This window comes from Papio anubis, chromosome 16 (genome assembly GCF_008728515.1).
Source record: "Papio anubis isolate 15944 chromosome 16, Panubis1.0, whole genome shotgun sequence".
Classification (NCBI taxonomy): Eukaryota; Metazoa; Chordata; class Mammalia; order Primates; family Cercopithecidae; genus Papio; species Papio anubis.
The window spans coordinates 90,000,550-90,140,215 of record NC_044991.1 but is presented as its reverse complement, the minus strand read 5'-3'; the positions used below and the strand labels follow the sequence as shown (position 1 = coordinate 90,140,215).

Genomic DNA, 139,666 nt, shown 5'->3' with positions numbered 1-139,666 from the left:
TGGGGAACTTTGTTTTACCTTATGGTTAAGCCAATGACCAGCCGCCTGCTTTACAGACGCTTACGTTACCAAATGCGCGTGTCTGTTTCCCTTGCAGGATGGGAACATGAGAAGAGGCACCTCTTCGTAAAGGACAAACACCGTTCTCCTGAAAGGATGGGTGAAATGCACAAACGGTCTCCAACCCCAAAGCCACTCTGGCTTCCCCATCGCTCTCCGAAGACCTCCTGTTGGAACCAGCCGCCAGAGGCTCCTCAACCCTGGTTAATCCAGCAGAGTGATTACAGCAATTTTCTAATGTGAATTTGCTTGTGATATGTTTTTAGTCTTTAATCGCTTTTGGCATCCCATTTGAAGAGATGGAAATAGAGGGATTTGTGATGTATTAAATTATTTCTCCAACAATTACCTCTTTGAACTCATAACCCTGGATACTGTGTTCCAATACTCCAACCAAAGTCTGTTTCGTAAAATTAGAAAGTTGATGTGCGTTTGCAAATTTAATCCCAAAGGGACAAAACCTGTGCTACCCCGAATGCAGAAAAGGTTCAAACAATTAGCAAAGTCACCTTTGATTCAACTGTTTTACTTGTTGTAAAAAGTGATTTATGCTGTATTATTTCCAATCTGACGTGCCTGAGGCATATTTACTCACATAAATGTATAAAAGCTGTTGTGTAGTAGCTGAATGGGAAGACAGTCAGAATTATCCTCGAAGTTAACATAAGAGGAGGAGCCCCTCTGAGGGGCATGGATGGAAGGGGGTCTCTGAGCACACCAGTGTGGACTCTCCTGTCTCTGTCTTTCCCTGGTGTGTCTTTACCCAGGCATCTGTGGGCATCCTCCGAGAGCCGCCCTTGCAGGCAAGCTGCCTCTGCGTGCGTTTCTGGGGGCCGTGGTGGTCAGAAACAGCGCAGAGCGGCACATGGGCCTGCCAATGGTCTCTGTTGCCCTAGACACACACGGCCAGCAAGCGTGCCTGCCCCACCTGGGACCCCAGGGGACGGGACCATGATCTTGGCTAAAGTGCGCCTCAGAGAACGTCTGCACCTCTTCCTAGCCAGCCTCGTTTTGCCTCCAAGCTGGGTTTTGTCAAAAGTAATGAGCCCACAGTCAGTTGCTCCCCTGGGACCCCCTGATTCGCCCTGACATGAGGCCAATCTCCCCGTGCACGTGGGCGGCCCTTGCTGTCCTAATGAGGCCTCCACCAGTCCGGATCTGTAGCCACAAACCCCGAGACACAGACAGGACCCACGGTGCTCTCTGATGGCCACAAGGCATCTGACAGGACGCATTTTTGTCGCCGTTGTCCAGAGCCTCTACGCGCTCTTGGCATCTGGATCTGCTTCCGGCCCCCAGCACTTCCTGCTTTCCGACCACAGATAACACCAAAGCTACCAAAGTTACAGGGTCAAACGGTCTCTGCGTTTCATGCACGGAAACAAAACCATCGTCCACAGCCAGCAGACTCCTGGGGCATCGCGTCCCGGTGGGTCCACGTAATGCAAACTGGTGAGAGACTCGTCGCAAGGGTGTTCCGTCCATGAACACACCCACAGCTTTAGGGACTGGGATTCCGAAACCCACCGACCATGAGCCAGTGAGTGCCAACAGGCCCAGGCTGCTGGTGGAAGAAACAGAGGGGAGAAACTCGTTGTCCAGACCCCACACTAACCAAGCCCCTGGGCAGAACCATCCCACCTGCCAGAGAGTGTCCCCATGGCCCTCAGCTGAGAAGTTGGTGAAGCCCTCGCTTTCATTTCAAGCACTACAGACAAACGGGAAGGTGTTCATTTCACATTCAGGAATCTGGGTTTCCAAAATAAGCATCTTCACCTATTGCCAGGAGGAGAAAAGCACACCCCTGCTTTTACTCTGGATCCACCCTCAGGGTGGTGGCCTCAGCGGTGTGTCCAGAATGAGCAGATGCATCCAAAGCCATCTGCTCTCCTGCCCTCTACCTTAGCAGCTTCCAGAGCACTAACAGAAGGAAAAGCATTGGGCTTGTTCTCCCCTGTTCCCCCTCCCCTTCCCCTCCCGCCGCCTCCTCCTCCTCTCTCAATGTTCTCTGCAGAAGATGGGGTGCTTCTGCAGTGCACCCCCTCTTGTCTGAGTAGCTCTGCTCCCCTAACCATCAACCCATGCTTTTAAAAATATCCCAAATGTATAGTGAGTCTCAAGCCCCTGGTCACTGGTTTCATCTGGCTTGTGGGAGGCCTGGCGGGTCTGGAAAGAAAAGACTGGCTTTGGTGGGGCAACTGACCGCCTGTCATCAGCCTAGTCTCGAGACAGGCAGACATCAGATGGGGCAAAAATTATCTCTGCCCAAGTGTGTTACCCAAACTTGTGTTTGTGTCTGTGTATGTGTGTCTGTGTGTGCTGTATGTGTGTGTCCATGTGGTGTGCCTGTGTGGACACGTGTGAATATATGATGTGTGTGTGCATGCGTCCATATGTGGTGTGTGTGTGTCTGTCTGCATATGGGTGGTGTGTGTGCGTGCATGTGGTGGTGTGCATGTGTGTGCACGTGTGTGATGTGTGTGCATGCATGTGGGGGTGTGCATATGCGTGCACGTGTGTGATGTGTGTGCATGCATGTGGTGGTGTGCATGTGTGTGCACGTGTGTGATGTGTGTGCGTGCATGTGGTGGTGTGCATGTGTGTGCATGCATGTGGGGTGTGCATATGTGCGATGTGTGCATGCATGTGGGGGGTGTGCATATGTGTGGTATGTCTTCATGCATGTGCAGTGTGTGTGCATGTGTGAGGTGTGTGTGCATGCATGCAGGGTGTGTGTATGTGTGTGCGTATGTGTGGTGTGTGTGCATGCATGTGGGGGTGTGCATATGTGTGGTGTGTGCATGCATGTGGGGGGTGTGCATATGTGTGGGGATGTGTACTTGCATGTGGGGTATGTGTGCATATGTGTGGTATGTCTGCATGTATATGCAGTGTGTGTGCATGTGTGAGGTGTGTGTGCATGCATGAGGTGTGTGTGCATGCATGCAGGGTGTGTGTATGTGTGCGTGTATGTGTGGTGTGTGTGCATGCATGAGGGAGTGTGCACATGTGTGTGGCATGTGTGCATACATGTGGGGGTGTGTATGCATGTGTGAGGTGTGTGCATGCATGTGGGGTGCTTTCATGTGTGTGCATGCATGTGGGGTGTGTGCATGTGCGTGCATATATAAGCATGTTTGTGGTGTAGTGTTGCATACAGCTCTCTTTCTGTGTGGGTTTCCAGCCCCCTCGCCTTCATCCTCTTACAGCACAACCCTGACCTGCCAGGACAGCCCTGCTGCCCCCACTTCCCTCCGCCCCCAGCCCTGAGAGATCTCTGGGGCCCTTCTTCCCTTTCTGTCGAGTTTGCCTTGTGTGTTTCACCGAGGTGAGATGGGAGCCACCATTCTAATTCCCAGGACACAGCCCTTTCAGTCTTAAAACCTGGAAAGCCCTGGCAAATAGAATGAGTTGGGTGCCCCAGAGGTCAGGTCCTGTAACCCTTTCTGGAAGGAGAAGAGAGAGTCAGAGCTTTGGAGGTTCCCGGGCTGTCCCCACCTATGAGTGCGCCCATCGGAGGGTTGAGCATAGAGAGGGAAGGGAAGACGGGAGCAGGCCAGTGTGTCCTCATTGCCTGGCAGGAAGGCTGCGTGGCACCCAGGGCACACCCCACTGGCAGACGTCACAGCCAGAGGCACATGGAGCCTCCCTGAACCCAGACACAGACAGAGGAGGGCGAGGAAAAGGGAGGATGGCGGCCTGTCGTCGGTGTGGGGGTCCTTCGGCCATGGCTCCCTTCAGGCTTTCTCCCCCCAGGAAGGGAAACTGGGGCGAACACCACATCCGGCCTCGGGTCACTCCAGGGCAGGCTTTGCTATCAAACGAGTGTTTTTTTTAACATTTCCATTTTCAGAGCCTTTTGAAATGGAAGCTGTGGACTGGAGACAACAGGCCTGTGGGATTCCATTGACCATTTTTTCAGGAGAAACCTTAGGCTGGGAGAGAAGGTTACTCTTTCCAAAGCACCAAAGCTCAGATTTAAAACTTGACTGTCAGGCTGGGCGCGGTGGCTCCCACCTGTAATCCCAACACTTTGGGAGGCCAAGGCAGGCAGATCACCTGAGGTCAGGAGTTCAAGACCGGCCTGGCCAACATGGCAAAACCCAGTCTCTACTGAAAATACAAGAAAAAAATTAGCCGGGCATGGTGTGCACCCATAGTCCCAGCTACTCTGGAGGCTGAGGCAGGAGAATCGCTTGAACTGGGGAGGCGGAGGTTGCAGTGAGCCGAGATCGTGGCCATTGCACTCCAGCCTGGGCGACAAAGCAAGACTTCATCTCAAAAAATATTAAAAATAAAATAAAACTTTACTGTCAGTCCCCAAGGCCACAGCTGTGCCCACTGCAGCATCGCCCCAAGATGCACAGTGTAGATGTGGCCCGAGACCAAAGAGCATCTCGTGGCTGTGGCCTGGAGGAAATGGGGTGTCAGCCCGGGAGAAACGCCTGAGCCTCACGCAGGGTGGGGTCACCTCTGCCTCACAGCTGTTCCGGAAGGTGGGCGAGAGCGTTCAGTGCAGACTGGAGGCGGAGGAAGGGCCAGTGCATGAGGTGGCAGCCACCTGGTCAGGATGGGAATGGCGGAATGTGGCAAGTATTGGCTCTGCAGAAAGGGATTAAGAACTAGGTTGGTGGGGCGGGGGTTCCATCCCCTGAGCCTCAGTCACTTCCTGGATCCCGATATTTTACCCCTGGAAGCCTCCACCTGACCCGCCCTGCTCAGCCAGCAGCTGGGCCTCCTGGGCCATCAGATTTGACAAGAGGAAGAAGGGGGGCTTCCTGCAGGGGCCTGGAGCCTGGGGTGGGGCATGGGGGTGGTCGGCACCTTTCAGTGAGCATGGGTGTGGCAAGTCAGCTCTGATTTTCTGCTTAATGAGGCTTAAAAGGTAACTTTGAGGGGACATGGCTCCCCCAAACCTGCTGGTTATCAGTGAGGGACGCGTCTCTGGCACAGGTGGTGGTGATGCTGTGGCTAATTGATATTGTGTGGGAATGCAGCTGTGCGGACAGAGGAGGGGACGGGGACAGACGGACTCTCCAGGAGGCAGTGTCACTAAGCAGCCTCTGTACAGCCTGCAGCAGCAAACTGTGTTGTGGAAAGAGGACGCTCCCCACACCTTGCCCCCATCATGTAGCTGAACAGGTGTTTCCAAAATAATTACAAATGAACAGACGCACTCAGAGGCTGGTGTGCTGGGGAGGGAGGGGCGTGTCCAGGGCCCTGCTGCTGTCCAGACACACTGCCTGGCAGGCTGAGGGTAAGGTCTCCACCTGGGCTCCAGCCTCGGCATTGTGCCCCTGTCCTTGGCAAACTCCATGCCAGGTGGCCGGCTGAGGGCTGCACCTGCAGGCTGGGCCCTGGCTCCCCTCACCCGTCTGGCCACCTTCTCTGCTGGGGAATGACCGTCATTGAACCGCATCCTGAGGGTTAAGGGGGGACCTCCCCACTCCAGGCCCACATGGGCACTGCATCAGCGTCAGCTGCAGTCCCACAGACGCAGCAGCCTCCAACCGGACCAGAGTCACGCGGCTCCACGCGCATGGTCGTGATGCAGGCACCACAGCCCTTCACTAAAGAGCAGCAGCCGGAAGGGGCAGGTGCAGCAGGTTCTCTGCTTGAAGAGCCTGCAGTGGAGGAAACGTGGGGCAGCTCCTCCGGGCGGCAGTGAATTCCCTCGAAGGCGATTGTTTTCTTTCTCCTGTTGTGGTGAAATATGCACCACCTGGAGCTCACCGTGGTAACCGTTTTTAAGTGTATGGTTCGGTGGCATGAAGGACACGCAGTGTGGCACAGCAGCGTCACGCTCCATGTCCAGGACTTTGCTATGATTTGATCATTTGTCTTGTATATTGAGGTATAATTTATGTACAGTAACATTCACCCTTCTGAGACACCACGGCCGCGTGGCCCCCACCACAGTCGAGACAAAGAACACTGCATCACCCCAAAGGTCCTGCTGTGGCCCCAGTCCCAGCCCCTGGGATCCCTGGCTTGTGTTCTGTCCCGAGTTCTGCCTTTTCCAGAATGTCATATAAACGGAGTCATGGGACTGGGGCCTTCAAGTCTGTCTTCCTTCCCTCCCCGTGACCCGGACTGACAATCCGCGCTAACGTGGCTGCTCTGGGGGGTTGAGGAGCTGCAGGAGGTGTTTCGGTAAACCCCGGCGCGGCCGGGCCAGGAGTTGCTGTCATTCTTATTCTGCTGCCCCATTGGGGCTCTCACTGAAGCTCTGAAAGTCATATACTGCCTTGATTTTTGCAGGAGGAGCCCTGCATGAGCCTCTGTGACGTGAAAGAGACGTTTGGGGAATGAAGTGATTGGCCTGGCCTTAATCTTGCTGGAAAGATCCACAGACCTGCCTGCAGTTCTGGGCCGCTGAGCACGGCACACGGAGAATCCACAGTGCGATGCGTGCTTGGCAGCCCTTCGGAAGCAGCCCAGCTGTCTCCCACATTTCCAGAAACACTTCTCCAGATTCCAGCTGCAGCGCAGAACACCGGGCGCCGGGTTGACGGGTGGAGACAGGCAAGGGGAGTGAGTTGGTCAGGCACGCACGGGCGAAGGGAAGGCTGCGTGGCGTGGAAAGGCCTGGGGTGCTGGGGGCTGAGGCCCTTGCAGGACTGACGGATTGAAACAGCAGCAATGGTCTGGAGGGGACGCCAGGGAGGCCCCTGTGAGCTCAGCCCCCAGGGCTGCTGCTAAGCTGCCTGTCACTTGGCATTAACCTGGAGACGTCCCCAGCCCTGACTGCAAACGCTGCAGAATATAAACCAGTCACGAAAGGCCTATGCGATCTTGCAATAAACCAGCAAATGAGAAAGGACCAGACTAGCAGCTCCTGATGTGGAATGGGCCCAGCCAGAGACACGTTTTACAGTTCTTTGTCTCTAGAAGGTGCAACACGGCGGGTGGGTTTTCCTACTCGGATCTTGTCTCAAATTTTTCTCTTGTATGTCTTGATGGACAGGCCTTTAATAGACAAAGCAGGTTTAGGGTGCTCCCACCAGGGGAAGTCACGATGTCAGGACATCAGCACCCCAAACGGAGCCTGGTGCATTGCTCCCAGCCACCTCCCAGGCCGGGCCCAGACACAGCGGGGCTGTCTCCACAAGCCCACATTCCTAATCCCCCTCTAGGCAGCTCAGTTATCTGTCGGGCACTGTGGGATGTTATGGATAAGCTCTGATTATATTTCCCCCGTAACACCCTAAGTCAATCTTCGCAATTTTCATTTTGCCGAGATTTAATGTAGATTGTGCCCTGTTGTTGACTCCCATTTTAATCCAAAATCGCTCATTAAATGGAGACCAGCAGGCGTCGGTGGGTGAGGCCTGTGGGCTGAGCCTTGGCCAAGAGAGACCAGAGCAAGTTCCAGATGGACAGAAGCAGCTGCCCTCATTACGTGCTGGGCGCTAATCTGAAACGCTGACCCGCTTCTCTGCACATTACGGTTATTAAATGCAACCAAAATTCCAGGGATGACGTGGTCCCTGGATGCCTCTGGACCAGGAGCCTGCCTGGGGCTGCACTCCTGCCTCAGAACCTCAATGGGAGGAGGACAGGCAGGTCTGCACAGAAGCGGCTGTCCGGCCCCAGGGTCTGCTACAGGCAATGGCCCCCGACTCGGTACCCACGGACAAAGCCCGCCTGGAAACCGCTGGGATTCCCTGCCCACCTGGCTGAACACCCCTAGCTGGGGTGCCAGATTCAGAAACAGTGACTAGGTCCCAAGTATTGCATGGGGCATATTTACCCTACAAATGTATTTATAGTCATCTGAAACTCGAAGTTAACTGGGGGCATCCTGTGTTCTTACTTGCTACATCTGGTCTCCCTCCCCTGCGTCCTAGCCTCCCCTGCCTCCAGCTTGTCCTGCTCCCAGCCTCCCCTGCTCCCAGCCTCCCCTGCCTCCAGCTTCTCCTGCTCCCAGCATCCTCTGCTTCCAGCCTCCTCTGCTCCCAGCCTCCCCTGCTCCCAGCCTCTGCCTGCCTCCCGGCCTTCCCTGCATCCCAGCCTCCCCTGCTCCCAGCCTCCTCTGCTCCCAGCCTCCTCTGCTCCCAGCCTCCCCTGTCTCCCAGCCTCCCCTGCTCCCACCCTCTGCTTGCCTCCCAGCCTCCCCTGCCACACTAACCAGGTAAACTCCTGCAGCTGCCAGCACCTTAGATGCTGTTGCAGTTATTAAATGCAACCAAAATTCCAGGAGTGACTTTGCCCTGCTGCCCCTTCCTCCAAAGGATGGTGTAAACACCTTTCCAGTGAGTTTCCTGGGGGCAGGACTGGCTACAGAATTTGCAGTCCCAGCACAAAATGAAAATATGGGGACCTTGTTCCAAAGCTGTCAAAGATTTCAATATGGCGACTTCGGAGAATTAAACCAAGCACAGGTCCCTGCTCATCACAGGGCCCTGGGCAGCTGCTCAGGTCATGCACGGTGAAGCCAGCCATGCCTGGGGAGGAGAGGGGTGTACCTCGAACCCCAGTCAGGCTGCACAGCAAGCTGGGCCCATGAAAAACCCACTTCTTACCACCCTCCTCTTCCTCCATCCTTCTCGGCCCCTTCATCCCAGTACCCAACGGTCACATCCATATATGTGTGCACACGTCTGCACACACACCCTGGGGCACACACTTCCACACTTCCATCTGGACACTGCTGCCTGTGTGGGAGGTAGAGACAGGCCTGGTCTAGCTGCTGCTGCCCTCGCTCCCATCCGTGGAACAGTGTCTGTTCAATCTCCATTTGGAGAGGAGACAGGCAGTTCCTATCTCATGGGAGAGGCTCAGGTTTCCCTGTGGGATCTGTCCCTCAGCATAGGCAGGCCAGAGCATGAATCACAGCATTGCTGTGCACACAGGTGACATGGCCCCATCTGTCTTCACATCACCTTCTCCTCTGTGTGCATTCGTCCCCAAACTCCCCTGCTTCTTTCTTCTAAGGATGCATGCAGGCCAGGTGTGGTGGTACACACCTGTGGTCCCAGCTACTCAGGAGACTGAGGTAGGAGGATCACTTGAGCCCGAGGGGTTTCGGCTGCAGTGGTGAGCTGCGATGATGCCATTGCACTCCAGTCTGGGCAATAGTGCAAGACCCTGTCTCAAAAAAAAAAAAAAGAAAGAAAGAAAAGGAAAGGGAAAAAGCATGTATGTTGTATTAGTCGTTCTCACATTGCTATAAAGAACTACCTGAGGCTGAGTAGTTTATAAAGAAAAGAAGTTTTTTGTTTTTTGTTTTTTGTTTTTTTTGAGACGGAGTCTCGCTCTGTCGCCCAGGCTGGAGTGCAGTGGCCGGATCTCAGCTCACTGCAAGCTCCACCTCCTGGGTTTACGCCATTCTCCTGCCTCAGCCTCCCGAGTAGCTGGGACTACAGGCGCCCGCCACCTCGCCCGGCTAAGTTTTTTTTTGTATTTTTTAGTAGAGACGGGGTTTCACCGTGTCAGCCAGGATGGTCTCGATCTCCTGACCTCGTGATCCGCCCGTCTCGGCCTCCCAAAGTGCTGGGATTACAGGCTTGAGCCACCGCGCCCGGCCAAGAAAAGAAGTTTAATTGGCTCTGGTTCCCTAGGCTGTACAGGAAGCGTGGCTGGGGAAGCCTCAGGAAACTTACAGTCTACGGTGGAAGGCAAAGGGGAAGCCAGGGCATCCTAGGTGGCTGGAGCAGGAGGAAGAGAGAGTGGGGTGTGGGGGCACTACGCGCTTTTAGACCACCAGATCTCGTGAGAATTCTATCACGAGACAGCACGCAGGGATGGTTCTAAACCATTAGAAGCCACTCCCGTGGCCTAACCACCTCCCACCAGGCCCCGCCTCCAACTCTCGGGATCACAATTCAACATGAGATTTGAGTGGGGACACAGAGCCAGACCATGTCACAGGTAATGGCATCAGGGGGCCCTCTGGGGACCCAGGATAAGCCCCTCTTCTTGGAACCCTTAACCTAATTACGTGTTTTGCCACATTCACCGGCTCTGAAGATTCGGGTGTGGACCTGCCTTCTCGGGGGCTACCACTTAGGCCACAACGGATATTTTCTTCTGTTAAGAATGTTCCCAGTGGCGGAGGACAGTTTCAAATGAGACACAGCTCCAGGAATCAGGCCTCCCCGTCCTCCTGCCGGGACGAGCGCCTTCCTCAGAAGGTGCGCAGTGGCTGGTTTCTCATCTGCCTGCAGAGACAACGTGTATCTGAGTAAATATCCCTTCCCTAAAAGCAGAATGACAGCCTGTTGCAAACAGGGCTTCCGGCTGCTTCCTTAGTCGACCTGGGAACTGTGTGCATCGTGTGTGTGACTGAGCCCGGCTCCTCTGAGCAGCAGCCCAGGGTTCCATCTCTGACTTCCTGGCCTTTGCCAATGGCTTGTAGTGCTGCGAGCCAGGACTGACGGCCACCACCAGATGTAGAAAGAGGCAAGGAGAGTCCCCCTAGGAGGACTTACGCCCTGCCCACACCTTGATCTAGGACTTTTGGCCTCCAGGACCATGAGGGGATCCGTTTCTCTTGGTTAAGCTGCCCAGTTTGTGGTGCTTCATGGTGGCAGCCCCAGAAGACAAAAGCAGCACCTGCTGTGAGAAGTCCCAAACCTGAGCCGCAGTGTGGACCTGCGCCCCACGCCCTTTGGCATCCTCCTGGGGTGGCAGCTTTCCTTTCCACTTGGGCCTGTTCACATCTTCCCTGTACGTTTTTTCTCCCAGAGGAATGAGAGGAGAGGGTGGGCAAACTGTCAGTATGAAAGTCCACCAAGTGTGCATGACAGCAAAGCTGCTCCCACCCCATATGTCAGGTCAGCCAGGGTGCCCAGAAATTGGGCACAGAGACCCTTGTGTGGTGCTGTGGGCCTCTGCAGCCCAGCCGGGGAGCTCCCACTGTGGAGGTGTTGGATATTGGGTGGGTCAGGTACTGGGCACTCAGGAGCCCAGGGCAGGAGCCCCCATTGTGGAGATGAGGTGGGTCAGGTACTAGGCTCAGCAGCCCCCACTGTGGAGGTGTTGGAGATGAGGTGGGTGAGGTACTAATTGCTCTATAGCCCAGCTCAGGAGCTGCCGTGTGGAGTTGTTGGAGATGGGGTGGGCTCAGGTACTAAGTGCCCACCAGCCGGCACACTCCCAGCTGGGACCTAATCACGCATTACCACATTCACAGGCTCTGAAGAGCTGTGGAGATTGGGTGGGTCAGGTCCTAAGCGCTCTGCAGTGCAAGCCACGAAGCCAGGCTCTCCTTCCCCTCTTGCAGATGGGGCGGTGGCAGGTGAAGGAGACCCAGGGCCTCCCGCTGCTTTCGGAGGAGCCGGAACCCAGGGCCCAAGGCAGCCGCAGGCACATCTCCCTGCTGGCCCCACAGAGGCAGCCCCTGCCTGGGGTGGAATGTGTGCGGGGAGGCAGCTCTCTGGCACACACAGACGCTCTCGTGGTCCAGGCATTTGCGTTCTTGAGCAAAAGGTCATGCACCGTCCACCTCAGGATGCTCAGACCGAGGAGCACGGAGGGTGGGCTTGCCGGGCTCTCCTGAGAGTCGCGAGCACCTTGGGGGCCACCCCAGGAACGTTAGGAGAAGGCGATGCCAGCCGGGCCACCCAGAGGGGTGTGTGCCAGTGGCTGGGAGGATGGCTTCAGTCCTCCGTGTCCACACCAGGAAACAGGTGTGGGGCCTGGGCTGACGGAGAGGAGACGAGCAGGGAAAGGGGTCCTGATCCAGACCCCAAGAAAGGGTTTTTGGGTCTCATGCAAGAAAGAATTTGGGGCGAGTCCACAAAGTGAAAGTAAATTAAGAAAGTAAAAGAAGACAAGAACGGGGACTTCGTAGGCAGAGCCACCGCATGGGCTGCTGACTAAGGGCACTTACGGTTACTTCTTGATTATATGCTAAGCGAGGGGTGGATTATTGGTGAGTTCTCTGGGAAAGAGGTGGGCAATTCCAGGAACTGAGGGTTCCTCTCCTTTTTGGACCATATAGCATAACTTCCTGATGTTGCCATGGCATCTGTAAACTGTCATGGCCCTGGCGGGAGTGTCTTTTAGCCGCCAACGTATTATAATTAGTGGGTAATGAGCACGGCGGGTGAGCAGAGGCCAATCTTCTCACCATCTTGGTTTTGGTCATTTTGGCTGGCATCTTTACCACATCCTGTTTTTCAGCAGGATCTTTACAACCTGCATCTTGTGATACCAGCGTCCTGCCAACCTCCTGTCTCATCCTGTGACTCAGAACGCCTCACCCCTGGGAGTGCAGCCCAGCAGGTCTGAGCCTCATTTTACCCAATCCCTACTCAAGATGGACTCGCTCTGCTTTGAACCCCTCTGACCACAGTATCGGAGGAACAGGAATTGGGGTGTGGCTTAGCTGGGCGGTTTTCACAGGAGGTTGCTGTAATCCCAACACTTTGGGAGGCCCAGGTGGGAGGATAACTTGAGACCAGGAGTTGGAGACCAGCCTGGCCAACAATGGTGAAACCCCGTTTCTACTAAAAAATACAAAAATCAGCCAGGCATGGTGGTGCGCGCCTGTAATCCCAGCTACTCAGAAGACTGAGGCAGGAGAATCGCTTGAACCTGAGAGGTGGAGGTTGCAGTGAGATGAGATGGTGTCACTGCACTCCAGCCTGAGCAACAAAAGGAGACTCTGTCTCAAAAAAATAAAATAGAACAAAATAAAATAATATAAAATATAAAGAAAACCACCCAAAGATCCCTCCACACATATAAAAATAATGATGGGGTCTAAATTCAACCTTCAGATGAGTCTCCAACCTCTGGAGTTAGCATCCCAAAAGAGGGGCCACATACGAAGGAATGTCCGTCATCGACCCTTCAAGACCAATCACCGTTCTCTCTCGGGGGTCTTTGGTGACAGTGACCTCTGTCCTCAGGGCGAAGTCTGTGCCTGTCACTTCATCCTCACTGCTCCTGTCCGGCAGGTACAAGTAGTTGCCTCACGAGCCTGGCTTTCACGAGGCTGGATGGGTGTGTCCCCCAAGCTCTGTGTTCACCGCGTCCTCAGGGCGGGAGCAACTGGGTGTGAGAATGTGATTGTTTTGCAGCTTTAGCAGGGCCTCTCCGGGCCCCCCAGCTGTCTCTGCTGAGTCCCCCATCCCCACCCCCCATGTGCCCACCCCTGCAGCTACACTGGCTCCATCAATCCCCTGAGACTATCTTTTATCAGCAGTAATAATGCTCACGTTAATTAACTTAATGAGCTTAACCCAGGTCATGACTCAATCACAGGAGAATTCCAGGTCCCAGTAAAAACTGTGACATCATTACATTTCCTCTGCATGTTTACGTTAAGCTTCTATTGTAACAAAGCGGAGCTTCCACAGGAACGTTCTGGAGGGGACGCTGGAGCCACACCGCTTGCCCCAATAGAAAATGGAAGCGCACTGGAGTGCTAAAATCCCAAACGTGCCCCCAGGCTCTCTCTGCAGAACCCTCTCGCCCCACCATGCTGGCCTGGCCCACAGGAGGGTGCAGGCTGGGATAGGAGACCGGGGCATCCCCACAAGGCAGGGGCCAGAGCCTGAAGCAATGCCCGAGAGACTGGGCAAGCCGCTGGCCACCGTGAGCCTCCGTGTCCTGGTCTGTGAAATGACACGGCTCCTGCCACCCTTGGGCTCAGCAGACGAGGCCCACAGACACCTAGGAGGGGTGGACACCCTCTTAAAAGTGAAATTCACGACAGGACGGAGTTCGAAGACACCAACTGGCAACGTTTTCAGGAGGATGATCCTGTTCTAGGGACACATTCTCCCCTGTTAAAATCAGTTTCCTGGCTTCAAGGCTCTGAAGTTGCAGGGCTGGACATTTGCATTTGAATGAAGAGGCAGGCCAATTACACCTACGAGTCGGATGGTGTATCGTCCATTGCGTCAGATCGTTAATATTTCCATGCATCAACCCGTAAAATATATCGCGCTTCCATTAATATACCGCCGTATCGCCCGATGAACCCGTCGTATCGCCGTGGGTATCGCCGATAAAGTATATTGATATACCAAATCAATGGCAAAAAGTGGCCAGGTAAAAATGTCATGCAGATAATTATCTCTTTATTAAATACTCTTCCGTCAAATTGGTAAATTAACCGCGTCCGTCAGTATCGCGTCCGTATCGCCCATTAAATTAAAATAATGTCGCCATCGCCTGATGCGTATCGCCGCATCCGTGTAACGATTTTGCGTGGCGTATCGTATTGCGCCTTATCTCGGTTGTCAGTGCTCATATGTTCGCCAGATCTGCGCCGATCATCACGTAATCTGGATCTGCCTCAACACCAGCCTCCTTCCACCTCCACCTTCCACCACCACCAGACAGCCCAGGCTCCATCCCAGCCTCATCCTCAGAGCCTGAAGTGCCTGCTCCTGCTTCCGGGCCCTCCTCCCCAGGTTTCCTCACTGTTGGTCATTTCCTGAGCCAGGAGATTGTCCTCAGCAGGCCACAAACAAGGGATCCTGGGGCTGGACACAGGCTGGAAGGTCTCTCCTCCCACAGCGCCAGCTCCTGTGAGGAGATGACTGTGGTGTCCCCCAGCCTGCCTGGGCAGTAACCAGGGCGAGGGACTTTGTCTGACAGAGCTGGGCCAAGCAGGTGTCAAGACCAACATGTTTGCATGAAAGATTGTGGTTCTGGGGCCCCCAGGGGCTGCCTGGTGCCCGTGCCCGCCTCTCCTGAGAACCTCACCTAAACAGGGGCCACCTCACCCCCAGGTCCAAGCGCCTATCAGGTTTTGTGTTCTAACATCAGGAAGGAGACGCTTGCATCCTTCCACCCCAGGCAAGTGTGGGCAGGGGGCACTTCCCTCTCAGAAGGACGCTGGGACCAAGACGGGCGAGGAACCGGGGTGGCCTCACCCAAGTCGGCCAGCTCCCAGGTCCAGACTGGACCCTGGCTCAGGCGCCAGGCCCTGGAGCTAAACGTGTCCCCGGAGTCCTTGCCTGAGAACCACGTGCAGTGGCCTTTCTCAGATGCTCCAATGCCGGGGAATCTGGGGCCAGCACTCCCTTGAGGCCAGGCCTTTTCCAGATGCTGGAGTCCTCCCCAGCCTGCCCAGGCCCTGCCTCTTAAGGCACCAGTTCTCCGTGTGGTCCGTGTCAGGATGGAGCAAGATGATTGGAGAGGGCCTCAGGAGAGCACCGTAGACCCTGAGCAAAGCCCCGGTGATACTGGCTGAAATCAACAAATCAGAGTGTGATGGATGGACAGGTCAGACCACAAAGGACCGGCGTCTCTGCGTGTCAGTGATGTCCCCTGTCCTGGACTCACGTCAGTCCCCTGGGGCCTCCATCCACTTGGCAAGCATCGTGTGAAAACCAACCTCTGCATTTGAAAACAGCCGAGGTCAGGCTGTCCGTGGATTCAGACAGGTGTTCTCCCTGGTCGTTCTCAGCTTTTTTGTTTTTTGTTTTTTTGTTTTTTTGCAAAGGGTGCCTGTGTGGTCCTGGGCCTCCCTCCCAGGGCCTCCCATCCTTCCAGGGCCTTCTCTCTCCCTCGCTTCCCAGTCTGGGGAGCCTCTGGCTTCGCATGGAGCCTGGGCTGACCTCTACCCCTCATCCATTCGAGAACTGTGGCCTCTGTACAGTCCTGGCCCGTTTCTCAGAGGCTCACAGGGACTCTGGAGGCAGAACTTGTTCCTCCCTGCCAGCCAAGGCCCAGAGTCAGTGCCATGGAGAGGTGTCCGGCCTTTGGCTGCCTTGTGCTCTCTGTAAACCCAGCCACGAAGGCCCAGCTTATGAATATTGATGGTGCCTCCTTTGTGGTGAGCGCGTGCCCAGCCACCCGGGCCTGATGCAGAGCGGCCACCCCTCGAAGATCGATCCGGCTTTGTTGAGTGTCAGGACACACGGCGGCGACAGATGGACGCTCGCCTTCAAGCCTCTGTGCGCCTGGGCCTGGCACAAAAGAGCCCAGGATGTTTTTAATATCACACACTTGCCTCAGGGCTTGTTTTAAATCCCCATTTACCAAGGGTTCCAGCTTTTTATCAGTCAAACGCCTTAAGCACTTTGTCAACCTGGACATCTGGCCGCACGTTTAAAAAATTTTTATTTGCTAAAATATTTAGTAGCGTGGCAGGGGGGCTAACTGGAGACGTGGGCGGCCACGCATATGCTCACACCCAGACACTCCTGCAAAGAGCTCAAGTTGCTTCGCCAGCTCGGGGCTTGGCTGCTCCAGCCCAGGATGGGGGAGGGAGGTCAGGAATTGGAAAGGATGAGCTCTGTCCTGGCAGGAGGGGCCTCCTATGGATAACCAGAATCTGCCCCAGTCGGGGGTAGGGTGGGCACTCTTGGGGAGGATTTGTAGCCCTCCCCACACACCAAAGACCAAGGGGGAATCTGCAACCTCAGGAGACAGTTGCAGCTGAAAACAGGGGATCGGCCAAAGCTGTACACGTGCATCTCGAGAACGGCAGAATTCAACGCGTCTTCAACAGGACACAGGAGCCACGCGGGGGTGTCCGGCCCAGTGCCCTCAGCCAAGGACAGATCAGTGAAACGCCGTCCACCCCGGCACCTCCCTGCCACGGTCCGCCCTTGCAGTGTAAGTGAAGCACGGATTCCTGCTACAACAGGGGCGAACCTTGAAAACTCGACGCTCTGTGGAAGAGGCCAGACACAAAGGGTACTTATGATTCCACTTTCATGAAATGTCAGAAATGGCAAAGGCACGGAGACAATAAGGAGATTGGTGGTTGCCAGGGGCTGGGGGCAGGGGGTTGGGAGTGATGGCTTACAGGTACAAGGTGTGTTTTGACAAATTGAAAAGATTCTGGAAGTAGATGGTGGTGATGGTTGCACAACGTTGTGAATGTCCTTAATGCCACTGAAAAGCACACTTAACAATGGCTGAATTTGCTGGGAGTGGTGGTGCGGGCCTGTAGTTCAGCTGCTCAGGAGGCTGAGGCGGGAGAATTGCTTAAGCCTGGGAGGTCAAGGCTATGGTGAGCTGTGATTGCACCACTGTAGTCCAGCCTGGGCTTGCCTCAAAAAACAAACAAACAAAACAAAACAAAACAAAAAAACAATGGCTGAAATGGTAAGTTTTCTGTTATGTGTATTTTGGCACCTTTTTTTTTGAGACGGAGTCTCGCTCTGTTGCCCAGGCTGGAGTGCAGTGGCGCGATCTCAGCTCACTGCAAGCTCCGCCTCTTGGATTCACGCCATTCTCCCGCCTCAGCCTCCCGAGCAGCTGGGATTACAGGCGCCCGCCACACACCTGGCTAATTTTTTGTATTTTCAGTAGAGATGGGGTTTCACTGTGTTGGCCAGGATGGTCTCGATTTCCTGACCCCATGATCCGCCTGCCTCGGCCTCCCAAAGTGCTGGGATTACAGGTGTGAGCCACGGCGCCCGGCCTGGCACATTCTTTACAAAGATAATCACAAAGAAGAGATGGCGCTGGTGTCGATGGTCTCGGCCTTAACCCTGTCAACACTGACTGATGGTCACAGGCCTCTGCGTGCCCGCTGAGGACATGACGATGGACAAGAGCGGCCTGGCCTCACCTCAGTAGAATCCCCAGTCAAGAGCAGGCACAGCAGTAACTAGCCAACTCAGCCTGAGAAGAAGGAAGACTTCCTGGAGGAGGTGACCCTTGGGGTGGGCATCCAGGCAGGGGAACAGCACATGCAGGGCCCTGAGGCAGCAATGAGGGTGCTCAGGGAAGGGGAAAGGGTGTGTGGGTGGGGGAGGGGGACTAAGACTGGGGAGGGCGGTGCCAGGTGCCTGGTTGGAATGGAGGTCGGGGCCTGTACTGGGGACAGAGAGGGGTCTGCTCTTTGCCCTGAGCGCAGGGGTTGCCACTGTAGGAAGGGAGTGGGGATGATGAGGGTAGTTCAAATATCTGTGATGGAAACCCCCATTCTGTGTGCCCGCCGGGGAGGCCACGGGCCTGCAGTTTTGGGGCAGGGCCCTCAGTTCTCTGTGAAGGCAGGTAAGGAGGCACCACCATCCTCCACCCTCTTCTCAGCCACCTTTAAGGCCACCCATGGGTTCCACAGCTTCCCTATTCCCCATTCCAGGAACTACCCGGGTTCCCGCCCGTGTGAGCCATCGAGGTGCAGCCGGCTCCTCCGCCATCCACTTGGAGAGGGCTCAGCCACCAGCACCGCCCCCGGCCGGGTCTCAGTCCCGCCTGCAGAGCCTCTGGAAGCCAGCCCCAGAATGCACGGGCCATGAAATGGATTTGTCTTTGCCTATTAACAATGCATTAGCCCAATCACAAAGCATTAGTTGGAAAGCCAGGAAGGACAAGAGTTATAGCCGTGGAATGGTCCCAGGGGCAGTGGCCGTGGGCCAGGCAGGGTGAGGTGGGAGGGCATCATTTGTTTTCAGGCTTAAACATGTGACCTCCTCCATGTTCCCTCCCCACTGCCCACAGGATTGGGACAGGGGAGATGGTGCTCAGCCCCAGGACTTGCCCCCAGGCCTGAGAACCTGAAGTCTTCTCATGCCAGATCCTGAGGGCAGGCTGCACTCCTGGCCCCTTGGGCTCACAGCTCTGGTGTCCAGCAGAGAAAGACACCCAGCTCTAGGGCTGTCAGGGACCCCCAGAGCCTCTGAGCACAGGGAAGACACAGGGCAGGGCACCCTCAGTGTGGAGAACTGGGTGGGGTCTGGAGAGACGAGGGTCCTCCCCAAGCTTATGGCCTGGCAGCTGTGGTCACTGGAAGGAAACCTCTGGGAGGAAGTGGAGAGAGGTGGGGAGGGGTTGGGGCATCTCTGCTGTTGGGACCCTTCTGGAGGAGGCCAGAGCTGGGCACTGCTGGTTGCCTCCCAGGGTCCCTGCACTCAAGGCCTCACCAGCCTCAGATGGGCCCGGCCTGCTCCTGCTGCCTCCTGCTGCCCCTGTCTCAGCCTGTCCCCTTCTCCCGATGCCCAGGGCCCTCTGCTGTCCCCAGCCCAAGTGGAGTCCTGGTCCCCCAGTCTCTGTCCCACCAAGGGCCTGCTTACTGCCCCCCAGCAGGTCTTGGTCTGGCCGCTCCCTGGCCCACTGGACCCTGAGGTCTCACACCTGCACCCACGGTCCACAGGCTTCATGCTGGCGAGGAGGGAGACAGCCCCGAGGCCTCAGAGTGGGTCACCCTCAGCATTAGAAGGAGCACACTGAGGGTCAGAAGATTCTGGAGGGTTCCGTGCAGCCAACTCACCCTTGGAGCCCTCGCCTGTCCTGGATTCTCACAAAGAGACGTTAAACCGCCGCCCCCAAACCCACCCAGCCTTTGCCCATACTGGTCCCGAAGCCCCGCCTGCCCTCCCCAGCTCTTCGTGGCCTCTCTGCCCTGAGGACACCGCGCCTGGCTTCCCCTAGCCCAGAGTCCCACTTCCCCACTGCATGAGCGGATTCTTGCAGTTTTCCGAACCTGGGGAGATGGCGGGACTTCCCAGCACCATGGACAGAGCCTGGGGCCGAGGGGAGCCCCGCAGGAACCCCAGAAGGGTGCACACGGCCCCATCCTGATGCACAGAAGGGACAACAGCACGAGGTGACTTTGAGGACGGGGGTGGCAGCGGCGCCCGCCCAGCTGAGCCTGCCCCAGAGGAGAGACCCACGGAGGTTGCTGGGGGGAGGGGGAAAGGGCGGAAAGGGGGGAGGGGGACGGGGGAGGGGCAGGGCCAGCCACCCGCCGCCACCGCCCGCCACTCCAGAAGCCGTCTCCTCTGACACCGGCCCCGCTCGCCGCAAACTTCTTCAAAGGCAACATTTGTTCTCCTCTCAAGGAGACAGGCACGTCCCCTCCCCTGCTTTCAAGTCCCGGCAAAGGCGCCAGTCAGCATGAGCGCTCTTGCCTGGAGCCTGCCAATTACGCCGGTCCCGGAACGCAGCCGAGCTCTCGTGTGACCCGCGTTTCAGCGACAGGAGGCTGCCTGAGCCCCTCCCGCCGAGCGGCTCCGCGCCTGTCACCCCCGCCCCCTGCCTCTCTGCGCGCCCCGTGCCGCGCTGTGCGGTGCCGTCTGCACCCCGTCCCCGGGGGCCCCGGGGGGTCTGGGCGCGCGGCCCCTCCACCAGCGACGCCGGACCCAGGCCGCAGGTTTGGACTGTGTTGTCTCCTTTACCTTTAGATGTTCAGCAGCATGAATATTCTTATTTTTTATTTAAAACTAATTTGGAGTTCTCGCTCTCCAAGGGGCTTCTAATCACCAAAAAGTGCCTCCGGCGAGAGCTGATTGACAGGCAGCCTGGCCACTTCTGAAGAGCAAATTGGCCACTGGCAGCACGACGCACAAAGGGAACGCGCAGTGCTTATTATTTATGAGCTATTAGGGAGAATGCGATTAGCATCTGCTTCCCACATGGGCAAAAACACCTGTCAGACATCAGGAAACCCTAAAACATTGCACGTTTAACAGCTACTTTGTTTAAAAAGTCATTAAAATTGAATGTCAGCTAAAACTTAGGAAAACATTTATACTTCAACCCCCTTTGAATGGTGCTGGTGAGCAAAGGAAGATGGGACTGATTTTGTCCAGGACAGACACCCATGGTTTGAGCGCAGAGAGGGCCTCCCCCTGAGCAGGCACCGCCTCCGGGCTGGGCAGCGATGGGGGGTGCACTTGAGCCTGAGATGCAGGGTTAGGACTGCAGGACCCTCGCCCGTGGGGTTCAGACCAGAACTGGCAGGGAAACCCCCCATCCCTGCCTGGGGCCGCTGGAATGAAAGGACCCAGTCAGATCTGGCAACTGTGGGCTGCATGCGTTTAGAGGCTATTCTCCTCTCTTCGTTTTTCTGCAAACAAACCAAGTTTCCTTGCCAGCTCTAGACAGCGTCCAGCCAGCGGGGTTGGGCAGGGCTGGCAGGCAGTCCTGTCTCCTCGCCTCCCCTGCAGGGTCCCCTGCACACTGGCTGAGACGGCAGCTCTCCGCCCACGGGGGGATGGCCGCTGCCCCTCACTCTTCTCTCTGAGAGCTGCCGAGAAGCCGCCAATTAGGGCAATCCTGGAGATGACTGGGGACAGGAGCCTGTGGCCCAGAGTGGGTCTGCACCGCAGGCAGGGACGCTAATGAAGGAGCTGGAGCAGCCGGAGCCATGCTGAGGGGCTCTCCATGCTGCAGTGTTGAGCATCTGTCTGTCCTCTCCCAGGCCCCAACTTGCCCAGGGACAGGGCGGGCCTGAGCTGCTTGCTGTCCATGGTCACTACTCCGTATGGACTGGTCTATATGGAAAATCCAAGACCATCACAAGCTTTGTATTACAGTGGGAGGCGCAGAAAGCTCCATTATGGGCGGAGCTGCTGTCACCTCAGCCTTCCTGGCAGAGGGGGCAGAGAGGGCCCAGCCAGACAGAGCCACGTCCTTGGCCCTCACTGGATGAGGGGAGGACCAGCCAGGGCACCGAGCTCTGGTCAGGCACAGGAGCCAGTATGTGTTCTCAGCTCTTATTGGGAGACCCTGGCTCAGCTGTTTGGGCCCCAAACACTCGAGATCCAGGTTTTCGACTGCTTTTGCCTGGGGCCTGTGCAGTGCTGTTGAGCTCAGGGTCACGTTTGTTACCCACTAAAGGCCGATGGGAGAACGACCTCCACTTGACGTCAGCTAGAGCTTCAAACCTGGCCAGGAAAATGCAAGTGCCCAAGAGAGATGGGACATGATGATTGGCAAATTTTGACAGTGGCCAAGCCTTATTCTAAGTTTTCCACATAAAAAAATTAATGTTGGTAAAATCATTTCCTCCAATTAAACATGGAAATGGAAAATGTTTGAAAACTGGGTACGTGACTGGGGATCCTTGAGTTCCCTTGGCTTAGCAAGGGAATGTCCTGAAAAGTCCCTCCTAAAACCATCTGCTCCATGGGATGCTGGCAGAAACACAGAGACAGGTTGTCCTGGGGGCAGCGTGGGGGCAGCGGTCAGTCGCGTGGTGCCTTCCCGAGCCTGTGTCCAGGTTGTCTATTTGGGGAAAAAAATGGCGGTGCAGGGAGCACATAAACAGCCTAAAGGGCGGAGGCAGCTCCTTCCCTGAAAACCCCTCAGGCCCCGTGAGAAACCCCAAAGGTGACTAAGTGTCCACAGGAAACACCCCGGCCTCCGAGGGTCCCCCCGTCCCTGGGTGGCACCGTCATCCACCAAGCTCCGCCCCCCAGGACAATGGGGTGAGGAAGTGCTGCCCGTGCCCAGCTCGTGCCCTGAAGAGGAGGGGCCCGGCTGCTCAGGGCTTGTCTCCAGCTTCCCCAAGCTGGCTCAGGGGACAGGAGGAGCTGCAGAAGCAGAACCGAGACTCAGAGACCATGGAGGGGGTGGAGGCTGAGTCTTCCTGGGCTGAGCAGGGGGAACTCCAGCCCCCAATTGCCCAAATGAGCTTCAGGAAAGGCTCTGGGCCTTACTCAGGTGAGCAATCCTCTCATCCTTGCCTGGGCACTATCCTGGCTGTGGGGGAGGAAGGAAGGAGGACGGCCTGGGTATAAATGGCAGGGAGATGCCCAAAGGAAGTAGCCAATCCCAGATCCCACTCTCAGCCACCTGGGACAGTTGAGGTGGTGTCCGGGGTTGGAAGCAGGGAGCAGTTTTCTTGGCCTCTGGGGCTCACAGCCCCCTGGTGTGTGTCCCTGGCGAGGCCCAGGGAGGGGGTTGCTGAGCAGGGGTGTCTCAGCAGAGGGAGAGGGGGGTGGGATAGCTGCTGCCCTGGACAAGAGACCCTACGACCCGGCAGGAGAACGCTTCCCAGCAGGGGGCACAGGGGGACCACCGTGCACAGACGTCCAGCATCTCGAAGGATACTGACCAAACCCCAGAGGATGACCGGGCAGCGTTTCTTCCCTCTGTTCACTTGTGTGTTTCACCTTCTCAGACAACGGTATGCGGTTTCTGTGACGTCCATCAAGGTGACATCCTAAAACCAGAAAAAGGAAGTGCACCAGGAGGGGAGACAGCCCACGGGAGCTGTGAGACCCCACCCTGGCCTCGTACCCTCTCAGGGACTGGCCGCCCCAGCAGGGTGGTGGGGACGGTTCGGGGCCACGTCCACGTGCTCCGCTTTCACAGGGGTATCAGCAGCTCCCCGACACCAGGCGGGCTCTCGGGACCCCTCTACGGCCTCAGCCCCTCCTGATCCTCCCGTGGATCACAGTTCCAGCCATTCTAGTGCGCGCGGCATCTGGTGGGGGTTTCTATTTTGTTTATGATGACACGTAATAACAGTGCATGTTGCAGGCACAGCGTCCCGTTGCACACAGGGCACAGCCATTGGAACAGCGCAGCTGGCATCTCCATGCCTCGGGCGGGTTCTGTGGGGCTGACAGACACTCCAAGCCCAGCTTTCCCGGCTCTGGAGCTTGTGTCACCCCGCTCACCACAGAGCCACGTCCCCTGTGGCAGCACTGCCTGCCTGGACCCATCCCCAGGGCTCCATCTGTCCCCAGCTTCCTCCTGGCTGGACTGAGTCCTGTGGGATTGTGGCTGAACATGTCATCTGCCGTGGTCCTTTCAACCCGGTTTAGTGTTTCTTTCCTTATTAATATGGAGGGTCTGCTGGGAGCCCTCCCAGCAAGGGGCTTGGGGTCTTGCCTTAGGCCGGGCCCCCACAAACTTGATGGAGATGGAGATTTGCCAAGGGAGAGTTCTGGGGCTGGGGGGCAAGGCAGGGCGGGGGAGAAGTTAGGGTGCGATGCGGCCCCGACAGAAGCTTCTGCGGCCCACAGGTGCTCTGGAGCCTCCGCGGCTTCGGGGTTGATCCCCCGTGCTGATCAGTCGTCAACTTGCCAGCGTGAGACCCAGGAGGGGGGCTCAGCTGTGAGCCGTCTGTTGCCACAACCCCTCAGTCCCCAAGGAGGTCGGGGCAACGCCGGGGCAACGCCAGGCTGTTGTACGCTCTCGGGCAGCCTCACTGCTTGGTAGGCCCTGGGTCCAGGACAGGCAGGAATGAAGCCTTGCTGTGCTGGGCTGAACTGTGTCCCTCCCGTTCCTGTGCAGAAGCCCTAACTCCCACCTCAGGTGCAGTCTCATTCGGAGTTAGGGTCTTTAAAGAGGTAAGGCGGGCACACTGGGAGAGAGCTCATTTCTTTTGTTTGTTTTTGCTTTTTGAGACAGGGTCTTGCTGTGTCGCCCAGGCTGGAGTGCAGTGAAACAACCATAGCTCATGGCAGCCTTGACCTCCTGGGTTTAAGCCATCCTTCCACCCCGGCCTCTGGAGTAGCTGGGACTACAGGCTCGCACACCCACACCTGCCTAATATTTCTTCTTCTTTTTTGTAGAGACGGGGTCTTGCCATGTTGCCCAGGCTAGTCTCAAACTCCTGGGTTCAAGCAATGCTCCTGCCTTGGCCTCCCAAAGTGCTGGGATTCTAGCCACTGTGCCCTGCTGAGAAAACTCATTCTTATTGTTTAGGCTGCCCTGTCACAGGGCCCTGCTAGGGCAGCGGAGGTTAACTCACACCACACCGTCAGACCCACCGCAGCACCAGCCTGTCTGTGTGAGAGTTCCGGATTCTGTTCACGGAAAACGTTCCTACAGGCAGCTCTAAAAATAGATGGCAAGGGGCGAAGGGGGCAGAAAGACCCAGAGCCTCCCTGCTGGGGGGAAGGCTGGGGGCAGATGTGGGTGTGGGGCTGGTGTGGGTGGGTCTGGGGCACCAGAGGCAGTCCTGTTCCTGCTGGGGGAAGGCTGGGGGCTGGTGTGGGTGGGTCTGGGGCACCAGAGGCAGTCCTGTGCCTGCTGGGGGAAGGCTGGGGGCAGATGTGGGTGGGTCTGGGGCACCAGAGGCTCCTGTGCTGGGGTGGAAGCGTGCCCCCAAGACCCCCGCATCACAGGGGCACAGGGAAAACAGTAAAATACGTTTCCAGCCTGAGTTCTAGCTGAAGGTCCTCCAAGCCGGAGGAAAGAGGGAAGATGTGAGCCACTGCAGGTTTGGAGGATGGTAATTAATGTTAAAGGCATTCAATAATTTAATGGGACAGGCTGTATTTTATCCCGCATGTCTCTGGCATTTTTAATGGCCTCTCAGGTTTGTCCTTGGCACGGACACCATTGGCTGAGGACTTTTTCCTGAAGCAACTCTGAGGTCCAGCTGCCCACCTCAGGGGTGGGGTGGAGGTGAAGTCAGTGCTGGTCAGATTCTCTCTGAGCAACAAACAGCCATGAGCAGAGGCCAGATAGCCACAGAGGGCTAGGGCTCTCCGGGCAGCAGCTGGCTGGCACTGGCACTCGGGCCAGCACGCAGGCATTCCCTGCCCAGCACTCCCTGCCAGCCCCTTTCTGCCACCAGGGATCCTGGGACTGTTCTCTTAGTCAACAGCCTTCCCTCCTCCAACCAGCTCAGACACCCCCACCCGCACCCTAGGTGCATGTCCGGCCTCTCCCGGTGGCTCCTGTGTGGCATGATTCAGCTTCCTCACAACATGGTGGCCGGGTCCTGAGAGTGAGTGCCCAGGAGATACAGGCAGAAGCTGCAGAAGTCACATTTTAGCTTCAGAAGCAGTCACAAGCCCCCACCCCCAGATTCAAGGGGAGGGGACACAGGCTCCATCTCTTGAGGGAAAGAATGTGGGCGCCAGTTTTAAAACAGCCTTAGCAGGGCACCCTCCCACGATGGGCACAAAGGTGCCCAGGCAGTGCTGAGATGGGAAGACCTTAGAATTTCTGCAAACCAGTGTAGGAGACAAGTGTCCCTGGGTGCCCCTCAGACATTATACTTCCAACCAGCAGATAGATAAGTTGGCGGGGGAGCGGGGGCAGAGAAGAGTGTTTGGACCCCAAGGGGGGGTCATAGGGGCCTTGGCCTCCCCATCCATGGCTCTCTGGCCCAGGGCCCCTCCTGTACCCCACACGGCCACCAGGTTGTCCAATGGACTCCAAGGAGGACCAGCCACAGCTGGGCTGGAAGGCGAGGGGTGCCCTGAGGGTGGACGCCCCCGGCAGCCCCCACTCCCTTGCATGAGCACAGCCTCCCTGTCAGCTTCTTTGAAAGTTGGGAGCGTCTTTTGTATTGCAAAGGCCAAAGGGCCAAGCACGCCTTTAATTAAAATGCACGTCCTTTAATTAAAGGCCTCATAACACATGAAGGGCATCCACTGAAATACGATGCGTGACATAGTCATTACCCTGCTGTTAATTACTAATTAATGAAGCTATTTCAATTAATAGCTTCCCCACCGCCGCTCCCCCTCGGACAGGCCCCGTGCTGGATGCGTTAGAAGACAGACTTCAGCTCCAAGCCAGCAGCCAGCAACACTGAATATTCATGCCTCGACTTCCACGCTTTTCAATTAAACACAATAAAGTAAATTCCCGTCAAAAGTGTATTTCCAACCACTGCCCATCTTTCCTTCTGACCGACTTGGCAGGACCCGGTGGAGGGGAGGGGCCGGGCAGCCCGGCGGTACCCACTGCTGACAGGCAGACCGCGGCTGGAGGGCTCCTGAGAGGTCTTCGCAAGAGGGCGTCCCCAGGCATCGTCCCAGCTCGGTGTCCCCATCCAGGGGGATGAATGTCCAGGGTCCCCAAGGGGGCAAGCGGAGACCTCCAGGTACTGCTGTCCCACAAATGAAGGACAATGGCCCGGAAATGGAAGGACAGACCAGCCAGAACTGAAGGGGTGTGCTTATACTAATGATGGCTATTAAGCTGCCATTAAAGATCCTGATTTAAAGAAAAGACGGAAAGGCCGGGTGCAGTGGCCCACGCCTGTAATCCCAGCACTGGGAGGCTGGGAGTGGGGCGGATCATGAGTCAGGAGATTGCTTGACCATCACAGCTAACAAAGGAGTGAAACCTGTACTAAAAAATAAAAAAATTAGCCATGCTTGGTGGCGGGCACCTGTAGTCCCAGCTAGCCTCAGGGAGGCTGGGGGCAGGAGAAAGGAGGCCATGAACCCTGGGAGGTGGGAGGCTTGCGGTGAGCCGAGATCAGCGGATCACTGCACTCTGCCTGGGAGGGAGGCAGAGGAGACCATCAGGGAAGGGAAGGGGAGGAGGGAGGGAGAATCAGGAAAAATCAGGAAAAAACAATCCGGAAAAGGATCATCAAAATCAAGGAAACAGTCATCGATATCAGGCTCAGGAACAGACAAAATCAAAACTCCGTCCGGAAAAAAACTCATCTCGAGATAAATCAATCAGAAGACGTCCGACAATCAGCTCCAATCAAAACCAGGCTCATCTCAAAATCATGGCTCCACTGCAGCCCGCAGGGAAACTCGTTCTCCCCTCGACAGGCCTCTGTGTTTCCCAGTTCTCCAGACCGGTCATCACAATAGTCAACATTTCCAGCAGGACTCCCCGTCACAGGGACTCGAAATCTTCGTGCAAAGTCCGGTGGGAAAGAGCAAGCGCAGAGCTGGGGGGCGGGGGGGGGGGGCACTGCGGCTCCGGGACCACCAGAGCCGGCCCCGCCCGCGCGTGACCCCGCCCCAGCCCGTGGTCCGGAGCCGGTGCTGCACCCACAGCCCTGTGCCTCGCCAGCCTCCCCAGCGCCGCGGACCCGGAGCCGCTCCTTAGACGCTGATCGTCCTGGATGGGGCCGGGACTGCAGCCCCCGCCACGGGTGGGAACTCCCACCCGAGCCGTCTGTCCACACTGCAGCCCTGCCCGGCCCTGCTGAGCCTGTGCTCTGTGAGGGGAAGGGCACGGGGGCGAGCTGGGCATGGGGAGGGCGGCGCGGACGGCCTGTAGCTCTGCCCTGGGCCAGGATTCTGCCCCTCGTCCTTTAAGGGGGAGGCAGGACACGCCGGGCGCCCAGGGGAAGGACGCGCCGTGGCGACCCAGGCTGGGGACGGAGACGATGTGAAATTCTCGCCCTCGGTGCATCCGGCCCCTGAGGCACCCCCAGCAGTCCTGCGAGGATCCAGTGCCCACGCCTGTCCCCCGCCACGTCCCGCTCGTGGGCCTCACCCTCTCCCTCCTCCCATCCCAAACTGGACGTCACTTTGCCCCCTGCCGTCCCCCAGGCTGTTCCTCCACCTCCTAGGTCTCCCTTCCAACCCGTCCCTCCTCTGCCAGCAGAGCGGCGGGCACCTCCCCACCCTTTGGTCCCGGGCAGGGGCAGCTGTGGAGGCCGGAGATGAGACTCGGTAAATCAGACGTAATATCAATCATTGACCGGGATGATGCACCATGACCGGATCCTCAGTTCAATGTGCTGGACGGGTCTTATCAATGGTTTCTGGACGTCGCGTCTTTGCCGCTTGCGATACGCGATGGCCTCCTTTATCGGATATGCGCATCGGATCGCGGTCTGCGGTGCGATCATCACCTATCAGAACCTGGATACATCATCGTCACCTGGACCTTCACTCCACGCATCGGACCTGGATTGCTCAGCCGCCGTTCGCGCGTCACTCGGACAGGATTTTATCACGGACCTGACTATCACTCAGAACCGCGGGCCTGCATCGTACCGGACCGTCCACACGCTTATCGGACTACGGGACACGCTCAATGCCACCCGATGACGCGTCACGCCACTCCCTCCCTGAATCCATCCATTCCATTCCATACCTTCCTTCCCCCCACCTCAGACCTAGAGACCCTGAACCTAAGCTCCACACCTCAAACCTGGGCTACCTCCCTTCTGAACCTCCACACATAGACAGTCCACACACTCATAAATGCACACACGGACACATACATGCTCCCACCACTTGTGTAGCTAATCAGGCCCTACTTCAGTGCATGAGGAGAGGTGCTGTGGGCCTGCTGCGTCCTCTTGGCTTTCAGCTGCCCGCAGAGCTCCAACCTAGCAGCAGAGTGGTTTGTCGGGCCCCAGAACAGTAGTGAAGGCCTGGGTCACCCTGGGGGTGGCACAAGAACTGCCTGGGGCTTCAGAAAATCCAGACCCAGAAATGGGAGCTCCTCGTGGGCCAGCATCAGGATCTGAGGTGGGTGGGCTTCGGGAGCCGGGTCTGATGTGGCACTGACAGCACGTCCTGCCTTCTAGCAAGGTCCCAGGTGGCAGGCACCAAGCACCAGGACCAGGAGCCTGTGTGCGGCTGGGGGTCTCCTGCCCGAGGCTGTCCTGTGCTGACCTGCACAGAGGCCTCCAGGCTCAGAATCCACCCAAGCAGGCCCTGACACTCGCTCCCTCCGCAAATGACCGCAGGGCCTGGACGCTCCTCCCCAGCCTTCCCAGGCAGGTTCCCTTTCATTCCCGCCCGCGTCCCAGCCCCTCTGCCCCAGCCTGTGGCAGGGCTGCCACCCAAGCCTGGAGCTGACCTGGCCGAAGCAGAGTCAGCAGCTGTGGCCGAACAGCTCATGGAAGAAGGAGCCAGCACATGGGTGAATGGACAAACAGGCTCTGCCACCAGCACTCACTCTGCGGCCAAGGAGCCTCCATCCCACGGTGCATCTTACTCCAGACCGCAGGGCTCCCACAGCTCCTGCACCAAGATGCCGCAGAGCTGCCCCGCAGGGTGCGGAGGGCATCCGGGCCTGTCTGCAGCGACAGCAATGTGCAGACCCCACCATCCCCTCTGCTGGAGCTGGAGAACAGGCAAACCACCCACGAACTCCCGGACTCTCGACCGTCTCGGGTTCCAACATCTGCCTGACGAAAGGCCGGGGAAGTGGCACCAGAAGCCGCTGGGCAGGAAGGGGGTGGGCCTGCCTGCTGTGCCTGGGCCTGTGCCCCCACATCCCACATGACAGCCTCCCCCGGCCTCCACTCTGCAAGGAAGTGACAGAAACTTGACAGAATCCAGAGGGCCTAGGAACCTTGGTCCTGCAGGACTGTGCAGCCCAAGGGGCGGCCCGCACTGCCCACCTAGTCCTGTATCCCTTCCGGGTTCTCCACTCCAGTTCCCTGGGCAGGGCTGCCTCCTGGCTCTCAGAGATTTTACAGCTGGCCGTGGATGTTAGACGGTGCTAACTGGTTGGGCACCGTGGTTCATGCCTGTAATCCCAACACTCTGGGAAGCCATGGTGACAGGATCACTTGAGCCCAGGAGTTCAAGGCCAGCCTGGGCAACACAGCGAGAGCTGGGCGTGGTGGTGTGCACCTGTGGTTCCAGCTGCTTGGGAGGCTGAGGTGGGACTATTGACTGGAGTCAGGGAAGTTGAGGCTGCAGTGAGCTGTGATTGTGCCACTGCGTTCCAGCCTGGGTGATGGAGCAAGACCCTGTCTCCAAAAAAAAAATAATAATAATAAAAGTTGGCTGGGGCCAGGCGTGGTGGCTCACGCCTGCAATCCCGGTACTTTGGGAGGCAGAGGCAGGTGGATCACCTGAGGTCAGGAGTTTGCGGCCAGCCTGGCCAACATAGTGAAACCCCATCTCTACTAAAAATACAAACATTAGCCTGGCGTGGTGACAGGCACCTGTAATCCCAGCTACTTGGGAGGCTGAGGCAGGAGAATCTCTTGAACCTGAGAGGTAGAGTTTGCAGTGAGCCGAGATCAAGCCACTGCACTCCAACCTGGGGGATAGAGTGAGCCTCTGTCTCCAAAAAATAAATAAAATAAAAATAAAAGGTGCTAAGTGCACACTCATGCTCATAGGTCCATCAGTGGGTGAACAGATACACAAAACATGGCTTATCCACACAGTATTTTATTCAGCCTTAAAAATGAGAAAAATGCTGACACTTGCTGCAAAACGAACAAAACCGGAGGACGCTCTGCTGAGTGAAATAAGCCAGATGCAAGCAAACCCAGCAGCCCTCCACTCGCACTGGTCCCCAGAGCAGCCACACTTCAAGTCGAGACACAAAGTGGAATGGGGCTGCCGGGGCTGGGGGAGAGCAACGGGGAGCTAGCGTTTAACGAGCACAGAGCTTCAGTTTGGGAAGATGAGAAGGTTCTGAAGGCGGAGGGTGGCGGTGGCTGCACAACACAAATGTACCTAATGCCACAGAACCGTGCACTTAAAAATGGCTAAAATGGTGAATTTTATGTTATGTGGATGTAGGCAAGAGGAGGAGGAGAGACAGAGGAATTCATTCACAATGCACAGACCCCATCTCTGAACTCAGCCGCAGGTAGTTTCCTGGGCGTGGCTGCCCGGTCTCCAGACAGCAACTGCCAGGCTTCTGGGAGCCCCTCCTCCCCAGAGACCCCCCAGCGGCGTCCAGCAGGGCCGTCCCTAAGCCTCTGTGGGGGTGATGCTCTGGGCTGTACCCATGAAAGTGCCACAGAACAGGAGCTGACCAGAGGCAGTGATGGTGCCACAGGGCTAGGGCTGACCGAAACTGATGGTGCCACAGGGCTAGGGGCGGCCAGCAGAGCTGGGAGATTGTAGGGGAACATTTGGGCTCAAGTGCAAAATTCCACCTTGTCTTTCCACAGCACACCTGGGCTGTCTGACTCCATGGGGGCCCCACATCTTGGGAAAGCTGGGTGGACAGCTGATAGCAGGGCACATCGCTGTCATCTGAGACACTCAGGACCCCTGCCGGCAAAGGAACCCCAAAACCCAGCCTGGCTCTGCTGGCACACTCATTTCAACACTCCCAGCCTACGAGTCTGTTCCTGGGGTTCTCCTTTGACCTGGTTCCAACATGTCACAGGTTTCCTCAAGAATTAGTTATAAAAAGTCTTTAACATGGTGTTCACTCTTAAAAAACAAAGGTGTTAAATAAAGCAACAGTCTTCTTTTTGAATAGTTTAATAGTCGCTATTTAAATAAGGCTTTGGCGTGCTTTTCCACATTTTTAGGTTTTTTTCTTTACGTGTACACCTTGCAAGATGTATCATTAACTCATGAAACCACCAGCTCGTCAGGCAATGAAAAGGGAGGTAGAAAGAACGCCAGAGGCCGGGCGCGGTGGCTCATGCCTGTAATCCCAGCACTTTGGGAGGCCGAGGCGGGCGGATCACGTGGTCAGGAGAACAAGGCCATCCTGACTAACACTGCGAAATCCCGTCTCTACTAAAAAATACAAAACAAAGTGCTTGGCAGGAGGGAAAAAGTAATGGTGAGGCAGCCTATAAGTCAACTTCATGGGAGGCTGAGGCAGGATGAAGCAGGAGAGAATGGCGTGAACCGGGCCCGGGCTGCAGTGAGCAGGGCCAGCCGTCACTCCAGCCTGGAAAGCGACAGGCAGACTCTAAAAAAAAAAAAGAGGCAGGGCGGGTGTCCGGCCTGTAATCCCAGCACTTTGGGAGGCGAGAGGCAGTGGGATCAGGAATCAGGAGATCAGAGACCATCCTGGCTAACATGGTGAAACCCGTCTCCTAATAAGAAATACAAAACTAGCAGGCCCCGAGGTGGTGGGGCGTCCTGTAGTCCCAACTTCTTTCGGGGAGGCTGAGCGGAAGAATAAGTGAACCGGGGCCGGAGCTGCAGTGAGCTGAGATCCGGCCCACTGCACTCCAACCTGGGCGACAGAAGCGAGACTCAAGTCTCAAACAAAAACAAAAAACAAAAAAAAAAAAGAAAAAGAGAGAGGAGGAGAGAGGGGAGGAGGGGGTCGCGTTGGCTGCCGACCGACAGAACAGGTGGCAGATATCCGGCCGACAAACAGGCGCCAGGCGGCAAACCGGCAAAACCAACAAACGGCAAAACCGACAAACCGGCACCGAACAAACCGACCAGATCTCGTCAGATCAGACTGAATCGATCTGAAACAGAATCACCAGGCACCAGGAGAAACCATGGGGTTGAGCCTGTGCGGCAATGCTGGGCAGGGCCCAAGGGATGCCCAGGCATCTGCCCACTGAGAACACAGGTGGAGGATCACAGGAGGGAGAAGCCAGGGTCCCAGAGATGGGCCAGGGTCTCTAACCCGCCACCCACCCACGCCCTGGGAGTCTCTGTCAGGCTGCTGGGAGACGCAGAGACTCTGAAGTCGTGTCTCGAGGGTGGCTACCCGGGGAGGCTGAGCAGAGTCTGGAGACATTTCTGGCTGTTGTCTGACTGGGAGGAGGGAGGGTAGGTGCTGCTGGCAAGGGGTGGGTGGAGGCCAGGGATGCCTTTAAGCATCCTACAGCGCACAGGGCGGGTCTGCCAGAGACACAGCAAAGTGGGCTGGGGTTGGGGAGGCTGCAGCCTGGTGCCGGCCTCACATTGGCAGGCGGGCGCTGCAGGAGGCTTGCGGAGAGCATGGCGGCTGCAGGAGGCTTGGCGGGACCCACAGCAGCCACGGGAGGCCTGGCGGGACCCACGGCACTGTGGGAGGCCTGGCGGGACCCACGGCAGCCACGGGAGGCTTGGCGGGACCCACGGCACTGTGGGAGGCTTGGCGGGACCCACGGCACTGTGGGAGGCTTGGCGGGACCACGCGGAACAGATCGTGGTGGGAATGAGGCTGCGCCTACTAACAATAACTCCACTCACCCTAACGGCCACACCAGCCTGTGAGGAGGACAGGGCCGAGCCCGCTGGCAGGTGGGGAAACTGAGGCCCAGAGAGCAGCGAGCCTGGTCTGGACCCAGGCCCACCCCACCCTCCCGCCAGCTGGTGTGGACTCTCCTTAAGGAGCTTCAGGCTCTACAGTGGTTTGCGTTCCTCTCTGCTCATGCATCTGACATGGAGTGACCAAGTCCCACACACTGAGTCCGCTCTGTCCCGGGGCTGCTGGTGCCTGGGTCCTCGGAGAGGCTGTGGGGTTGGGAGCTAGAGGTCCTCGTGGGTGGAGCTCAGGTCCACCCTCTGGGCCTGTCCAAATACCAGGAAGGTGCACAGCCCCAGGTTGCTGATGATGGCCACAAGGTTGAACAGGCAAGTCCAGGAGCCCGTGGTCTCGATCAAGTAGCCGCCCAGACACACACCCACGACACCTGCCCAAGAGAGGCCCAGGCGGGCTGAGCATTCCCGGGCAGCCCAGGCCCCACGCCCACCCTAAGTCCCAGGGTAGTGCCGGGGAAGGGCTGGGGGTCTAGCGCCTGATGGAAGCCCCCATGGTTCCCAGGGCTGAATTCGGGGTCCCAGCTGTGGGTCAGGCTCAGACTTGGAGGGTGTTGGAGGGGCAGAGATCTCAAAGGCCATCCAGGAAATGGCCTGGTAATGAGTCCCCCTTGTCCCGCTGAAGGGGAAATGGGAACCACAGGCCGACCCAGGCGAGGCTGAGCTGGAGAAGGAGCCCCCACCATCCAAGGCACTCAGCAGGGCCAGGCTGTGTCCCGGGGACCCTGGGCTACCAGGATTGGAACGTATTTGTGAGTCAGGCCAGATGGCGACCCTTGAGCCACCTGCTGTCAGCAAAGTCCAGTGGAACCTGGAAGGCAGCCACATCCTCCTATCCTGGGCCTGCTCTGGGATCTGTGCCCTCCCCTGACACCGGGACCCCCTCTGAAGGGAAGCACACCCCCACCCTGCAGCACCTCGGTGGGCTCAAACCCCACAGACAGGCGAACTCCTGGGCACAGAGCCCCGCCCCTCACCTGCCAAGGCCCCAGCTGTGTTGGCCACACCTGTGAACAGTCCGGAGCCAGAGAGAATACGGACGGTCAGCGAAAGCCCTCTGGGATCTCCCAAGGCCCACCCACCCGGAGGCCCAGGGAGAGGCAAAGCTGGGGTGGGCAAGGTCCTCACCAAACAGAAAGCCGGCGCAGGACGGGGCCAAGTCCTGGATGTTAACGGAAATGCCACTGCGGGGAGGAAAGAGGGTGGTGAGCGGCCCTGGCCACCACCGAGCTTGCGGCCCAGGGCTGTCAAGGGGGAAGCGGGGAAACAAGGTCTAGTGGAGCCACGGGAGGGGCTGGGAGACACTCAGGCCTGCTCCCTGGCCAAAACACTCCAGCCCTGCACACCACGCCAAGCCGAGCCCCAGCCGCCCGTCTTCATGGAGGACCTGGTGCAGGAAGCGTCTCCTGAGAGTAAAGCACTGTGGGGAAAGCACGTTCGCACCAATCACGCACACGTGCTGCTCACTGATGGGAAGTGCTGGTTCCTACAGAACTCCTATTGAGTCTTCGATGCAGTAGCTGCCCAGCAGCTTGGGAAGGGGGTGAAGTGTGAGGAAGAGACTCAGAGAGAGGCGGACAGAGATCCCTCTTCACATGCGCGGCCCTGGGGCATGCGGGCAGCATGGTGGCTCTGGTGGATGGAGCAGTCCGCCCTCACCTGTGGTTGAAGGTCTGGAGGCCGATGGAGGCTGATGCAAACACTACAGACTCACAGAAGCTGGAGGTGTGGCCCAGGCACAGAGCAAAGACGCTTGAGAGGCCAAGGCCCATGCCCTGCAGGAAAGCACCACTGTGACGGGCAGGCACCCGGCCTGCCTGCAGCTGGGCCCTCTCCTGACTCGGCCGCCCGACAGCTGCCCTGGGCACACTGCACAAGGGTCAGGTCGGCTGGGACCGAAAACTTCTCTCGGACCAGGACCCCTAGAGGAGATCTGGGAGGAGGCTCCCCAAGAATCAGCCCCGCTCCACGGGGGAGGCCCTATTCGACGTGGGCAAGCCCAGGCCTGGGCCCAGAGGGGCACAGGATGCTGACCCCAGCCTGCCCGCCAACAGCTGTCTAAACAGCCCCCTCTGGACCCCGGGGCTGGACACGTGGAGAGGCCTGGCATTTGCCTGGTCCCAGACATCAGGGGACTTGGGGACACAAGCCTGTGGTCCTGGGAGACCCTGAACAAAGCAGGGATATCCAGAAAGAATGACTGGAATGATTCTCCTACCTGCATGAGCTTCCGCACCGTGATGGCTCTGTAACCTGCAGGGGAGGGACGGCCGTGTAACCTGCAGGGGAGGGACGGCCGTGTAACCTGCAGGGGAGGGACGGCCGTGTAACCTGCAGGGGAGGGACGGCCGTGTAACCTGCAGGGGAGGGACGGCCGTGTAACCTGCAGGGGAGGGACAGCTCTGTAACCTGCAGGGGAGGGTCGGCTGTGTAACCTACAGGGGGAGGCCGAGGAAGGGGCTCCCATTAGGCCTTTCATGCTGACACCCCAGACGGCGCCCAGAGGGGTCCCATCCTGAACAGCTGCAGAGGGGCAACAGGGGAGGAGGAGGCTTGGGGCTCAAGACAGCTATCCTGTGCTGTGGGCAAAAACGTGTGCACACACGTATGTGTGGCACAGCTATGAGGCAGCGCCTGTGCCCTTGGAAGCTTCCCAAGGCGGGGGTCTGGGCAGAAACACAGAACAGCCACACAGCAGTTACAGAGGTGGAAACAGGCGAGCGGCCCCACTTCCTCTGCTGCTCCAGATTTTCTAACTTTTCCACAACGCGTGTGTATTCCTTTTGCAATTAGGAAAAACACGAATGTTCTAGGAATAGGCATACGTATGTGGAGAGAGCATGTGGGCACGCGTGTGCATCTGCCTGCACCTGTCTGTGAGGACACTGCGCTAGGGGAAGAAACACGCAGCCCACTTGGGGCTCATCCCAGCGTGGGTCTGGAGCACATGGAACAAAGACAGAAGCTCTTCCAAAGGTTCAAGGATGTTTGCAACCTCTGACCCCACCAGGTGCCTTCCCAGAGGGTCAGGGGCTGCATCTGGCCCCCAGGGGCGAGCTCCACGGTCACCGTGAGACCAGACCCTCTCACCACAGTCTTACCCCACCCTTTAAGGAGGAGGCCGAGACTGGAAAGAAGTGCCCCTCTGTCCCAGCTCTCCAAGTGCTGAAGCTGCACCCCTAGGAGAGGAGCATCTTGCCCCTTGAAAGTGAGGCAAATCAGGGTGTGGCCCCCGGCCCCGGTCCCCGCCCCAGGGCTCACCCTGATTGATGAGATGATCAGAGAGAAACCCGCTGAATAGACTGGCAGGAATCGCCACCAACCAAGGCACCACGTTGAAGATCCAACCCTGCAGGGGGGAGTGTGGCCTCAGAGGGGGCCAGGGCTAGCACCCAGCCATCTGGAAGAGGATACTCAGGCTGGACAACCCCCCATGCCCACCACTGCCCAGGAACATTCTCCTCAGGGCCAGCCCTGCTCCTGGGAATGTGCAGCTCTGGAGTCTTGACCACCACCCGGGGGGGCAGCAAGACAACCTCAGAGAAGGAACCGTACTGACCGCAGGTGACCCCTCTGTCCACATCCCGGGTCCTGCACCGGCCTCCTCGGGCCCTGAAGTCGGGCTCTGCAGGCCAGCAGGTCACCGGTGAGGGCTGGGAGGGCTGCAGCCACAGCCAGAAGGCACTGAGCGCCCACATTGTTTCCAGCCTCAAACACAGAAACCTGCCCCGGGCATGGACTGGGTCCTCCCCAGAGGAAGAGCCTGGCGGTGCCAGGACCCTCGGAGCCCAGGAGGGGCCGAGGGTTCCACCATCTGCAGGCCAAGGACCCGCGGTGCCTGGTGCAGCTCAAGCCTCGTGCCTTCTGGGCGCTCCTTCACCCTGTAGGAGCCCCCCACTCACCTTGGCGTCGGGGAAGGTCTCCTTGAAGAAGGTGGGCAGCCAGGAGATGAGGACGAAGAAGGAGCAGGCTGCAGAGAGCTGGGAGATGACGGCTGCCCTGCAGGGCCCAACGGTGGACCATGACTCTGGTGCTGCGCAAGCTGGCCGGGCCTGTGGGACCCACCCTGAGAGACCTCCCCTGGGGGCTAGAGTCCCACCTCTCTGAGCCCTAGGCCCTGCTGGCTCGGGGGCTGTCAGATCCAGCCAGGTTCACACCCCCATGGTCACCAGCCCTGCCGCTGCTCCAAGGGGCGGCACAGGTCCCAGCTCACCAGACAGCAGGCTTCCGGAAGAGCCGTCTCCAGGGGACTCTGCTGTGCCTGGACACCGGCAGGCCTTGGGCCAGGACTCCCAAGGCCAGGACGAGATCTGAGGGAGCAATGGTTTCAAAGTGATGGCTATCAGGGCGGGAGGTGCCGTCTATTTCCAAAGGATTGGGGATTGGGGGTGGTTCCAGAGGGTCAGCAGCCCTCGTCCACACCTCAGGCTGCACACGGGCGCCGGCCTCCCGCTCACCCCTCAGGCTGCACACGGGCGCTGGCCTCCCGTGGCCTTCCCTACCAGGCACCTAACCATGCTCTGAACGACCCTCCCCACAGCCTCCTCCAGAGCCCTCTCCTGGCCACCCAAAGACTCGGCTGCTCCTGCACCCTGCCTTGACCTGCCCAGCAGGTCTCCCTGGGTGTCTGCCTTAGCCCTAGATGGAACCTTCTAGACCGAATTAGGTGGCAGAGCCGCTGACAGCTCAGCACCTGAGCACTCTGCCTCACTGGTGGATTCTTTGAGAGGTCAAGGCCGCTGTCTCCGGGCTCCTGCTCCAGGCTGCTCAGTGGCTGCCACCAAGGGAGGAGGCACTGGGCAGCCGTGGGTGCCCAGAACTAGCCCGCCCGGCCTGCGTTACCTTTTCCACTCAGCAGGTACCTGTACACGTACCACACCCAAAGCAAGGTGAGGCCGCCGGAGAAATAGAAGACGCTCTGCCAGCCGTACCATTCCAGGAGCAGGGAGCCCACTGCCCCGGTCAGCAGCGTCCTGCAAAGACAGGGGGAGCGTGGCCAGGCCCCTCAGCGGCACCCCTCGGGCGAGGAGGGGCCTCTCAGAAACCCCACCTTGGTGCAGGCTGAGCCCCTGGAAAAGAGAGTGTTTTCATGGCCTTCAGAGCGGCAGCTCAGAAGCCCCCGTCCCAGCCTGTTTGGTTAAGGACTCCGGACACTCGGGGCCAGTGGGGCCAGTCGGGCGGCTGCTGTGGAACTCATGTTGTTTTTCACATCTTGCTTCTAGGCCTTCACATTGGCCTACAATTTGTCATGTGGATCCTTTTCAACTAAAACGGCACCGAGGAGGAGACGGTGATGAGAGTATACTACAGTGAAACTGCACACGGTTTTTGTGCTTCAAACCTCATTGAGGATAAAATTCACAAAGATTTCTAGATGCAAAAATACCACGACGGCCAAATCCAACAGCCCCCATCCCCTGTCCCCATGATCTCATTGTCCCAAATAGCTCCTCAGAGGCTCCTTCTGGGTGCAACCTGGCTGGTAGCCCAGCCCCCATCTGCCACAGAGACCCCTCCGCTGGCACCTCTGCAGAACAGTTAATGTTAGCAGGAGGAAGGGCCAAAGCGGGCCTGGCATCCAGATGGGGCCTCTTTCCTCCCGCTGAGCCTCTGCGGGGTGGACACAGCTCCTGGGGCAGCAGGGCTTGGCATTGGGCGCCAGGGCGGGCTGGGGTAGCACTCTTCCTGCCCCTTCCAGTCCACACTTGACCCTCTCTCTGTTCCCCACCTGCGTGCAGAAAAACCGCAGGACACCCAAAGAAACCAGGTTTTGGAGAAGTGAGGATTCATTCTTTTTTTTTTTTTTTTTTTTTTTTTTTTTTTTTGGGGCAGTCCTGGCTCTGTCACCACCAGGCTGGAGTGCAGTGGCGGATCTCTCAGCTCACTGCAAGCTCCGCCTCGGGTTCCGCCATTCTCCTGCCTCAGCCTCGAGTAGCTGGGACTACAGGCCTGCCACCTCGCCGACTAAGTTTTTGTATTTTTTAGTAGAGGCGGGGTTTTCACTGTATTTAGCCAGGACTCAGTCTCGATCCTGACCTAGTGATCCGCCGTCTCGGCCTCCCAAAATTATGCACTGGGATTACAGGCTTGAGCCACCGCGCCCGGCCGAGGATTCATTCTTTTAGTAGAAGTATATCCCCTCTGGTTTATCTGAAATTCACATTCCTCTGGGCAGTCTGTTTTTATTTGATGAATCTGGTCACCCTGGGCCTGCCTGGGGCTGCTCCTGGCCCCACCTACAGGGGCCGCCTCCGCCCTCTGAACCTCAGCAACAGTAACATGAGGGCCCGAGCCCAGCGATTGGGAAGCCCCTGTCAGCTCCTGCACCTGTCCACCCTGCTACAACCATTGGGAAGGTCTCCCACCCCAGGCCCGGCCTTGACCCAGGTTGCCAGCATCGCTAGAGGGTCTGGAGCTGCCCAAGGAGTGGGCACTGGGAAGGAGGACCAAGGGGCACAGGGTTACCGCCTTGTGGATGAGGACAAGCCGCCCTCCAGCCAGCTGATAGCCCACCCCGGCCCAGACGCTCCAGGGCTCACAGACTCTCCTGTCGGGGGTGGGGGCCAGCAGAGGGTGGGGATGGCATCTGGCTTCGTTAGCACAGATGAAAGAAAATGAGAGGATATGGCCACTCCCCCAACCCCTGTCCCCAAGTCCCAGCCTCATCACCTGCCAGCCACTCCAGAAAGGCAGAAATACGCACAAAGCAAGCGCGGTGCCCGGGGCTGGCACCTGCAGAGCACAGCCTTGGGCTACAGAGCCCAAAAGGCGCCTGCCGGACCCACCTCACCCATGGTGGCCCTGCAGGCCCATGTGGCCCATCCCTCACCCAGACCAGGGGCCACTTGGCAAGGGGCTCATCTGGTGGCCTCTCCTGGACCCTGTCTGAGGCCAGGACTTACCCAAACTGGGAGCCGGCGCCCACGGTGCTGTAGGTGAAGGCTCGCTCGCTGTCCCGCACCTTCTGCGACAGCAGGCTGGTCAGGGCAGGGAAGTAAACCCCTACAACGAGCGGAGGGAGAGTCTCTTGGGGTCCAGCCAGGGAGGCTCATCCCGGCCCATCTGCTCAGGTTTGGGCTGTGATTCCAGAGGACGTCCACCTGTCCCTCTTGCTCACCTCGCCCACCCGAGGGACCAGCAGGGCAGGGTTTTTTGTGCCACTGAGGAAACAGACTCCTTTTGGGCGAGGCTCGCTCAGGGTCGTGCCACCCGCATAGCTGGGGGAAACACCCCCGCTTCGAAGCCAGCCCTCCCACCCCACGCACACGCACACGCACACGCACATGTGCACACTCTCACCGCCGGCCTCCAGCTGTGCTCTACAGAGTCCTGGCACCAACACACACACACGCAGCATGTGCACACGCACCTGCACACACACGGGTCCACCAGCACACCACTTCTCGGCAGTGCTGTACGGTGTTCACACTGACGCAGATACACGCATACGCACGAAGCTACACACCTGCATGCACAGAAACCTGCCGCACGCGGGCACAGACACATACTTCCCCCAGGAGACCTGCCTTTCCCTGTTGTATTAACTGAGCTTCCTCCCAGGATTTCTTTTGAACCAAGTGTTCTCGGCCGCTTTAGAAGTTTGGAAACCACCTTACCACCCCATGTGGCCCCACAGCCAGAGGGCCCTGAGCCTGGCGCTGTGAGGGGAGGCACCATGGAGCTACCGTGACAACAGAAGCTTGTCCCCCAAACCCACGGGCCCTGTCTACAAGGCGCTGATGCTACCCTGCAGGAGGGCATCGTCAAACAGACGGCCACACACAGGAAGCGCCTGCCTGGCTAGTGCCTGTAACTTTTAATCACAGAGCGCTCACTCACAGGTTCATGGCTCAGAGGCAGGGCCCATCCCTCACTCCCTCAAGGGAGGCTGGGGGCCGCCTGGCAGGGCTCCGTGGGGTTTCCTCCAGAAGTCCGATACCCCACAGCAAGAGCCACAAGTCTTGGGACACCCGGCGTCTCTACTCTGCCCGAGGACAGTGTGCACAAACACGGCAAAGCCAGCCGCAGGTGGTGCCCATGGTTACCACGCGGCTGCCATTGCTGCCCCCCAGACCCCCAGAGTAGGCTTGTGGGCACAGGATGACATCTGACATTGAGACGTGCCAGACTTTGAAGTTTTCTAGAAAACGGAATGTGCCACAGGTGCCAAATCATCATAGCACAACAAGCTGGCCCCCGCAGAGGAAGCGCAGCTGGAGCTGGCAGCGAGCCCACAGGGTCTGGCTGTCTGCTGGGTCCTCAGAGCTGCCCACGAGGACAGCTGCCTGCCCCAGGGCCAAGGGTCTTCTCAGTGACACCTAGGAGGCATTGGTCAGCCCAGTCTGAGGCAGTGCCACTGTTTTCTTCACAGCTTCAGCCTTGGGACCCTCCTCCCTCACCCCAAAGACCCTCCAGTAAACAAAGATGAGGGCCCCCACCCCCCGACAGGCCTGTCCTCCCCTCCAGGTGGTTGCGATTCGTTCATTCCTCCCCTCCTCCTCCAGTTCCTGCAGTGGGACCTGGGCAGTGCCTGGGGAGGTGGTGATGCTGGAGGGGCTGGCTCTGGGATGGGGTCTCACAGTAAACACACAATCCTAAGTCCTCAGTCGCACTCACTGCACCCTCTTCTGAAGGTGGGCCATGCACAGGGCCCAGTGGGCACTGGTGGTAGGGCCCTTGTTCTCATATGAGACCCTGTGACCATGACAGTGGCCTCTCTCCTGGGCAGACCCCCTTCCTCTGTTATAGAGAGAGTCCCAGGCAGCACCTTCCAGGCGTCACCTTGGGGAGTGAGGGTGTGGAGAGGGAGGAGAAAGAGACCTGGGAGTGAACTCCCCAAAGTCTCTGGACTTAGGGGAGAGGTAGGGCAGAGGTTCTAGGGGTGCCATGGCCAGGGATCTGAACCTGATGCCAGCTCAGGAAGGTAGGGGGAGTCCCCAGTGGGGAGTCTGGATGGCCCAGGACACTGGGGGAGGAGTAGCCCGGCTGGGAACTGCCAATGGATGGGGCAGCCAGGCAGGCTGGGGTGGGGCGGGCAGGTCCCTGCAGGCTGGAGGCCTAGCTGTTTCTCCAGGGGACCTCAGACAAGTAGGGGCCCCCAAAGCCCCCTTGGCCCCTCACCCACCTTGTTCTCCTGACAATTAAGGCGCTCCAAGGCCCTAGTATTGGAGGCATCATCGGCATACATGTGACCAAAATTCACAAAACCCAGAGTCCCACAGCAGGTCCGTTGCAGCTGGAATCCACCACTGAACTAAGGTATTTGGTAACAAAATTCAGGGGCAGGAGCAAGTTCACTACGCAGGTGTCCCCTGTGATCCTGTGTGTCACTGCAGAGTGTGCACTTACAGAAGGCACATCCATGGCCACACATACACCTGCATACGGGCACGCTCACACACGTACACACGCATATGGGCATGCATATGCACATACACATGGATACGGGCACGCACACACACGCATACAGGCATGCACACTACCTGCACACACACGTGCACACTCACACGTGTGCATGCACACATATGTACACACAAGCACAAGCACACACATACATGCACACTGCTTGCACACACGCGTCTGCAGGGACATATGCACTTGCACACGCACACACACTGGTGTATGCATGCACGCAGGCATACCCATACACACACACTTGTACACCACCTGCATGCACGCGTGCACCTGCACACACATCCGTGCACACTCCCCTTGTCTCCCCACCTGGTGCCAGAGAGCGTGAGGGAAGTGCCTGAGCGCCCTTTACCTTGGAGCAAGCCCATGAGGATGCGTGAGAAGGTCATGAAGGCCAGGTGGGCACTGCTCAGCTGAGCGAGCAGCGGGGTGACGGCCGTGATGGAGCCCCAGGCAGAGGCTGACAGCAGGATGACCTTCTCACCCCCAATCCTGGAGGGGAGACAGAAGGCGGTGAGGATGTGGCTGCGCAGGACCAAGGAGCACCACCCTGACTCAGGGCTGCCCTCGAGTGGGTGCTCGGAGATGGGCCTGGCCTATCTGCCTCTACAGGGCCTGCTCATGACCCCAGAGCTGCCTCGTGAGGAGACCAGGTACTCCAGGGGAGCCGCCTGCCTCCTCTGCCTGCAGGGCCCTGGGGCCTTGCCACGCCTGGCCTCTCCCCTCCCAGCTCCCATCTTCCCCTGGGTGTGTCTTCTGCCCAAATGTATCCACCAAGCTCCTTCCCCGGGAGTTGCATCCTCTGTGTGCAGCAGCACAGCCAGCCCACTGGCCTCTGGAGGCCCCAGGGGAGCAGCCCCCACCAGCCTGGAGACGGGGAAGGGGCAGTTACCGGTCCCCGAGGTGGCCGCCCACAACCTGCGTCAGGCAGTAGCCCCAGAAGAAGCTGCTGAGTACGATGCCGGCCTCCTTCTTGTTCCAGCCGAAGTCCTGGCTCATGGAGACAGTGCAGATGGGCATGCTGGAGCGGGCGCAGTACAGCAGGCACGTGCCCAGCAGCAGCGTCCCTGTCCATGCCTGGCACTCGGGCCTGAGGAAGAGGAGATGGTCAGGCCCTGGGGAGGCCCCACAGCCCTGCTGCTTCGAGTTCATCACTCAGAGACCTCCCCCAGAGCTGGGGGATGTGGGACTGAATGGGGACAGCTTCGATGGAAGGCAATTTGGCAAGCATTCAAACGCCTAATCACACCTGTCTGCTGACCCCTGGGAGGACACAGGCAGCCAGAAATGAGGCATAGTGACGGCTGGGAGCAGCCGAGTGGCCAGCACTCAGGCAGGTCACAGCAACAACTCATCCCCACAAAAGGTGCCTGGGCTGGGCTCCGCTTATTCCCCACGATGGACGACCAGGCCACCAGGCCCCCAAAGCCAAGGACCAGCAGCACGTGGTGCCACATTCTCAAGCCTCCCTCGGCCCAGGCAAGCACCAGACAGGCACCAGGCAGGAATGATGGCTGAGAGCCCACTGACTGTGGGGGTGGGGTGTGGTGGGTAAGGGGCCCCCAGAGCAGCAGGGCTGAGGCAGCACAGGAGGTCTTCGCTGAGAACCTCAAGGCAGGTGGGGCTGGGTGGCCAGGAGAGGACACAGTGCCAGGGGGACGGTTGGCCCCTTGAAGGAAGCTGGGCAGGGGTGAGGCCTTCCCAGCCAGGGCCTCTGAATTCTGCACATGGCTCCTGGCTCCTGTGCAAATGAGGCTCCTTGGCTGCTGTTGTCCCTGATTAAAGAGAGTTATAGGGAGGCTCCATCCCTGGGTCCTGTGGCTGAGCCAAAGGCACCCGTTGGGGGTGAGCTGGGAGGCTGCTGGGGTGTGCAGATGTGTGAGGAGAGGTGCACAGGCTGCAGGGCCATGGGGGTCAGCAGGACTCAGAGCAGCACACAGGGCTGGACATGGACAGTCCGCTAGATACACAGGCTTCTCTCTGTGCCCTGAGATGGATGGGGGCACTGAGTGGGGCCCCAGATGGGGAGAGGGTTTGGAACTTGCTGAGTCAGATGCTGGAAGAGGGCTTGGGCAGGGTCAGCACTGGATCAGCAGTGACTCTCACAGAGGAGGGAAGGGCCTGGGAGGCAGGATTCCCCCATCCCTGTCTCGAGCGGGGGGAGGGGGATTAGAGGATTTCCCACTGGCCACTTCCGATTTTTGTGAAGCAGGTGAGGATGGCCCCCTGAGAGTACAGGCTGTCAGGAGGGCAACAAGGATAAACAGCCACTGTGAGGTAGGGGTAGGGGCCAGGTCCTGATGGCACGCTGGGTGCTGGTCACCCCTGGGAGGCCGGGTCTGCACAGTGGGGAGGGGAAGCTGATGCTAGGGTCCAGCCAGGGCTCCAAGCCTGGGGCCTGAGTCCTGGCCAGCGAACCAAAGGGGTTCGAGGTATTAGTGCTGGGAGTCTTGATGAAGGGCAGGACTGAGGACCGGCAGGCCAAGGAGAGGAGAAGGTCAAGGGGAGGGCCAGGGTGCCATATGGACAGCCCCTGTGGACTTCAAAGTCACCCAAGAGAATGGCAGGAGTCAGCCGAGGAGGTGTAGCCAGGAGCCAAAAGCCAGCATCGCCAGGGATAGGGGGACATCCAGGAGGAGGAGGCCGCATGGGCCTCAAAGAGAACAGGGCAGAGGGTGACCAGCAGACGAGTCGGACACTGGAGAGTCTCACCCCACCCTTCCCAAAAGGTCCTGTCTGCCCGTGCGGGCAGTCGGCTGCACTCGGGGGGTGTGCTCCCAAGAACCTGCCAGAGTGGACGAGGGTGTGCCGTGGACAGAGGGGCAGGTATCTGGCCTTCCTGGTGCTCTCTGAAAGTCTGTGCCTGGACGCTTCCCACAGCAGAAAAGACCACCAAGTCAGGCACTTGGCGGTCTTGACCATGAGCTTGACCTTGACCATGCCGGAGGTCAGAGCCAGGCTGGCCAGCTCACACTCCCAGTCCTGGTGAGGGAGGCGCAGTGAGATCTTAGAGGCAAGAACAGCTCGCTCCAACACCTCCCGCTCTGCCAGAGGCTGTCCTGCTCCAGCCCCTGCCCACATCAGGGCCAAGAATTAACCCCTGAAGTCTGGAGAAGGTCATGTGGTAGGAAGTGCTGTCTGTCCTGGAACTTGGCTGTGAGTGTGGTTTTGCCAGCATCATTTGCAGCCAGCTTCCACTCTGGGGACAACTGGCTTGCCCCATATCTGGCTGTGGCCTGGGTCTGGGGACCAGGTCTGCTCCCTGGGTTACCACAGAAGGACACAGTCCTCACTGCCAGCCCGCCTAACCCAGTACAGCCCTGGCCTCCACACCCTGCCCTGGCGTGGTTGATACCCGCAGCCCTGTTATTTATCTGGCCCCAGGCTCTCTGTAAACAGTTTTCATTGACTTAACGCAGGAGGCTTCCAGAAGGGACATGGGGGCCCCACCACTAACTTTCCACTAAAAGTCACACAGTCCAAAGGTGCCTTTAAAAAGGAGCTTTAGGGACAGGTACGGTGGCTTATGTCTGTAATCCCAGCACTTTGGGAGGCGAAGGTGGGCAGATCACTCGAGCCCGAGAGTTCAAGACCAGCCTGGGAAACATAGGGAGGTCCCCGGCTCCACAAAAAGAAAAATACAACTTTAAAAATTAGCCAGGGCTGGGCATGGTGGCTCACATCTGTAATCCCAGCACTTGGGGAGGCTGAGGAGGGTGGATCACGAGGTCAGGAGTTCAAGACCAGCCTGGGAAACATAGGGAGGTCCCCGGCTCCACAAAAAGAAAAACACAATTTTAAAAATTAGCCAGGGCCGGGCATGGTGGCTCACATCTGTAATCCCAGCACTTGGGGAGGCTGAGGAGGGTGGATCACAAAGTCAGGAGTTCAAGACCAGCCTGGCCCACATGGTGAAACTCCGTCTCTACTAAAAATACAAAAATTAGCCAGGCGTGGTGGCAGGTGCCTGTAATCCCAGCTACTCCGGAGGCTGAGGCAGGAGAATCACTTGAACCTGGGAGGCAGAGGTTGCAGTGAGCCGAGATCAAACAACTGAACTTCAGCCTGGGAGATAGAGTGAGACTCCATCTAGTGAGACTCCATCTCAAAAAAACAAAAACAAAAAAATGAAACAAAACAAACAAAAAACAATTAGCTGAGTGGCTGAGTGTGGTGGTGTGCACCTGTGACCCCAGCTGGGAGGCTGAAGTAGGAGGATCACATGAGCCCAGGAGGTCAAGGTTGCAGTGAGCCAAGACTGCACCATTGCACTCCAGCCTGGGTGACAGAGATTCCGTCTTGAAAAAAAAAAGGGGGGGGGGGGGGGAAGGTGAGGGACCTGTGTCCAGGTGGTACCTGCCCCGCACTGTCTGGCTGTCAGCTAGAAATGGCAGAAAGCTCAGTGGCACTGATTCTCACCCCCATCGAGGCCAGCACAGTGCTGAGAACACAGAGCCACTCCCTGGCCTCCTTGGAAGGAGGAAGTCAAGAACAGCCCTTCCAGGCAGGCAATCTGCCCTATGCTGCAGGCGGCAGCCACAGCCCCTTCTCTGAGCTGGGCAGGTGGTGCTGGCCAGGGGGGCACAAAGGCACCCTCCACAGCCGCTGGGAAGACAAGGATGTCAGGCTGGAGAGGTTGACCCCTACAGTCAGCTGCCTGAGGGCTCACTAGGACCTCAAGCCAGGAATCCTCCATCCTGCTGGGGGCGCGGGAGGCGGGGGGTGCCAATAACCGGAAAGCTTTGGGCAGCCTGAACAGCTTCCTCCCACCACTCTGCACCCCCTGAGCCCAGCAGGCTGCTTCCTGTGAACTTTCTAGAGCAAATCGCCCCTGTGCAGAAGCAGCATCCACGGCTGAGCAAACAGGTGGTCACATGGCCCCTGATTCAGAAAAGGGAACTGTGCCGGGGCCAGGTCAGGAGAGCAGCAAGCTGGAGAGGACACTCAAGTGTGGGTGCCACCTCTCCAGCTCTGTTCTCGCCTGGCCCAGCCTCCGTGATGTGGCTGCAGGAGGGAGGGCTCTCGCCCCCGCGGAGGGCTAGGAAAAGGCGTGGGCGTGGCAGCCTTGACCCACAGGCCCCTCCAGAATCCTTGGCGCTACCCAGTAAGGGCCTGCAAAGGAAGTTGCCAGAGCTGTGGCAAGGGCTCTTTTTGAAACATCAAGCCCGGGAGGGACGCAGTGAAGGCGGAGCCACTCAAACCACCAGTGAGGAGGCCCCGAAGCCCCGGGGAGCTGGCCCTGCCTGGCAGGCCTGGATGAACGTGGGTGGGGGAGGAGGAAGAGAGCAAGGGGCAGACCCGCCCCTCTAACTGGCGCCTGGCAGGGAGACTCTCGGGCTGTGATCTGGGCTGCCAGCTTTTCCCACGCAGCCAGCGCTCCCTTCATCTGGGTGCCAATGTCCGATGGTGGCACTGCCCCTTTGGGCCTTCCTGCAACTCTTCCCAGCACTTCCAGGGTCCTCAGCCCTCATAGAGCTGGGAACTGGTGAGGCCAGAAGGTGCCATTACCTTGCCATGGTCAGGGTAGGTACTCTGGGGACTCAGTGCAGGAGTCTGCTCTGGAACCCACAGGGCCTGAGTCTAGGCCCAGGGTCCAGCCACTTGAGGGCTCAGCCCAAGACCCAGAGCAAGGGGGTTCAGCAGCTCTCAGGAGCCCTGGCAGAGGCCCTCCCCAGCTGGTCAATGGCCCGTGGTCACCATCTCACCCGGTTTCTGAGGCATCACCTGCCCAGGGAGCCTCCTACAGGCAGCAGTGCTGGTGGCCAGGCAACCTGCCCAGGCCCTGCTTCTCCCCACCACCAAATGCTCTGAGCGCTGAAGCCAGCGGGGAGCTCGTCCCCAGCACACAGCTGGCACATGGTGGCAGGACCCCCCGTCCAGCTGCAGGTTCCAGCTCGTGCCCCATACCCAGCCTCCTGACTGTCTCGGCACCTGCCTGTCGGGGTCATGCACACACAGGGTGGGCCCACCTGGCAGGGGCTATGCCTCCTGACCATCCAGGACAATGCCCCTGGCGGGGGGAACACAGCCCTGCCTGGAAGAGCCCCAGGAACACTGGCTGCCACAGGGCACTTGCCAGGTCCGGTCCTGGAATCTGATGGCAGGGAGGAAGGACAGGGCACTCACTCCCTTCCACCTCCCAAAAGGAACACAGGAAGCCCCGAAGCCAGAGGAGCCTGCCCAGCTCAGCGCTCCCTGCCTAGCATAGTCCCACCCAGCAGCATCTCAGCTCCCTCCCCACAGCCCCACCCCGACTGCTCCCCCCCACCCCCTCCCCCGCTCCCCTCACCCCCGCCACACCTGGACCACTGGCTGTCCCCGGCCCTGTCCCTCCGGGCCTCATCTGGGGTTGGCTGCATCGGGCTTGGGGTGCTCAGACGGCGTGGGCACAGCTGTGTCCCGGGGCTGCCTCCCAGCCCGGGCCGACCCACCAGGGCAGCACCGCCCAAGTCCACGTGTCAGTCCCAGCGGCGCTTCCGTCTGGTTCTCCCAGGACTTGTCGCCCCCAGACGGCCACCAGGGCGGGCAGGCGGGGCAGGGCGGGGCATACCACTCGGGTGCCCGCCCCACCCTGCTGACGTCCCTCCCTGCTGCCCCATAGGAGCGGGCCGACGGTCACCCTGGCTGGTCTGACGCACCCTGGCTCAGCCCCAGCTGAAGTTAGTGTCGGAGCAGGGGGGGTTCCCAGCAGCAGGCCGCTCAGACTGGGGCTTCAGAGAAAGGCCCTGGTGGTGAGCCTGGTCCCAGAGGTGCCAGCCCATCCTTTGGACACCACAGGGAGCCATGGGGCCGTCTATCCTCTGTCTATAAAATAGGGGGTGATGGCAGTCCCTACCTCACCGATCAGTCTTTTTTTTGTTTTGTTTTTTTGAGATGGAGTCTTGTTCTGTTGCCCAGGCTGGAGTGCCGTGGCATGATCTCTGCTCACTGCAAGCTCCGCCTCCCGGGTTCACGCCATTCTCCTGCCTCAGCCTCCTGAGTAGCTGGGACCACAGGCGCCGCCACCAGGCCCAGCTAATTTTTCTGTATTTTTAGTAGAGACGGGGTTTCACCATGCTAACCAGGATGGTCTCGATCTCCTGACCTCGTGATCCGCCCGCCTCGGCCTCCCAAAGTGCTGGGATTACAGGTGTGAGCCACCGCGCCCGGCCAGAGATAAAGTCTTTTTTTTTTTTTTTTTTTTTTTTTTTTTTTTTTTGGAGCCCGAGGTCTGGCGCTGTGTCACCCAGGCTGGAGTGCAGTGGGGCGATCTCGGCTCACTGCAAGCACCTCCGCTGCTCCCAGGTTCACGCCATTCTCCTGCCTCAGCCTCCGAGTAGCTGGGACTACAGGCTCCCTTCCTGCGCCCGGCTAGTTTTTTGTATTTTTTAGTGAGGCGGTTTCACCATGTTAGCCAGGATGGTCTCGATCTCCTGACCTCGTGATCCACCCGCCTCGGCCTCCCAAAGTGCTGGGATTACAGGCTTGAGCCACCACGCCCGGCCCAGAGATAAAGTCTTAACCAAGTGCAAAGAGAGTAAAAGTCCAGGGTGACTGACTTTTAAAATGGATCCCTCGGGGCAGGGATGGGTCCACTCCTGAGCTCTTAGACCAAGCCTGGCAGAGCTGGGCAAATCCAGCGCTGGCCAGTGTCTTCTCAGCAGATGCCTGTGAGGGTTGTCACTGGCCCCTGGGATCCTGGACAAAAGGTGCCCTGAGCACCCATCACAGGCCAGGCTCTGGGCTCAGGGGCAGGGGTGATGGGGTGGGGCCCCCACTCTGCATGCTCCTGCTGCCGTGCCGAGGACGAAGCCGGCAGGGGAAGGCCTCGACCCTGTAGCCTTTCCCCAGGAGGCGGCAGGGCCTGCTCCTCAGGCGTCACCCCCACCTCCACTAGGGCCCACCTCAGTCCATCCTCCACGCAGCAGCCACCACCCAGGGGCCGAGAAAGACACACCTAAGGTGGGGCCCTGCACTTACAACAGGACTCCTTTCCCCCACCCCCCAGCCCTCAGGTCTCCAACAGCCCAACCCACTGCACTGCAGAGCCTGCTCCCAGAGCCTAGTGCCGAACAGATTTTAAAGACACAAGCGCCTTAAAAAGCAAGGCCATGCTTTCATCCATCCTGATGTAGGGTAGGGTGAAAAGATGGTGGCAGAGAGAGGTTTATCGCCCCGAACAGCCCTAGCCCACAGTCAGAAAGTTTGGAAACTGTTGCTGAACGTATCACTGTCAACAGCATCCTCTTTGCAGTGATTCGCTTCCATTCACTCTGTGATGGTGATTTCCTACCAAGATCTGTGATCACGCTGCAGCAGACGTTTGCCATCTGGTTACCCAAAGTCCCCTTCCTTCTGGAGCTGATGTTCTGGGGCCGGCAGACAAAAATCAAAGAAGTGAAAGGGGTAGGGAAGGGGTGTTACTTCAAGTAGGTTGGGCTAAGGAGGCACCCCTGGACACCTGAGTGAAGGCTGGATGAGCTGAAGGAACGGGCCGTGCAGGGATGGGTGGGTGGGCGAAGGGTTCATCTCACAGGGACGTTATAAAGCTGGGTGTTGGTGGTGGCCAGATGGAGGCTCTCCAGGCTTCTGGTTGATTCTGAGAGCTGCCCCGCACCCAAGCACCTTTGAGGCCTAAGGTGAAAAATTACGTACGGACAGTAGACAGTCCACACCTGGGTTTTCAAGGACAGTGGGTGACCTTGTGGACAGGGCAGTCACAGCCAGCACCCACTGGCCTCTGCTTCTGGAGGGCTGCGTTCCTCCCTCTCGTTGGTCTGGCCCACCTAACTTCCACTTGTTTATTCAAGTGCTGCTAAGGGGAGACGATGCTAGAGTTTTTTTTTTTAAAGCAAATTTATGCCTCACTACATGCGTGGCTCCCGTTTTTCGGCCTCTGCCTACACTCACCCCTGCAGAGGCCCCAGGAGAGCCCAGCACAGCCTTCTGTAAACCAAGACAAGCCAGCCCTGGGCCTGGGGCTCCTCCCTGCACCCCACTTAGCCCTGCACCCTTCCAGCCCAACTATAATTCTCAAGACAAGGAGTCCGTAAAAAGGAGACTGACAGATGACACTTTCCTCCGCCATGCCTGACAGGCAGCAGCAAGAGGGGAGAACGCGGCACTGGACATCACATGCAGGAACTGCCTCAAAAGTAGGGGCACCTTTCGGGCTGAGTTAATCCTGTCAACAGCAGACTGGAATAAGACGAGGAACTGTGTGCTCGAAACCAGAAGATGGTGCTTGAAACCAGAAGATGAATTCTGCGATGACGATAAATGGACTCAGTGCAATGTGGGTGCTATACAGAGAATCATTCCTCAAGGTTCTGGAGCAGTTCATTTTTTTCAGCGCCGTAAACTCACTGTTCGAATCTTACAAGCACTAGTGTTCAACATTTCTAAAACTGGAGGGCCCAGTGAGGACTGGATGGGCACACAAATCTATAAACGAGCAGGGACGAACCCTGGGCTGCTGTGACCACCAGCACCTCTTCCCGATCCTCCAAGACCCTCTGTGGCAGAGAATCCTTGGTGACGGGTCAGCCTGCTTCACTTTCAAAGCCAGCTGGGAAAATTATCAAAGCTGTCAGTCACACACCGTGATCCACAGGAGGGAGAAAAGCTCGTCTGTGTGAGGAACGCCTGCGGATGTGTCTCCAGGAAGCAGAAGTCACAGCCAGGCAGAGACCCTGCCTGACAGGGCAGCTCAAGGCAACAGCAACTCCACCGCTTCTCCCTGGTTCCCAAGCTCATCAATTCCATCTCAAATACACAGAGACCCACACAGGAGGCACTGCTGCACCCAGCACTCTTCATCTCCAAAGTGAGCCTGTGGGGTGAGCAACTGCCTTGTTTGGGTGGACAGCCGGTGGAAGAGCCTGCAACGTGACCTGCATTTAAAAACGTGGGAAAACCTGTGGAGGAAACCCACTCACCTTCGGTTGTTACTCCTTTTGTGAATTCTTTTGGTTATAGCTGTGCCTATGGGTCTACGGGCTTCACCTGACAAATGGTCTCCTGTACTACGGACAATCTAGACCCGTAAACCTGGCCTTCCAACTAGGCAACACTGAAATGTTGCAGACAAATCAGAATGTCACTTCCCTTTAAATATTCCCCACACACATGCACCAGGCTGACTGGTGGATACCGGGGTGTGAAATGAGAGAAACAGCCCCCAACGCACAGACGCGGGGACATGATTATTACCAATTAACCACAGGCTGCACTTCAGCTCCTGCGCACCAGGTGCCTCGTGCCGGTGGCTCTGTAGCACTGGCCTGTTTCTCTCCAAAGCCATTCTGTGGCTTCTGGAAAAGGCAAACAAGCTCAGGACATTGTACCTCCAAGGAGCACATCTCTTAGAAGATTCTTGCCATAGCTAGTTACACCAAAGGCCCTTTCAAACCCCATGTTCTACTTTTACAGAAGTGAAAAATTACAGGCAAGGATGGCATTCCAAAATAAGGCAGAATATCCAAGACAGGAAGGTCACGTGTGCAAGGATGGTGTGAGCCTCCAGACTGTAGTGTGGGAGCTCACGCTAAAGCATTCCTGGTGACGCCCACGTCCACCAAGAACTACCGTGCTGCCTTCTGACCCGTGAGGCTAACGGACTGGCAGAACACTGTGACATGCCACTGCCACACAGGGAGGAGCAGCAGGTGAGGAGAGGCCTTCCCTGTTCTCTGATACCCAACAAACATCCAAGTGCCTGACGCCTCGCTCCATGATGCCCACTGCTCAGCTTCTGTGCACAGGCAGTTTCTGAATTTCACCTCAGGCCCTTGAAGTGGTCTGTCTGAGTCCTCTCCAAGAACCCTAAAACTGCCTTCCACTCATGAAAGCGCTCATGGACCTGAAAGCATGGTAGCCACCCAGGAACAGACACCTGTGGTTATCTCCCGCCTGGGGCTCAGGCAGGCAGTGGTAGGTGTCAGGCTGACTGGTGGATATTGGGGTGTGCTGGCATATTCCCTCTGTTTTTAATATGCTTGGAAATTTTAATTAAGCAAGAAAAAAAAAGAATAATTACTTAGGCTATTCAAATCCGTTTAAAATCATGCAATGGGTAGCTCAAAAGTTCTATTTCCTTCACACCAAGGAAACTAGTTTATGAAACATTAAGTGTCCCAGTCTAGACAGCAGCTGATAGGTTTCAAATTAAACACACACAAGTACAGATTCACAAACTAAAAGGCGCGGCACTGTCAGAGCAGGAGGAGAGCCAACTACAGTTCCATGAGGCGAGCTTTCTTCTGTCCTTCCATTCCAAGATACCAACTTTCAACACAAATGCATTAGTATTTGTTATTAAAATATCCTTAGAAAAAAAGAGAGCTTCCAGATAACAGTTCTGAGAAAAATGTGAAAACTTTTACTGTTACATTAAGAACAGGCAGTAGAAGCAACCTATTCTGCACTTCTCAGAAGATACTGGGGGGCACATATGCCACGCTGGAATAAAGAATACAGAATCAAACATGTACAAAGGTACCACAGCAGGTTATGGTTCATACAGGACTTTAAATGACCAATGTTGACAATACAATTTGCAAAGAATATGAGAAAAGCAATACATATTTCTGAAACAAAAACACACCTGTTATAAAAAATAACACGCATAGTATCAGAATAGAACAGTCAACAGAGCAGCAGTTACTGAAGACAGATGGCAACAGGCAGCTGCACCAACCATGGGTCTGCTGTGCGTCCACACCCGTGAGGCCCTATTGTGAACAACGCAAGGTTCTCCATCAGCGGGGAAGCACACAGACCACTTGGCCACCATGCTTTCCGCCCGGTCTGTTGACACTCAGATTTAGCAGTAATAGCCCAGAAGGGAATGCAGCTCCACGCTCCCTAAGACATCAATGTCTTCAACACATGTGTAAGATTCTTTCTGGAGCCCCTAGCTCCTCCACTCTTCCAAACTAACAACATACAGAAATAGAAATATGAAAGCAAAGACATCGCATTGCCTTAGAAAAGCTGTCCTCAACTCATCTTCTCTACATGTTTTCAGATCATATCCTGATGGAATGGAAAGAGCAGCTCCGCCTCCCCGAGGCTTCCGGGGACTCCTCACACACACGACCACCAGTCTTCAGTCACACACCATGGAGACTTTGGTCCCAACCAGTGTCTGCCTTTTCTAGAAACTGGAGACCCTGATTCAAATGGCAAGATTTGTTAGTTCCCATTTGCCTTGCAATAACCCTATGCTTCACAAAGATTCCAGACTAGGGGTTATTCCTCACCCAACTTCATGCATCAGGAACACAGAGTACCAGAATATTCTCACATTTTATTTCAAGGCACTCTCCACCAGAAAGTATGAAAAGAATAAACTACTCTGTAAAATGTGACTACATTTTTCTAAACACAACAGTGAGATTCAAAATGAGACGAAGTAGAATTATACTGAGTGCTCATTACCCCAAAGTGGCTTAATTTCATTTGCTTGCTGCAAAGACAAAGACTGTAAAAGGAGCAGAGAGCGCGCGACGCACTTCCTTGGAAGATCTCCGGCCCACTGACAGATCGCGAGAAAATCAGGTGTGTCCCTCACAGAAGGGACGGCAGGCAGTCACTTCGCAGACTTCCCAGTCTCCCCGACGGCTGCTCACGCTGGGTGCTGGCACCGGCGTATCAGCTACCCACTGGCTGAACTGGCAATCAACACGAGCACTTCACGTGACAGCCAGAGTGACAGTCCAGGCATGTGATGACCCCACTCGTGTCCCCCAGTTTGTAGAGAGACTTCCCATTGCTGTGCTTCTCACACCCTCTAGTTTTAAGAATATGTCAAATTGATTATATATTATGCAAGTAAATTATCTTATATACATGAATAGTAAAAGGTAATTAGGAATATGCTGAATCATCTGCTGTTGTTGAAGAAAACATGCAGATGTATCTCTCTCACCTAACAGTTTTCTTCTAGCTTCCGCTATATTTCATCACCTATTAGTTACTCTCTTTCTCTCCAACTTCTCTTCATCCTCAAACCTCAGAGGAAATAATTGCAAAGGTCACATCTGGGAGAGCGGTAGTTGGAAGGCAGCATTTCTAGGGGATAGGGAAGCACCACCTCCCCAGTACTGCATCCTCACAAAATCCAAAGGGCAGCCAATGAGTCGGTCTGGAGGCCACCAAGTTTCTGTAACAACTGCAGCAATTTTACCTTTGCATCTCTTACTGGACTACACAAGCCATCTAGGTAAAAGTAAATACTGCCAAAAGCTCCCACCTACTGGAAAGAGAAGTAGAGGGCTTGAAAACACAACTTCGACAGGCTTCAACGGAGAAGGAAGCATCATTCAGAGATGAGAACAATGCTATGGACACCTCGTGATCAACACTCAAGGGATGCAGGAGCTCAGTGAGGATGGTTCCTCAGAGGCAGATGACCTGACCGGCTCAGGCACTGGCGAGCTGGCTACCACACCCAGACTGTGCTTGTCAAGATGCCTTGCTCCTTGAAAATAAGGCAAGATCCCAGATTCAAGTGCTAGCAGCATTTCGCCCCTCAGATGCACCTGCAGGCTCCACTGGCTCCAAAGGACGCCCTTGGATGGGTCAGCAATTCCATGAACGTCCACAAAACCAACACTTAGCACTGCTCAGTGGGGTCAACAGTGCCCGTGGTCCGCTGCAACGAATCCAAACACATCTGCGCCCAGAGCTACATGGCCATGTGCCCATCAACTGTCCCGACTCGCAGGCAATGCACACGGCCCTGCACCACTTCCCTCCTGCCCACCATGGAGCAGGGGACAGTTCTGTGAGTGAACAGAAGCAGGACATCCACAGAGCCAGCTGACAATGGAAGATGAGATGCTGCCGAGATGCTGAAGGGCAGATCACTGAGGCTGAACACACATTCCTTCTGCCAAGAGTCGCACACACCAGCTGGGGCCCTGCGTCCCCACTGCCCAAGGGCTGCCTCGTTCTAATGAAGGCTGCTCCCTCAGCACAGGGCCAAGTGGCCTTTCTAGCTGCAGGAACCAGAAAAAGCCACTGCCACTAACACGGGGGAAGAATGCCCCAAAGACAAAAGGTCATTTGAGATGATTAACACCTTTTAGAGGCCATTTTGGTCATTCTTGAAATCAAAGAGAAACCTTTATTTTCAACAAAACTGCCCAGAAGAGATGGTTCATTGATCCACTATGAACAAGTCTTTCACCATACACAGCACCAAAATATATATTTAAAAAATTAAAAAACACATAGCCCCTCACACGCATCTCCCAAAAGCCACACAACCCAGACCAAAGGGAAAACAAATCAAACTCAATGCCCTCACACACACGCCGTCTTTGAATTAGGATTTACAAATTTATATATTCTTTCCTATGGAGGAAAAAAAAAACACACAAAAACCACTGGGGTAAGGAAAAACTTGTAGGTGAAGGCCCAATGTCTGCCTAAGCTAACAGAAAGCAGAATCATGATTCGTGCTTTTCCTGTATTTTGAGTGGGATGCAGCCTAACAGCACAGCCCTCCGTGGCCAACCAAATCCTTCAGCAGTCAGAGGCCCCCGGAACGCTGGAAGAGCAAACCGCAGCCTTCCAGATTCTTCAGCGAGTGCCAGAGTGCAGGGTCTGCATCAGACTGCCAAAGAGACGGCAGCTTTCCTTGCAAGTTTTCCACTGCCTACAAAGGCCATTTTTCCCTATAAAAAAGATGCCAGGTCAAAAAAAAGTACAAGGGAGAAAAAGAGTTCTCTACTGCAGTGAGAATCTTGCAGTCGCAGGCTGATCTGAGGCAAGTCCCACGACGCAGGGGTGGTGCTGGGTCCACCACACAAGCGCAGGCGTTACTTGGGTTCCTCGATCACGCCCTTGCTGAGGTCTGTCATTTTGGGATATTTTACTTTCTTCTGGTCCAGCTCGTTCTGAGCCCAAAGTAGTAGTTTCAGTAATTTTGCCAGTTTGGGTGTTGACTCGCGATTTTCATAATCTAGGACAGCTTGGTTAACTTCACTCCACACCTAGAATGTAAATACATCAGATAAAAACCACCACACACGCAGAGCACCAGTAGAGTCTATTAAAAATATGCAGTTTAAACAAAGATTAAGCCCTTAACTGCAAGACGCTCTCGGGACATGAAACACATAGTCCTCGCCTGGGGAAGCTCACAGTCTGGTCGGCAAATGTCACATCCAGCCTCCATGGCAGTTACGTGCCATGAGCAGGGCTTGAACAAAGTGCTGAGGGGACTGTGGAGAGGCAAGACCAGCGTAGCAGGACATACCAGCACCCTCCTCACAAGCCTCAAGAAAACATCTCAAGTGGACTCTAGGACAGGCCATCCTTCCAAGACAGTGTAGGGAGGACAGAGCCCTAGGAGAGGACCTGGGGGAAGAGGGACCTGGGTCTGGGAAGGTGAGGAGCTGTCATGTTCTGCCAGACAAAAACAGCAGTGAGGAGAGAAAAGTTTCAGAAAACAGGATTTTAAATGAAAAATACTTGGGACCTAAACAGGAAGAAGGTTCAGATAAACATGAGAAATCAGCAAAGGGTGTGAATACTCTGCAACGGACACCAAGTCTGTTGCCCCTAGTTTGACAAAAGATTAAAAGCCAGAGACGGGCCAGGCACGGTGGCTCACACCTGTAATCTCAGCACTCTGGGAGGCTGGATCACCTGAGGTCAGGAGTTTGAGAGCAGCCTGGCCAATATGGTGAAACCCTGTGTCTACTAAAAATACAAAAATTAGCTGGGCATGGTGGCACACTCCTGTAGTTCAGTTACTAGGGAGGTAGAGGCAGGAGAATCGCTTGAACACAGGAGGCGGGGGTTGCAGTGAACCGAGATCTCGTCACTGCACTCCAGCCTGGGCGACAGAGCAAGACTTCATCTCCAAAAAAAGAGTCATGAGGGAACCACTTAGCATCCCAGGCACAGAAGCCACCTCTCAGTCCACACCACAAAGCCACACACTTGGTGTCTTTGCGAAGCCCCCTCGGAGCACGCTGGGAGTGGAAGAAAGCTTCCCTCTGGTGGGCCCCACCTTCTGCCTCTGCATGGTGTGGAGGAGGTCTCCGAAGGGCGACTCCTCGGGACTGTCAAAGGCCAGCAGTGCCAGCGTACGCTCCATCTCTGTGAGGCACTCTCGGCTCTCCTCGCCCTGCTCCGCCAGCTGAGTCTGCGCAAACTCCAGCGCCGCCTCTGTCTCCCGCTGGCGGATCAGCTCGATCAAATGCTGTTGCTGGAGGCAGAGACAGACAAGCTTGACCCACACACACCCAAGACAGGGACTCAGGGCAGGTGGTACCAGGGTCCCCATCAAAAGTACATCACAGAGGGAAGACTTTTCTTGCATCTCTGAGTTATCAAATTCGCATTTTTAAAACAAAAAATAGCTTCTGAACTACATAAAAGAGCAAACTCAAACCCCTCCCCCGCACACGCATTAAAATAACATTAAAGCAAACTAGCCTAGTTATTTCTCGATCATTGCAAATAACTTTAACTTATCAAGTATCCACAAACCAGATGGCTCTCTCCTGAAACTCACCTGCAAATGGAAGTAAAGATACCGGTTTGTGTCCAAGAGCTCTGGGTGGAGGCTATTGATCAAGGCGATGGCCTCCTGAATCTGACCTTTCAGTATCATCTCCCGGATCTTGATTCGTTCATCAAGTGTTTCCAGATCCACACTAGGTTCGATCCCAGATTCCATTCGAAACTTCTCCGCTGCTTCCTTAAAGCCCTCTGAAAAGAAAAACCATCTTCACTGCTAGGAAAGTGAGCAAGGAATTAAGGCAAAGACTTTGTGTCTCCAGAAACTCCAACTGCCTCAATTAATCACCTCTAATGTGAACCACACTTTCTCAGGAACCCGGTATTAATATCTTTGTAATTTACAAGTCATGCTCTCAAAATACATACAGAAAATGAGAAGAATATACTTTGTTATCCCATCCAAAAACTCTAACCTGTTAGCAAAGGGGTCAGAATGGCTGCTGGCCTAGTGTGTTGGTGTGGGCTCCTTTGAGAGGACAGATAATAGGTCCAGATGCCAGCAGCTGCAGCTCTGGTGCCAGATTAGGCAAGTCACACTGGCTCAGCCTCCACAGCCGGCTCAGCCTCCACAGCACAGGAGCCCTCCATGGCCAGCTCCACCTGCAGTGGCCTGGTGACTCCCACCTCTTAAGAGTGTCTACAATTTTTTAAAGCTAGCATGTGTGCCCCTTCCCCTGCCCCCGACATAATTATAGGCCTAAATTTCCTCATCACCTTCCAAAAATATTTTTTTTTGAGATGGGGTCCCACTTACTCTCCCAGGCTGGACGGCGGTGACACAGTCTTGGCTCACTGCAACCTGCACCTCCCGGGCTTAAGTGATCCTCCCACCTCAGCCTCCCAAGTAGCTGGGACTACAGGCACAAGCCACCATACCCAGCTAATTAAAAAATTGTTTTTGTAGAGACAAGGTCTTACTATGTTGCCCAGGCTGATCTCCAACTTCTAGGCTCAAGTAATCTTCCTCTGCCTCTCAAAGTGCTGGGATTACAAGCATGAGCCACCATGTTTGGCCTAAAAAATTTTCACAGAGATTAATTTGGGAGTACGAAATGGGGACTAACAGGAGGGAGATTTTTCTTTTTTTTTTTTTTTGAGATCTGAGCCTCAGCTGTCGCCTAGGCTGGAGTGCAGTGGCCGGATCTCGCCTACCGTAGCCCGGGCCGGGTTCACGCCATTCTCCGCCCAGCTCTCCCCGGAAGTAGCTGGGACTACAGCGCCAAGCACCTCGCCTGGCTATTTTTGTATTTCTTAGTAGAGACGGGTTTCACCGCGGTTAGCTACAGGATGGTCTCGGTCTTCCTCGACCTCGCGGATCCGCTTCCCATCTCGGCCTCCTCCCAGTGCTGGGATTACAGGCTTGAGCCACCGCGCCCGCCCAGGAGGGAGATTTTTCATGTCATGCCTTTTAAAAACATCTATTTTCTCGCCATATAAAGCACTGCCCTTCCTCCAGCCGACATCAAGAACAGCCTGAGTGTTATTTCCCTCTGCACACTTCTGCCCTTCCCCATTCTCGTCCTGAGTTGGGCATACCTTCTGGAAACAGGCCACCATACTCAAGCAGACTGGCCAGAGGAGATCAACAATTTGGCTTTAAATATACTTACTTCACAACAGTCTCAGTTATCTTGACTAACTGTAAAACTGTCAAAGGCTGAGAAATGGGTTTGTGTTAGGGCTCAGAGACCTGGAATAATCTCATCTTCAGAAAAGGTTATCTTTCACATGATAATTTACAAACTTATCAGGTTAGCATTGTGTTTTTATAATGTCTGAACACAAATAACTACGTCATCAAACCTCACGGCTACAGCACTCTTTATGTGTTCAAAAAGGGAGAATCACATTCGCGCAACAACATCCTTGCTGTAAGCCATTACCTGTGACCAGGTAGTTCATGATGAGGCGGTTCATGTCTGCTCTCTGGACGTGCAAGTTATTGAGCTTTTCCATCCACTCATCTTTCGTGATTTCATCGGGTTTTTCTGCATAACTCATTCTGATTTATTTCTACAGGAAAAAAATAACAGCTGAGGGAGGGGTTTAGATGCTCCTCCAGGTGCAAAGGGTAGCGCTGGAGAGCTGTGAGCTAGAGATTCCCACACTGAGCATGCACTGAAAGAGAACGCTGCCATGGGACACCCACCGGACTGAGAACGCCAGTGCTTAGCAAAGAAGTTCACTTGAACTTTTCTACTGCATTATCAGGAGAATGGACTATACTACGAAAACAATCTGGCATTCCTTATGAAGCTGAATATGTGTGCTCCTCACAACCCAGGAATTCTACTTTTAATACATTTATATTCTAGAAAAACTCATCAGGATGCACCAAACACAGACAACGCTGTTCACAGAAGCACTGTTCAAAGCGGCAGAAATGTGGAAGTCACCCACCTGAGTGTTCCTTCAACAGCAGCATGGACCAAGGGACTGTGGCACACAGAACAACTGTGTGTTTAAAACCCTTGGGCAGATGGGTTTTGGAATTCAGAATTCTTCAATGTACAACGATTATTTGGCACAATTTACCACATAACAGCCTCACTGGAGTTTGGGGGAGCTCCCCATCATCAGACATTATTTCTTCAGTGTAATGTGTTAAGTATCCATACTAAGTAGTAGAGGCTATTAAACTTCACCTGGTGAGGTTTTGGCCACCAAACAGGTTAAAAACAAAACCAGAAACTTTGGTTTTAGAGATGTTTAGATTTCAGCATTGCTGAGAAGGGACAGTGGTCATGTATTCACACAAGAAAATTTCATAAAGCAGTTAAAATAAATGAACATCACACAAAGTCACATGGATGACTCTCATAAAAAAATCTGAATGAAAAGAGATGAGGGAGAGGCAAAATGTGGCCTGAGTTTTATTAGGAACAAGAAGACAAAATACAAGATATGTGCTTTAGCAACAAATATGTGGCAAACCTATTTTGTTTTTTAAAATAAGGGCATGAAAGCTGACACTCAGAAGGGGGTTATCTGTGGGAGGGGCAAATGGCTGAAGCCCGAGGCAGTTGTTGCAGCTATGGGAGAATGAGCAGGTACCTGAGACAGGCAGGGGCATGCCACAGTCCACTCGGTCTTTCTGTTTTGTCACTGATACATATGTTATACGATGCTACTTTATACAAAGTACTGCTGAATTGTTTCAATAAATTAAAAAACTTTGGTCTCTTGGCTGAAAATGGGATGAATGCAGGGTGGTGAGAGCTGAGCAGCAGGTCCATTAGGGAGACACCCAAGTGAGAGAGAACATCATCAGAAGAGATGGGGAGCAAGGTGAGATTAAGATGCTTTGGCCGCAGAGTCAATGGCTGCTGCTGGACAGAAGATTACCGGACAAAAGAAAGGGAAGAATCGAAGATGGTCACAGGTTTCAAGCATGAGAGGCCCTGCAAGATGGGACCACAAATAAGGAGGAAGGACTGGAAGAAGAACAGGTTTGAGGAGCAGGGCAAGTTTGACGTGACTATTAGACATGCGGCTGGAGAAATCAAGCAGGTGCCTGGATTACAGATTCTGAGCTCACTGCTGAAAACATGAATTAGTGAAAGCGGGGGGGGGGGGGGGGGGGGGGGGGGGGGGGGGGGGGTGAATAAAAAGAAGGTCTCAGAGGGTTTGGGGAGTGGGGGGGAGGGAGGGGGGGTGTGTGTGTGGGAGCACAGGGATATTTAAAACCAAGAATTCAGCAAAGACCACAGAATGAGTGTAGATAGGGAATGAGAATCGTTATTACTTGGAGGATGCCATCCTTGAAGGTCAAGCAGAGAAAGTGGCACCAGCAGAAGAAAACTTGCTGCGGAGCGGCAGGTAAAGTGGAGGAGAAACCAGGAGTCAGTCGCTGTCACACACGAACACCCATTCTCTCATAATCAATTGCAAAACTCACTGAGACCAAATTTTTATTCACGACAATTAAAGGTAACTTAAGGACCCATTTTCTCTTTCTTTCTTTTTTCTTTTTTTGAGACAGGCTGGAGGGCAGTGGCTCACTGCAGCCTCGACCTCCTGGGCTCAAGCGATCCTCCCACCTCAGCCTCCCGAGGAGCTGGGACAACAGGAGCGCACCACCCCGCCTGGCTAATTTTTTTATTTTTAGCAGAGACGGGAGTCTCGCTGTTGCCCCGGCTGGTCTCGAACTCGTGGGCTCAAGAGATCCGCCCACTTCGACCTCTGCCACCGCGCACGGCCCTAGGACCAAGGTTAAGAGGTCCCTACGAAAAGGCACCTTTTTCTCTCAGCCCATTCGGTGTTGGGCACTCACAGCGCTTCCACTCCGGGCAGTTACATGCGCCCATGAAAAGCAACAACTTTGTAGAACTAGCCCGTCCTGTTGTTAGCAGGAAGAGCTCGGCAGTCTCAAACTCCAGCATAACAAGATTCAACAGAAGAAAACCCTACTTTCCATGCCACACTTTACGTCCTCACCCGCTCGGTTTCTGCTTTAAAGCAGCAGATTTTGTTTAAAAGACCTCGTTACAGACGTCGCTCCTCCACAGAGACAGCTACCGCCGCCCCTCAGGCTGGCAAGGACCGCCCCTGAACACCGGCGCCTGAGGCCGCGCGCCTGGAGGCTGAGCCCTGACTGCCCCCTGGGCACCGGCGCGGGGCGGCCGTCCGGAGCGGGACTCACTGCACGCCCCAGCTCCGCACCTGCCAGCGCCGGCGCTTCCAAGGCCCCCAAAACGCGGGCGGCGCGCACCCCGGCCGCATCCCGCCTGCCCGCCCGCCCAGGTCCCGGGAGACGCTCGGCCCGGCCGCCCGGGCCCGCCGCCGCCGCCATCTTACCGTGCGGAACCTGCCTCCAACGCTGCGCGGTCTGGGCGGCCGCGATTCCGCAGCCTCTCCTGGGCCGGGGAGGGGTGGCGGCGGCTGGGGCGCCCGAGTAGAAGGAGGCGGAGGCGGGGGCCGCGGCGGAGGCGGAGGCGGGGGCGGGGGCGGGGGCGGGGAGCAGGAGGGCAGGCGCACCGGCGGCCGCCCCTCAGCACCTCTCGCGACAGCACGAGAGCGCGAGAGCGCGAGCCGATGACCAATGAAGCGCCCCCGCGAGGAGGCGGGGCGGACGGCCTCCCGGAAGCGCGGGACCTAGTTTCCGTCCTTGCGCAGAACTCCCCTCGCGGAGTCGTCGCGCTACGGGTTGGCGCGAGAGTCAAAAGGCGTCGGCCGCCTCTGGCAAGATGGCTGCTGCGGAGGCGTTGGAGTGCGGAAACCTGGAGCCGGGATGGCGACGTCTACACTGAGTCGGAGGCGAAGGTCCCAGCTCTTTTCCTGTCGTTTGCGTGAGGCTGGACGGAGTGGGGCGGGGGAAAGGCGCCGGGTGTCCGCGGCCGCCCCTGAGACGGGGAAGGAGTCCCCTCCCGACCGGCGGCCTTCCAGGGCTGGTGTCCCTGAGGCCCAGGGAGAGACCGCGGACCCGAGACCGGGCTGGGCGAGAGCTGTGCTCTTTGCTCGTTGAAGCGAGTTCCTCGGCTTTACTCGAGATGTTATTGAGCGCGTCCTCACTCGAGGCCAGGTGGGGAATCAGAAGGGCCCTGCCCTCAGGGCGCCTCCCAGGGGCTGCGCCGAAGGGCGGGTCGCGGCCAGGGCGCGCGGGACAAAGGAGACCCCACATGCTTGTGGGGCGGAGTCCCGGCGGCGGCGCGGGGCAGGGCCGGGGGTACTCGGTCACTGGAGACCGCCGGGCAGGAGCGCGGGTTGAGGCCGCACTTAGGTATTTGCGCGTTTACTTGCTTATTGCCTGTCCGCTCGGGAGGAATGCAAACTCTGTCATCGCAGGGTCCCATGTTTCTGTTGCTGGGAAGTAACTCAAAGTATTTAATAGAGCCGAAGGAAGAAATAGAGTCCTTGAGGGGCAGCCCCTGATTTCATCTGCGAGGAATTCACGGACGGCTTCTTTCTGAAGTAGCAGTCGGGGGTGAGGTGGTTTCGTGTGTTTGCTTACAAGTGAGCTGAATAACGTGTAAGCTATGTCGGTCTGTCTACTCAGCGACAGTAAGTCCAGTTCGGCAAATAGTTTGGAGGAAGACTGGTTTTGGACATTTTCCGTTAATCGAAGGAGCTAAATCTATAGGTCTAAAGTCTTGACAACATTATGTTTTATACACAGAGGCAGTACAAGCCAGTAATTACATCATTTGCAACTACCTAACCCTCTGGTCAACAGTTCTTGGTATTTATGTGTTTGTTTATTTTAGACGGAGTCTCACTCTGTCCCCAGGCTGGAGCGCAGTGGCGTCATCTCGGCTCACTGCAACTTCCACCTCCTGGGTTCAAGCGATTCTCCTGTCTCAGCCTCTCGAGTAGCTGGGACTACAGGCGCGCGCCACCACGCCCAGCTAATTTTTGTATTTTTAGTAGAGATGGAGTTTCACCTTGTTCGTCAGGCTGGTCTCTATCTCTTGACCTCGTGATCCGCCCGCCTCAGCCTCCCAAAGTGCTAGGAATTACAGGCGCGAGCCCCGGCGCCCGGCCTATTTTTATTTTATTTTATTTATTTTTTGAGAAGGAGTCTCACTTTGTTGCCCAGGCTGGAGTGCACTGTCACGATATCGGCTCACTGCAACCTCCGCCTCCTGGGTTCAAGTGATTCTCCTGCCTCAGCCTCCCGAGTAGCTGGAACTATAGGCACCCGCCACCACGCCCGGCTAATTATTTTGTGTTTTTAGAACAGGCGGGGTTTCACCATGTTGGCCAGGCTGGTCTCGAACTCCTGACCTCAAATGATCACCCACCTTGGCCTCCCAGGGTGCTGGGATTACAGGCGTGAACCACTGCGCCCGGCCTATTTTTATTTTTTAAGTTTTTTAGAGATGGGGTCTTGCCTTCTTGCCTAGGCTGGTCTCCATCTTCTGGGCCCAAGCCATCCTCCCACCTCGGCCTCCGAAGTGCTGGGTTTACAGGCGTTAGCCACCACGCCCAGCCTGAACGTCAACGAAAAAGTGTGCAAGGGGATGCAGGTGTGCAAGGGGATGCGTGAGCAGAAAGCTTGAGTGCTAGCGCCTTCAGGGGACATTCCTTAACATTCCAGGTCAAAGAGGCTTTCTCAGTGCTTGCCTGTGGGTCACAGGTTAATACCTCTCCTCCCAGCAGCCAGCCAGTTACCAAGTCCTACTTGAGCCCCCTCCTTAATCCTCTCTAGAAACTGGCTCCTTTGTGTTGTTTCCCAGCCTCTTCCACCATAAATGGAAACCATCATCTTTGCTTTTTGGACTGCCAGGGCATCTCCATAACTCCTGTTGAGTTCCAGAAGTCCTGTCACTACCTCTCACGTAGCAGGCGGGATGATCTCTCCAAAAGCCATCACTCATTGACTCTAGCCTCCTAACATCCCTTGGGGACTCCCAAATTGCCTACGTAAAGTTAGCGCAGCTGTAAGTCTGCACTCCTGATCTTACTCTCTGCTCCAGCCATCCCAGCCGACTGGAGGTTTTCTCATGTCAACAAGCTTTGTTATCGCTGTGCTCTCACAGTCTGGGCCCTGCGTGTAAAACACTTCCCTAGGCTAACTCCTGCTCACCTCCTCAGTAGAGACGAGGCTTTCTTGGGGAAGTCTTCCTTAAACAAAGCTGGATTGAGTGCCTTTCCTTTATACTTGCACACAATCCCAAATTACCTTTTGGTGGCTCTTAGCACACGGTCCGTGTGGTTACCACCTGATGGGATGTCATGATTCACCGTAAAATGGTAAGCTTCATGTGAGTTGATTATGGCTGAAGTCTAGTTCGTAATAGGAGCTCCATAAATATTTATTTGTTGAGTGATGAAGGAATAAATGAGAGAATGATTATGAGGATCTTAACTAGAAGCAATACTAGCAAAAATGGAAAGAGACCTTCAGTCAGGGGGGAAATGAGCAGTCCTTGGTGGGACTGCTAATTTGTGGGAGCTAAGAAGGAAGACCAGAGTGATGCGGGTGAGTAGCACAGCTGATGAGGTGGTGGCACCAACTGAGAATGATCATGAGGAAGAAGGAGGTGCAACAATGAGGGAAAGGTGGTGCGTTCAGCGTGGGCCTCATTGAATTGGAGGTGCCTGTAGGACACATCTAAAGCTCAAGGGGAAGAGCAGGGTGAGAGCTGAGAGTTGATGGCTACAGTATTCAGAGGAAGTCTGTGGAGACAAGGAGTGGATCAAGTCCGGAATGCAGAGCTGCAAGCTGTATTCGCTGAGGAAGAAGTTGCCTATGAACGGTAGCAAGAGGATGACCAGGGGGGTCTGACAAGAACCAGGGGCTTCAAAGGTGCTCCTTGAAGCCACAGGGTGTTGAGTTTCAAGAAGCTATGTTAGCAGTTTCCAGCAGGGAAGTCCAGGGTGAAGCTGCCAAAACTCGCCTTTTGATAGTTTTTAATGAGAGAGCAAGAAGTTGAGTGATGTGATGGGAATGGGAAACATTGGAGTGTGTTGAACAGGGGTGAGGTGAAGACAGCGTAGTATATTGAAGGCGTTCAGAAGCCATTCGGGCCACGCACATATGTACTGAGAAGTGAGCAGTGAGCTAGATGCCACCAAATGCTGCAGCAGCAGGTGAGACTGAGGAGCAGGGAGGGGGGTCAAGGATCATTTCTCAGCTTCTGGCCTATGAATGTATAGGGTGGTGGGACCATCCTCTGGATAGGGAACGCCAGAGAAGAGTCTGGATGTATGTAGTAGGGAGGTCAGAAGTCCTAAGCTCATTTTGCTTGTGTTAGATAGGTTTTGAAGTGCATTTGAGGCATTCACGTGGAGATGCCAGGGGAGCAGGTGAATGATGGTGCCTGGATCCAGGCAGAGATAAAGGCACCTACAGCCAGGTGTGCATGAAGTCTCCGTGGAGAAGGTATGGGTGGAGGGAGAGGAGGAGAGCCTGGGCCAGAGCTCTGAAGACACCAGCATGGAGGGTCACCAAGGGTGCAGGAGAGCAGGAAAGAGGTAGGTGGGTCCTGGGACAGCTCGAGAGGGTGCAGGGCTACACCGGTTGACATCTGGGACAGTGACAAGGATTTCAGCCTGCTGGATTCATCAACTGTCTGAGCTTTCCTGTGACAGAGGTGGGCCTGTGGACTAGAGAAACCACAGGCTTGGCCCTTACCGTCAGCTGAGGGGCAACCAGGTGTTCAGAGCTTCCAGTGTCTTGCAAGCTGAGGTGGTGGCTTTGAACTTGAGTTCTTTCATATTGAAAGAGATGAACAGAAAGAGGAGTGCTAAAGGTATATTAGTTGTAAAAGAACATTAATGAGTTTTTAAAAAGGGGAAAGCAGTTTGCCTAGGCTGGAGTGCAGTGGCGTGATAACAGCTCACTGCAACCTACACCTACACCTCCCAGCTAATCCTCCCATGTTAGCCTTTTGAGTAGCTGGGACTACAAGCGGAAGCCACCACACCCAGCTAATTTCATTTATTTTTTGTAGAGGAGAGTTCTCGCTATGTTGCCCAGGCTGTTCTCAAACTTCTGGGCGCAAGCAATCCTCCTGCCTCGGCCTCCCAGTGTGCTGGGATTACAGGTGTAATTACGTAGAGTGTTTCCTGTACTCAAATCATAGAATGTTTAAAAAACCAGGATATCAGCCGTGTTTCAAAACCACATTATTCCCATGGATGTTTTGTTTTACTCTCAAAACCCAAAAGCATAAAATCAAACCCCTACATACTGGAGACTTCAGGCTTTCAAAGAGATCGGGCAAATCAAACCACCTTATTTTTCAGGATAGTTGATAAACCCATCCGTTGTTGATGCTCAGAATGATTGGCACAAGTAGGAAGGAAACACGCAGACCTCAATTTTCATAGACTTCACTTTTCACAGTATTTTAAACAATTATTCTTAGACATGTTGGAAAGGGGTAAGAAAGAATTTTCCTGTAGTCTGCTGCACATATTATTATTATTATTATTATTATTTTTGAGACAGAATTTCACTCTTGTTGCCCAGGCTGGAGTGCAGTGGCGCGATCTTGGCTCACCACAACCTCCGCCTCCCGGTTTAAGCAATTCTCCTGCCTCAGCCTCCTGAGTAGCTGGGATTACAGACGTGTGCCACCACGCCCGGCTAATTTTGTATTTTTAGTAGAGATAGGGTTTCTTCATGGTGGTCAGGCTGGTCTCGAACTCCAGACCTCAGGTGATCCGCCTGCCTCGGCCTCCCAAAGTGCTGGGATGAGAGGCATGAGCCACCACCCCTGCCCTGCTGCACATATTCTGACACCATGTGTTTGGTGAACCCAGACCCTGTAGAGCATCTTTAACTGGCGATTGTTGGATATAGGTGCCCTTCCCCCTCCCTCTATTTGCCTGATTTTATTTCCCTTTCTAGATTATACCACTCAGTCAGAAAGCACTGAATATTTTGTAAGTTTGTTTGGGTGAGAGCAAGAATAATCTTTCCTTGATTTTTTTTTTTTTTTTAAACCTTTAACTGCTGCTGAGGTTGAGACATAAGCTATCTAGCATATACTGTTACCTGAAACACGCATGGCAGGAGGGAAGGTGATGCAGTCCTGCCATTGCAGACCAGTGGGAAAGGCCAAAGAGTGTTTTGAGTAGCAATGTACATGGTCAAAGCATCATGTAATGTACTATTTCGTTTGAGTTTGATTATGCACTTTGAACCTGGCTGGTTAGGATTTGATAGACAGTTATTGGTTTGGGATTTTTTTAATGAAAATTAACAAAATATATATATAAATATACACACATACATGTGGATAGTTCTTTCTGTGTCTTAAGTTCTTTGTATGCATGCAGCTGTTGTGATCACATGTCTGATGGGCAGGTAGAAGTAGACATAGAGTTCCTGTGTTTCCCAGGCTGGCCGTCAACTCCTGGGCTCCAGTTATCCTCCCTCCTGGGCCTCCCAAAGTGTTGAGATTACAGGCGTGGGCCACCGTGCCTGGCTCTACATTTACTCTTTAAATACTTTCCTATTGGAATGAAAGAGGCAGGGTGGCTCACACCTATAATCCCAGCACTTTGGGGAGGCTGAGACAGGAGGATTCCTCGAGGCCAGGAGTCTGAGACTAGCCAGGTCAACAAAGCAAGACCTCCCTGCTGTTTCTTAAAAGAAGGGAAAAAATCTCAAGTTCCCATTTGGGTATCTTTTGGAAACTGCTGATAGCTCAGCCTTTGTTGTTATTGTTGGTATTTTCTCCAAACACACTCTCAGTTTTACCATTTTGTTTTTGTGAACTAAGCAAGAACAGGAATTAATTTATACAGTTAATCCTATCTGGACAAATTCTGGAAGGTTACTGAAGTCTCTTTCACTTCTTAAAGTGTTTTCATTTAAGAAAAAAGTCTGTAATTATAGTCTGCACAATTGTAGCCCTATCCCTCCCCGTGAGGTCCCATACTCTGGAGGCATTGAGGTTAGGCAGAAGGCACAGGAATGGGGCCAGGGCCCATTGCGTCTGGAACTGATGGCTGCCTCTGACCTCATGGACATCCCTGCACCTTCTTCCTGGTGCTCACCAGCAGGTGCAGGTATTCAGCCATCCATGGGTTCGTTTCCCCTTTCTCCGTGGTCTATATTCCGTGGTGTGAATAGCCTGTAAGGGCAAATATCCTATTTGGGTGCAACCACTTTACTCTTACTCTGTCAGAATCTGTGAAAGCGTTTTTTCGGCTTTCTTGTTTGCTGTGTTCCTTTAAAGACGGTTGAGATAAAACCACTCAAAAATAAATAGTTTTTTGCCTTATACTTACTAAAATACTAATTTATTCCAAAGTTGTCTTTATTTACTTTTCACTGACCTCATAGGGAGAACTTAGACCGCGAAGAGAAACATGAAACATTCTCAGAGGAAGGGGGCATGAGCGCGGTTCTGCGTGAATCCGTTCTCTCCTTAGCGGAAGACACAGAGCCCCTGCAGCTCGGGCCGGGCGCGGTGGCTCACGCCTGTAATCCCAGCACTTTGGGAGGCAGAGGCGGGTGGATCCCTGGAGTCCGAGACCAGCCTGGGCAACATAGTGAAACCCCATCTCTACAAAAAATACAAAAATTAGCCAGGTGCGGTTACAGGCGTGCTGCGCCTGTAGTCCCAGCTACTCAGGAGGCTGAGGCAGAAGGGTTGCTTGAGCCTGGGAGGAGGAGGTTGCAGACAGCCAGTATCACACTACTGCACTCCAGCCTGGCGACAGAGTGAGACCTTGTCTCAAGGAAAGCAACACCACAAACTGCAGCTCATTCTTTCTTTCTTTTTTTTTTTTTTTTTTTGGGACGGAGTCTTGCTCTGTCGCCCAGGCTGGAGTGCAGTGGCCGGATCTCAGCTCACTGCAAGCTCCGCCTCCCGGGTTCACGCCATTCTCCTGCCTCAGCCTCCCGAGTAGCTGGGACTACAGGCGCTCGCCACCACGCCCGGCTAGCTTTTTGTATTTTTTTAGTAGAGACGGGGTTTCACCGTGTTAGCCAGGATGGTCTCGATCTCCTGACCTCATGATCCGCCCATCTCGGCCTCCCAAAGTGCTGGGATTACAGGCGTGAGCCACCGCACCCGGCCATGCAGCTCATTCTTTCTAAAGATATCTGGAAAATGACAAAAGAGAGAGTAACACATTCAGATTCAGTTCCCTACCATGAGAAGTTCCTTTTGCCTTGTTTGTGGATATTGTTGTAAGTTCATTGCAGCTGCCTTGAGTAACGTACAGAGGCTAATGTGATCAAAGAAAGATTCATCCCTTGTTTTTCTAGTTAAAAGTCATAGCACAGGTTTCTAGTAACATTCAAATGATAAGACACTGTCCGTAATGCTAATTACAAAAATGCAGTATGTATAGTAATTTGGTACAGCATTTAAGGGGGGTGATGCCCTCCTCCCATCTCATTTCCCTCCCTTTTTCGTATTTCACATTTATTCTTTTGCCTAAAAGACAGAAAATTGGTATGATTCTCATATGCTGCATAGAACATGTAGCTCCATCACATCCCACGGCTTTCTAGAGGTCTTCGGGGTTGGAACACGAAGTGTAACTTCTGTTTCTGTTTTTCCTTGAATTCTTTTGTTTCCTGGCCCTTTTCCATCCTGTCAGTTCCCCTTAACTTACCACCCACTGTCCTCCATACTCCCCCTCTGTGTTGGTTGTCTCAAAACAGCATTCAGCGGAATTCACTGAGTGGGTGAGTTCTGTGAAGTTGCCTTTTCTGGCAGTGCTGTTGCTCAGTGATGCACAAACGTGGCATTTGCCCTTTGGTAGACAAAGATCTGGGTTTTTTTGTTTTGTTTTTTTGGTTTTTTGTTTTTGTTTTGTTTTGAGACAGAGTCTCCCAGGCTGGAGTGCAGTGGGTTCAAGAAATTCTCCTGCCTTATCCTCCCGAGTAGCTGGGATTACAGGCGCCGCCACCACGCGCGGCTAATTTTTCTATTTTTAGTAGAGATGGGGTTTCACCATGTTGGTCAGGCTGGTCTTGAACTCCTGACCTCAGGAGCTCAGGTGATCCGCCCGCCTCGGCCTCACAAAGTGCTGAGATTACAGGCGTAAGCCACTGCGCCCGGCAAATCTGGCTAATATTCTTTAAAGGAGCCAAAGGCAGTGCTTTACTGTTTGCTTTGAGGGGAAGTAGTGGCCGATCTGATTGTGACACCTTTTAGCATTGGTGACTTGATTTATCTAAAGTTAACTGTTAAAGTTAGCTGGCCTTATACAATGTAAAAGTAATGAAAATTCAGTTTCTCCAAAACAACAACAACAACAACAACACACACAGCACACAGTGGCTGAAGTTGTTAGCAATAAGAAAACAGTAGGCATATATATATATGCATATATATACACACACATACATATATGCATATATATACACACACATACATATATGCATATATATACACACACACACACACACATATATATATTCCCCGCCACCGGGAATCCACGTTCTCCTCCTGGGTAAAGGAGAGGGTTGTATTTTGTGATTCCTTTTTCCTGCCCCAAGTGGCTAGCGATACAGCCCCAGCGCGCCGGGCACTGAGTCCCTGGAGCACGGCGTGGGGCGCCTGGCGCAGACACGACTCAGGCCCGGGTCGGTCTCCGGCCAGAAAGAACTATGTTCCGGCCGCGCGGGTCGCGGGCCCAGGATGCATCACTGCAGGCCTCCATCCTGCCTCGGCGGAAGTCTGCAAGAATCCTGCGGGCGTCCTCCAGAGCGAGCAGAGGAGGAGCTCAGCGCCGAGGCCCAAGCGCGCCGCGCCGTCGTCCCTGCCCGTGCCCCTCCGCCGCTGCTCCCCTCAAAAAGGGGAGACCTGGACGCTGCCCGGTGGCCTCGGCGGGGGCCCTGTGCTTAGCGGCTCTGAATCCCAAGTGAGAAGAATGAAACGTCCTGACGCTGTCCGGCTTCCGGTTCTTGGAGAGGGCGGGAACTCTCCGCCGAGAGAACTGTGCGGAGCCGGGAAGCGCTGGCGCTCCTTCGCTTTCACGGCACTGAGCGAAATCCGACTTTAAACCAAGTAAAGCCGGCTGCCTGCTGGAGTATTTTTGTCATAGTATTTTTATTTTGGGATCAGGGTATTCTGCTGCGGACCCCGAGTCCCAATGGAGGAGGCTTATAACCGCGGAAAGCAATTTTTTTTTTTGTTTTTTTTAAAGAATTGCTGAGTTTTCCGGATTGTACTTTCAAAAACTTTCCTTAAACTTTGCGTGGCGTGTGTGTTGCAGAAACTGGTGTCTACACGTTACAAAAGTGTACTGTTTACACCTATTTGTGATGCACCCATCGTGTTTTTTTTCCATGGACCACCTATTAAACTTCCTGCTGGAGCGCTCTTGGCCCCCTTCCTGCTTTCGGGGCCACATCCTGTTGTAAATCGGTGCTATTTGTGGGGTTTTGTTTGTGGATTGGGAATATTTAAGGAACAATTTATCGAAACAACTGAAGACTTTGTTTCCTCCTTTGGGTTTTACTTTTTACATAAATTCGGTTAGGAAAAAGCATTCTTTTGCTAGTGGAGTTCAAATTCAAATACCCAGACTGTAGATTCTCCAAATGCCTTTCTCACCAGGGAGGGCAGCTCCCAGGAGTAGTGACGGCAGGTAAGCTGGGATAGGCTGACTTCATCACCTTGTAGGGGGGGAAGGCCAGAGTGGATAGTCTGGCCAGGCCTCCACAGCTGAGCCAGCTTCTGGGTGGCGGGGGAGATGAGAACGAGAGGCAGGTTCCAGTATCCTCTGGACTTGCAGGAAGGCAGGCATTCTGCGTATCGCTGAGCACTGCGGTGAGCGTTCCGTTTACTCATGTATTCCTGCCTTTTTGTTTCTCTTGGTTCTCTTGTCCCTGAGCCGCCTTGTCCACTCTTTCTATTCCCTTAGTGCCTTTCCATCTATCTCTCCTGAGTGCCCAACCTGAAACTGCACCCAAGAATTAAAATCTCTTAAAATCTCACCGTCTTGCAGAAAGAAATTGAGGCTGGTTTAAAGATCCTCAGCAAAAGAGAGTGGGCTGAGGTTCCCCCATACCAGTTGGATTCAGAGAGAGCCTCTTGTAGGGAGGCCTCATGTGGTCTTCACCTGGACCTCAGCATGTGAGCCCTCTTTTAACAGAGAGCTCGCCCAAGACCACAGTGCTTGTTAAAGGTGGTCTCAACCCCGTCTAAGCTTCCCACTACCCCGTGTCTGAGGGCAAAAACCCCTCTTTGCAACCTGAAGACACACTCAAGATGGAAGACTGTCAAGGCCATCCCTGCCAGATTCCATTAATGTGGTCCTAATGGGCCACACCAGCAGAAACAAGCTGCGTTGTATTCCTTTGAAGAAAACTAAGTCCGCCTCAGAAACTGGCAGACCCTGTAATCTTCAGAGGTAGTATTTTAAAAAGCACACCTGCCTCAAAGCCCCCTGGTTCATCCACGGAAGCATCGCAGAAGCCTCTTTGTATTAGGGGCAGCTTTACGGCACTCTGGGCCCCTTTTGCTCTTGACCAGGGCGGACGCCAAAGGCTAGATGGTGCATGCTTCCAGGTAGCGTATCACTAGTGGTTCACAGAAGCGGAAGCAATGGGGCCACCTCCCCCTACAAGTCCCTGCCCTCGGAGCAAGTGGCCAGTGCCCCTGGTGCCTCAAGGCAGCAGCTGCCCCTCCTGCCCCCTCCCAGTCTCTTTCCTGCAGTATCTGGGGACAGACAGGTGATGGGGTGTCACACTAGTTACTATTGAGCGAATTGAAGAAAATCCACATGGAAGGTTAACATCTACCATACCTCACTTTCCCCTCTCTTGATTGTAAATGTCTAATCGTACCCTCCAACCCCTGTGGGCAAACATATCCATGCATTCTTTTTGAGTTCTAGCTACTGGTCAGTAGTTCTGAGTGTAGGATTGACATGGTGGGACACCGCCAAGGTCCCTGGGGCCTAGAGGTCCAGCGTGCCCGCCTCCTTTCCTCGCTGTGCTCCTTCGGCTCCCCCGACCCCACGCTCTTGGTTTCTGGCGCCGAGCTTGGGGTGGGGAGGCAGCTGGGTAGGGTCTTCAAGTTGGAGAGAAACCCCGCCCACGCCTGGACCCCGCCGCTCCCTGCCACTCCCAGCGGAGGCCGTCAGGGGCTTGCGGTTTGAGAAATACAATCTGAAAGAGAAAACTTGGGCCTTTTCTTCCATTATCCTCCGTCCCCGCCCCCCACACCTCTTACAAATTTAGCCCAGGAGCTTCCTATCCCCACCGACTTGAAGGGTTTATCGGTCTTAAGAGCGAAATCCTGGCGGAGTGCAGTCCCTCAGGGCTAGCATCCACGTTCCGCCTTTGCCCTGCCCGAGCTGTTCCGAGGGATCCCCGCAAGGGCAGCGCTCCAGCTTTCACCCTTGGGGTCGGGGAAATAAGGCATCCACAAAGGATGCAACCAAGTCATCGTCAGTGCAGACCCAAAGGACGCACCCGAAGTGCAGGTAGGGAAGACGGGCGCATGCGCGCAGTACGGGGTTAGGCTTCCCAGCCTGGGGCGCCGCTCTAGCCCCGCGCCGTCTCGGTGGCCGGCCGCCCACTCCGCGGCGTTCGGGGAAATGGCTGCGAGACCCTACAGGCCTGCGGCCTGCGGTAAGTGGCGTCCCGGGCGCCGGGTAGAGGAGCCGGCTGCCTCTTGGGCCGCCCTTGGGAGCGGGGCGGGGCCGGCATCGGAGCCCGGCCGGTGAGAGCCGCGGATCCCTCACAGGCCGCTCCCGCCGAGAAGATGGCGGCCGCGGAAGGGAGCGAGCGAGCGAGCGGGCGGGGCCGGTGAGACCAGCCCCGGGCAGGGGGCGCGGGCTTCAGACGCCGGCCCTGGTGGGCTGCGTGAGGTTGAGGCGACTGGCGAGCACTCTGTGGTCGCGGCAGGAACGGTTTCGAGGGTGGAAGTCAGGGAGGCTGCTCGCGGGGAGGAGCGCAAGACTGGCCTGGGCGAGTGCGGCCCTGGGCTCGGGGGGCTGCACAGCTGATTTCCCTAAGCATCCCCGGGAGCCTTGGCGCTTCCTCCCGGGCCCTGGGTGCGGCCACCCCGTGGCCGGCTTAGCTTCTGGCGTGCCTTCGGGGGATTCCGGCACTGCGGGGCGGCTGGCGCTGCGGGAAGCGCGAAGAGCGGGGTTTCGCTTCCTAAAGAATATGTCCTTACCTCCTCGCGCTGGTTTTCAGTTTTTTTGTGGAATCGTTTGTTGCGTTGGTGTGTACTGGCCGTATCTGTGACACATTTTGCCTTCCAGTGACCCTGGAAGCCGAAAAGGCCAGTTCCTGCGCTCGGCGGGTGGGGTGCCCGTGCTGCCTCGGCTGCGGCGTCCGGGGCTCCTTCTCGCGGTTCTGAGACAGTGGAGGTCAGGGCCGGCTTTTCTGCTGTGAATAAAGCACCTTAATATTTAAGTTTAGAGTTTGGGCCATAGGTAGTAGTAGCTTACAGAGTTACCAGTTATTGAAAATACTCTTTAACTTGTGCCTGGGCCATCGATATCCATGTCATCTGCCTGCTGATGGAATGAGATTTGAGCCTAGTGTACTCGGGGACTTAGAGAAGGGAAAGGCAGATGGGAACGCCTTTTCGGTATATTCACATAGCCTAGCTATACCTCGTTTTGCATGGTTTCCCTAGGGCCACGTATGACTTGGTTGAAATACAGTTCTCAGCAGTGAAAAGGTCCTTAGCAGTGCGTTTTAAGGAGTAAATACAGTCGTTTTATTAATGGACATTCATTGCATACTGTGTTAGCACGAGGGATACAGCAGTGACCAAGGTGGCCCCTGTCCCAGTCCTCCTGGAGACAAGTTCAGTGGGGAACTTGAGATTATTCCACCTTCTTCCTTTAAATCAGGTGTTGCCAACCCATTTACCCTGGAGCCTAGGGCTCGTTAGTGGCCCTTTGGGTTACTGTTTGTATCTGTATGTGTGTCTGTGACTATTCCACTATTTTTCTATTTTAAATACAGCATAGACATCTCAGAAGTGTCACCCAGGAAGACAGACACAGCCCTGTTGTGAAACTCCCTGCCTAATGCACACTTGGTTTCCTACTTGCTGTGTACATGGGGAGGAGGTATCTGTTCTTGTAGACTTGTTTCAACAAGTTTCATGAGTACCATACTTCTTATCTTGTTTTGGAAAAGCGTATATCTTGAATTTTCTTCAGGCTTTCCACCAGAGGCTGACCCTTATTAGTAGGTGGTTGAATTCAGACTATGTCAAGCAGAGCAAATTGTGCTGTGATGAGAAGACAGGGCACAAATAAGATAATTTGTGATTGACTGCCCAGCTGTACCCATGGTTACCAGACAGCCCAGCCCATGTTGCATGTGTATGTGTGAGCATCACAATGGCTTGTCTAGGACGTGTGTATCATCAGTTGGGCCTTGAAGGGTGGTGGAGTTTCTTCATGTGAGGAGGGAATGATTGGAATGGGCATTGGCTCCCGTTTTGTTTCGCGGTGAAGTTGGCAGGTTCTGCTGTTGATATTGTGAGTTTTTCTACAGCCTTAGGGTCATAATTTCTTAAGGTCAGTTCTGTGGAGCCCAGTGGGGTGCTTCTTTTTGGTGTTTATTTTTAAGCTGTGCCACGTCTTCATTGTTTGGAATCTCTGTAAACAAGGCACATTTTTCCTTTTTGTATACCTGTCCCATGATACCAAGTGGCTTGTTTGGCTCTTGAAGAGCAAAGATTGAATGTGTTTAACAGGTGACTCCCTACTATCCGTGGTCCCTGCACTCTCCACTTGCCTGGGAGGCTTAGAAGCCCACTAGGAAATTCTCTGTAAACAGAGTCTCTCACTTACCTTTCTTATTTAAATGATGGGGTCCCTTACAGTGGTGGGTACTAAGATCAGCCTCCTTATGGCTACTATCAAATGATGTACGTTAACTGCATTACAAAGGTTCTATGATAAACAGTTAATGGAAATGTACTAATTGGGAAAGAGGAGGTCAAAGAACAAAGTCCGATTTGCTTATTTCATGTATGTGTAGACACTCATCTGTGAGACAGTCTGTGTTGTGTAGGCCTCATTTTATTTTTTGAGTAGTAATTTTGAGAGTAAGTTGTTATGTGAATAGATAATTGCACATATTTTGATAAGAATTCTGTAACCATGACCATAAAACTTAATAGGTGGTAATAATCGTGTGTTAAATTGTAAAGGAGGCATTTCTTTCCATGGGTATCAAATTTTGATGCCGTGGTTTTGTTTTGCATATACTGATAGAGACATTTAAGTGGTATTTAATGTACCTTTTTAATAAGATCAACTTTTTTTCCGAAATGAAGATACCTTAATGTGTTTGGTTACAAAAATAATACACATACGGGAAACTTAAACATTCTGTAAAAATAGTAAAAACACCAGAAAGGGCACTGTCCTGAAAAGCTCCACACCACAGCTGTTTTGCACTGGTGAACGGGATGTGTTGGAGGCTGTGGCCACTGCCCCGGCCAGCGTGTCCCCGGCTCCCAATCACGTGCCAAGGAGTTTTTCTCACGGCTGTGCGTGTGATGATTCATCGCCCTTAAAGAATTCCAGGCCGGGCATGGTGGCTCATGCCTGGTGTCCCAGCACTTTGGGAGGCCAAGACACTTGTCAGAAGTTCGAGACCAGCCTGGCCAACATGGTGAAACCCTGTCTCTAATTAAAAATACAAAAATTAGCTGGGTTTGGTGGCACCTGCCTGTAATCCCAGCTACTTGAGAGGCCGAGGTGGAAGAATCGCTTGAACCTGGGAGGTCCAGGTTGCAGTAAGCCAAGACGGCACCACTGCACTCCAGCCTGGGTGACAGTGAGACTGTCTCAAAAAAAAAAAAAAAAAGAAAAAAAAAGAAAAGAAAAGAATTCCCGGCCGGGCACGGTGGCTCAAGCCTGTAATCCCAGCACTTTGGGAGGCCAAGGCGGGCAGATCACGAGGTCAGGAGATCGAGACCATCCTGGCTAACATGGTGAAACCCCGTCTCTACTAAAAAAATACAAAAAACTAGCCAGGCATTGTGGCGGGCGCCTGTAGTCCCAGCTACTTGGGAGGCTGAGGCAGAAGAATGGTGTGAACCCGGGAGGCGGAGCTTGCAGTGAGCTGAGGTCCGGCCACTGCCCACCAGCCGGGGTGACAGAGCGAGACTCCGTCTCAAAAAAAAAAAAAGAATTCCCTTAGGCCAAGCGTGCAGATGCGCTCTTGTAGTTCCAGCACTTTGGGAGGCTGAGGCCAGAGGATCTCTTGAAGCCAGGAGTTCCAGGCTGTAGTGAGCTGTGATTGTGCTACTGCTCTCCAGCCTGGGTGACAAAGCAAGACTCTGTCTACCCCTCACCCCCCCCCCCAAAAAAAAAGAATTTCACTATATAGATGTTTCTTGATTTTTCAAAGTAGTGTGTTAGTTTGTATTCAGTTTGTCACCTTTCTGAGAAAAAAAACCTCATAAGCTTGTGTGTACTTCCTGCTTATTTCTTCTGGGTCACCGTGAAGCACTCCCTGCCCTCTATGAAAACAGTATGTCTCCTGCTCTCTTCCCTGTGCCAAGCCCATATGGGGCTGTTGGCAAATATGTCGGACAAATAGACTCACCTAAGAGGGCATTTCTCCAAACCCTCGCCAGCACAGGCTGTGTCACTTTCTCAGGTGGCACCTACCATCTGTTGCACACTTGCCACAGATGATTTGGCACTTGACATGTCGCTTCAGAAAACCTTGTAGGAAGCTGTGAGGTCATTACCATCCCCATTTCACAGACAGGAAAGTGCAGCCCTTAGAAGCACTGCCTGGTACACTGTGGGCCCTGCATTTGTAGACAGATGCACTGCCTGGTACCCTATGGCCCCCGCATTTGTAGACAGATGCACTGCCTGGTACCCTGTGGCCCCCGCATTTGTAGACAGATGCACTGCCTGGTACACTGTGGGCCCCTTCCCCCCTGCTGCCCCACTGCCGCTGTTACCATTTGCAGCTGGGGTCTAACCCTGCATTCATAGACAGGTTCCCCCTTGAGCCCCCCAACCTCCCATCTGCTTAACTGAGGACTTGTCCTGTTTGTAAATGTCTGGGTGGGGGTGGGCACTGCTGGCTGCAGCTGTCAGGACTGGGAACGCGGAACCTGCACCAAGGGGAGTGGGCCCCAGAGATACTCCCAAGACCCTGGAGACACGGGCCAGGTAGACACTAGCCTGGCCTCTTTGGATTTGCTAGACTGTAACTAAAAGATAAGGTTTTCCCTTTCACATGTTTCAGTAGTAAAACACCTTTCTGCTCACTTCTTCCTACCCATGCAGCAGTGATTGGGGGCCCGGGAAGTTGCTTGTCATACATGTTTGACTCTGTCGAATCCAGCTGTACATGTAAAAACGGATACAGAAAAAAAAAAACCCTTTTATGTCAAAACTCCTCTTTGTCTTCAGCTGGGACCGTCCCCCTACCCCCTAAAACAGAACTAGATATTGGCCTCTCAATCCCGGGGAAAGAAAGGAAGATTCCAGCTGAAATACAAAGTTAATTCTTGACTTTTGAGTTTACAAGGTCCCCAAGCAGTAATTTTGCCCCTTAGGCTGTGACCTTCATGAGTTGGAATTCCAGGCTGGGTGTGAGGGCTGACGCACTTTGGAAGACTGAAGCGTGATGATCAGTTGAGCCCAGGAGTTCGAGATCAGACCGGGCAACATGGCAAAACCCTGTTATTGGTTGGGGGGGGGAATATATATATATATATATTCATATATATAATTTTTATGTATATGTATAACTTATTTATAATTTATGTATTTTTTTATATTTACATATAATTTATATTATGTATGTAATATATAGATGTACAACATTAATTTATAAATTTATATATATACAAATAGCCGGGCACTGTAGTGCATGCTTGTAGTCGCAGCTACCAGGGAGGCTGAGGTAGAAGGATAACCTGAGCCCAGGGAGATTGAGGCTGCAGTGAGCCCTGATTATTCGCTCCACTGCCCTCCAGCCTGGGTGGCAGAGACCCCATCTCAACAACAACAAAAAAATTGGCTGCAGCTCCAATTTGAGAAGCAAATTCATGTGAGAGAAGGGGTTTTAAAGAAGAAACTGCATTCTCTCCACCTGAACTTAGGTGGACATCATCTCACTTGGCCTTGTCAGTAATCACATGAAACTGAATGAGAATAGACGGGGTGTCTGGAACAACCGAATGTGAAAGCAGTACCTGTCACTGCGACGAGGATCCTGACTGAACCGGAATGGCCTCGGGGTTGCTCTTGTGAGTCGGGGATCAGCCTTTCTGGCTCCAGCAGTGGAAGGCGCTGCTTTGTGTCAGTGGATCCCAGACTGGCTGGGCCTCGGGGTTGCTCTTGTGAGTCGGGGATCAGCCTTTCTGGCTCCAGCAGTGGAAGGCGCTGCTCTGTGTCAGTGGTTCCCAGACTGGCTGGACCCAGGACTGCTTTACACTCCTAAAAAGCGTGGAAGACTCCGAAGAGCTTTTGTTATATCTGTTGATAGTCACCATGTTTGACATTTAAAAATAAGTCATTTAAATGCTTAAGTGCCTTCTATTTAAAATTGTAAACCAGCCTGGCACGGTGGCTGGTGCCTGTAATACTAGCACTTTGGGAGGCCAAAGTGGGCGGATCACCTGAGGTCGGGAGTTCAAGACCAGCATGGCCAACATGGTGAAACCCTTTCTTTACTAAAAACACACAAAAAATAACTGGGTGTGGTGGCACACGCCGGTAATCCCAGCTATTCTGGAGACTGCGGCAGGAGAATCCTTTGAACCTAGGAGGTGGAGGTTGCAGTGAGCCAAGATGGTGCCACTGTACTCCAACCTGGGTGAGAGCGAGACACCATCTCAAAATAAATAAGTAAAATTGTAAACCATTATATATTAACATAAGTAACATTTTGTGGAACCTGTTTTCAATGACCAAAACAATTTAATGAGAAAGATGGTTTTGTTTTGTTTTCACAAATCTCTTTGGCTTAACTGACAGCTGCTGGATTTGCACATCTCCTTCCGAATTCAAACTTGGTGTCATCTTCGTTCAGCTTCTGAAATGCTCTAGCATATACTCAGAGTGACTGTGGAAACAGCACGGAATGTTAGTGTTGTGCAGACTGCTTTGATCCTGTGGGCCTCCCAAAAGGACCCCTGGACCACCCTTTTTGAGAACCACTTCTCTAGGAGTTGTAAAATAGTTGGCTGTAAACACTTGGGGAAATTGATGACTTCTAGGAAGATAAGCTGTGTCTTTGAACAGTTTTTAGTGGTTCAACCACGTGCTTGCCACTTGGGGCAAGTGTGGAATCAGTCTGATTCGCTGTCACCTGTAAAGCTGTTCCAGTACACACCTCTCCCTCAAAGTGCCCTACACATCCGCTTGCCGAATCCTCAGCAGCAACTCTTGCAGCAGTGAAAATCAGGGGTTGGGTGGGAGGCAAGGGTAGGCTGTGCTTGGGGCCATGGAATTATGCAGGTCTCTAAGGGTGTGGACCAAGGAAGACATAAAGGAACAGTGATTTAAACCTGTAATAAACAGATGCGCTTGAGGGGAAGCAGCCCACGCAGTACCCTGCGGGGATGACCTCCCGAAGCGCACCCTATCCCGCATGGTCTCCAGAGAGCTCACACTGCCACACACGTGGCATGAGGTGGATTTCTTCATGGGGACAAGAACCTGTGCCTTGTGGTCCTCACCAAGGCCCGGGCGGTAACCTTTTATTAGGCAGCTGGAATCCTGGTATATAGAATTGGGGCTGTATCTTAGTGTTTGAAACCATATTTTCTTTTTTGCTGAGAGGCAAGAGGAGCCCATCAAAGGTAGTAGTTTAGGAAACTTTATGTCCAGCCATTAAATAGAGAACAATAAACCTCACTTCTCCTTAACCTCGATAAATGATTTTATGTGACTGTTTCTGGTTCCTGGCATTCATTTGGAGAGTTGAAATTTCCCACCTGAGTTGCCCACCAAGGTCACAAGCCTGTGTTTTGCACGAGAAAGTGGATAGAGGGAAATGGCAGAATTGTTGCAAGTTCCCACCGGGGAGCTTGGGAACTTGGCAGCCTGGCTGTAGCCCAGGGCTGACCAAAGCGTTAGTCCTCAGCAGGTTTTTCAGTAACAAGTTTTGCTTTTTGTCTCCGTGTATCTATAAAAACACAAATACCCAAGAAATGTAAAACAACAATATAGGTTGTTTCTGGATTTTTCTCTGTATTTTCCTTGTGAAAAACATACTGTGTTGTGGCACCCTTGCTGCTTTTTTTTTTTGAGAGGGAGTTTTGCTCTTGTTGCCCAGGCTGGAGGCACAATCTCAGCTCAGTGCAACCCCCACCTCCCCGGTTTAAGTGATTCTCCTACCTCAGCCTCCCAAGTAGCTGGGATTACAGGCACCCGCCACCACACCCTGCTAATTTTTGTGTTTTTAGTAGAGATGGGGGTTTCATCATGTTGGCCAGGCTGGTCTCAAACTCCTGACCTCAGGTGATCCACCTGCCTCAGCCTCCCAAAGTGCAGGCATGAGCCACCGCACCCGGCCCAGAATAATTTTTATAATGACAGTGTTACTTGGTAAGCAGCAAAACTTTGAATTTGCCTTCTGAAGGATTTAAATGTAATCTCTGCAATTGAGTCAGAGTCTGCATAGATACTGAAGTAAATGAAAGTTGGGCTTCTCCGTTTCCTTGTGGGCCCAGATCTCTCTCTCTCCTGGTTTGGTGAGTGTGGCACAGTTTCCTGCTGCAAGCTGGTAAAGCTTTGAGTGGGCTGTCGTGGTACAGGAACGGCTGCTGCTGGTGACTGGAGAACACATCGCATTTGGGGATGTCTAGTTTTTAGGTATATCCTCCTAGTGACTGTTCTATTAATGAAAACTGAGCTATCAAGAGTCTTTTATTGGGTAATCTTTCCTTCATTTGTGGTAGTTTAAAGAACTTTTAGTTAGTGTCTTCTCTTTCCCTCCTCATCTGCATAATAAACAGATTGATGAGCCAGGAGGCCCTTAATAGGCAAAATAGAAATAAACGGAAACTTTGGCCTCTACCCTGTGAGAGTTAACAAAATAATGAAGTTTAGAATAGTGAGGTTTTACTGTAGCGTTATAATTTCTGACTGGTGGGTTAAAATTGTTTTGAGTATTGTTTCAGGGGATTATGAGGTTTGAAGAAACAATGTTTGCCACCAGGCGAGGTAAAATATGCATTTTTGTTTTATCTTTCTGCTTAGAAGTCAGAGCTCTTTTCCTGGAGGTGTGATGTTATGAAAATAGAAACTTAATTATGGTCATATGTCATATGTTAAAGTGTCTTGGAGATTAATTACTCAGAAACTAGTCTCAGGTTTTTGGAACTGAAAATCTTTAGGTGGGGGCTGGGCACCGTGGCTCACACCTGTGGTGTCCCAGCTCCTCAGGTGGAGGCGGAAGGATTGGAAGGATCGTTTGAACTTGTGTGGTGGAGGCTGCAGTGCACCCTGATCGTGTGGCTGCACCCAGCCTGGAAGTGGGCACGCTTGAGTTGATCACTCCAAGCAGATTTTAGAGTAGTACGAGTTGAGCGCGCAGATTTGCGGTGGTTGCACACCCATGCTTTTGTAATAGTTGTAGTTGGGCTTTTTAAAGTAGCATAGAGCTGACCTTTCGGGAGGATATTTTTATTTGGTTTTTAAGAAATTTCACTTTTGGCTGCTTGCTGTTTTGGTGAGTTGGGGAATCTGCGGGGAGATTAACAGGTAGTTACAGAACGCTTGTGGAGGGAAATGTTTAAAGTCTCTTCTGATGTCTGAAGCATAGATATGTATTATTGCTTTGCACATACCCAGTGTACTCCTAAACTGGTAGAAATGGCATGTTGCCACAGTTCTCTGTGTTCCATGGACCCCTGAGGGGGAAGTCCTTGAAGACTTTTCTGGGGCTAAGAGGTGAAGATGACTTCTGCATAATAGTCATTTAATAGTACAGGCCTGTTCTGTTGAGTTTCACATTTGCGCCGGTGGCACAGGGCAGATTGGAGCCTCTTCAGCACCGTGCATGGGCACCAAATGTTTAGAATATGCCAATTTTCCCAAATAATGTCCCTGATGATGCAGTAAATATTAATTTTATTCATTTGGAACCCCCAAACATTCATCTTTTTAACTTTCTGTGTGATTAAATGTCAAGTCACATATAAAGCTCCTGCTGCATCCCCACGTGGGTAGTGTCCACGCACAGCCCTAGGGGATTGAGCTGGGAGCTGACAGAACAACAGACGGAGGACAGTTTTCAGACTTGGCATGTGGCAGGCGTTTTGTCCAAAATGAAAGATGTCTCAAAGAAAGAACGAACAGTATTTGTTGCTAAGGATAAAATTTGAGCTTTGGGGTGAAAATTGGAAGTTTAGAAAACTTGTATCTGCCATCGTAAACTTGATGGCTTTCTAGTAACTAAAGTCTTCGTGGAGATTGGACCTGACATTATCGGCCAGGTGAGGTGACTCACACCTGTAATCCCAGCACTCTGGAAGGCGGAGGTGGATAAATGCTTGATCCCAGGAGTTCGAGACCAGCTTCAGCAACATAGTAAGACCCTGTCTCTACAAAAAAAATGTAAACATTAACCGGGCATGGTGGCATGACCTGTAGTCCCAGCTACTGGGGAGGGTGAGGTGGGAAGACCGCTTGAGCCTGGTGGCAGTGTGGGTGGGGGAGGTGCTGAGGCTGCAGTGAGCCTTGCTTGCACCACTGCACTCCAGCCTGGGCAGCAGAAAAAAAGAAATGTTTGTTTTATGCTATCTGATGAGATGTGTGGACATTGAGAATCTCTGTCTGCAACTTGAACCCGTGTCATCCAGGTGACCAGCATGCACATGGGTCCAGAGTGCAAGGACGTGTTCAGAGTAAACACAGCAGTCAATTTTCGAGTAAGAAACTGCTACTTGGCGAGAGTTGGTGTAGTATCAGTGCACATCCACAGTTATGTGAACATGGTTACAATACTCCATTCTAAAGACTTGTCTGCGTGAGGCGAGATTTTGATGACGTGTTTTAGCTGAAACACTCTGTGGGAACAAATTGAAGGCAGAAGTAGACATGAACGTGGAGCTATCTTCTGTTAAGCCAGATATTTGCAAAAATATACAACAGGGCCACCCTTCCTGTACGTTTTTGTTTTAGAAGTAACTTTCATTAAAGATACTGTTAACGTATTAATAGGTTTGTTTTTAATACATATTTAGAATTTTGAAAATAGCAATATATTCCACATAAACAAAAGCTCTTTGGTGTTCTCAACTTGTAAGAGTAAAGGTGTCTTGAGACAAAAGGTTTGAGAGCCACCACTCAAGCATTCGGAAATCAATGTGTGTCCTCTGCTTGAATCACCACTCATCAGCTACTTCTAGTTAATAGGAAATGAAGCAGTTTTCAGCTGGGGGAAAAGATGTGCTTAGAAATGTAGAGAAATATTAAATTTGGTACATTCTGTTTTAACGTGTAGTTTGTTCACTTCCCAGTTTCAAGGATACACACAGTTTTCTTTCTGGGGAAAAGTCGTTACTGATACAATGTGGTTGCAGTTTTCTGAGCACATTCCCTCTGCGATGTGCTGTGTGGTGTGTAGAATCACACACTAATTCTGCACACCCACAAGTTATGTTAGAACACGGTGTTTTTTGCTTGTGCCTTGATATACATGTTTTTATTTTACAAGCTGACTGAAATGTTATAGTACGTTTTCTTTATTGAAGACATTATGAAAATAAATCAGTTTTGTAAATGGAAAGTGATCTGATCTTTTCTGAAGGTATATCCTTCATTGAATTCTACTTAACAGAAATAACTACGTTTTTCTGATTACTCAGAACTCAAATCTAGTAGCGTGTTTATTTTGCAGATTAACGTAAATTGAATTTTTAGAAATCAGTTTTCATTCCTGAGAACTTCTTAATTTGTTTGCTTTTATAAATGTTCAGTGTTGGCTGGGCACAGTGGCTCGTGCCTGTAATCCCCAAAACTCTGGAGGCTGAGGGAGGAGGATTGCTTGAGGCTAGGAGTTCAGGACCAGCCTGGATAACATAGCAAAACCCTGTCTCTAAAAGAAATTTTTTCAAAAATTAGCTGGGCATAGTGGCACGCATCCATAGTCCCAGTTGCTCATGAGACTAAGCTGGGAGGATCACTTGAGCCCAGGAGTTTGAGACTGTAGTGAGCCATGATCGGGCCACTGCACTCCAGCCTGGGCAATGAAGCAAGATGCCAACTCTTTAAAAAGTGAAATAAAATAAATTAAATGCTCAATGTTGCGAAATATAAGTTTATTTCAAGTGTTTTCTGAACAGTCATTTCTGAATTCTTGAAGTAGTTGTTTTGAGTATGATAGTTGTACCACGTTGAAGAGACAGTGACTATGAAGATGCCATTTGGCTCATCAGAGGGAATGTCTACGTGATCCTTGTCTTATTTTTATTTTTTGTAGAGATGGTGTCTACATGCTGACATGTTGCCTGGGCTGGTCTTGAACTCCTGGGCTCAAGCAGTCCTCCCAAGCAGCTGGGATCACAGATGCGAAATATTGTGCCCAGTTGTGACTGTCTCTTTAAAAGGAGGGGAGTTGGAATGTTTGTCCCTTGTTCTGAGGTTGCCAGGGAGACCACAGAGGGAAGGCAGTTGGTCTTGAGGCTGAGGAAGAGGTGAGAGCGGGGGCTTGGCTTGGGAGTGTGGGCTTTGGGGCAGGGAGCTAGCTAGAAACCAGGCACCTGGAACCTTTGAGTGTTTTGATATGACTATTTGAAAGAGGATACAGGAGAAGTGTTTTTTAAATACACGTGGTGAACTGTATCGTGCTGATTTTAGTAAGTCAAACATTAGTCTTCTAAAATTTTTCTTGAGTTTTTAATTAAAATAATACAGCTACGATATTAAGAATTTTCAATAATTACATTCGTATATAATTTCGTTATTCAGTCTTTTCACTTTTTGTTCTTGTTCTTCTGTTTTGTGGTGGATTTTATTGAGTGGGGTCCATCTCGGACATAGGCTCCAAATGGAAAAGAAGCTGATGCTTGGCAACTCATCTCTGGCCCTGGTCTGGCTGTGCCTCTGCCTGTCTCTCTGGGGCAAGCCTAGGACTCCACCCCTTTCTCTCGGGGGTTGGTAGCATCTGCTGTCCTGGGTAGAAGTCCTTAAGGACACTGCTCGCATGCTTGTTTTCAACCCCCTAGCTGTCTTTGTGGGTCACACAGTATAACTCAAATAATAGGTTACTCGAGAATTCAGTGCTCCCTTTTAATTGTTGTTGGTACGTAATTTACTTAAGATATGTAAAATATTTTCTTATTTTCTTTTAGGAGCTTACTCCATGGGAACAGCCTCTAGATAATCCGAGTTGTTGAAAATACGAAGCCTGTTACTCGTGAACAGTGGCTGACAACAGTGTTGTTGTGAGCCTGGCTGTCTGCTTGGACCAAGAGGTTTCGTCTGCCAGGGTTTTTTGGTTGTATTTAGGATTTCAGGGAAAAGTGTCCAAGCTTTCAGTGTTGGAGCAGGTAAGGTATCAGTACTGTCAGTAGCAACAAAATTTTAACGAATAAGTCTGTGTTTGCTATTTATAAAGTGGCATTTGTAAAGAAACTGATGGAATGTAGTACTTGTATTTATTTGAAATACACTCAGCCATTTGTATCAGCAGTCTCTGTAGCAGCAGATGCTGCATCTATGGATTCCACCAGCTGCCGATTGAAAATATTTGGGGGGCACACAATAAATAACAATAAAAAATAAAAATTTTATGAAACAGTGTAGTACAGCAACTGTTTCTATGATGTACTCTAGAGGTGATTTAAATACTTGAGAGGTTGTACATAGGTCATATGCAAATAGTCTGTTCTCTCTTTAATGAGAATCCAGTTTTATAAACTAGAGCTCTTCCCATAGAAAGCTACCGGCATGGAGGCACCAGCCCTTTTCAGCTGGGTTGGAACTTCATAGGCCCAGAGGCAGAGGGGACTGCAGCTTTGTGCCCTTCTGGGCAAAGGCTGGTGCGAGCCCTTCAAACTCCATCTTCAATAGAAACTCCAAGTGTTGCATGAAAACATGGGCTTGACCCTCTTTTGAGATGACTGTCACATTTCTTGCAAATATTTTGGCTTGCACAAGCAGAAAAACTTTCCCTAAATGTAAAATTTCCAATGAGAATGAATAAGCCATTTTAACTGATGTGGTTTAATAATTGCTCTACCATATATATTTGTAAGCAGTATTCTCTACTTTGCCCTTAACCTTTGAGGTCAGCGTTGCCTCCTGGATCAGAGCAGTTCCTTGTGACTTGCCTGGAGTCACCTGGCTGGTGAAGGAAGCCCCCTTTCTGTTTACCACCGTCTCTAGTGCCCCCCTCACACAGCAGCCTTCAGAGTTTGCACCCTGACTTGGAGTCACTGCTGGCACCCTGATCGAGTTTAGCTGTGTCCTTTAACAATGGGGTCAGCTCAGGCGAGCAGAGAAGTGATGGGTCCTTTATCTCCAAGGCTTCTGTGGAGTGACCTGGAGGTGTGGGTCACATTTACAGAGCATGGAGGCCATGGCCAGGCAGCATCACAGGAAATGAGAAGTGACAGCATTTAGAGGGAAGCAAAAAGAACAACACAGGTTGCAAGTAATTTTCCATTTTGTACTTTTTTTCTTTTTTTTTTTTTTGAAACTGAGTCTTGCTCTATTGCCCAGGCTGGAGTGCAGTGGCGTGATCGCGGCTCACTGCAACCTCCGCCTCCCGGGTGCAAGCGATTCTCCTGCCTCGGCCTCCCAAGTATGTGGGATTACAGGCGCCCACCACCATGCCCGACTCGTTTTTGTATTTTTAGTAGGGACGGGGTTTCACCATCTTGGCCAGGCTGGTCTCGAACTCCTAACCTCCAGTGATCCACCTGCCTCGGTGTCCCAAAGTGCTGGGATAATAGGCTTGAGCCACCAGGCCCGGCCCCATTTTGTATATTTTTTAAGGCTTTCATTTTATGCCTGTCCTTCCCCCAGGATGGAACATGGCATAAAATCAGAGACATCATTAGCATTTACATATAATTAAAACTTGGACAGCTTGGAAAAGAATTCTCAAAGTATATACTATCTTTTTCAGATTTTTGTCGTTTCAACAAGACTAAAAGTTTCACAAATAAGATTCTTTAATAATGTATTAGAATGAAAGTGAAAAAGAATACAGGAAAGTAATGTATTGGCCTGGCATGGTGGCTCACTCCAGCCTGGGGACAGAGCAAGACTCCGTCTCATAAAGTGATCGCCTTGACCTTATTTTCTAAGTGTCCCAGTTGTATGTTGCTGCTAACAATATCTCCAAAGCTCAGTAGACTAAGACAAGCTTTGTTTCATATGACACAGTCTGTGGGTCGGGAGTCGGGCAGTTCTTTCACGTTGTGCCCATGAGGGTCAATGAGGGCCATTCCCTTGGCAGCAGGACTGGCACGCAGGGTCCCAGATAGTGAGAGCATCCTTCCTGGCCCCAGCCCCTGGTTGGGGAGCTGAAAGTCGGGACTCAGCTTCTTCATACCCTCTTTTCAGCATGTTAGTGGCCAGCCCATGCTTGCAAAGTCCAGAACAGACTTGGGTCCCCTTGGAGGCCACGTCCAAACTGGCACAGCGTCTTGTTCACTGTGCTTGTGGTCAAAGCAGCCCATCTGCCTGCAGAGGTACTGAGGAACTCGTGCCGCCTCTGAGCTACCCCGCTGTACTGTCCATTATTTCATATTTATCCCTGCTACCTGGCTTGTGAAGCCTTTTCCTAAGCAGTTAAATGATGAAATTGTACATTTGATTTGCTAGCTGTATTTTTGTCTAAACATTAGTTGTTTATTAAAATTATCTTTACGAATCATCTCGAATCATCTCACATAGCACACATTAGGAAACACTGGTCAGAAGGACTTGCTTTGCACGTGTTTGGCGGCAATGTCATCTTTTGTTCGGTGGTCGGTTGGTCACGATGTGCTTACACTTTTCCACTAGGTATGGATGACAAAGGTGACCCGAGCAACGAAGAGGCACCTAAGGCCATCAAACCCACCAGCAAAGAGTTCAGGAAAACATGGGGTTTTCGAAGGACCACTATCGCCAAGCGAGAGGGCGCAGGGGATGCAGAGGCTGACCCACTGGAGCCACCGCCCCCACAGCAGCAGCTGGGCCTGTCCCTGCGGCGCAGTGGGAGGCAGCCCAAGCGCACTGAGCGTGTGGAGCAGTTCCTGACCATTGCGCGGCGCCGCGGCAGGAGGAGCGCGCCCGTCTCCCTGGAGGATTCTGGTGAGCCCACGTCCTGTCCCGCCACAGATGCTGAGACAGCCTCCGAGGGCAGCGTGGAAAGTGCTTCTGAGACCAGAAGCGGCACCCAGTCTGCTTCCACGCCTGTGAAGGAACGACCAGCCTCTTCTGAAAAGGTGAAAGGAGGGGATGACCATGATGACACCTCCGATAGTGACAGCGATGGCCTGACCTTGAAAGAGCTTCAGAATCGCCTTCGCAGGAAGCGGGAACAGGAGCCCACCGAGAGGCCCCTGAAAGGGATCCAGAGTCGCCTGCGGAAGAAGCGCCGGGAGGAGGGTCCTGCTGAAACTGTGGGCTCCGAGGCCAGTGACACTGTGGAGGGTGTCCTGCCCAGTAAGCAGGAGCCCGAGAATGATCAGGGGACTGCGTCCCAGGCTGGGAAAGACGACAGAGAGAGTAAGTTGGAGGGAAAGGCGGCTCAGGACGTCAAAGAGGAGGAGCCTGGAGACTCGGGCAGACCGAAGCCTGAATGTGAGGGTTATGACCCCAATGCCCTATATTGCATTTGCCGTCAGCCTCACAACAACAGGTAGGTCATGTGTGGGCACGCTGCCTCGGCTCCCACAGAAATCCCAGGGTTGCAAACAGAATTTTCCATTTGTTTTCATTTTAAAGGGCTACAGAGCTGGGCTGGATGAGCCATTTGTTAAGTTGGAAACGATGAACAAGTCATTGTCAAAAAAGAAACATAGAGTGGCTAAGGACTTCCTAGAGCCACCTCTCCACCCTGGTTGCCACCAGCCACACATGACTGTTTCCAGTCAAGTGAGGAGATGAATAGCTCCCCACCCCAGTCACGTGAGCCACATGCAGCCAGTGGCTCTGTGTAGACGGCACGGAGGAGAATGCGTCTGTCACTCAGGCGACTGTCTGTCTGAGACCGTTCCTCTAGACTGTCCCTTGGGAGACTTAACAGAGGGCCATGTGCAGACTGCAACTAGCCTAGTACAAACATTTGGGGTAGCTCAAAAGACCTCTGCTAGGACTGGATGTCAGTTGGTGATAGGCAGCCTGTTGGCTTGGTGCTGGGATAAAGGCATTGGTGTAGTTTTGAGGGGAGACTTGCTGAGGTATTTGTGGTGGAATGCCTTGGAGTTCGCTCCTAAAATGCCCTACTCTTAAAAAATGGTGAACCAAATTTGATTGAATGTTAAAATTAAGGGAAAGGCATGAGGACGTTCTTATTCTCTACTTTGTATATTTGCATTTTTTCATAATGTTAAAACCAATTGGCTTATTAATATGTTGAAAAGTGCTTGTCACTTCCCATTACTAATACTGTTATTTTATAATTTCAGGTTTATGATTTGCTGTGACCGCTGTGAAGAATGGTTTCATGGCGATTGTGTGGGCATTTCTGAGGCTCGAGGGAGGCTTTTGGAAAGGAATGGGGAAGACTATATCTGCCCAAACTGCACCATTCTGCAAGTGCAGGATGAGACTAATTCAGAAACCGCAGATCAGCAAGAAGCTAAATTGAGACCTGGAGATGCTGATGGCACCGACTGTACAAGTATAGGAACAATAGAGCAGAAGTCTAGCGAAGACCAAGGGATAAAGGGTAGAATTGAGAAAGCTGCAAATCCAAGTGGCAAGAAGAAACTCAAGATCTTCCAACCTGTAAGTGTCCGCTGAGACAAGCATTCAGCGGTCAGCCTCGTGGGTTTCCTCGCTCTCGCTCTCGATAGGAATTCCTCCCAGGACGGGAGCTGCACCCATGTGGGGCAGTGCCTCTCCTGGGTTCCTGCCTCACTCCACCTGGGTGAGGCCTTTCTGTTTTTATTATTACCCTGTCTACCTCCTCTACTATTAATGACTTAATTTTTGAAATCAGCCCATCTTTGAGGATTTGGATGTTGCTTATATGTTTTGTGTGCACTAGTGGAATTGTTTCTGAACGATGGGAGTGGCGGTACTCCGGGGTCACCTGCCATCTCCGGCTTCCTCCTGGTTCTGGTGCTGGCTCCTCGGGGTGTTTGTGTTGAGAGAGTGGTTTGTCTTGTGGCTGTGTTGACTTAATTCTCTCCCCCTGGTGTTCATGACATTTCCCACACGCTGTTGGCTTCTGATGCTGTCTTGTGTTTGCAGTCTCCATTCCAGTCCCCACAGGGCAGGTCTGACTTGGTATGTTTTCACTCTGGGCCTTCCCGGGTCCCGGGCCTGTCCCCACCCAGCTACCTGTCCTCTGGCAGGTATTGGAGATTGATGTGTCTAGAAGCATCTCTGCCTTCACACTCTTGCACTGGGTTAGCTGCAAGGTGAGGATGTGGGAAGGCCGGGCTGTGCACATAGGAGCGTGCCCTGGAGGCATGGAAGGGCTGAAGGCTCATGCTGCAGCGCTGTCAGGGACCACATCTAGGCATTCAGAGATGAGTGGAAATGGGAATTCATGAGAAAAGTCAGTGATTTTATGTCTTCCTTTTTAAATATATTGATTATGTTTTTTATGCAGTTGAGGCTTCTGGCCCTTGCTGCTGCTCCAGGCTGGAGTTCAGTGGCATGGAACCTAGCTTCACTGCAGTGGGCTGGAGGATCTCAGACCTTAGCTTTCCTCCTAAGTAGCTGGACTACAAGCATTACACCACTATCTCAACATTTTTTTAATTGTCAACAGCTTCTGATGCATAACTCCTGCACAAAACTCCAATCTGTATTCCCCAGCTGGAACCGAGATCTCGCGGAGGAAACCAACTCTGCTAAATATCAATTTGAGAAATAAGGTCTTTTATTTTATGTATGCGCAGAAGACACGTTCATGTGTGCTGAGGCCTGATCATGGAGACAGACTCTGTAAACAGCAGCAGTCGCTACTTGCCTGCGGTAATGCAGAGTGTCCTCCCGCTGGGCAGCGAGTGACCGGTAGGAAGCTTGCCTGTGGTAATGCGGAGTGTCCCTCCTGCTGGGCGGGTGAGGACTGCAGTCCCATTGAAGGAGCCCACGTTTATGCCTCCATTTCCATGGGAAGCCTGGGCCTGCTGCTCAGGTCTTACAGGACTGCAGTCACGGTGCAGCGGGGGCTGTGGTCTCGAGAGGCTTGGTGGGGGGATTCCCTCACACTATTTTTACTATATAAGTGTGTCTGTCTGGGTGTTGTGGCTCACACCTGTAATCCCAGCACTTTGAGAAGTCAAGATGGGAGGATCACTTGAGGCCAAGAGTTCAAGACCAGCCTGGGCAATGTAGTGAGACCCCCATCTCTACAAAAAAATAATTAGCTGGGCATGGTGGTATGTGCCTGTAGTCCCAGCTACTGGGGAGGCTGAGGTGGATCGCTTGAGCTCAGGACATCAAGGCTACAGTGAGCTATGATTGTGCCACTGCTCTCCGGCCTGGGCAACAGAGCAAGACCCTGTCTCACACAAAAAAAGTATGTGTCATGCAATTTGGGGGGCATACTTTTTTTGGTTTTTTTTTTTTTTTTTTTTTGAGACGGAATCTCGCTCTGTCCCCAGGCTGGAGTGCAATGGGCGATCTGGGCTCACTGCAAGCTCCGCCTCCCGGGTTCACGCCATTCTCCTGCTTCAGCCTTCTGAGTAGCTGGGACTACAGGCGCCCGCCACCACGCCTGGCTAATTTTTTGTATTTTTAGTAGAGACGGGGTTTCACCGTGTTAGCCAGGATGGTCTCGATCTTCTGACCTCGTGATCCGCCCGCCTCGGCCTCCCAAAGTGCTGGGATTACAGGCGTGAGCCACCGCGCCCGGCCTTGGGGAGCATACTTACACTGAAAAATTACTCATTGTTTATCTGACATTCAGATTTCATTGGCATCCTGTATTGTACTTGGCAACCTTGCCCTCAGATCCTAGCTACAGGTAACCCTCTCAAAGCAGGGAAGCTTACTTCAAAACCAGCTCTGAAGTCTTCTCTCTTCACAAAAGACCCAGTTCCTCTTTTAAGGGTTTTTGCCTGATTAAGTTTGACCCATTTGACTTGCAGTCATCCCAGTTAGAGCAAAAGCCCTGCATGAGGGTCCTCTAGCTGAGCCTCTTTGTGGATGTGAGGTCCCGTGGGCCCCGCCCACCCTCGGAGGGTGCACCTAACTGAGGGCAGGAGTCCAGGGGTCTCCTCAGACTCCTGCCCCCTGCAGGGCATGACGGGCAGTGACAGTGTGAATGCCTTACCTGGAGCAAGGGGATTTTCATAGCTTGAATAAACAAAATAAATGTTTCTTCATATTAAAAGTACTACTAGTATCTCATTTTAAAACCGTGACCTTGGTACTATAAGTGGTGATTTTACAAGACACACACTTAACTGCTTAAAATTGGCAAGTACATTGTTTGAAGTCATCTGTTTCGCTCTGCAGGTGATAGAGACGCCTGGTGCCTCAAAATGTATTGGCCCCGGGTGCTGTCAGGTGGCGCAGCCCGACTCCGTGTACTGCAGTAATGACTGTATCCTCAAACATGCCGCAGCGACAATGAAGTTTCTAAGCTCAGGTAAAGAACAGAAGCCAAAGCCTAAAGAAAAGATGAAGATGAAGCCAGAGAAGCCCAGTCTTCCAAAATGTGGTGTTCAGGTGAGTGAACCGGGACCAGCCGCCCGGGCGGTGGATGCATGGGCGCGAGAGCATTTGTTGCAGACCTGTTGGTTTGTCGACCGCGTGGGGGTGGCAGGTGTAGGTGGCGCACACGTGGTGTCGCCTTGACCTTTGTCTTCCACCTTCCCACCAGTTTTCTCTTTTCTGCCCATTAGCTGAGGGGTTAATACAAGTGCAGTAAAGCAAATGCTGACAGTGGCACTGCACGGGGGGCATAAGACTTCAGGACACACCCTGCTGTCTTGCGAGAAGAGTCGGTAACCACCCGGTGGAGTTTGTAAAGCGTAGACTTGCAGGCACCAGGAGTGGGAGGTGGGTTTGGGGCAAGGCCATGGGCTTCATTTAAGACCCGGCTCTCAGAACTGTCTCCTGTTTGTGCTCCAGGTGATTTGGAAAGAATCAAGGGTGTTCAGAAATCACAGACTCTTGTCTTAGACTTGAAGCCCCTTCTGAGGCTCAGGTGGCTGTGGCTGTGTCACTGCCCCTGTTGTGTTTGTGACCGGCAAAGCATAACTAGCACTGTTTGAGGAGGTTTCTTGATTATTTTCAAATTGATTCCTTAGCCTTCGAATGACTTAATTTTTAAGGCTGGTCCTTTTGAACCCTTGGCATTGGGCAGCCTCCCGCGCAGGCCTTTCCACTCATTTGGCTCATTTGGTTCATTTGGTTCATTGCCGCACTCCTCCTGTCTTGGCAGCCTGTCCAGTGGCTTCTCCTCCTGCCTGTCATCTTGGCAACCGGGCACCTCATCAGGGTTGCAGGTGACTCCGTGCCAGGCGCCCTTCATGGAGCGCAAGTGGCTGAAGTCCTCAGTTTTACCCGGGGACACTGCGGGCCCACTGGATACGCAAGTGTGTTGAACGGCTGCCAAGCAGGCACAGGATGGGTGCAGGGTCTTCAGATGGCCTCAAGAAGACATTGGGTCCCTACCTTCATTTCTTAGTGAAATGAAGTGAAGATGTAATTTCTTACCTTCTTAATGATTTGGGATTTTACTGATTATCCAGGCAGGTATTAAAATCTCTTCTGTGCACAAGAGACCAGCTCCAGAAAAAAAAGAGACCACAGTGAAGAAGGCAGTGGTGGTCCCTGCGCGGAGTGAAGCACTCGGGAAGGAAGCAGCTTGTGAGAGCAGCACGCCGTCGTGGGCGAGCGATCACAATTACAATGCAGTAAAGCCAGAAAAGACTGCTGCTCCCTCGCCGTCACTGTTGTATAAATGTATGTATCACCTAGGGGTTGGCCTCCTGGACCCCTCCCGTTCTTTCTGGATAGCCATCCCCTGGGCCTGTCCAGGACTGGGAGTTGCAGCTGTGTGTTAAGCTGATCACAGACACCGGCTGCACCATCAGCGGGAAGCAGAGCCCATGTCCAGGATGCCTCCTGCTGCCCTGTGTCCATCCCTAGTCTGTCGGGACTTCCTGTCACTGTTTTCCAAAGCTGTACAAACCTCACTGGTGAACGTTCACCTTAATGATTGATTTTTTAATCTCTGTTTTCACTGTCAGGCTCTGGTAAGTATTCGTATTCTCTTCATGCCAGTCTGATTGCATAGCCACACTGCCCAGCACTCCACATCCACCCCTGTCTGCACCATCAGTTGTTTGACGACGGCGCTGTATACGCTTCAGTTTTTCCACATTATCCACAGCCAGCACATGAAAGCATCACTTCTTTTTTATGTTGTGGGAATCTTTGCAAGTTAGTGTTGCATCTGATGCTCAACTTACGTATGCTTTTCAGGTGTACATTTATTTTTGACTGGGCAGATAGGGGATTTTTTTTTTCCATGTCCGATTCACATGCTACACACCTGCATGAACACATTCGAACTTCGAAGGCCACGCATTGCTGCTTCATAGGCCCCACGGTAAGTGAGTTCACACCTAGAACACTGTCCTGACCGCAGGACGCGTGGCTTGGACTTGGTATTCTACATGTGACTGGCTTTCTTGCCCTCCTCTCTCAAATGTTTAGAGTGTTAAGATCATATCCTGCCCCAAATTTCGAATTAATGAGACGAAGATATTTCAAACAGATCTTTGAAACCTCAGATTCTGTGGTGCAACTTTAATGTTTTCTTGTTTCTCAGTTTTCTGCTATAAAACTCTTTTCAGTTCATTCTTTAATGCCTTCTGTCTATAGTGCATTTTGTGCTTTTTTAAAAAAAGCACTGAAAGGTTAAATAGCCTCAATTCAGAGACGATCACAGAGTGCCCCGCTTTCCCCGTCGTCAGACTTTGAGCAGATTCCCTAAGGGATGGCACTTATGCAGGTGGGCAGACCTGTACTAGGTCTGGTATGCTTTACAAAAATATGCTTGTGGGTGTGTGTGTGTGAGAGAGAGAAAGAGAGAGACAGAGTCTTGCCCTGTCGCCTAGGCTGGAGTACAGTGGCGCGATCTCGGCTCACTGCAACCTCCACCTCCGGGTTCAAACGATTCTCCTGCCTCAGCCTCCCAAGTAGCTGAGATTACAGGCCCTTGACACCATGCCTGGCTAATTTTTGTATTTTTAATAGAGACGGGGTTTCACTATGTTGGCCAGACTGGTCTTGAACTCCCGGCCTCATGTGATCCGCCCAACTCGGCCTCCCAAAGTGCTAGAATTGGAGGTGTGAGCCACTGTGCCTGGCGAAAAATATGCAGTTATTGAGCATGAATAACTGAATAAAAGAAGAAAAATATGTCATTCGTTTTGATCATGTAAACAGCCTAGACCTAAGAAATTGAGCCGCACATAAATTGAACCATGCTATTGCTGCATTATAATGAATCTTGAGATACCTTACATTGTTTGAGCTGAGAATTTTATGCTAGCAAATGTCTCAAATGTTCATCAGCTTCTAGCACCTCTACAATAGAACAGTGATAATTTCAGCTTGATTAATTTCCATCTGTGTCAACCAGAATTGAAAAGCTGCCAGAGACTCCACACGTGTAGCTGGAAGAGTCCGAGTACATTGCGGGAAGGGAGCATTGGTGGGAAGATGGGGAAAGGAGGGGCTCTCGGCCCTGGGTTATTGCTTCCTGCCTGCCTCCTGCACTGTGAGTGGGGAGAGGTCGACCAGGAGGCTGCTGCTCTGCCCATAGCGGGGTCCTCTGACCTTTTCTCCTTCTTCCCTCCTTTGCCACAGATCAGCTCCTCTGGGAAGCTGATTTGCTCCAGGGACAGGAAGTGGGGGAAATTGCCTGTTAGCCTTCCCAACACATCACCTCCTGTTAAAATTGGTGGATTTCCAGAATTTATACAGGGTGTGAATGGGGACGACACACTTTTGAGCTAGTAGCTTTCTGCTCGTTTTGTTATCCCGGAAATGTCGTCTTCCCAAAATGTGATTGATTGGAGCAGAGTTAGAGGCATTGGTGAGAGCAGGTACCATGTCTCTGTCTGTCTCCTAAACAACCTCTGCACTTTCGCGGGCTCGACAGCTACTGGGGAGCCTGCCACCACTGTCCGCCTTTGAGGCCCCCGCCCTACCTCCCTTGCTGGCCACAGAGCTCGCCCTCCCTGGTAGGGGGTGAGATTGGAAGTGAGAGGCTGGTGTGGGTCTGTCCCATGAATTGATTCACATTTGCCTCACCGTACATGCCGTCAGAAGACCCACGTGGTGGAGCTGCCACTGCTGCTCCCCAGAGTGCACCTAGGCACCCTCCTGTCCTTCCCATGGTACTCGGTTGACCTGGGGGCTCCTGTGCAACAGGCGAGGTCTCGTGTGCACAGACGTTCTGCTGCTGCTGGAAGGAGGCTATGCCCCCCACTAAGGTATCAGGAGGTCCTTCACAGCCTCAACTTGTTCCTCCCATTTGTTTTTAAAAATTGTTTCTTATATATACAGTTTCTTTAGCTTATGTAAACATTTGGCACATAACTTCTCAAAGATCATGATGTTTCTTTTGTGTTTTTATAAATTCTTGTTCCATTTTTTTCTCTTTATTTCCACTGTTCACCTCCCATTATTGTCCAGGCATGAAGTCAGTTGGAAATTTTTTTCTGAGATGTACCTGACTGACCAGAATTTTGAGATGGAATTCTGGTATTTATGGGTATAATTCCTAGTATTTTGGACTCCCTAAATGGCTCATTAAGTGACTTAAACACTGAGGATCTGAACAGATTTTGACTGCAAAGCAGATTCTACAGTTCGTTTCATCTAACCATTGGAGTTAAAATGGAAAACCTTGCCAGTTTGTAAACCCAAATCCAGATGCTGTGTTAAGCATGGTGCCCAGGTGGAAGCACTGCCTCTTGTTCCCACGTGCTGCCACAGAGATGGCCCTGGTGGCGTGAAATGGACGGAGAACACCGTTCACAACGATAACTCATGGTGTGAGCTCCAGAAGCACATGTCACTGAAATCCTAAGAGGATCCATTTTCAGTTTTCAATAATAAAACAATACATGGGGGATTCTAGAATCTAAGAGTGTTTTGCAGGAATTTAAAGCCGGGAGAGGAGGGTGGCTTGTTCACTGGTCCCGTGAGCTCTTTTTTGTCTGTCTCCTCCAGAGTTGTCAGCGGCAATAAAATGAGGCTGAGAGAGTCATCAGACTCTACGTGTCCACCAATCTCTTCCTCCCAATTAGAAAAATCAGAATCTGTACTGAGAAAGGCTATAGCTTGAGAGTTGTTTTTTCTGTTATCCATATAACTGGAAGTTTCTTGGGCTGTCAGTAACATTCTTTTGGTATTTTTAAGTGTTTTACTTTTTATAAACTTAAAAAGCAGCCTGCTGTTGAGAAAATTACACCAGGGAAAGGTTTCACACCTCCGTAACCGTGAGCCTGCACGGTGAAGCCCCACATCGTCACCGCCCTGTGGCGCCCCTGTCGGTCCCTCAGCTGCCCCCTTTGTGCTTATGCTTCACCCACCTTGGGCAGGTGGGGTGCAGGGATGGAAGTTTCCAGCAGGATCAGTCCCCCTGAATTCACCACCTCTTCAGTGACCTTCATAGGACCTTTTGGAGCTATGGATCTACTCTAATAGTCTAAAGATGAATGCTCAGGAAAGCCTCCTTGGCATTGTCGGTGTCACAGAGTGCAGAGGTCAGCTCTGAAGACACCTGCTACAATTCCTCCAATGTGGTACCCAAGTTTCAGGTCGATTTCTATGAAGTTGTGGAATAATACTGGGTTTCTTTTTCCTTTTTTGTCTGCTAACACATCAGCATACACGTTATATTCTTAGCTTCTAAAAGTTAGAGAAGTAACTTAGAAGATTGACAAGAATTTTTGCACTTATTTAAATGAAGGTTGTGGCAACTTTCATTTGCCGCAAACCTGGAAGAGTTCGGCAAGAAGAGCGTAAGGTAACTGACTTTATCCTCAACTGACCTGCTTGGTGCTGTCAGCTAGGGGCTTTATACTGAGTATGGCCCTTTGGGACTGCAGGGATTACGGGGGAGGGTTGTGGACTAATTTAACCTGCCCCTAACATGTTGGTTTAAGTAGTAAACAATTTAGATAAAGGTTAAATTACTGCTGTGGGAGACCTTGGGAAGAGCAGCAGCTCTGCTCCCAAATGGGTTTGGCAGCCAGGCACACACCATGTGCAGCTGGGCACAACTGAAATTGCAGTTGAGTGGAACGTCCATCTGTCTGCGTGGCCCTCACACGAGTTTCTTAAGGAGAATGACCTCTCCATTAAGTTGGAAGGCACTCAAATAGTGGGTATTAGTAAGAAAACTGACCAAGGAAAGCGTTGAGTATTCCAAAGCATGGCAGTCTAGCTGTGGACCCTGCAAGGGTGTCCTGGCTGTAGTGATGGTCTCCTCTGAGGAGCATATGGGATGTAGTCTGCCTGCTTTATTTGGGAATTAACCATTTCCCCCAACATGAAAGCAAGCTAGTAACTACTTGTAAGAGGCTAATTCATTTGAACACATTTTAGCACGTTGAGAAGAGCAAAAGCAGAACATTTTCTCTTGCCACTGTCACCTTGATTGTTCCCACTGGGGGCAATCTTGGTAGTGAAGAAACAGGTAAAGCGGGAAAATGTGTAAAACGTTGTACACACGCCTCACTGAGGGCTGGAAATAGGCCTGACGTCACAGTTTACAGAATTTACTTCCACAGGTCCTTCCCTGTGTCTCTTGAGTGTATTTTCAGGTGCGTAGCATAGGAACAGCCCTTAGAGCCGTAGCGGACGGTGATAGGCAGCATCAGGACACCGCGGGAGGCCGGTTGGAGGTCTGAGTGCCCCAGCTTCCCTAAACCAGCCAGCAGTACTGCGACAGGGCTGGCCACTTCGTCGTTAACACCTATGCGAGGGCGAGTGGTGGCTTTTAGTGATTTTTATAACCAGTTCCTTTCCCTGTGAGGAGCCATCCAGCACATAAGGTCGCTACACGTGGGCCTCTGCACAGGCCAGAACTGAGCAGACTTGGGTCTCTTGCCCCATATTTTAATCCCTGTCCTGCTAAAACTTCCACTGGGGCAATTGGATGGGTTCTACAGAGAGGAGCCAAATAGCACCATCCTCCGGTGGGGGCCTGGTTTTCTCCTCCCCGTCTCTGCTCAGGCCCTGGTGCCACCCAGTGGCCAGCGGCACAGTAGCACCCGAACCAGCCAGCCTTCTGCTTTGGGGGAAATTGGCCAATTAGAGTGTGCTGCCGATCCATGTGCACGACGACGACCTGCTTCATTCTGCAGTTGGCTGAAACCCAGACCCGGCAGCAACAGTTTCATCTGGGCCAGTGGCCTAGACAGGCCCCCAGAATATGGGAGCTAAAGGGGACAGCGCTGCAACCAAGGGGCAGAGAGGTGTGGGGAGGGGCAGGGAACCGGTAGCTCTCAGGCATCAGTGCTGTGTGGTGTGACCAGGTCACCACCACTGCTGCCCTCAGGGAACCCAGCAGCGTGTAGGGGAGGCTCATGCCCTGACAGGGCCCTGTTTCTCTGCAGTGGGTTTTTTCCCAGGTTGCTTGGAGTTGCTGCTTGCCCCTCTCTAATGCTATACACCATAATAGTTAAAAGTGAATTTGGATGAACTTGCAAATCGAATTTTAGCTCTACTAAAAAGTGAGTTTCCCCATTTCGTCAGCAGCTGACTCAAGTTGAGCACCAGCCGTGCTGTCCCACCTGGTGTGGAGTGGCTGTGTGCTCGGGTCCCTGGAGCAGTCGCTGGATGGAACATGTCCCTTCCGAGCAGGAATGGGGCTTTGTGTGTTGCAGGACACTGCTCCCGGAGGCCCAGCTTGGAACATTCTGCCGTTCAGTCACCTGACTGCCCATTTCCATGCTCTTTAAAGCACAGGTGAGGGATGACAAAGGGAGCAGTTAATTTTCTAAAATAGCAATGGTTAAGGAAAGGTATCTCCTGCTTTTCAAATAAATTACGTTCATCTGCTGTCCCTACTCTTGAGTAATGGGTGGTTTTAATCCCGTGTATTGGGAATGCCCTAAAATTCGTGTCTCAACTTGGGTTTTCCCTAAGTGAGGGAGACAGTACTCTGGTTACATGAGCAGAGATACTGAGCGTGGCCATGGACATCTCATTCCAACACTTAGGATCTGGAGAAATGGAGTTAATGTTTTTAAAGTTAGCATATAACCCTAACTTGAAACAAGGTGAACGTTAAACATCACTAAAGATATCGTTCAGGTCACAGCACACAGGCGTTCTGTGTGACAGCCAAGGCATTTTGTTGAGGTTTCTGGAAATGCCTTAAGCCAGCTTTTTAGAGTTCTTTAAACGTGATATTAAAACACTCCACAGTTTTCTAGTGCAGGCACTGAATTGGTTTGAGGTTTCAGTTTGAATCATGATGGCTGGCTTCCTGGCAGGTGTTTGCCGCCTCTGGAGACCAGGGCTTGGTTCTGGGTGCCTGCCTGGTGTCAGCTTCCTGCCTGTGTGCCTCCAGCGCCCTAGGCCTGCTGTGCCTTTTCATTCCATCCCCACCCCACCCCCTCACTGCTTCCCCCAAGGAAAAGGGCCTCCACCGATTTTTATTTAGCCTGACTGACCTATTGGAACCCTGCAGGCAAGATGCTGCAGACCTGTGAGCTAAGTCTGAGTTAAACTGAGTTGTTACAAACAGATTTGCAAACACTAAGGTAGTGACTACTTTGGTGTATAGACCTGATCTGATGAAATAGTACATGTAGAATTAAAAGCAAAGTTTCCAGGACAGGTAAAAACTAGCTGTCACCTTTGTTCCTGTTTTGTTAGACATTACCATTGCTTTATAGTGCACTTTGAAGATCCAGCTCCAACAGGAATGAGTGTTTTGGGGTGCAGTTGTGGGTGAGCGAGGCAGGGCCTGGCAGCGTTGCCAAGCAGGGCGTCCTGTGGCTGGACCACATCTAGCAAGGGGTAGGCAGGGGCCATGAGGTTCGACGGGCTCTAAGATGAAAATACAGGATTTGCCTTTACTTAGTTACCATTAAAATGATGGTTAGGAAAGAACACATGGAACTCTTGAAAGTCGGGGTGAATATATGTTAACAGTGACACCATTGTTTGGAAGTCGGGGTATCTGTTAACAGTGACACCATATTTTGGATCCATGCCGTACTGTTGCAAGTTTTGTAACATGGAAGGAATTGTACTTATCTGGGAAGTTGGGAAGACTCACAGCCCTGAGGCTGCTGCTTGATGGATTGGCTGCTGGGGAGGACTGGCACCCGCTGCCAACATGGCCAAGCCTGGTAGCACATGCAGGGTGTCCTGCAGGACCAAGCTGGGGCAGGCTGTTGAATCAGGCCCTATTTGTAGAGTCTTGGCTCTTTCCTGAGCTTTCAGACTTCCCTCATTTATTGAAAGCAGTCAGTAAGACGACGGTGGAGGAGCGTGGTTTTGTTTTCAATCCCTGGGTAAAACCGAAGCGCTCTTGAGAGCATCTGTCACGTTCTCCCATTAGGCCTTTGGGAGTTTGGGAGGCTTGCTGCTGCACAGATCGTTGGAAAAGCCTTTCCCTAGGAGGGGCCTTGTTTACTTGATCACCCAAGGTCGCTCCCAGGCACTTGCCGTGGAGCTGAGACGGCCTCTGCTGTCCTGGGGCCCTCACGGGGGCCCCCTATTCCCCAGGCGCTTCACTCCTTTGTCCCCACTAGCTGGATCCCTGCCCTGTCTTGCGGTGCACCCCAGTGAGCCCTGTCCACTGGCACGCCGTCTGTTCCCTGCTCGAGGGCCTTTGCGCTCTGACAGTCTCACACGGGGTTATAAAGTGATTGACTCTCCACTGGCATAGAAGGCTTTTTGAGCAAGTTGAGGGGGTTTGACGTCTTTGAGCTTTTAATTATAATCCTTGTTTGGATTAATACTTAATGGAATTACAGCGTGAGGGTTGTGAATGGAAACACTCCTGTAACAGCACTGCTGCGTTCTCAGCTTCTCACTCTTCGTGTAAAGGTGTGGCTGCTCTTCCCGTGGTGCAGGTGTTTGCCAGCTTTCCTTATTTTTATTCATGGCATCACCTCCAATGGACTCCAGTCTGGAAGGACAATGAAGTGAGATGTGTCAACCCCACCCACCAGGCTAAGAGAACGTGTTTTACCCTTCTAAACAATCTTTTTCACTGAAGTTTACAAAAAAGCTTGCAGTTGAATTAATGATGTGCTGTTCTAAATCTGCCTTTTTAAAATTGATAATGTGAGATTGTCCTTCAGTTTTGAAGCTTAGCTAGTGCTCAAGTCAAGCCTTTAATAACTAGAGTTTGCTGGTTGAAGGTAAAAGATGTAATAAAGCATTTTTCTTTCTGAAATAAAATGTAGTCACCGTCATAAATGCTGCTGGCGGTCTTCCCTTACACTCCTCTGAATGTTAAGATTTTACAGATCCTTTTCTCTATGTGTATCCTATTCAGTAATGCCAGGTGGGCACTTACAGGTTTAGAGTCAGGTGACAGCACCCTGCGGTGTCCTCCCTCACTCAGCGCCTGTGTTCTCCTTTGTAGCCACGAAGGAAGACAGGAGGTCCGAGGAGAAAGCGGCAGCCACGGCAGCCTCAAAGAAAACAGCCCCTCCGGGCTCTGCGGTGGGCAAGCAGCCTGCACCTAGAAACCTCGTGCCAAAGAAATCTTCTTTTGCTAATGTGGCAGCAGCCACACCAGCCGTTAAAAAGCCACCCTCAGGTTTCAAGGGCACCATCCCCAAGAGGCCATGGCTCTCCGCTACCCCATCGAGTGGTGCTTCAGTTGCCAGGCAGGCAGGACCGGCACCTGCAGCTGCCTCCAAGAAGTTCCCCGGCTCTGCTGCCTTGGTGGGAGCCGTAAGGAAGCCAGTGGTACCTTCTGTTCCAACGGCCTCGCCAGCCCCAGGACGTCTCGGGGCTATGAGTGCTGCCCCATCGCAGCCAAATTCACAAATTCGGCAAAATATCAGACGCTCCTTAAAAGAGATTTTGTGGAAAAGGTGGGCTGTTCTGCTTGATTTCTTACCCATTAAAATGGAAGGGCTTTCATTACAGTGTGGCTGCAGGATTGCCTCACTGTTCAAAAAGTTTAATATACGCAGGTGTCTTACGTAGTTCCTTTTTTTATTCTGTTCAGAGTCAGTGACAGCGATGACTTGATCATGACAGAAAACGAAGTAGGAAAAATCGCCCTCCATATTGAGAAGGAGATGTTTAACTTGTTTCAAGTTACAGATAATCGCTACAAGAGTAAATACCGCAGCATCATGTTCAACCTGAAGGACCCTAAAAATCAGGTGTGTGCCTGGTGTCGGTGCATTGGAGTATTCCTGTTCTGTTCACTGGGTGCTAAAGGGATAAACCAAACAGTATTTTGAGATGTTTGTGTCCTTTCCAGGAAAGCTGAGACATCTCCTTCTCCTTTGTGACCCTTCCGCCAGCCCCTGTATTGCCGTATTGGTGTTGAGGGTCCTGGAATGTCCTTCCCTTCCCTGCCTTAATTGGGGTCCTGTCTGCTTATTGGCTTCCCTGAAGTCCACGTTTTATCACCAGATTAGCCTCCTCTAAACATTGCTGTAAAATTACAAGCCAGTCACTTCACTGGCTCCAAAATAAAGTCCAATTCTTTTTTTTTTTTTTTTTTTGAGACGGAGTCTCGCTCTATCACCCAGGCTGGAGTACAGTGGCCGGATCTCAGCTCACTGCAAGCTCCGCCTCCCAGGTTCCCACCATTCTCCTGCCTCAGCCTCCCGAGTAGCTGGGACTACAGGCGCCCACCACCTTGCCTGGCTAGTTTTTTATATTTTTAGTAGAGACGGGGTTTCACCGTGTTAGCCAGGATGGTCTCCATCTCCTAACCTCGTGATCCGCCCGTCTCAGCCTCCCAAAGTGCTGGGATTACAGGCTTGAGCCACCGTGCCCAGCCAAAGTCCCAATTCTTTGTCCCAGTATATGAGGGTGTCCATATTACGGCCTCAGACAGCCTTTTCCACCTTATTTTCTCATATTGCTCGCCAGCTGAGTGAGCCTGACGGTTTGGGCTGCTTTAGTGAGTTCTCACCACTTGGAGCAGGGGCTGCTTATGCCCAGGTTGTGGAATCAGTCCTTCCTCACTGCAGTGTGGGGTGGGCGGTGCTCGGCCCATGCAACAGGGACAGAAACTCCAGCTGGGAGGGATAGGCTGCCTGCCTGGTGGCCTCTCGCCGCCAGGCTTACAGCCTTCTGGTGTTCTCTCTCCATCGGCCTCCAGACCCCTCCCTGTTTAGAATTTTAGAATATTGAAAGACCCTGACTTTGCATCTCACCATTGAACAGCCACAAACAGAAATGATTTCTTCCTTCCTTTGTCCCTGACACTACCTTTTTGACTTGTGTCTACCTTGTGTACATAATTGTTTTTCGTGAGGTGTTGTGTGTTGTTTTTTTAGCAGAGCCAGTGCAGCATAGGCCGTGAGACCCACTGTTTAACCTTATGACTTGTGCTCTCTGGGCCCCCATTTGCTCACAGCAGGGATGACCCAGGGCGCACTCTCACAAGGCCATTTGGGGAGTTAGAGAGGTCCGCCCAGTGCCACACGCAGGTGGGCCCTGAGGGCGTTTGTCCTGTGCCCGCTAAACTTCTGGGCAGCTCTGTTTTCCATAAGCTCTCTGTATTGACAGATACAGGAATAGTATTTGAGTAAATGAAAAATATTTGTTTATAGGGACTCTTCCACCGTGTTCTGCGTGAGGAAATCTCTTTGGCAAAACTTGTGAGACTGAAGCCAGAAGAACTTGTATCTAAAGAGCTTTCCACGTGGAAAGAGAGGCCGACGAGATCTGTGAGTGCAGAGGGCACCTGCGGAGGCACCCGGGACTCGAGTTTAACAGAAACAGATTCATAGACGGCTGCATGAGCAATGCTTTCCTCCTAGAAAACAAGGCTTAAGCTCTGTTGTGTCTTTTTCATTTCAGGTGATGGAGTCCAGAACTAAACTGCACAATGAAAGCAAGAAGACGGCCCCCAGGCAGGAGGCCATCCCCGATCTGGAGGACTCTCCGCCAGTGTCAGATTCAGAGGTAAGCATTTGGGAGCTTTTGTGTTCACCAAGATAGATTAATCCATCCCAAATGTTTTGAGGTTATCTTAAATTATTGGGCAGGACACTGAGCTTACAGCAGGTGTATGTCATTGTGGCATTCCTCAGTCCTTGTACTCGGTGGTCCTTTTTTCTCCCCCGTGGGTCTCAATCCCATGAGACCACTTTTCTTGAGTGTTGTTAATTTGGAGCTGAGTTTGGAGAAGAAATGACCTCACCTTTTTTCTTTTACTTTTAGGAACAGCAGGAGTCAGCACGTGCTGTCCCTGAGAAGAGCACAGCACCGCTCCTCGATGTCTTCAGCTGCATGTTGAAAGACACCACCAGTCAGCACCGCGCACACCTCTTCGATCTCAACTGTAAAATTTGCACAGGTGAGCACAGTTTGGGGGATGGAGCCTTGAAGCTGAGACTAAACTTGATTTTGTTAAATATCACTGAATCCTTCTAAAAGCAACTACACTTAAGCCAAGCTTAAACATGCAGAAAGGCCAGAATGATTTCCTGCCCTGCCTTTAGAGTGTTGCTTTCGGCTTGGTGTGCGAAACAGTCGTGTGCCGGCTGGGTTTCTCACAGAGCCTTTCCTTGCCTTCTTCAGGCCAGGTTCCCTCTGCAGAAGATGAGCCAGCTCCAAAAAAACAAAAATTGTCAGCTTCTGTTAAGAAAGAAGACTTAAAATCGAAACCTGACAGCTCTGCCCCTGACCCAGCTCCTGATCCAGCTGATGAGGTGATGCCGGAGGCTTTGCCTGAAGTTGCTTCTGAGCCAGGCCTGGAAAGTGTTTCTCATCCAAACGCGGACAGAACATACTTCCCTGGGCCTCTAGGAGATGGTCATCCCGAGCCCTCCCCCCTGGAAGACCTGTCCCCCTGCCCAGCCTCCTGTGGGAGTGGGTTGGTCACCACCGTCACAGTGTCCGGCCGGGACCCCAGGACCGCTCCAAGCAGTTCATGCACAGCCGTGGCCTCCGCAGCAGCCCGCCCAGACAGCACCCACATGGTGGAAGCCAGACAGGACGTGCCGAAGCCTGTTTTGACTTCTGTGATGGTGCCCAAGTCCATACTAGCTAAGCCGTCCTCATCTCCTGACCCAAGATACTTGTCAGTTCCTCCGTCACCAAATATCAGGTGGGTATTTCAGGTGTGGTCTGAACAAGCCAAACTTTATTTTTCTATTAACCAAAATGTCTGATATCATTATAATTAAAGTAAGTTGAATTCGGCAAAAGTAAGCTACCAAAAACGTAAAACTTACAAGAGTCTCATCTTTTAGAACTTTTACAGTAGTAAAGTGCCTTATTGTACTCTTGGAAGCCAGAGCATCAGTGGCTCACACCTGTCACCCCAGCATGTTGCAGGGCAGAGGTGGGAGGTGTGCCTGAGCTTATTTTTCTTTAACCAAAATGTCTGTATCATTATAATTAAAGTAAGTAATTGGCAAAAGTAAGCTACCAAAAACGTAAAACTTACAAGAGTTCACTTTTGCTTTTACATATAAAGTCTTTGTACTCTTGAAGCCAGGCACAGTGGCTCACACCTGTCACCCCAGCATGTTGCAGGGCAGAGGTGGGAGGTGTGCCTGAGCCCAGGAGTTTGAAACCAGCCTGAGCAACATGGCAAAACCCCATCTCTACAAAAAGGACAAAAATTAGCCAGGCGAGATAATGCACGCCTGTAGTCCCAGCTACTTGAAAGGCTGAGGTGGGAGGATCACCTGAGCCTGGGAGGTGGAGACTGCAGCCAGCCGTGTTGCCCCACTGCACTCCAGCCTGCACGACAGAATGAGATCCTGTCTCAAAAAAAAAAAAATCTACTTTTGAAATTCTCATTACACAGAGGGACATTGACTTTTTTTTCATGGTTTTGTTTTACAGCACCTCAGAATCACGGTCCCCTCCAGAGGGAGACACGACCCTCTTTTTGTCTCGACTCAGCACCATTTGGAAAGGATTTATTAACATGCAGAGTGTGGCAAAATTTGTCACTAAGGCGTATCCTGTCTCTGGGTGTTTTGATTACCTCAGTGAGGTTAGAACCAAGAAAGTGTGTGTGCGTGTGCGTGTGTCTTTCACAGGAGTTTCTAAACCAGAGTCAAACACGTGACTTTCAGGAAGTAGCAGAGAAAGAGAAAAGCCTGACACCCTTGCAGCTGACTGACGGGTACAGAAATGCCTCTAAATGCAAAGTGGTGATGGCTACGAGGAGTCCACAGGTTCAGCAGTTTGGAAAGGGCCAGAAATGTGAGCCTGTAGTCTGGCCTGTCAGTGACCGGTTTCGCTGGGGCACTGACCAGATGGCTGTGCGCACAGCCACCAGCACAGTCAGGTGTTCGGAGCCAGCTCTACACACACCTGGCCACTTGTGGGGTGGCGCATATGACCCCATGGCAGGCCTTTTAGTTCTAGAATTAACCAGAAAACAGCACTGGCATTTACGACTTTAACGCAAGGAGTCACCCTGGCTCATACGTGAATCGTTACTCTCTGTGTATGTACATAAAGACAGCATAGAAGTGTTGGGCAGTGATTTCTAAACATAATCTTGTTTGGCAGAAGGTTGGCATCATACCCCCCTCGGATTTGGTAACTTGTAATCCTGGATTTAATGCAACATTTAATACAAGAATGACTATTTTCCTTGGAATAGTTGTGGTCTTCTTGAATCTTGGATAGTATGTGCCTTCAAATGACTGCATTCATCTTTTTGTGACTACTGCAGTTCAAAGTGATTTACTCCAGTGCTTTCTGTTTAGGATTTGCCTGACACAATCCACATTGGTGGGAGGATTGCACCGAAGACAGTTTGGGATTATGTTGGCAAACTCAAGTCTTCTGTGTCTAAGGTATCTGCTTATAGTATAAATTCGGCAACGATGGAAAATCGTGTTTATTTAAACACATCTTTTTTTAACCTCTTATTTTGATGGGTTAACACTTAAAGTGTTAGCCTATTTCCAGGTGAATATTAAAAGTTAAGTTTTGCAGTGAGCTGAGATCACACCACTGCACTCCAGCCTGGGAGAGCAAGACTGTCAAAAAAAAAAAAGTGTATACAGTTGTATTACTATGTGAAGGTGTTTGAGTATACAGTGGTAGGAAGTTGTTTCTAATTTATTATAATGTATGTGCAGTTAAATTTTAGTAAGAAATATATAAGCTTTATTTTCTTGTTTTTTTAATGATTGAAGGAGCAGGTGGTGTCTTTTGCGGGGGTGATCAGGCTCAGGGCACTCAACCTGGGCTCTTAAACGGTCTTGGTTTTCTGGGACCCCCTGAGATTTAGCTACAGCTGTGTGTGTCTGTGGTTTTCTCTGGGGAAGCTCTGTAGTCTTCGTCAGGTTCACAGAAGGGCTAGATCCTGTCATCTAGTTGAACCCTCCTCTGGGGAGGTGCACAGCCAGCCATTGCAGATCATGCAGCTGGTTCCTCATGACCGGGGCCATCGTGCATGTAGGAAAAGCCAGCTCTGCTCCAGACACTGCTGGGCTCACATGTCACGTGACTTGCCTCACTGAGACAGGAGCTCTGTGAGATCATGGCTGTGAGTAGGAGAGATTTTACAAGGTTTCCTGTTGAAAGCAGGATGTGAATCGGGCGTGTGATGCTTGAGCCGCATTTTCTTTATGAGTGCTTCCCACTCTTCCATTGCAGGAGCTCTGTCTGATCCGCTTCCACCCCGCCACAGAGGAAGAGGAGGTCGCCTATATCTCTCTCTACTCCTATTTTAGCAGCCGTGGCCGCTTTGGTGTTGTAGCTAATAACAACAGGCACGTCAAGGACCTCTACCTGATCCCACTGAGCGCCCAGGACCCTGTTCCATCCAAACTCTTGCCCTTTGAGGGACCAGGTAAGCGCTGGCTTTCTGGGTGGAGGTGAGGCCCACCTGCACCTGCACCCCTCCTCCCACTGACGTGCCCCGCTGGGTCCTGACCAGCCCAGGGCTCTTTGGGAGCAGGAGTTAGGAGCACAGACTCAGCGGTTAGCAATAGGATTGATCTTTGAGGGCGTAGGACTGTGGCACTAGAAGTGCCCCCTATTCACAGCATAAATTGTCTCAGAAGAGTTTTTTAGAGAGGGAAAAACCCACAGCTTGCAACCAGCTCATCCTGGCCTCAGGTCAGAGAAGACGCAGTGCCCAGGAGCCCGAGGCTCAGCCAGAAAGGGAGGTGACACTTCCAGCTGCCTTGTTCTTTCCTCCAGATAGACTCAGGAGCCAGCACACACACCAGGAAGTGGCTCCATCAGGGGTAACTTCTCTAACAGGGATGGATTTCCAGGAGATTTAAAAATAATGACATAGAAAACTATTTCTAGAAAGAATTACTTTCAAATCTGTGGCTCAAATTGTAATAGCTTCATTCATCTTTGGCCAGCTACTTTGTGTTTGCACATTCCTTGGGAAGTACTGTACTTAAACGATTATTTATAAATAGCCTAAAATATATCTTCTTTGTCAAGGGTTGAGGGTGGTTCCAGGGGCCACATGCTCTTGTCAGTGACCAGCTCTTTCATAGCCCCTTAGCAAAAGCTGATGTGACTTCAGTTAGGGATGAGTATCCGCTGCCCAACTGCAGTGTCTCCTTGGCCATGCAGTCCTCAGAGGATCAGTGTTCTCTAAAAGTGGGTGCGTGAATCACACAGTGTCCTCTTAAGTGTTTCGTCATAAAGGCAGGTGCTGTCTAGACCCTGTGCCTCAGTGCCCTCTGTCCCTGTCACCAGGCCTCGGCGGGTGTTCCTGCCACAGCTGTGCAGGGTGCTCCCACCCACACTCCTCACACCGCACCCTAGCTAGCTGGGGTCCTGTAGGGGCCACTCCACATCCTGGGCGAGGCTTCTGTCACCCCAGGCACAGCCTATGTTCCTACTGGAGCCCATTTCACAGCTGGAGTGGGCTCAGCCTGTGCCTCTGTTGTGGAATTGTATGTCCATAAAGGGATTGGTTGGTATCAGTAATTTCAGGGTTAAATATTTGCTGGCATGATGCATTAAGTTATTTTAGTGCCAGATACATTTTTAAAAGCAAAGTGCTTTAGTGTGTCCCCTCAAATCCTACTTGGGATAAAGAGATGCCACCTAATGGGTGGCAGAAAGGACCCTGGTAGAGGTTCTAGGTGATGCTTGTGAAGAGCTCTGGCCAGCTCCACGTGACCAGGGAGAGGAAAAGCCCGGCCCTCCTGGAGGTGAAGACCGAGAAGCTGACCTCTCCGGCACCTGTGAATACCCCCTGGTCAGTTGCAAGTGCAGCAGCAGTGTGTGTGCAGAGTCAGTGCAGACACTGCAGCGCCTCAGCGCCTCACTGCTGGGGTGAAAAGAGCACTTTTTATTTACAGAAACGTGAATTCATAGATAGCGAGCCTCCCCTTTTTAAAAAAATTGAAGCGATATTTTATCCTTTTTTGAGCTCCTCTCCCTACTCCATCTCCAAACTTGGAGCTGTCAGGTGAGCACAGGTTTTAGGGTGTTGAGCGAGCCCTGGCACATGCCGGGCACAGGGTTCCCCACACTGGGCAGTGACAGGGCCCAGGTAGGGCCTCGGACGGGGTTCCCCACACTGGGCAGTGATGGGGCCCAGGGAGGCCACCAGAGGAGCGGCACCCCCGTTCTCCCCACAGCAAGGGCTGGCTGGGCAGGTGCAGCCCTGGGGCAGAGGGAGAGGACAGGTCTCCCGGCACCTCCCGGATGGCACCGGGACAAGGAGGGCTGGGCTGGGGTCACTCACCTTGTCTGTTGAGTGCGATGGTGCCAACCACCCACACTGTCAGCTCCGCGACCAGCTGGGGAAACGTCACACTCGCCCACCGAGGCACTCGCTGAGGCCACAACGCCGCCTGACGGGGACACACAATCGCTCCGGGGACTTTGATGCACCATAAAGAGCAGAGGCGTTTGGGTAAAGTAACACAGGGCAAGGGACTTTAGAGAAGTAACAGCGAGTGAAACTTTTCCATACACTTCAGAAATGTTTTAACTTAAGGCTTCAGTATAATGTTGAATTCTCTTGATGTCCTTGTTGACATGAATATGTGTGCGTGAAATTTCACACACTTCCATGGTCACTAAACAGCCTTTTCCCCGGGCCAGGCCATTGGGTACTTGGCCCACTTCACGTACTGATTACTTGACTTGGCGTTTTCTAGATATAAACATGTACGTGTGTGTCCTGGCTTTGTGGTGTAAATGTGTAGTGCGCGTGTGTGTGCGTGTGTGTGTTTGTGTGTGTGTAAGGCTAGGTCTTGGCACGTTTCCTGTCTCAGCGGACCCTGTCCTCATGGAGTTAGTCTCTGCCCAGAAGCCCTTGGACAGCACAGGCCACACCTGAGGGCACTGATGGTGGTGACTCCACAGAGCTGTGGTCAGGGGTGAGTGTGTGCTGCGTGGCCTAGAGTCATGCCCCTGGAAGTGCTGGGCGAGGGTCTGCAGGGCCCAGTGCCATTCCAGAGCCTCAGTTCTCTGCAGCACATGCAGCACAGGCCTGAAGGAGACCTGGCACCCCAGCCTTGAGCTGCCCATCTGCATCAGGGCACTGATGTGGGAGCATCTTCCCCTGGGGGTGTTAAGGAGAAGGTCCTGTTAGGGGTAGAGATTCACGCAGAAAAGAGTGACCGACTCATCCATGTGCCTCAGTTTATACCACACAATTGCAGGTGTCCTGCCTCCCATACATGGGGCCTAATGGGTTCTGACAGCGTGGTGTCTAGTCCCAGCCCCGTTGGTGCTTGCTGTTCACATCTAAGCAAGTGAAGGACTGAAAGTGCCCAGCTGTGCCCTCAGGGGAAACCAAGTCACCCGCCCTGTCAACACTTGGCCCTTCTTGGGCAGTGAGAGTGGAGCTGCCCCCGCAGCACCCTCAGGAGCCGTGCAGTTCACAGCAGTAGCTGGATCTCCCCGAGGACATTTGTCCTTGCGTGTCTTAATGATTTGTCCACAAAAACACCAGGTTTTCTTCCTCTGCCCCTCTGCCCTGCAGTGGGGGCACTCTCCGTAACTCAGCATCACTGGGGGGCAACTGGGAGGCCTGGGTCCGGGTGACCTTCTCCACCTAGATATTTACCCCACTCAGTTCCAGCTCTACCAGCAGGGCCCCCCGCAGGGACTTGGAGTGGCAGAGTCTGGGCCTGTCTCAGGGCCTTGTTCATGGAAGGGAGATGAGTCGGGTTGAAAGCTCATCGTGGAGGGTTCTGTGTGGGGCCCTTACAGGACTGGACCACAGCCAAGATGCCTGCCTGTAAACCATGCCCAGCCCCCGTCATTTCCACGTGAAGCCGCAGGCCTCGGAGCCTTGGTCTGAAATGCCTGTCGAGTGACCTCGGTCCATAAACATGGGTGCACAGTCTGTTCCCCCCAAGTACAGGGCAGGAGGAACACCGCCCTCTGTAGCTGCTCCAATGGAAAGGGCTCTTTTCTCTGAGGTCTTTATACGTTAGAAAGCTCTTCTGGGAAGAATGAATCCATAGTGTCCTTCTGTATTCACTTGTAACTGCTTTCTAAATTAGCTGAGAAATTCTGACTTGAAATATTGTCAGGTAAGCATTTCTTCAGTTTTCATGTGTGTATGTAACAGTAGCTTTGCATGGAAATTGTAATCAGTATTGAATGGAATGTACTGCCTTCTCCTCCTAAATCAATAAACATATTTCGTGGAAACTGGTCCTTGTTTGTTTGAATTGGAACCATTTGGTGGCTCCTGGTCACCTCTCCTAGGCCCCCCTTTGCTTTCCATAAGCCAGCGCAGCACACCCTGGTGGTGCCCGCAGCCCTGCAGCCCGCCTGGCAGGGGCTGGAGCTGACGCAGTGCAGGCTGGTGCTGCCCTGGGGCCCTTCTCGGCACCCCGGCACCCAGAAGAAGATGGACGTCGCGCTCTCACCTGAGGCGTGCGTGCTGGACCCAGCGGCTTTGTGTAGGGGTTCCCAGTTGGAACGAGGGAGGGTCTGTGTGTGTGTGAGTGGGTGTGTTTGGTGGGCTGGGGGAAGTCACTTCTTCCCACCTTAATTGCCAAGTCTTTCTATCCGAGTCATACTCAGAACCCTTTTGTTGATTGACTTCCACACAGTTTCTGTTCCAGCAGGTGTGAACATTTTGTTTTGACAGAAGCAGACCATTGAGAGAGTTTCCATTTTAAGAACTGATAGTAGGACGTGCTCGGTGGGTGAGTTTAGGGGTAAAGGCCTCATTGTGATAGTTTGGGGTTGGGAGGAGTCAGGTTTCAGGTGGTTCATTAGTAAGAGGGAGTGTCTTCCTGCAGCCTCAGGTTCAGTACCAAGGGCGCTTCCTGCACCCTCCGAAGCAGGTGGTTCCCTTGTCGGCTGCCTTGTCCCCCAGTCCCTATTGCCGACACACCTGGACACACAGATCCTGGTTTTGGTCTTGGCCCACACAGCTTTTCGAATACACCCTTTGTCTTCAGTGTCTTGCGTTCTTTTCCTGTGCGTGTGGTCTGATTCTGACCACTGAGTCCAGACGCCTCCTTCGTGAATACGCAAAGGACACAGACGTGGTGCTAAAAAGGCCTGTTTGCTTGCACATGATACGCCCAGAAGAAAACCATTTCGCCCTCTGGCCTTTCAGAGGGTGTTGGGGGAATGTCCACACCCTTGTTCCAGGCCTGATCAGTACCCTTCAGTGGAAGTGCAGGGGCACGTTTAGCCACAGCTTGCATCTCCGGGCCCCGAGCCCTGGTTGCTCCTGGCCGCCTGCTTTATGAACTGAGGGCCTCAGTAGCCCTCAGGAGGGAGGTGGGTAAGTAAGCCTGCCGTGCCCTGTGCTGCCTGCGGCCTGGCTGGTGCCTGCTTCACGCAGGCCTCAGTCTCTGCACCTTCCCGGGGTACACTCCCTCCCAGGGTTCACACACACCACGGGGCAGTTGCCAAGGGCAGGGGTGAGCCTGGGAACAGCCCCTGGGCAACCTTAATTGCCCCTCCTGAGGTGGGGGCTCTGTGACCTTTTGACCTTACTGGTCTGCTGGACATGTCAGGCACTGCCAGGCACCTTCTCCTCCAGGGAAGATGGCTCCCAAGGTCCGGTCAGCTCAACGGCACTGCTGCTTCCGTGAAGAGTGATTTCCAAGGTGCTGGCCACTTTTCACACATTCACGCGACCGTAGTAACAAACAGGAGCCGGTGCCGGCCACGTTTTACATGTTCATGCAACCATAGTAACAAACAGGAGTGGGTGACAAGTTTGTTTCACAACGGGTGTGCCTTTTTGGACAGCCCAACTTAAATTTTAAATGGCGGGGAAACTCAGAATGAACACCCATCTGACTCTGCAGCTTTATTCAGTCACCAGTGTCTGCAGATGAGAGCACCAAGAGCTGGGAGCATTTACACGTGCCAGCTACGTGTTTGATGCCAATCTCCAGATGGTTGCTGTTTTCAAGACTAAAGAATCTTGCCAGAGCTGGGATATACTAATTATTTTTTTCATTAACAAGCAAGTTAGCCATTAAAAGTTTGAGTTGGAGTGACACACCACAAGACGGGACCACGTAACAGTGATTTTGTACATCATTCCGCCACCCTGACAGCTCTTTAGAAGCTGAGAGTCTCCCTTGGGCGGCATGTCCCCTCTGTGTCAATGAGTCAGCACTAGGCTCCCCCAGGTGACTTCCCCACACGAGGCCCCACAAGCCCTACTGCCTGGGGTCCCTCCCGAAGCCTAGCCCAGGCCTGTGTCTGTTCCCCGTGTCAGGTTCGCAGGGAGAGGGCCTGGCTTACAGGAACTCAGCCTGAGCCTCAGTGCCCTTCCCACCAGGGCGTGGTGGGCTCTGCAGATGTATGGTCCGGGAAGGCCATAATAGCCAATTTCACAACTGACCATACCCGAAAAGTGGATGTGAGTAAGCTATGTAATAGCTTATTCAGTCAAAAGATAGCTATTGTGGTGAGAGAAGTATTTTAAAATATGTTTAACTCATGTTAATCAGAACGTGAACTTGACAGGTTGTCCTTCGTATTTGCTGAGCAGCAGAGCTCAGCTGTGCCCTTCGGTGTGGCCTGGCTGGCTTTCCTGCCTTCCTCCTTCTGTGCCCACCCAGCCCTTTCACTGGCACCGTGCTACCATCCGGGGAACAGAATGAAGAGGAGGTGGAGGTGAGGTGCTGGGATACCTCACCCCTCTCGCTGCGCTCGAGTGTCAGCTCTGCCAGGCAGCCTGTGAAGGAAGAGGCCTTTGGCCCTCTCGCCAGGAGGGAGGGAGCATCCCATGAGCAGGCTGGTCCCAACTCAGTCTGGCAGGCCTGGTATTCCTCCCTTAAGGGTGAGATGGACACCCACCACCCTCTGTGCTCAGCCTGTCCATCAATTCCTTAGTGGAATTTAGGGAGATTAACAACAAATGTGTTTAGAACTACAGGGTGGTGCCTGTCCAAACAACCTGAAGCGATCTGTGATGATCTTTAACATCACCAGAGGCACGGGAAATCGTACTGGTTTTCATTGTAAGGGAAAAAAAGCTGTAACGTGAGCACCTTTTGTATACCACAGTAATGTTAAATTATCTGTACATTGAGTTTTTACAGTTTAGTTTCATATATTGTTACGCTGCCGAAACGCTCTGCCCATGTGTATCATTTTTCCCTCAGCTGCTGTTTTGGGATGTGGGTTTTTCTATTCCCCTTTGGCACTCTTGATTGATTTTGAGTGTGGGGAGGGTTGTTACTGGAATATTAGTACTCCTGATCTAAGTTACCACAACTTACAACGTTGGGAATAGTTCTCTTTGGGGAATTTTTTTTTAACTAATACTGTGCCCTAAAACCCCCAGTGCGCGTCGTTCACCTGCTCTGCTCTTTGCCACCCATTTGCTGAGCACCTCTGGGGTTTACGTGAGCACCGTGTCCTGTGTTTACAAGGATGCAAGCCTTAGGCAGTCTTTGATATGTGAATGCTCACTGAATTTCTTTCTAAACCTAAAACATTAATTTTTTTTCCAAGACGGAGTCTCACTCTGTCGCCCAGGCTGGAGTTCAGTGGCACGATCACGGCTCACTGCAATCTCCGCCTCCAAGGTTCAAGCAATTCACCTGCCTCAATGTCCTGAGTAGCTGGGACTACACGCACACGCCACCACGCCTGGCTAATTTTTGTTTTTTGTTTTGTTTTGTTTTTTTGAGACCGAGTCTCACTCTGTTGCCCGGGCTGGAGTGCAATGGCGTGATCTTGGCTCACTGCAGCCTCCGCCTCCCGGGTTCAAGCGATTCTCCTGCCTCAGCCTCCTGAGTAGCTGGGACTACAGGTGTGCACCACCATACCCAGCTAATTTTTGTATTTTTAGTAGAGACAGGGTTTCACCATGTTGGCCAGGATGGTCTTGATCTCTTGACCGCATGATCTGCCCACCTTGGCCTCCCAAAGTGCTGGGATTACAGGTGTAAGCCACCGCATCTGGCCCAAGTTTTGTATTCTTAGTAGAGACAGGGTTTCACCATGTTGGCCAGGCTGGTCTTGAACTCTTGACCTCATGATCCACCTGCCTTGGCCTCCCAAAGTACTGGAATTACAGGCATGAGCCACCATGCCCAGTCCAAAGCATTTATTTTAGCCATTTCATTTAATGCCGTTTTTCCTGTGTAGTTGTAATTCTGACACCAGAGACTAATGGATGACCTCATGCTTGTGCTTTATTGATAATTCTGAATTGAGTTGAATTGGCACCTAATCAAACATTTAATATTAGTATATTTAGAGTAATTATGTGTTGCAACTCCTAAGTTAAAGACAAAAAGGGGGCCAGGTGTGGTGGTTCATGCCTGTAAGCCCAGCACTTTGGGAGGCCGAGGCGGGTGGATCACCTGAGGTCAGGAGTTCAAGACCAGCTTGGCCAACATGGTGAAACCCCTTATCTACTAAACACACAAAAATTAGCAAGGCATGGTGGTGTGTGCCTGTAATCCCAGCTACTCAGGAGGCTGAGACAGGAGAATTCGCTTGAACCTGGGAGGCAGAGGTTATAGTGAGCCGAGGTTGCGGCAACAGAGCGAGACTCCATCTCAAAAAAAAAAAAAAAAGGGCTGTTACCTTCCTGGCAGTGGCACGAGGGGAAGAAGAGCATAGCTGAGCTGTTGTGTTAAGGGCACCTGGGACAATGCCCTTTCCACCCCTGTAGGTTCCCACCACAGCCTCCCTCCCCTCCACACTTCTGCTCTAGCATTACAGATAATTTCTTTAAAATATGTAACAAATTCCGACGATTGGGATGAATTCCCTCGTGAATTGGGCCTTCAGTTCCGTGGTTGGTGACGAGGGGTTAGTCGCCCCCTTCACATGGCTCCGGGAGGACTGGCTTGGTGCGTTCTCGGGATGGTGCGTTCCTGGGGCAGAATCATCCAGGCTTTTGCAACTATCTTGACACTTGATTTTATTTTGCCACAGAATGGCTTATTTCTGTCTGTTAAACGTTCCCCATGAAAGCCCTTAATAAAATTCGCCTCTGAAGGGTGAAAGTTGGATTTAGATTCTAAAATTTGCAAATATTTTGTTTTTCAGGTCTTGAGTCACCACGTCCGAATATAATTCTTGGATTAGTAATCTGCCAAAAGATAAAACGTCCCGCAAACACGGGAGAGTTAGACAAGGTGGATGAAAAGCGAACCCGACTTCAACAAGAAGAAGTGGACGTTCCGGCCTATCCAAAAGTAACCACAGCCCCGCAGTCCGAAAAGAAGCCCTCCAAGTATCAGCTCTACTCTGCAGACACGGCTGTCAGCAGCACACCCCCTGGGTCGCCTCCCCCTCCGCCCCCTCTTCCAGAACCGCCGGTGCTAAAAGTGTTGTCATCCCTCAAACCTGCAGCCACCAGCCCAGCCACAGCAGCCACAACAGCAGCAGCAGCAGCAGCCTCCACGGCAGCTTCCTCCGCCGCTTCCTCTGCTTCCAAAACAGCGTCACCACTGGAGCACATCCTGCAGACTCTCTTTGGAAAGAAGAAATCATTCGACCCCTCTGTCCGGGAGCCGCCTGGGTCCACCGCAGGTCTCCCCCAGGAGCCCAAAACCACAGCAGAGGACGGGGTGCCGGCGCCTCCGCTGTTAGATCCGATCGTCCAGCAGTTCGGTCAGTTCTCAAAAGATAAGGCCCTAGAGGAAGAGGAGGATGACAGGCCATACGACCCCGAGGAGGAATATGACCCCGAGAGGGCTTTCGACACTCAGCTTGTGGAGCGAGGCCGGCGCCACGAGGTGGAAAGGGCTCCTGAAGCAGCTGCAGCGGAGCGGGAAGAGGTGGCCTACGACCCCGAGGATGAGACCATCTTAGAAGAAGCGAAAGTGACCGTTGATGACTTGCCCAACAGGATGTGTGCCGACGTGAGAAGGAACTCCGTGGACAGGCCTGCTGAGCCGGTGGCTGGGGCCGCCACGCCCTCCTTGGTGGAACAACAGAAGATGCTAGAAGAGCTGAACAAACAGATCGAGGAGCAGAAGAGACAGCTGGAGGAGCAGGAAGAAGCTCTCAGGCAGCAGAGGGCCGCAGTCGGGGTCTCCATGGCCCACTTCTCAGTGTCAGACGCCTTGATGTCTCCACCACCAAAGTCATCCTTGCCCAAGGCGGAGCTGTTCCAGCAAGAGCAGCAGCCCGCAGACAAGCCCACTTCCCTGCCCCCCGCCAGCCAGGCATCAAACCACAGAGACCCACGGCAGGCAAGGCGCCTGGTCGCCGAGGCCGGTGACGGGGAGGGGGAGCCTCCCTCCAGGCTTTCGGCACGTGGTGCCCAGGGTGCCCTGCCTGAGAGAGATGCTTGCAGGGGCGGCCTTGTGGGCCAGGCACCCGTGCCAGTCCTGGAGGAAAAGGAGCCAGCCTCTTCCCCCTGGGCTTCAGGTGAAAAGCCCCCAGCGGGGTCCGAGCAGGACGGCTGGAAGGCAGAGCCTGGGGAGGGCACCCGCCCTGCCACGGCTGGAGACAGCTCGGCCAGGCCTGCCCGGAGGGTGCTGCTGCCCACACCACCCTGTGGTGCCCTGCAGCCCAGCTTCCCGCTGCAGCACGACGGTGAGAGGGACCCTTTCACCAGCCCGGGGTTCGCGTCGCAGGACAAGGCTCTTGGCTCAGCTCAGTATGAGGACCCAAGAAACCTTCTTTCTGCTGGAAGGAGCAGCAGCCCTGCAGTTGAAACAGAGGGGGACAGAGAGCCACAGGCCAGACCCGGCGAGGGCACCACCCCGCTCCCCACACCAGGACAGAAAGTGGGGGGCGCTCAGCCCCAGTTTCAAGGTCAGCGTGAACCTGGACCTCATGTTTTGGGGATGTCAGGGCTTCATGGCCCCAATTTCCCGGGACCAAGGGGGCCAGCCCCTCCGTTTCCAGAAGAGAGTATCGCCTCTAACGATGGGCCACGAGGGCCTCCGCCAGCCAGATTTGGAGCCCAGAAGGGGCCCATCCCTTCCTTATTCTCGGGGCAACATGGGCCACCTCCTTATGGGGACAGCAGAGGCCCCTCACCCTCTTACCTTGGTGGACCACGAGGAGTGGCACCATCCCAATTTGAAGAACGCAAGGATCCCCATGGGGAGAAGAGGGAATTCCAGGATGCCCCGTATAACGAGGTCTCGGGCACCCCCGCCCAGTTTGAAGGGACAGAGCAAGCCCCGTTTCTGGGAGGCAGAGGCGGCGCGCCTTTCCAGTTCGGAGGCCAGAGAAGGCCGCTGCTGTCCCAGCTGAAAGGCCCCCGAGGCGGCCCCCCTCCCTCTCAGTTTGGAGGTCAGAGAGGCCCACCCCCTGGCCATTTCGTGGGCCCAAGAGGGCCCCATCCTAGTCAGTTTGAAGCTACCCGGGGCCCTCATCCCAACCAGTTCGAAGGACCCAGAGGCCAGGTCCCTAACTTTATGCCAGGTCCCAGGGGCATTCAGCCTCAGCAGTTCGAAGACCAGAGGGTCCATTCACCACCAAGATTCACAAACCAAAGGGCGCCAGCACCGCTGCAGTTTGGTGGACTGCGGGGGTCTGCGCCCTTTTCTGAAAAAAACGAGCAGACCCCGTCGCGATTTCACTTCCAGGGCCAAGCCCCGCAGGTGATGAAGCCGGGCCCCAGGCCCCTGCTGGAGCTCCCCAGCCACCCCCCGCAGCACCGGAAGGACCGCTGGGAGGAGGCCGGGCCGCCCTCCGCGCTCTCCTCCAGTGCGCCCGGACAGGGCCCCGAGGCCGACGGACAGTGGGCATCGCCCGACTTCCGAGAGGGCAAAGGCCACGAATACAGAAACCAGACTTTCGAAGGGAGGCAGAGGGAGCGCTTCGACGCGGGCCCCAAAGAGAAGCCGCTGGAGGAGCCCGACGCCCAGGGCCGGGCGTCCGAGGACAGGAGGAGAGAGCGCGAGCGCGGCCGCAACTGGAGCCGAGAGCGGGACTGGGACCGGGCCCGGGAGTGGGACCGACACCGGGACAAGGACTGCAGCCGGGACTGGGACAGAAACCGGGAGAGGAGCGCCAACCGTGACCGAGAGCGCGAGGCCGACCGGGGCAAGGAGTGGGACCGCAGCCGGGAGCGGAGCAGGAACCGAGAGCGCGAGCGAGACCGGAGGCGCGACCGGGACCGGTCCCGGAGCAGAGAGCGGGACCGAGACAAGGCCAGGGACAGGGAGCGGGGCCGCGACCGCAAAGACCGGAGCAAGAGCAAAGAGAGCGCTCGGGACCCGAAGCCCGAGGCCTCGAGGGCCTCCGACGCCGGCGCCGCCTCGCAGGCCTAGACGCCCCGGCCGGGCAGAGACCCTTTTTAAAGCCACGTTCGTAAAATGCGTTGAACAAATAGCTTTTGAAATAGCCACGATCTTAGATTCAGGATAGAATATTCTGGACTTAAAAATTACTGTAATTTTGTGTAAATGGTTTCTTACTAGATTTCACATCTTTACAATTCTGATGCTTTTTTAAAAAAAACTAAACTTTAATATTTCCATTTAAAGTTGAAGAAATGGGAAATTGCCTACAGAGCATATTGCTTTTTCAGATCATAAAGTTACCTTTTTCAATAACTTGACTATTGTAAATGTTAAGGGAATTTCATTGGACCCTAGAGCCATACCTTCACTGACATCTCATCTGTTTGTGTTTCCAGAAGCTGCTCTTACAGGTCTTAGCCGCTGTCCCGGAGGCCGGTGTGGGTGTGACCCGCAGGCGTCCACCCTGCGGCTGGGGAGAAGTGTTAGTAGCTTGTATCTGGAGTCTTGAGAAACACAAAACTTACAAATGCATCTTTCTTTTGTCATAAAATTTGAATTGCAATTTTCAACTGGGAAACAAACACACATTTCTTAGCGAGCTCAGCTTTTATATGTCACCTTATCAATTTTTTCAAAAACATGATTTAAAGCAACATCTGTCCTAGTATAATTGTTGCATTTTAAATAACAATTTATTGAAAAACGTTAAGTTTGACCAGCCTAAAAAAAAGTAACAAACCAATTAAGTGTACTTTGGGGGCGGGGAGGAGTCCTTGATCTGAATAATCGGAAGGTTTTGTTCGTCCAGTTTCACCTTCTGAGCAGTTCTGTGTCCCGAGAACAGTGCAGTCAGCCTCAAACTGGTATTTGTCAGATGATACATTTAAAAGTTTGTCCTTGAAAGTGGAACAATACTCGTATAAAGTCTGAGATGAGAAATAGTGATTATTAGCTCAAGAACTGCAAATGAGATAGGAAGCTGTTCACTGTGAAACAGTCTCTTGCTTGTGTATTTTTTGAGTACTTCTGAAGTGTGAAGTAAAAAACATCTGGCTAATTTATTTGTACAAATACACTTTGATAATTTTTTATATTTTCATAAAGTTACTTTTACAGATATAAAATTAAAGAACTTCACTTGTCCTCTGGAGTCTGTTATTCCATTGTACGTCACTACAGATTTTTCACTTTATAGCACAGATTTCTTAAGTTAAGAAAACATTGAGAACGTATCAGTTTGAGATGTTTGGTGTTGAAAGCCAAGTGTCCATAGGTTAAATTACATTAAAGTAGGTGTCACTTTCCAACATCTAGTACGATGTGAAGGTTTTTTTTGTTTGTTTGTTTAACATATAAAGCAAATTTTTCTAATTTAAATACACAAATGTAAAAATCAAGTGTGTTTCTTTAGTTTACTTGATAGAGATTCCTGTAAATTGTATTTTCTATTGCGGAGGCTTATATCACTGTACATGAGAACATGGAACGACATAGGTTTTGTTACTCGCAGTAGAATAAACAGCCACAGGAAGTTTCTGTCTCGGGTCTTCATCAGCCTTTTTCTAACGCCGAGAAGTTTGGGGTCATGCACGGACGCCCTGGCCACCCCGTTTCTTGTTGCTGGTTTGCCTGGGCGTGGGCAGGAGTGCCCTTTGGACCCCTCCCTGAACTCATGCTGAGCCCAGGGTGAGACTGGCTGGGTGCGGGTCCCCACATCCTTCCGTCACGGGGCAACTCTCTCGCTGCCTGTGGGGACTCAGTGCCATGCAGCTCTGGAGATGATGGGCAGGAAGGTTGGGAGGAGGGACTCACCCCCTTCAGACCCTCTCCTGGGGCTTTCAGAGTGGGAGCCCGAGACCACCGCGACAGCCTCAGCTGTGGTGAAGGGGTCTCATGGTTGAGGAGTGAGCCCCGAAGCCCCAGCCCATCCAGGCTGCAGCACAGAGCGCGCCCCCGGACTCTGCCGGGCGTGGGCTGCAGCACAGAGTGCGCCTGGTGGCTCTGCCAGGCGTGGGCTGCTGCTGAGGACACAGGTGGGCAGGCGGGGTTGGCGGCCCAGACCCAGCAGTGCCAATAGAGGAGACATGGTGCCCCATGTGCCTGCACACAGCGTGGCTGCAGGGACAGGCTCCGTGAGCTGGCGCCTGGCCTGCGCTTGGCTTCTGAACAAGCCTATGGGTCCACAGCCCAGCCATGAGCAGACGCTGGTGGGACGTTCCCGTGCAGACCAGTGCAGCCCCCTTGGCCAAGTGTCTGGTGGGACAGCAACAGCTCTGACCAGCCTCCTCCAACAGCTCCAGACCGTGACCCGTGCAGCCAAAGGGCTCACTGTGCGGAAAAGTGGCAAGGAAGACTCAGCTCCAGTCTGCCTCTGGGCTCATCCGCGGCCCGGTCGGTCACACGAAGCAGGGAAAGGTCCGGGCCCCGGAGCCCTGGCACCCACAGGCCCACAAGGCACCACAGGGTCACTGAACTGTGGCTCCCTGTTCCAGCAGGGAGGCCGAGGCAGCTGTCGGGGAAAATGGAAAGAGCCATCTCACTCGAGAACTCGGCACGGGGGCCTCCAACAGGCGGTAACACCCAAAGCAGCAAGCACCTTCCCTGCCCAGCCCTCACATCAGGCGTCAGTGAGTCCCAGGGAGGAGGCAGCAGTGGGGGCCGTGGCTGTGGCTGAGCTTGGGGGGCCTAACCAGAAGGGCAGAAAAGACAAGACCACAACAGACATGCCCAGACGGACAGTGACCTCAGCCCTCGGTGGCAGGGCAGGGCCAGTAAACAGGCTGAGCCAGAGCGAGACTGGCTGGGTGCAGGTCCCCACACGCTGGGTCTGTCTTCCTGTGGGACACAGCAAAAGGGAGAACCAAGCCTGCCCAAAACGTCAGACCCAGCAGTCACCGCTGTCGTTATTTTGGTATTTTCCTTAATCTTTTTCTCTCTCTGCATCTAAATTTTGACAAAATCAGGGTCCCTCCAGGAGCACGCTGTGGCCTGGGGTTTGCTCCTCCTCCGGCTGCTCTGCTGCTTCCAGCCGACCTCACTCATGGGCTCAGGGTACCCATGTGGGGACCCTGCCATTGGCTGAGTACGTCTGTTCCACAGGAGGCTGGGAGGCTCAGTGGGCTTACTCAGAGGAAAACCTGAACGAACTCCATCACCCGCCTCCGTAAACCACAGCTCTGCCTGGCATCTGGGCCTCCTTTCAGATCCAGGGTCTAGAAATTCCTAGAAGGCCTGATTATTTCCCATCCCCGTTGCACAGACTCCTGATAAACAGAGGAAGATCCATTTGGGAAGGGGTGGTGGGAAAATTAGCTGCGTATTTTTGGCATTTAGCAGGGCCCCTTCCTCTGGGAGACGGCAGTCTCTCCTCCATTCCAGGGGCCTGGGTCTGTCCAGAGTCTGGAACTTGGCCGAGGGCCCGGAACTCTGTGTTGGGGCTTCCAGTCAGAGCGAAGGACTCCTGCTCTCGAACCTACAGCCTTTCTGCCAGCACAAAACGGGGACGCCTTTGGCAGGATGTCCATTTTTTTCAGTTGTAGGGAAGCCGCACCCATCAGGCAACGCGGGAACTATGTGGGTCAGATGACTGCGCCTCTGCTGCCCCTCACCGCTGTGCTGGGAATCATGTCGGTGGCATGGCTCCCGCCAGCCCGGAGCTCCACCATCCCCACTGCATTGGGAGTCCAGCTGCATGGCAGCAGTTCCCACCGCAGTTTTTGGCCTACAGAAAAGAATGATCATGGAGCTCTTCCCGGGGGCGAGTGAGGGTGCAGGTGAGGGTGAGGGTGAGGGTGCGGGTGTGGGTGACAGATCGGGTGCGAGTGTGGGTGAGGGTGCGGAGTAAAGTAAAATTAAGTAAAGAGTAAAGAGTAATAAAGTGAAAGAATTAAGAGTAAGGTAAAGTGAAGTACAGAGTATAGGTAATGTAAGAATGTAAAGTAAAGAGATGAGTATGAAATTAAGTAACAAATCAGAGTACAAGAAATGTAAGTAAAGAATTACAAGAGTAAAAATTAATAAAGTAACAAATCAAATTACAAGTGTAAGTGAAAATTACAGAGTAAAAGAGTATAGGTAAAAAGAGTAAAAGTGAAATTACAGGTGCCAGTGATATAAATTGTGGAAATGAGATCAGGTGTAAAATTACAGAGTAACAGATCAAAATTGCACAAGAGTAGAGTAGTGTAAGGAAGTAAAATTACAGAGTAAAAGGAGTAAAGAAAGTGCAAGTGAAAGTGAAAGGTATAAGTGAAGTGAAATTAAAAAATTAAAAGGGTGAGGTGCGGGTGCGGGCGATGGTGTGGGTGAGGGATCGGGTGTGGGTGCAGGTGACAGATCGGGTGTGAGTGTGGGTGAGGGTGCGGGTGAGGTGCAGGTGTGGGTGAAGGTCTGGGTGAGGGTGCGGGTGAGGGTCCGGGTGAGGGTGTGGGGCTACCCCGTGAATTCACTCCTCAGAATCCTGGTGAAGGGGTGACCTCCAAGCCCCAAGGACATCAAGCTGGTCTTGCGTGACAAATCCATCCTAGCGTTCCACTGTCCTCTCCAGTATACGAGGAAAGTTCTGGATTTCACTTAGTTTAGGGTAGGCTACCTGTGGGGCAACAGTTTCGGTGATTGATCAAGAAAGTGGGGGCAGGAGGGGTGGTCACTCCCAGCCGTTCACTCCAACACATCAAATCGAGAATCTCGTATCTGAGTCCCTGTCTCACTTATGCAAGCTTATATTCCTTCCACCCAGATCCCACACTCTCAACATCCATTTCCACATATTTTCCCCAGGTTTTGGTAGGGAAGCATTTGTGGGCCACACTTCACACCTTCTCTTTTGGGGCCTGCTGGAACTCCAGTCTGGATCTAGGTCTAGAAGGAAAACAGAGGTGGTGGTGGGTCCTGGGCAGGATGGTGGCGCCTTACAGGGCAGCTCCCTAGGGAAGACACTTGAGGGTCTTCAGGCAAAGGGGTCTCAGCTCCCCAGGCAGTGGTGGAAGAGCCGCATGGGCCTTCAGAGAAGACTTGTGGAGTTTACGGGCAGATCCCAACAGACTTGCGGGGCTTGTGGTCCTCAGCTTCACTGGGATCTTCCCACATGCCCCCATTCCAACATCAGGTTCCAGTTCTTTCCCAACTTCCCTTAAATTTAACAAAAGAGGCACTGCAAAGTCGAAACTGTAGATTATGCTGTAATTAAATTGTCCAGGAGACTAGGCTTCAGGTTTGTTTTGCAGAAATCTCAGCCGCGTGGCTACAGGAGATAAGGACTTATTTTAAGACAGTCATAGAGGCTTTCAGGTTCCTTTTCAGACTCCAAGCCAGGAATTTAAAGCACCGAGAGCTGGAGCTGCTGTGTCCATCACCAGCAGGTCCTTGTCCTGCTAATTCCTGTCTACAGCTTCACCAGCACATGGGCCAGTGAGACATCCCTGCCTCCCTCTTTCTTCCTCAGCTCTTTCTCTTCCCCCTTGTTCAATTTGCCTGGAAGCATGCAAGAAGAAAGTACAGGGCCGCCCCCAACCCCTTTGCTTCTGCCCATCACAAGTGCCACGAACCTATGGTCCCCACCATCTCCTCTCACTTCTCCCACCTCTTCAGCAAGAAGCAGGTGTACATTTGGATGGTTTGATTGGATGCTGCCTTCACATTGTGTATAAACTGAAGTTAGAGCAGGTACTCACCACAGTTCTTGCCATTGGTTTTAACATGGAAGCAGTAAAATATAAGAACACTTGTTTTGGGCCAGGCGCAGCGGCTCAGCCTATAATCCCAGCACTTTGGGAGGCCAAGGCAGGCAGATCACGAGGTCAGGAATTCAAGACCAGCCTGGCCAATACGGTGGAACCTCATCTCTATTAAATATACAAAAATTAGCCAGGCGTGGTGGTGGGCTCCTGTAATCCCAGCTACTTGGGAGGCCGAGGCAGCAGAATTGCTTGAACCCGGGAGGTGGAGGTTGCAGTGAGCTGAGATCACACCGTTGCGCTCCAGGCTGGTTGACAGAGCGAGACTCTGACTCAAAAAGAGAACACTTGTTTCACAGTGTGGGATGTTGGTGGTCAAGATATAATGAGGCCTCTCGGGAAGCATTACTTCCAGAATACCCAGGGTCTTCTTTTGCTGGTAGACAGCAACGATCATGAAAGAATTAGGGAAGTGGCAGATGTGCTGCAGAAAAGGCTTTGGGCAGGTGAGTGTGGAGACGCAGCGCCACTGCTCTCCGCAAACAAACAGGGTTTGCCCAGCGCTTGGGCCATCAGTGCGACGACAGATGAGCCAGCTCTTCAGTCTCTTCCTAATAGGACATGGGATGTTCAAGCCACTTGCGCAACACAGAGCCGATGTGGATGAGGGACTTGACTGGCTGTCAAATGAGTTTTCAAAACATTAAATGGAAACTAGACATCTAACCAAAGACATGTTTTGATAAAATTGGTCCAGACTTGCTACAGCAAAATTAGTTTGTATCTTGGTCAAGAAACAGCATCGGGGGCTGGCTTGGGCAGAATAATAAACTTATTTTGTTGCCAATTATTGTTTGCCAGATATAATGTTGTTCTTTAGCAATGTGCTTGGTTTTAAAGAAATTCTTCTTAGGAAAAAAGTGTCCCCATTTACTTCCCATAAGCTTAAAACCTGGACATAGTTGTGAAACCTTTAAATAAATCCACTTTGGAGATTAAAATACAGACAAGTAAATAAATAAGGCGGGCGCGGTGGCTCACGCCTGGGGGAGCCCTGTTGGGGAGGAGGTGAATCCCCTGAGCTTGCTGGAGACCAGCCTGGGCAACATGATGGACCTTGTCTCTATTTTAAAAAAATAAATATATTTTAAAAGGCCGGGTGCGGTGGCTTGCGCCTGTAATCCCAGCACTTTGGGAGGCTGAGGTGGGTGGATCACGAGGTCAGGAGATCGAGACCATCCTGGCTAACATGATGAAACCCCAAACCCCGTCTCTACTAAAAAAATTAGCCAGCGTGGTGGCACGTGCCTGTAATCCCAGCTACTCGGGAGGCTGAGGCGGAAGAATCGCTTGAACCTAGGAGGCGGATGTTGCAGTGAACCAAGATCGTGCCACCGTACTCCAGCCTGGGTGACAGAGACTCCATCTAAAAAAAAAGAAAGAAAGAAAAAAGAATTCAGGCTGGGCACGGTGACTTACATCTGTAATCCCAGAACTTTGGGAGGCCGAGGGGGGCAGATCACTTGAGGTCAGGAGCTCGAGACCAGCCTGGCCAACATGGCGAAACCCTGTCTCTACCAGAAAAATACAAAACATAGGCAGGCATCGTGGCATGTGCCTATAATCCCAGCTACTCGGGTGGCTGAGGTAGGAGAATCGTGTGAACCCAGGAGGCGGAGGTGGCAGTGAGCCAAGATCACACCACTGCACTCCAGCCTGGGTGACAGAGCAAGACTCTGCCTCAAAAAAATAAATTAATTAATTAAAAATAAATAAAGCACTGACTCACCATTTTCTTTTCCCAGGTTATCCAGGGCACTTGGGCGAAAGCATCACCCGCTTTTACTAGAATGTTCAATGGCAGCCTTGGTTCCAGAGGCACTTGGTGAATTCTGCCCATCGGTGGCCATTTGCATGAATTATCATGCTTCTAAATCAAAGGCAATCAAAGATCCAGCTCCAGAAAACCCAGAACCAGCTTTGATCACTCCACATCACAGAACAGAAATGTCAACTGGCCCCGGAGTCCAAGAAGCTACAAGAGGATGGGAGGAAGGGGGAGCAGTTGCCAGCCGGCCTGGTGACCCTGCCCTGCCCAACCTTCCAAGAATTAAAAAAAGAAAAAAATAAAACAAAAAAATACCCTGCTTGCTATGGTCTGAGTTTGTATCCCTCCAAGATTCATACTGAAACCTAATCTCCACTGTGGTGGCATTAAGAAGCGGGGTCTTGGCCGGGCGCGGTAGCTCACGCCTGTAATCCCAGCACTTTGGGAGATTGAGGCAGGCAGATCACAAGCTCAGGAGATTGAGACCATCCTGGCTGACACGGTGAAACCCCGTCTCTATTAAAAATACAAAAAGTTAGCCGGGCGAGGTGGCAGGCGCCTGTAGTCCCAGCTACTCAGGAGGCTGAGGCAGGAGAATGGCGCGAACCCTGGAGGCGGAGGTTGCCGTGAGCCAAGATCGCGCCACTGCACTCCAGCCTGGGCGACAGAGCGAGACTCCATCTCAAAAAAAAAAAAAAAAAAGAAAAGGGGTCTTTAAAACAATGGCTGGGCGCGGTGGCTCATGCCTGTAATCCCAGCCCTTTGGGAAGCCGAGGTGGGAGGATCACCTGAGGTCAGGAGTTCGAGACCAGCCTGACCAACATGGAGAAACTCTGTCTCTACTAAAAGTACAAAAAAATTAGCCGGGTGTGGTGGCACGCGCCTGTAATCCCAGCTACTCAGGAGGCTGAGGCAGGAGAATTGCTTGAACCTGGGAGGCGGAGGTTGCAGTGAACCAAGATCACACCATTGCACTCCAGCCTAGGCAATAAATTGAGACTCCATCTCAAAAACAAAAATAAAAAATAAGAAGAGGGATCTTTAGGAGGTGACTAGGTCATGATGAGAGACCCATCATGAATGGGATTAGTGCCCTTTGACAACAGGCCTGAGGGAGCTGATTTTCTCTCTCTGGTACGTGAGGATGCAACAGGAAGGCACCATCTGAGTGGAACAGGCCCTCACCAGTCATCATATATGCTGGTGCCTTGATCTGGAACTTTCCAGCTTCCAGAACTAGGAGCAATACATTTCTGTTGTTTATAAGTGACCTAGTCTAAGGTGTCTTGTTATGACAGCACAAATGGACTAAGACAGTGCTGGATTTTTATTGGAACTGCATACATCAATTTTGGGAATAACATACATCTTAACACTATCAAACCTTCTAATCCATGAACATAGTATACTCTATATTTGTCCATCTTTTTAATTTATTTCAACAGTATTTTGTAGTTATCAGTGTACAGGTCTTTTACATCTTTTGTCAAATTTATTTCTAAGCTTTTTTTTTTCTTTCTGAGACTGAGTCTCACTTTGTCACTGAGGCTGGACTGCAGTGGCACGATCTTGGCTTACTGTAACCTCCGCCTCCCAGGTTCAAGCAATTCTCCTGCTTCAGCCTCCTGAGTAGCTGGAATTACAGGTGCCTGCCACCAGCCTCGGCTAATTTTTGTATTTTTAGTATAGATGGGGTTTCACCATGTTGGTCAGGCTGGTCTCCGACTCCTGACCTCTGGTGACCCACCCACCTTGGCCTCCCAAAGTGCTGGGATTACAGACGTGAACCACCGTGCCTGGCCCTATTTCTAACTTTTTTCATATTTTTTTAATACCATGGTAAATGCCATCTCTTAAAAATTCAGTTTCTGATTGTTGCTATTGTATAGAAATACAACTGAATTAAAAATGTTTTAATTTGAAATAATTGTAGATTCACAGGAAGTTGCAAAAATAGTACAGAGAGGTCCCATGAAGCTCTCACTCAGTGTCCCTCAGTGGTTACAGTTTACATAACTATAGCCCAATATCAAAACTGGAGGGTGAGCGCGGTGGCTCACACCTGTAATCCCAGCACTTTGGGAGGCTGAGGCGGGTGGATCACCTGACGTCAGGGGTTAGAGACCAGCCTTGTCAACATGGCAAAACCCCATCTCTACTAAAAATACAAAAATTAGCCGAGTGTGGTAGCAGACGCTTGTAATCCCAGCTACTCCGGAGGCTGAAGCAGGAGGATCGCTTGAACCGGGGAGACGGAGATTGCAGTGAACCGAGGTTGCGCCACTGAATTCCAGGCTGGGCGACAGAGCAAGACGCCATCTCCAGAAAAAAAAAACACCTGGAAACAGATATGGGCCCACTGCATGTGTCCAGTTCTGTGGCATTTCCACATGTGCAGATTCACGCAGCCACAGCCAAGACCCAGCTCTCCCTCACCACAGAGTCCTTCATGCTACTCCTTAGGGTCAACCCATGTTTCTATCCCCCATTCCTTCCCCTTGGCAACCATAAATTTGTTATCAATTTCTATAATTTTGTTATTTCAATACCATTATATACATGGAATTATACTGTGTAAGTTTCCTGGGGCTGCCATAACAAACCACCACACACTGGGTGGCTTTAAAAAGAAATGTGGCCGGGCGCAGTGGCTCACGCCTGTAATTCCAGCACTTTGGGAGGCCAAGGTGGGTGGATGACTTGAGGTCAGGAGTTTGAGAGCAGCCTGGCCAACATAGTGAAAACCCATCTCTACTAAAAATACAGAAATTAGCTGGGCGTGGTGGCGGGCGCCTGTAATCCCAGCTACTCAGGAGGCTGAGGCAAGAGAACTGCATGAATCTGGGAGGCAGAAGTTGCAGTGAGCCAACATCGCACTAATGCCCTCCAGCCGGGGTGACAGAGGGAGACTCCACCTCAAAAATATTTAAAAAAATAAAAAAGGTTTTTAATTAAAAAAAATAAAAACGAGAAATTTATTTTCCCACAGTTCTGAAGGCTGGAAGTGCAAGCTCTAAGTGTGGCAGCTCTGGCTTCCTCGAGGCCTCCCTTTCTGGTCGCAGATGGCTGCCTTTCCACTGTATCCTCACGTGGCTTTTTAATGAATCCCTCCTGCCTCTTTTTAATAAGGACCCCAGTCATATCAGATTAGGTCTCACCCTCACGTCCTCGTTTTAACTTAATCACCTCTTTGAAGGCCCTGTCTCCAAATACTGCCACAGGCCGGGCACCGTGGCTCACGCCTGAACTCCCAGCACTTTGGGAGGCCAAGGCGGGTGGATCATGAGGTCAAGAGATCGAGACCAGCCTGATCAACGTGGTGAAACCCCGTCTCTACTAAAAGTACAAAAATTAGCTGAGTGTGGTGGTGGGTGCCCGTAATCCCAGCTACTCGGGAGGCTGAGGCAGGAGAATCGCTTGAACCTGGGAGGTAGAGGTTGCAGTGAGCCGAGAACCGCGCCACTGTACTCCAGCCTGGGCGGCAGAGCAAGACTCCATCTCAAAAACAAACAAACAAAACAAAAAACAAACAGCCACATTCTGGGGAACTGGGGAACTGGGGACTAGGGCGTGAATATATGACCTGGGGGGCCTCACCGTTCAGCCCATGACGTCTACTGTATGTGGTCTTCTGAGACTGTGTGTTTTTTTGACACAGCTCCGTGCCCTTAAGACCCATCCGAGCTGTGCGTGTCAGTGCCCAGTCCTTCTTATTGCCGAGTACAGCTCTGTGGTAAGGATGAGTTCGTTCGTTTGACTGTTCACCTATTGGTTGTTTCGAGTTCTTGGCTATTACAAATAAACCTGCTATGAACATCTGTGGGTAAGTGTGTGAGGAGATGTAAATTTTCTTTCTCTGGGATGAGTGCCCGCCATTGCTGGGCCATGTGCCAAGTGTAGGCTGACAGATTCTTCGTGGGCCCGCTCGCCGTGGGACACCTGGACCACCGCTGACAGATTCCTCGTGGGCCCGCTCGCCGTGGGACACCTGTGCCACCGCTGACAGATTCCTCGTGGGCCCCCTCGACCTTGAGCTTCCCAGCCTCCAGAACTGAAAAGAAACACTTTCTTTTTCTTTATAAGTTACCCAGGCTCAGTCATTCAGTTTGAGCTACAGAAAACAGACAATGACAGTCATAACATAAAATATTTTAATGCTGGCCGGATGCTGTGGCTCACACCTGTAATCTCAGCACTTTGGGAGCCTGAGGCCAGTGGATTACAAGGTCAGGAGTTCAAGACCAGCCTGGCCAACATAGTGAAACCCCGTCTCTACTAAAAATACAAAAAATTAGCTGGGCATGGTGGCGGGTGCCCACACTCCCAGCTACTCGGGAGGCTGAGGCAGGAGAATTGCTTGAACCCAGGAGGCGGAGGTTGCAGTGAGACGAGATCGTGCCATTGCACTCCAGCTTGGACAACAGTGCAAGACTCTGTCTCAAAAAAAAAAAAAAAAAGTAATGCTAAAATCTTTGAAACTTAAAAAAAGGTTTTAGATGTGAGGTCTCACTATGCTGTCCGAGCCGAAGTGCAGTGTCTATTCACAGATGCTATCGCAGCACGCTGCAGCCTTGAACTCCCTGACTCAGGAGATCTTTTCATCTCAGTCTCCTGAGCAGTCGGTATGACAGGTGCCTGCTGGCACACTTGGCAAACTTGTTTATTTATTTGAGACAGAGTCTCACTCTGTTGCCCAGGCTGGAGTGCAGTCGTGTGATCTTGGCTCACTGCAACTTCTGCCTCCTGGGTTCAAGCATTTCTTTGCCTCAGCCTCCCCAGTAGCTGGGATTACAGGTGCCTGCCACCATGTCCGGCTAATTTTTGTATTTTTTTGTAGAGACAAGATTTCACCACGTTGGCCAGGCTGGTCTCGAACTCCTGGCCTCCAATGATCCATCCATCTCAGCCTCCCAAAGTGCAGGGATTACAGGGCTAACATTATTTTAAAAGAATTTTGGGCTGGGTGTGGTGGCTCATGCCTGTAATCCCAGCACTTTGGGAGGCCAAGGCAGGCGGATCACAAGGTCAGGAGTTCAAGACCACCCTGGTCAATATGCTGAAACCCTGCCTCTACTAAAAATACAAAAATTAGCTGGGTGTGGTGGCGGGTGCCTGTAGTCGCAGCTACTCGGGAGGCTGAGGCAGGAGAATCGCTGGAACCAGGAAAAGGAGGTTGCAGTGTGCCAAGATCATGCCACTGAACTCCAGCTTGAGCATAGTAGCTCACAACTGTAATCCCAACACTTTGGGAGGCTGAGGTGGGAGGATCGCTTGAGCCCAGGAATTTGAGATCAGACTGGGCAACATAGCAAGGCTCTTGTCTCTACAGAAAAATTTGTTTAATTGCCAGGTATTCTGACATGCCTGTGGTCCCAGCTACTGAGGAGGCTGAGGTGGGAGGATCGCCTGAGCCCATGAGATTGAGGCTGAGGTGAGCCACGATCACACCACTGCACTCTAGTCTGGGTGACAGAGCAAGACCCTGTCTCTTGAAACATTTTTTTTTAAAGTAATAAATAAAAATAAAAATAACTTTTGCATCTTTGTTACTGTCAGATATTGCTCTGTAGTTTTGTTTTGTCTGGTTTTGATATGAGTTATGTTTGTTTCATAGAATGCACTAGAAAGTACCCCTCCTGTTCAGTTTCTGGGAAGAGTTTGGGTAGAATTGGTGTTACTGCTTCCTGAAATGTTTAGCAGGATTCACTCATGAAGACATCTGTTAGGGGAGTTTTCTCTGTGAGAAGATCCTTAATTACCAATTCAATTTTATCAACAGATAGAGAGAAATCAAAGTTATCTATTTATTCTTGAGTGAGCTCTTGTAATTTATGTATTTTAAGGAATTTGCCCATTTTGTCTAAGTTGTTGATTTTATTGCCATAAAGTTGTTCATAACAGCCTCTTAATATATTTCCAATATTTACAGAAGCCTTTTTTCTTCATTTTATTTGTGAGACAGGGTCTCACTGTGTCACCTTGGCTGGAGTGCAGTGGCACGATCACAGCTCACTGCAGCTTCCGCCTCCCGGGCTCAGGTGACCTTCCCACCTCAGCCTCCCAAGTAGCTGGAACCACAGACATGCACCACCACTCCTGGCTAATTGTTGGTATTTTTTGTGGAGATGGAGTTTTGCCATGTTGCCCAGGCTGGTTTTAAACTTCTGAGCTTAAGTGACCTGTGCACCCTGGCCTCCCAAAGTGCTGGGAGTATAGGCATGAGCCACCACGCGTCCAATATATTTAGAATCTTTAGTGCTGTCACTGCCTATTCCTGGTTCTGGTCATTTGTTTTTCTCTTTTTTCCTGCTCTCAGTCTGGCCAGAGGTTGATAGATCTTATTGATTCTCTCAAAGAACCAGCCTTCGGCTTCTTTTTTTTCTTTTTTTTTCTTTGAGATGGAGTCTCGTTCTGTCGCCCAGGCTGGAGTACAGTAGTGCGATCTCCACTCACTGCAACCTCTGCCTCCCAGGTTCAAGCGATTCTCCTGCCTCAGCCTCCCGAATAGTTGGGATTACAGAGACCCACCACCACGCCTGGCCAATTTTTGTATTTTTAGTAGAGACAGGGTTTCACCATGTTGGCCAGGCTGGTCTCGAACTCCTGACATCAAGTGATCCACCCGCCTCGGCCTCCCAAAGTGCTGGGATTACAGGAGTGAGCCACCGCGCCCGGCCCTGCTCCATGTATTTTTAAGCTTTCTAATTAGATGCATTTAATTAGGAAAATGTTCTGCCCCCTATTTCACTGTGAAATGACCAGTATCTCAGGCAAAATTCTTGGCTCTGAAATCTACTTCAGTATTTTTTTTTCTTTTTTTTTCAGACCTGCCTCTTTGAAATTGACTTTAGTATTTATATGCCTATTCCAGCTGCCTTTCGACAGTGCTAGGGAGGTATGCATTTTCCATCCTTTCACTATTTGTCTCTTTAAAATGAGTTTCTTACGGGCAGTTCAAGGTCTGGCTGTTTTTTTTTTTTTTTTGAGATGGAGTCTTGCTCTGTCACCCAGGCTGGAGTGCAGCGGTATGATCTCCGCTCACTGCAAGCTCTGCCTCCTGGGTTCACACCATTCTCCTGCCTCAGCCTCCCAAGTAGCTGGGACTACAGGCACCCACCACCATGCCTGGCTAATTTTTTATATTTTTCAGTAGAGACAGGGTTTCACCATGTTAACCAGGATGGTCTCGACCTCCTGACCTCGTGATCCGCCCGCCTCAGCCTCTCAGACTGCTGAGATTACAGGCGTGAGCCACCGCGCCCGGCCTCCAAGGTCTGACTTTTTATCCATTCTGGTCTCTGCTTTCTCATTAACGTGTTTAAACCTTTTACATCTTATGTGATTTTTAAATTGGATTTAAATCTGCTATCTTGCTATTTATTCTCTATTTGTCCCATGTGCTCTTTGTTCTATTTTTCTTTTTCCTGTCTCTTGCATTTTAAAATTTTGTATCATTTATTTATTTACTTTAGAGGTGAAGTCTCTGTCGTTCAGGCTGGTGCGCAGTGGCACAATCATCTCTCACTTTCTGCCCCTTTGAGAGTCTGATTCCATTTTCTCTCCTTTATCGACTTATTAGCCATCACTCTTTGTTGTTGTATTGCAGTGGTTGTGCTAAAGCTCATAATAAATAGCTTTAACTCGTCC

At 52.7% G+C, this 139,666-nt stretch overlaps 4 protein-coding genes across 8 annotated transcripts; 2 read left to right on the top strand and 2 right to left on the bottom strand.

Moving 5' to 3' along the window:
- Positions 1–32,643: 32,643 nt before the first annotated feature.
- On the bottom strand, positions 32,644–49,657 carry SLC17A9 (solute carrier family 17 member 9). Of its 2 annotated transcripts, XM_031656903.1 has the most exons (13): positions 49,026–49,273; positions 43,618–43,815; positions 43,078–43,217; positions 40,214–40,313; positions 38,154–38,284; positions 37,525–37,621; positions 37,214–37,310; positions 36,573–36,660; positions 35,530–35,564; positions 34,971–35,086; positions 34,440–34,495; positions 34,289–34,318; positions 32,644–33,685 (listed from the first exon to the last, which is right to left on the bottom strand). In XM_031656903.1, the coding sequence occupies exons 1-13, from the start codon at positions 49,082–49,084 to the stop codon at positions 33,522–33,524; spliced, it is 1,311 nt and encodes a 436-aa protein (XP_031512763.1). In that variant the 5' UTR covers positions 49,085–49,273; the 3' UTR covers positions 32,644–33,521. The 2 variants fall into 2 exon arrangements, with proteins under 2 accessions (XP_031512763.1, XP_031512764.1); XM_031656904.1 differs by lacking the exon at positions 34,971–35,086 and having other exon boundaries at positions 35,530–35,590; positions 49,026–49,657.
- Positions 49,658–56,815: 7,158 nt separating this feature from the next.
- GID8 (GID complex subunit 8 homolog) lies at positions 56,816–64,214 on the bottom strand. Its single transcript, XM_003904514.5, has 5 exons — positions 64,044–64,214; positions 61,130–61,259; positions 59,239–59,435; positions 58,732–58,929; positions 56,816–57,706 (listed from the first exon to the last, which is right to left on the bottom strand). The coding sequence occupies exons 2-5, from the start codon at positions 61,245–61,247 to the stop codon at positions 57,533–57,535; spliced, it is 687 nt and encodes a 228-aa protein (XP_003904563.1). The 5' UTR covers positions 61,248–61,259; positions 64,044–64,214; the 3' UTR covers positions 56,816–57,532.
- Positions 64,215–64,349: 135 nt separating this feature from the next.
- DIDO1 (death inducer-obliterator 1) lies at positions 64,350–126,056 on the top strand. Of its 4 annotated transcripts, none has more exons than XM_003904511.4 (16): positions 64,350–64,508; positions 88,928–89,125; positions 91,593–92,433; positions 93,203–93,524; positions 96,213–96,425; positions 97,454–97,667; positions 106,339–106,795; positions 106,933–107,092; positions 108,500–108,616; positions 108,750–108,854; positions 109,113–109,248; positions 109,473–110,001; positions 110,748–110,901; positions 111,626–111,715; positions 112,524–112,719; positions 121,356–126,056. In XM_003904511.4, the coding sequence occupies exons 3-16, from the start codon at positions 91,595–91,597 to the stop codon at positions 124,541–124,543; spliced, it is 6,720 nt and encodes a 2,239-aa protein (XP_003904560.3). In that variant the 5' UTR covers positions 64,350–64,508; positions 88,928–89,125; positions 91,593–91,594; the 3' UTR covers positions 124,544–126,056. The 4 variants fall into 4 exon arrangements, with proteins under 4 accessions (XP_003904560.3, XP_031512762.1, XP_009214050.3 ...); XM_009215786.4 differs by lacking the exon at positions 64,350–64,508 and adding an exon at positions 72,629–76,242; XM_009215788.4 differs by lacking the exon at positions 64,350–64,508 and adding an exon at positions 87,630–88,270.
- Positions 126,057–126,419: 363 nt separating this feature from the next.
- Positions 126,420–128,058, top strand: LOC103887877. The gene has a single exon (XM_009215790.3). The coding sequence runs from the start codon at positions 126,601–126,603 to the stop codon at positions 127,438–127,440; it is 840 nt and encodes a 279-aa protein (XP_009214054.2). The 5' UTR covers positions 126,420–126,600; the 3' UTR covers positions 127,441–128,058.
- The last annotated feature ends 11,608 nt before the right edge of the window (positions 128,059–139,666 follow it).

Excerpts from the sequence above, each read along its gene's own strand:
- DIDO1 (XM_003904511.4), top strand. The coding sequence starts at position 91,595 with ATGGATGACAAAGGTGACCCGAGCAACGAAGAGGCACCTAAGGCCATC. Across the intron at positions 93,525-96,212 it reads AACTCAAGATCTTCCAACCT|GTGATAGAGACGCCTGGTGC; the intron begins GTAAGTGTCCGC and ends TTCGCTCTGCAG. Across the intron at positions 96,426-97,453 it reads TTCCAAAATGTGGTGTTCAG|GCAGGTATTAAAATCTCTTC; the intron begins GTGAGTGAACCG and ends CTGATTATCCAG.
- LOC103887877 (XM_009215790.3), top strand. The coding sequence starts at position 126,601 with ATGGTGCCCCATGTGCCTGCACACAGCGTGGCTGCAGGGACAGGCTCC.
- GID8 (XM_003904514.5), bottom strand. The coding sequence starts at position 61,247 with ATGAGTTATGCAGAAAAACCCGATGAAATCACGAAAGATGAGTGGATG. Across the intron at positions 59,436-61,129 it reads CATGAACTACCTGGTCACAG|AGGGCTTTAAGGAAGCAGCG; the intron begins GTAATGGCTTAC and ends TTTTCTTTTCAG. Across the intron at positions 58,930-59,238 it reads ATCTTTACTTCCATTTGCAG|CAACAGCATTTGATCGAGCT; the intron begins GTGAGTTTCAGG and ends CTCTGCCTCCAG.
- SLC17A9 (XM_031656903.1), bottom strand. The coding sequence starts at position 49,084 with ATGCAGCCAACCCCAGATGAGGCCCGGAGGGACAGGGCCGGGGACAGC. Across the intron at positions 40,314-43,077 it reads CCTCATGGGCTTGCTCCAAG|GGGTTTACTTCCCTGCCCTG; the intron begins GTAAAGGGCGCT and ends CGCTCGTTGTAG. Across the intron at positions 37,311-37,524 it reads TTCCGGAAGCCTGCTGTCTG|GGCAGCCGTCATCTCCCAGC; the intron begins GTGAGCTGGGAC and ends TGGGCCCTGCAG.